The sequence below is a fragment of the Cinclus cinclus genome, chromosome 9 (genome assembly GCF_963662255.1).
Source record: "Cinclus cinclus chromosome 9, bCinCin1.1, whole genome shotgun sequence".
NCBI lineage: Eukaryota > Metazoa > Chordata > Aves > Passeriformes > Cinclidae > Cinclus > Cinclus cinclus.
The window spans coordinates 18,752,363-18,896,541 of NC_085054.1; the positions used below are offsets into that span (position 1 = coordinate 18,752,363).

Genomic DNA, 144,179 nt, shown 5'->3' on the forward strand with positions numbered 1-144,179 from the left:
GCTGGAACAGTGTGTCCAGCTGACCTAGAGCAGGGCCTGCAAATCTGGCAACAGGACTGGCCCAGGAATTTGACAAAAATATGTGGTGTGGTTCTCTCTTCTTCACTATCCAGGTAAGACTCCATTTCTAAATGATGCTTAGTTCCTTGCGCTCTCTGTCTTCCTACAGTAACATCACAGACATGTGCCCTGTCATTGTCTCTTGTGTGAGCTGCCCAGATGTACTGCTTTCAAAAACTTGGAGAACTATGGTGCATTTCAAATCTGCAGCATTCTTCAGTGTCAGCCTGTATTTTTCAATGCAGTAGCACTTTTAGTGCTACCATTCACTGCTTGTCATTGACAAGAGCCTTCAGCAGGTGCTCACTTTTCCTGCTGGATAACTGACAAAAGTGAAAAAACCCTGTCCCTTTCAGCTAAGTTCCTCCTGCAGCATGTATGGGGATATGAGCTTGAGGTGACCCTGGCAGCCTCAGCTAAGCCTTGTTCTGTTCTTTTATACTAGTTCAGCTGGACAATGCCTTTGTGGAGACTCAGTGCTGTCCCCATCTTATATTTCACAGACGTCAATGGCTGTTTTATGACCATGCTATCCTTTCTCTTATTGTTTTTATGTATATTGCTTTTTTCTGGATTGCTGCCAAGACACGACTTGTTTAAAAAATAAACCAAACCCAGATCCTGGCTTATGTCACCCTAATAACCTCAAATCTGTGGTTTTGTCTCTAGGGTATACAGTTCATGACATCAAGCCTCTTCATAAAATTGAACTGGGTTTGATGGCTCATGGATTTTGCTCCAAAACCCCTGAAATTAACTAACTTCCCACTGACTAAAATTGTCTTCAGATTCATCCTTTGAGTTATCCTGGAGTCACTTGGTACGATCTTATAGTTCCCGTGAAAAGAAAAATGCATTAAGTCTTGTAGCAGATTTCACTAGCAGTTCTCCAAGCACTTTGCTTGCAAGGAAAAGTATCATTATCTCAGTTTTATAGGTCCTTAACACATTTTTGCATAAGCTTGACAGAATGTTTTTTGAACACATTCTTGTCTTGTCATTGCTCCTTTCCTCTAAAACTGTTTACTTAGATAAACAGGCATCTGTTAATATTTGACCATACTTTTTTTCCCCACAATGCCTTTCCTTTTTCAGTGTACAGGATAGAGGGTGTTCAGTAGGTGCACAGCTTTTCATATTTTAACTTCCATGATCCACGTGTGTCCCTTGCCTCCCTCCTTGTATGCCTCTCAGACTTCCCTTTGATGTGTTACACCTCTGTGTGTTGTTTATCATTTAAGAGCTCGGGTGCTTCACGCCTGTGATAAGCTTTTCTTTCCATTACATTGTAGAACAAAACAGGATGTCTTTCCACTTCATAGATAAGGAATATATGGCTGAGTTTCCTATTTTGAGCCTACAGCTTAGCAGTAAAAGGTCTCCTATTTCAGAATATCAGCTGTACAGAGCATTAAGTACTCACCACACTGCTTCTATTCAATTCATTTTCTCTTATGAGTGCTCAGCATTTCTACAAATCTGTTCAGATACCAAGTTGGATACTCAGAAACAGAGATATGAACATTTAAAGATAATGTGGGGAAATTTTCATTTAAGCAATTTGCCCAGTGTTACAGAGGTCACATTGCATTAACGATAAGACCATCTTCTTCCTTTCAGTTATCTCCTGCCTTTAATTATACATCTCCCAACTATTGCAACAAACAGCTTAGGCAATCTATGAGGAAAAAATAATCGTGTCATTAAAAACCCCATTCCACCAACTGTGTCCATGGGAGGCTACTACAATATTTCAAGCATTCTTAATCTAGCATCTTCTAACTTTTTGAGTGAGTGACTTTGCTCCCACTGAACAGAGTTTTGTGTGCATGTGATCTCCTAATTTTTTTTAAAGCAATTGAGACAAAAAACATTTCCGTTTTGAAGGTGATGTTCTATCTCTGACATCAGTAAAATTCCACATTGCCATCCTGGTTATTGAGAAACCAGAATTAACTAATGTGTTGAGGCACATACTGACTGAGAGCAGAAATCTGGGAATCTAATGGCTCTGGGGGAGGGTGTGCCTGCAGCTTCTGCTGTCCTGTCTGCTCCTGTCTTGTTACCGTCAGTTTCATCCACCAGCTTTGAAAATTCAGTTGTGTTTTCCTCATTCAATCCATCATTCAGTCCTAGACTCTGTTCCCAATGTCCTCATGCAATCACAGGCTCCATTAGTTTTGCCCAGCATTCCTACCTGCATCTCTACAGCCTCTCTTAGAGCTGCCCTTCACACTGGTTCCTGATCATGTTTCCTTGCTCATCCTGATCTCCAGCAGATTGATGTGAGTTCTGATCTGATTCAGGAGATACTTTTCAGCCTGTGAGCTCCCAAGAAGCCAAAACCAAAGTCAAATCAGGTGCATGCATATTTCAAGAGAAGAAAAAGAGAAAAGAAATTTCAAACTTACTGACAATTCCAGAGCTTTGTGACAGGCAACAGTCAACATTCTTTGAAACAGAATTCGTGTCTCCTAATTTTTGTTCTTGGCCTGCAAAACAATCTTGTGCCCCTAAGATCTGTGTTAAATGATTTATTCATTGCTGCAGTGGAAACAAGAGGCAAGAGTGTCTAATACTCCGACACTGAGCTCCTTCCATTCCCACTGACTTTTGCAGGAGCTTATCCCCATGCCCAAGGGGAGACCCAGGTGCACACCAGGCTCCTCCATGTACAGGAAACCTTGAGGCAGAGAACAGTTGGGAGTCGTGGTGCTCTCTATGAAGTGCTGGCTTGGTGCCCAGGGGAGCTGGGACACAGGACATGACAGGAAGCACACCAACAGGCAAATACTGTGACAGGCTCAGTCATGGTGATGAAGTTGTGCTATGTGCAACCAGCTTAAAAACCAGAAGCAAATCAGCTTCCTGCACAGTCCATTTCACAGATAATTCATTTTTTTTTTTTCCCCTCACTCCTCTCTGCTTCTGTTTTAGTGGTGTCCACTATTACTCTCCTCTGCCTCTTTTCCCTTGGCACTCTTTTACCCTTTCTGGGTTTTTTCCTTTTCTCTTCAGTACTTTTTCTTTCTGGTTCCTTTGTTTCCATGTTGATTCTCAGCTGTTTTTCCTCCTTTTTTAACTGACTTTCTTCTTTGACAGACAGGGATTGAGCCAGCACCTGCTGAAGTCAATCCATTACATTCAAAGAGTTTAGGATCAAGGTCTTATTCCCGCTTGCTTCTCTGCTTCTTCTACGATCTCTTTTCCTATGCAGCATTCTCTGTGGTGTTTTCCTTCTAAAGGATGGGTTACTCCAATATGCAGGGAAGGAAGAAGGTTTATAGAGAAAATCCTAAGGACCTAGTAAATTCTTTACAGGATTGCTAAATTGCTACTCTGAGTGCACAGCTGCAGAAAGCCAAGGGATTTGATCATAAGATTAGGGGAGTTTTTCATGCTTGCTTCATCAGAGCACAGATTCTTTCATATGGCTCTGAGTAGTGGTCTTTGCAAAGACAAGGTCTTCCAGGAAGAAAATCCCTCATTACATATTACATGTTGTCGCTGCTGACTGCATAGTCATACACTTAATTTAGTCTGCTGACCTTAAGCTCAAACAGGCAGTATTTAATCACACAAACTGACTCCAGGAATCCTGAAAATGGAGGGAAAAACCCAATATTGATTGGATATTTACTAATATACGATTATGTAAAACCACACAAGGCATCGCTAATGCATACCACACATATGTGTGCTTGTGTGTGTGTGTGTACACATGTGTAAAAAAAGTAGATATAAAGTGATCTATCTATGTATAGAGAGGGAAAAGTACTGAATAAGTGTGTATTAGATGTATTGGTTATATTCTCCTAGGATAGATGTATGAAAAATGTTTTAGTAGAACATAGTCTGCATTAAATATGTGATGATGGTTGCATGTTAATACATTTTTGGACATAATATGAAGATAGATGCTCAGCTACTCTGAATGGATACAGCTCCACTAAATACTGAGGCCAGTAGTGCAAACATTGTTTTACATCAAACAGTATTTTGATTGTATTTTTCTAGTCTTGTCTTTATATTTGGTCCTTCATCTGGATTAATATTTTGTGCACTCAGACCAGAGGCATACTAACTCTACTTGCAGGAGAAGCCCCACCTAATTCTCGGCTGCCAGCTGTTGGTGTAAGGCTACCACGATGAACATGGCAGAATCAGTCCTGTTATATTGAAGTCAAACATTTTGCCAGAAGAGTAATGACCTATATTGTTCAAAAATAACCAGACAGGCCCCTGTTACAAGAGTATGTAGGTCATCACCATCCAGGGGGTATTAGCCAAACTCCACTTATGCACCTATTTTTGATTTATAGATGGAGACGTCAGCCCCCATGGATCACATGACATGTAAATCCTCATGCAGGAAACCTGTGGTTGGACTCTGCATTGAATTCAGATCTCTGCCCTCTTCACAAGCTCATTGTTCAGCACTTTCCTGATGATACAGTAAAGGTAAAGCAGCCTAAATATTTTATAAAGCTTCTGCAAATCACTGGAAAACTCTTGACCACGGTACTTGGGGAACATGCAGCAATGCGGCAGTCAGTGCACAACAGCCAGACTCCAATGGTTGTTTTAATCTTGTTTAACTATTGTCTCAGCAGGTAACTGTAAGACATAAATTATCTACTACCTGCCAGCAAGGTGCCTCTACTATAGAAGGTTTTTATTTTACTCAGGAACATATTATATCCAGCTTTGGAGGCTCAGTCAAACGACAATGGTCTTAACAGTAGGGCCTCTTAAATGTAAAGGGGCATGCAGACCTCAGACTTAGAGAAAGCAATAAAAACTGTAATGGAAAATATCTAGGAGGAAATATCTGTACTCAACTTTTAACTGACTCCTGCAGTACCGTTTTTTGCCTCTCATGTATGAAGAACATCTGTCTACCTGTGGTCCAAAATTTATTTTATTCTAGAATGAAGGAAACAACAACCATAAAGTACAAAAGTAAAATTCCCATGAAAGCACACTGCATGCGTGTATTTTTTCCTTTGTGCTATTCAAGGTCTGTACAAAAAGTTCAGAGGCCTTCTAGATCTCCAAAATGCAAAAGGATATGATGTACCAAATGGAGGCCCAGAGTTCTAGGCTGTATAGAGCACCTTTGCAGAGCATTGCTATTGAATCATTCCAACTAAACTCCATCCCAACTTGCCTCCATGCCATTCCCATTGACCTCAGTGAGCAAACCAGGTGAGAAGCACAAATACGTCACAGCTTGAATAACAGCAGTCTCTTGAGACCCATGGTGTATTTTTAAGTAGTGTTTAAAAGAGTTCATGCAACAGTATGAAACTGGAATGTGTTGCCTAAGAAACAATCCTTTATGTAACAGCTGCACCTTTGTGTCCATGATTATGGTGTGCTAGTGGTATTCTGTGGAACTTGCTAGTTGATGTGTATGGATATGCTGCATCTGCAGCCCTACTGTCAGGTGCTGAGGAGGCTGCAGGAGTGGAAAGCTGCCTTCAGGCTCTCCCCTCTGACAGACATCAGCTGGAGAAAAGCAATGTACAGCTGTGCCTCTTCTCTGAGACCGCTCCCACGTAAAGTCCTACAGGGGCTGGTCCTGTCCCTTTTCCTTTTCATCATGTACTGAAGAGCTCTAGGAAAGGTTATGAGGAGCCCAGGGCTATGTTACCATCAATCTGTTGATGGCAACCAGCTCATATGTCTCTTTTCAGCTGATGCAATCAGTGCCACGACACAGATGTCACAAAACTTACAGGAGATAAGCCTGCAGATCAAAATCAGTTGGCTGAAGCTGAACTAAAGAAGGAAGAGATGTAGCTGGAAGGAAGGAAGGAAGAGAACTTTGTGTAGTTAAGGCAGTGAGCAAATCATGCTTCCATTCTGGGAAAATGACATGTAGTTTTGGGTCCCAGCAGAGTCTGTGTTGCCCCTGGATTCCGTATGGCTTGAAATTTGACTTATATCTTTTTCTGTCTGCTCTACTATCACTTTTTGTGGTAAAGGTGACTCATTTTACCTTTTGTGAGAAGCCGACAGAGACTTGTTCAGGTTAAAAAGAGAACAAAGAATAAAGCTTGTCAAAAAAAAAGCAGAAACATAGAAGAAATGTGGAAGGTGTAATTCCTTACAGACATTCTTACTGTCAGTCCAGTTTTGTATTTTTTTCTTGGTAAAAGAGGTGTTTGAATGTAGATAGTCAAGTAAGGATTAGTAGACCCAGTCCAAGCTTTGGAAATGAACATGATCTGAAACTGTCTGGTTTTATAGCCTTGAGCAAATAATATAATCTCTGTGCTACTGTTTTCTGATCTATAGTCCAAGGGCAGTAATGCTTTCTTCTCAGTGGTGAATAAATGACTGCTTTCATAGTGTTTTGCAGCGCCATATACAAATATTACAATTATGGAGAAGCAAGCAATATATGATATTAATGTCAAACAGATACAGGATAAACTTGGGATGCTGGATAGCAGTGCACTGAGATACATTTGTAATGAGTTCATTAGTAATGCACGACTGGATTGATTAAGTAGTTGCCACTGTGTAAAACCTTGTCTAGAGCTGATACTTGATATATTATTTTGACCTGTGACAGATGCTCAATGATCTTGTCTCTTAAGTTTTGGCAGTGCCTGTCATGTCAATACAAATTATTGAGCTGAGCTGAACGAAAGAAGCTGTAGTTGCCACGTGGATACCTTTTCTATATTCTCCTGTATATAAAAACTGCAGCTTCCCAAACTGGATTTTTTATATAACCTTTCAGAAGCTCAGTTTGAAATAGCTTGTCTTCTTTTTTTCTTTCTTCCTGAGAATGTTTCCTCTTGCTATCATGATAAAAATGTACTGCTGTGACAAAACAACCATGTTCCCATGATTTTATCCTTTCCTATCACAATGGCAGCACATCCTGTATGGTTATGACATGGCACAGAAAATTCTTCCACACTGAAGTTACTTTTACATTGCCTGATAATGGTAACTGTGATGTGAAGCGTCAGAAGATATAACATTTTTCTACACAAAAGAGTCACAGGAGGACTCAAACAGTCTTTGAGAATCTGGATATCCAGCTGAGATTAGAGGTCTGAATGTGTCAGGGTAGTTGCATGCAGAAGCTTTTCAGCTGTAGGCTGGGGATTTGAAGATGAACAGCATCTAGAAGAGGTTACCTATTCCTGGAAGTTTTGATAGCTTATTTGAACTGGGATTCAACTGGAGATCCAGACCCTTTTACTAGCAGGCTGATTATCACAGACTGGAAAGTTGGCAACAGCAGTGGTGGTAATGAGTGCACCACATCCATCTGTTCATCCATGCATCCCAGCGCAGTCAGTGAGGACTGCAGGTGAGAAGTGGCAGTGTGGATGGAATATATGTTAGGGGTACAGATATTTGACATAAAGGATGTTTTGTTTTGGGTTCAACTGTGAAGTGAAAAGATTCATGCTTTTTCCTTCCCAAAATCTCCCTTCAGCCATCCATCCCTTCTAATCACAAACTCCTTCTGATGGCTCCTGTGTGCCTCATGTGTGCTTTCACTGGCATTTTAGCGAGAGCTGAGGATTGCTAACCTTGTTTTAAGGCAGGCTAACCGAGGCCTTTTGCAGATGGGAAGCGAGGCATAGCACTGTGAAATGATTTGCTGAAGGTTATCCAGCTGTGACTGAGAAAGTGTGCTCTGGTTCTGCTGCAAAAGATGCCACAAAAGTGTAAATGTTAATAGTAATAACTTTCTCTATGTGTGTTTCTGCTTTGCAAAATTGTATCTCCACCAGGGGACTTGTTAATGTCAACGTCATTCAGTTTTCATGATCACCACTTGAAGTGATCAGTCAGCTGTGTGGATCTACAAATTGCTCCCTTGCAGCCATCCTCTTAGTCTAATGCTCGGGTGACAGTCAGCTGTAAGGATCAGGCTCCAAGATGCCTTTGATTTTCCTTTGATGTTTCTGAGCCGAGGAAGAATTTCACACAGTCACTGGGCGGTAGGTGAAGATCCCTTCTGTTTGTGGGAAGCCAATTATAACGCAGCTGACCTGCCTTGACCTTAAGATTACTGGCAGGACATTTGGGATGTCCTTGAGAGGCAGAGCTAGCTCACTGGATGTGCCAGACTCAGGGCATAGACCGATTAGTTCGTCTGGATGTAGCAACCATTCCAATACCGTGATTATAATGGAGGCTGCACAAATTGATCCTGGTCAGACTCAGTGCATATATTTATTTTCTCGCACTTTGGCATCATTGCTGACATATGAGGATAAACAAGGTTCACCTTTAGGATTTACTGAGTAGGAGCAATTTACAAGGACAACAGGTCCTAGTTTTTAATCCTACCAGTTAATGTACCAGTTAACTCTCTTTCCCCTTTCGTTATTTTTTGTTCCCTTATTCACCTTTTATTCCAGATCTAAGATCAGCTGAAGCTTTTAAAACCCCTAGCAAACAAACATCACGAAAGAGGCTCTGTGCCAGAAGCCTCTTTGGAGTAAGGTACACGCCGGGAGAGAGGCGGAGGCACAAAGAGCCCCGGACGGGAGGCCAGTGGGAAGTAAGAGAAGAGCCTGGAACTTTTTAACCTCTGCTGAAGCAAACGGGACGGTGATTGCTGCGTGACTGCCGTCAGCATTTCGGCGGGGTTTGGGCGTTGGGATGGCTGCGGGAGCTGCCCCGTCCCCCGGGGGATGAGCATCCCCGGGCGGGCCGGACTACAGCCCCCGTCATGCCGCGGCGCGAGCGGGCGTGGCGGCGAGCGCGCCTGCGCGGCCAGACGTGGCAGCAGCCGCAGCGGCGGCGGGTCCGGAGCGGGTCCGGCGGGATGGCAGTGCCGGGGCAGGGTGCGGGGGCAGCGCGGCGCCGCGGGCGGCTCCCGCCGCTCCCGCTGCTGCTGCTCGGCCTGGCGGTGAGTGGCGGCGGGGGGCGGCGGGGGTGGCGCGGGGTGTCCCCCGTCCCCGGGCCGGGGCGGGGGCGAGGCGCGGCCGGCGGAGTTGGGCGAAAGTTGGGAGCGGGACGGGCCCCCCGGGCCGGGCGCGGCTGCTCCCCCGCCGCCCGCACCGAGCGGGCTCGGCTCGGTACAGTCCGGCATGGCCGGGCTCCGGCAGCGCCGCTCCCGGGTGTCTTCCCAGCGCTCAGCCCGTGTGCTGCTCTCCTGCTTCCCCTTTCCCTTTTTCTCTGTCTCCCGAAGCACCGCCCGGAGAAAGAGCTCACCGAGCGGCTGCGAGCTGGGCCCTCGGCTGCCCCGGCCCCGGGGGCTCCGACCGGCGGCGCTTCGGTCCCAAGTTTCGTGTGAGAAGCGGTGCGGCGGCAGAGGGTTTCCAGAGGGTTTCCCCCGGCTCGGCTTTGTGCACCTGTGTGCGGCGCCCCCGCCCCGGGCGCCCCCCGCGCCCCTCGCATGTGGCGCTGTCCATCCCGGCGCGCTCCGGAGTGTCGGGGTGTGCTGCATTGACATTGCACTGAGTAGAGCGCTGCTTACCTCAGGGGGGCTCCTAGACTTCCAGAAATATTCTAAAGTCTGATTTTTCTTGATCTTTAATTTTTTTTTTAAGTCCACAGAATTTAGCATAAATAGCTCAAAAGATTGACGAAGGCACGCTTTAAAACGCTACTTTATTCACTTTATTGTCATGAACTACAGTTCATCCTTCTGCCCTGACAAATGAAGCTAATAATTAATGAAAAATTACGTTAATTTTTTTATGCATGAGTGATCTGAAATGTATTTGGAAATGCATGACCATGGAGTGTTCATCTAGTTCATACAAATCAAGTGTGGAATTGCTAATTGCCCTATGCTTATTTTGTGCTAATATTAGAATTGCCTTTGTGGGACAGAAAGATTCTGCCCTGGCAGAATCCATCTGATGTAGCCTTTTGCCCCTGGCAGAGCCATAGCTCTTGGCTCATTCAGGAGGGAGGAGAAATGCTGTGCATTCTGAAGAAATTTTGCTTTGTTTGAAGCATGGTCTAGAATCACAGACCTCTGCTATCTGCACTTTATTGATTTCAAGGGAAACTGAAATGAGGTTGAACTCTTCCCTAAATGCTGGAAAGCTCTTAGTGTGGATTTTTTTCCTCTGTGGCTCATCTTTAATATACACAGTAGTTTTCTCAGTGATATTTGTGGCAGTGCATTTCTCAGATTGAGCATATACTATGGACCAAGTGGCATTACAAGTGGACTGACTTTTCCCTCCCTTCAAAACAGCTAAGCACATTGAGTTATTTCTGGTATTTCCTACTATATCCACTGTGACTGTCAGACCTTATCTTACTATAACATTAATTCTGTGTTAATCTAAGTATTTTCCTGTGTTTTTTCTTTGTAGATTAAAAGATACTTTCCCCATCTTTCTTCATAAAAATCTGTTGTTCCTAATTGTTCTGGTTGCCCTCTTTGACCTCTTGTGTTGCAAAGTCTTTGTGACGAGCAGAGGGGGCCTGTTCTTGTCAGTGAAATTATACAAAGCCATTTTAATTTATCCACATTATTCTTTCTTACCTTTCTTAATTTGCCACAGCAGTTTATTTGCTCTGTGATGCTTCATGCTGAGCAGATGTCTTCATTGAGCTGTTGATTCAGCTAATTCTTTCCCCTTTGCTGTGTACAAGTAGTTTAAATGATTTCTTCCAATTTGCATTATCTTGCACTTGAAGGTGTGATTTTTCATCTTGAAATATGTAATTCACTGTACTCCAGCACTGAAAAACTAGCCTACAGCTGTGACATAGCAAAACCTGCTTTTATTTTTTTTTTAGTCGATGTGAGGGTGTTAAATCAGGTGGTTCTCAGTGTATAAAGCCATACAAAGGTAATACCAGCTGTTCGGTAGGTCAATGAGAAACATTTTTTCCTTCCAGCCAGTGCTTTTTCATGTACCCAAGTGTATTTTTTTCCCCCCAGTTTTTGTTTTGTTTGCTTGTTTGTTAGTTTTTCTGGAAGTGCTGACTACTTGCAGTGCACCTGGAACAGCAGCTAGAGTTGTGCATGCATAGCACTTCTGAAAAATAGGGCTCATTTTTTGACCCAAAATTGGAGGTGGTTTTTGTGAATTGAAATCCTTATCTCTGTAAGACTTCCTACATATATAAAAGGGAACCTACAAAGCTGGATGAAGAAAACATTTCGGTATCTTCTAACGTAAGCTATTGTTACCTTCAGCATCACTGTGGGCACTGTGGGTGTGTGACACACACATGAGGAAGATGGTGATCTTTGCCTGCTGTAAGGTTTTATTTCTTGACTGAGTTGGAGAGCCATGGGGAAGTTGTGGGTTCTTTCTTTGGTTTATCAAGTGGTTGACTGTATTTCATGCTCAAAGGACAGAATTTTCTGTTCAAGGCACTGGGAAGGAGTTTCACACCAAAGTGGATTAGCATTTCCTCTGATGCATCCTGTACTGTGCCTTCCTTAGTAGAAGGCAGCCACTGCTTCCAGCAGGATTACGCATCTGGGACTATTTGCTTTGCAAACACCAATGAATATTATCTTATAGGAGTGTGGCAAAGATCAGTTTGTCTTCTGAGTGTTGGCTTAAGTCTGACAGAGAAACTGAGTCAAGAGTCCAGCTGACTGAGCACCGTTGGGAAGCACACTTTGTGACCTGGTGTCACTCAAACCCAATGCCTTCAAAGAAGGGCTTGAAAGGAATATTTCAGGCTTCCAGCTCCTCAAGTACTTCCTTAATCCTTGCTGCTGGGGTCATGGGAATGCACTAGTGAGCACTGACACTGACTTGTGAATCCAGGCCTGCAGGGAGAGCTTGGGCATGATTCCCTCTGTGTTGCAGGTAGCCCTGCGGAATGGCAGCAGTGGCTTGCCTCTGGTGAGCTTGTGTGTGAGCACTGCTTCACCACTGCTGTGCTCAGGTGCTGTTTCCTGTTGTGGCATTTGGTCTTGAATTCAGGAGTGCCTCTTCCCATCTGGTTACTGTTTGTACTACAGGAGCCTCTTTGGGCAGTGTTTCCTGGCAGTCAGAGGGAGGGTATTGCAGAGACAAATTCCTTACTTGCTGTCCACCCCACTGTATTCATACTTCGTCCATTCCTTCAAAATATGGATTTGTGAAACTCTAACGTGGGCTATGCTGTGTGTCCTCAGATGCCCTTCCCAAATAAAACCTTGGCTTTGTTACTCCACTCCATGCCTTATGGAGGGATGTTTTCAGTAAATTGATTTTGATACCACAGCACCTGCTTACCTCAGAGGCCCTGGGATATTGATGCAAGCGTGGTGTGATCATCAGAACTGGTGTTTCTGCCCAGGGGTGAGCTGATGGTGTCCTGAGTAATTTGTGATGGAAGAGGTGCTTGTTCTGTTGTTGACCATTTCTTTTGCCTTTTGGTGATGGAGTTCCTTGAATTCCTCTGTTTCAGTAAAATGGAGGTATTGAGGTATTTCTTCAGACCTGTGGCTGGAAAAACTCTTGATTCTGGTTGCAAATTGCATTGCACTAATTAGCATTGCCTTAAATTTCTTGATCCAGGCAGGCTCACTTTGGAAGTAAGTTGTTGTTTACCTTTTTCCTGCCACCTTTTCAAGCTTATAAATGGCAAAAAATTGTGACACCAAAGCAAGTCTTTGGTTTTGGCACTGTGCTAGCTAGCTGTGAGTGGCTGGCAGCATTGGTGGAGGGTGCTGTGAATTGCATGCTTGTAGAGCACAGATAACAAAGGTAATTTAATTTGTGACTGTCTTGCTGATATCCTGTCCGTTGTCTTTGGGTTTAGAGTCCTATAGCCTGTTTGCTGGGTGACTGCAAATAGATTCTTTCTCTCTCCGTCCTCACTTTTCCTGGATATGGCACACCATGGCTGTGTGGTTGTGCTGCTCTAGGCTCAGCTGTGTGCTGGTTTGTTCTGGTGCTGCCTTCCTTTTGCCTCTTGCAGATCACTTCTTTTCTGTGTGAATCTTGCTCAAGCTATTGAAATCAAACTTTGTGTCCTATCACGTGGCAGAAAAATATGAGGATTAATTAGTTAACATTCGTGCAATGCTTTGAAGATAACAAGTGCCATATAAAGTGCTAGAGATTTCCAGGTGTCTTTTTTTGCCCTCTCTTCCTTATAAATTGCATTAATAGTGTTTTTTGTCTTCTTTTTATAGTACCTCCTACGTGCTTCTTGAGTAGGTGTTATTTCTTTAAATTTCTAGAAACCCGGTTTTTAGTGGGGTATTATGTGGCATATGCTTTGCTCATGCCCTTAACTTCTGTAGTCAAATGTGCTCCTTCAGAAGTGATATCTGAAATATTTCATCAACAGCTTGTTTAATATATGTATGGTCCTGTGCCTGGCTTGAAGAGAGAGAGCTTCACATTCATAATAAGGAGAAAGTTCTTTGTCAACATTAGTAATTGACCCTATTACAGTCAGTTGTTAATTAGTGAATAGTTGCACAGGTTTTCCTTCACAGAACATTTGAAACCCAGTGATAAACCATACTATTAATTTGCTAGTTGGAGCCCTTAAGAACATCCTTTAGTATAGACTATTATGCCTGTAGCTTAAACCCTACTGTTTAAGAACAATATGAACAGTAGAGTCTAGTCAAATCTTGACGTCTCCATGGTATTTTTTGCTACCTTCTATATTTGGAAAGTGAACATAGCAAGCACCACCTTAAGTGGAATGTCTTATTTGTAGCACTCTTCAGACTAAGTTAAAGAGTACCAAGATACTCTGTGTCAAGATTTTAATTTGCCTTAGTTCGAAAACAAAAGAAAATATGGCACTTGCCTCTTTGCAGATATGACACCCCCCCCCCCCCCCCCCAGTAAATTATCAGTAGTGCTTCAGTTTTTTGATTTCTGGAACGTCTTGAGGTGAGAGATTTGGATTATGTATGCAGTAGGAGTGTGCTCTTCCGCAGAGCTTGTGGGAACAAACAAAACCCAGGAAGCGTCCAGTGGGCATGACTGCAAATGTAAATCTGTTGGGCAAACCCAGGGTTTTCGAGTGCTATTCATCCTGCAGTGCAGAAGTTGTCGATTTTTCTGTGTCTCTGCTGGATTCCTCCTCACCTGGCCGTCCCATGCTGCTGTAGGTGTGCGAGTCGCTGCTGCCCACTCAGACCATAGCTGGCTTTTTGGATTGGTCACAGACATCACTGAACAGCCTTTGTGCTGGGAGTCCTCAGCAGGTTTCATTTTGTGAACCCCTGCAGAGGCAATTGGCAGAAGATGGTTTTGTGATTTCAGTGGGATTGCAGAGACTACTGCAGGGGCCACTTCAGCTGTGACCCCTGAAGTCTGAGTCCCAAGAGCTGCTACCCTTTCTCTTCCCCACTCTACAAAGTGTTTTTTTTACCAGGCTTCCTTGATGTACCTTTGGGTAACAGAGCTAACCTGTCTCCTCCCATCTGATTTGATTAAAATGTTTCTACAGCTATTTTAGATATTAATCATGAACGAATAAAGGGGACTGTCCTACTTATCACTATCCATCTTGGAAGGCATTTGTTACAAATGGCTCAGTGATCAAAGCAGCACAACCCTGAATGTAAATAGCAGCAGAGGGAGGGCTCCTGAGTGAAAAGCAAGCAATTATTGCACAAGGTCAAGAGTGGTTTGTATGATGAACAAGGAAGATAAAGCATCTGCAGTCAAACTGTGATTCTTGTAAACAAGGGGGCTTTGGATTTGAACACCTTGTATTATTCAGTGGGAAGGAACTGGGGGAAGGAAGCAGTGGGTCAGTTTCTCTCTTGTGCTTGCCTGGAGATGACTTAGATCTGGTATTGTTAGTACATGCACAGTGTCTGCACCATGGGACCTGTCTGTGTCACCAGCTGCTCTGCAGAATTACAAACCTCTGTCACCACAGTACTGAGGTGTCCCTTCAAGTCAGCCTTCTGAAATTAAGTGCACAGTCCATCACAGGGCTCATTTTGGGAGCTGAGTGGGAAAGGAGAGGTGAGATTTTTGTCTTGTTGGGATTTCTTGTCTGTTCCCCCCCACTTTGATGTATCAGACAAGACTGTTGTTCAGAATGTGAGCTACTCCCCTCTTAAAGAGGTTAATGAAATGAAATTCAGTCATCTCCATTACTGCTTGGAATTTTGAGGCAGGTTTCCTCTTAAGCTAGACTCATATAAAATGCCTTGTCAGACACAATCTGTTTCATATGCACAGGGTTGCTGATTGATCATATTTACAGTGGGTTGAGTGCTGTTGTCCCAAAATGAGAATGACACCAGTGGGTGGCTAAGCTAAAGCAGAAATCTGAGTCAATGTCTTCCTGAAAAAGTGGAGTTCAGAAATTGTGGTCGAGTGTGTAAGGCTGTGTCCCTGCCAAGCAGCAGTCCTGCTAGAGTTTGTTGTCACAGCCCCAGCTATTCTTGATGAATAGTGTGCAAATTGGCTGCCTAATTATACACGTGTTAGTGCATGCATAAAAAACGCATGTTGACATATGGATTCAGGCACCTAAGCACTGTTTCAGCTGCATATCCATTTAGACTTCTTATGCATTATTTGTGTAGGGAAGTATATATTTCGGGCTCTTGAACTGGAAATAGGAGAAATAGAGAATATTTTTTCTGTTCCGTGTACAATACTACTCTTCTGATAGAAATCAAAATTAAATAAGGAAGATCTATTTTCTTGTTTTTAAAACGGTGTGTTTTCATCACCCTTGATGTAAAATAAATACATAAGTAATTCTCCAGACATGCTGCTTATCTTTAGCAAAAGACCATGCTGTCACGAAGCTTTTGTGGGGAGCAACTTGTAAATGGAACTGGGTTCTATGGGAGCAGTAGTTAAGCATTTATCACATTTAATTTGAATAATAAATGTAAAATATGAAAATACATTCTTGTGGCTGTTTGAAAGATATTCCCTTTTTTCATTTTAAAATGAGATTCAGAGAAGAGTAAAAACTGGAGAAATAAACTCTGGTTTCTCAGATCCTTGATGATTTTGAGAAAACACGGCCTGAGGGATGACCACATTTTTCAATAGTGTCAGTCCTGGAAGTATAATTAACAAATAGTTATTTGCCTGTAACTCTTTGCCTCTGGGTTTTTGAAAGCTCAGATCTTCCCTGGGTACCAGTTCTAAGGGAGTGGGGTTGTGGACTGTTTACTGCTCTTTAACATACCCATATGTTTGGCAGCTCTGCAAGGAATTGCTAGAGAGTGGGGAAAAAAGAAAACTGAACCTTTTTGACTGGTCAGACTTCTGCCACCAAGCTTGCAAGATCATATATTTAAATACATACTTCGAAGAACAGAGACAGCTAGAACACATGTGACTTTTGTACCTTGTACTTGAACAGCCATGTCTCAGCAGTTTTGAATTGACTGTGTTGAGAATTTGGGTTCACTTACATTTTACTTGAGAGTCTTTCATGCATCTCAGACACTACGGTCACATGACTGATGTGTGACCTACACCATAAAAATTCTGTGAAAATAAATTCAGATCGCAATCTTGAGCTGGGGAAAATCTGCAGACTGGAATTGCTATGAGATTTGCATTTCATTGTCTGCCATGTGTAGTCTGTCTTTTTGTTTTTAAAGGCTCCACCAAAGTTTCCTGCATCTGAGAACCTCAGGTGACAGTCATGTCACCCAGCCAGCCATGGATGAGGAACTGTTACGATAGGCAGCTGTGCAAACACAGTATGAAATAAAATAGACCTTCCCTCAGTTTTGTTGCAGTTTCTTATTGCCATAACTGGCAGAGACGTTGCACGTGTTGGTCCTATTATGCCTTTTACCTTAGCAGGTGGGTAGCTTCTTGAGAAAAATACTTAGAGCATTTCTTAACTTTTCTGCAGTGGTGGTCATGAGAAGATTTTAAAGCTTTAGGATGCTCAAGTGACAAGAGAGTTTAGCTTGTTTCTTATTTCTAGATTTCCATATGTGTGAATGTAGCACTTCCTGACGCATATGAAAAGAGGCTTCCTGCCCAGGAGGAACTGTCACCTTTCTTGACCTCTTCTTTTTTTAATATGCGCTCATCTTCTCTTGTGCCCTGGATTTAAACAAGAAGCAGTGTGCTTGATTGGGCAGTGCCTGGCTGATGAGCTCTCCTGCAAAATGTCTGGACTAAATCTACATGAGTCATGTCTTGCAAAAAAATTCATATAGCCCAGTACATGCAAATTAGCTACATCTTTGCTTCTGCTTTACCTATGGACTGTGCAGGAGCATGAGTTTGGTTTTCTGTGGAAGAGTGTAACTGCTTCCAAAGAATTCTTTTTCCCCCATCCTCATAATTTTACATGATTGCCAGATCTAGTGGCTGTAGCCCTGGTGAGGCTGTAGCTGCTGGCAGTCATCACTGCTGTGCTTTGCAGGACAAAGCAGCACCGTGTTTGGGCCTGGCGTCTGGCAGAATTGACTCCTTGATATCCCTTGCCTTCAACAGAGCTGGTAGGGAAGGCAGAGGTTCTTCTGGAGGTTTAACCATAAACCAGCCTCTTGTTTATTCCTGGGTAGGGGCTTGATTAATTTCAGCAGGAGAAAGCTGGAGAGTGCGGAACTACTTAATTCTTATCAGTTTGCAAATATCATAAAGTACAAACATGAATTGGGGCTGGTGCATTTCTCTGCTCAGCCAATAACCTCCCAGTATTGCTGCGGCTGCCTTAGATGTGCAGGCAGGGCATTTCTCTCCAACTCTTTGGCTTGGACCTTTAGGGTTTTATAACCAGGAAAGGCTGCAACATTAATCTTAATTAAAGGGAGATGACGATTTACTCAGCTGGCCTGACAGGTATGCTTATATGCACAATGCCTTTCCCAGTGAGTTTTGGGCTAAACCATAGGAACAGAGAGCTCTACAGTGGTAAAAGTGCAGGAACATGAGTAACGTGTATTGATTCGATACCTGGAGAGGAACTGGGCAAAGAAGCAGTGGATATATGCAATGTGACATGCATCTCCCTCCTAGCGCCTGCTGTTCCACCAGCACAGCAAGTTTTCTGTTACTAGCAACACCGACAAGGCAGTAGTTAAAGCTGTCATTGTTTTCAGAATCCAATTTTCAAGAGGTTTACAGCTCTGCCATTATAAGGAAAGAAAGAAAAAAATGAAAAGAGAGAAAATTCCTGAAGTTGGCAAAACAGCCTTTCTAGCTGAAAAAGACATGGAATGACTATACTTAAAACCATAAAATGGTATGGTTTGAAAGAGAGCTCAAAGATCACCTCATTCTAACACCTTTCTTCTGGCTATTGTTAAACACTTTAAACAAAGTTTATAGTATCATTTGGTGTCATTTTGTCTTGGGGTGAAAGTGTCTGTTGTGAGGTTTTGTAGTCCAATTATTTGTTTTTGCTAGAGCTTCACAGACTGAAGTGTTCTTAATGGAGTCTAGTTTTTTCAACCAAGCAAGCAACCTCTAGTTTCACTTTTCCCCCTGTGTTTAGCCTTAGTTTCAGTTAAGGTTGTTTTTTGTCTTCTGTAACTCAAGGCATAAATAAAACTATAAGACACTTGAATAAATAATAAAATTGAAGTGAAAGGAAGAGGTTTTTTTAAAAAATACTTAGCATTAAAGAGATCTGCCCATAATATCGATTAGTTTCTCCTATGCAGCCCCTGACTGCGGTGGTTTTAGGCAGGGCTTTTCATGTCTGTGTCACCTCATTTAGCCCAACCATATTTGCCTGCTTTGATTGGCAACACCATGTATTCATCTCAGAAAATACACAAGTGATTCACATACATCAGCCTGGAGTAGGAAGGTTGAGCTCTGGACATCTGGGTTTAGAAGAACGTGAGTCTTTTGGTCGAATTAAAGCATCAAGGACATTTATGCTGAAGGTAGAGGCTGACTTGCAAATGTGCTTGCTTCCTTCTCACAATCTGACTGTCTGGTCAGCAGAGCCCAGTGGTGGGATCTCTTCCTGCGGAGTGGAGGAACTTGTTCACTCTCAGATTTTATGTTATAGGTGTATTTTCTAGTAACTTCTAAGTTCTCAAACGTTCTGGTTGTTTTGAGGATGATCTCCATCTCGGCTCAGCTTTTCTCCATTACCTTGTGTGTCCCGGGATTCCCCTCATGCCCCTCTCTTTTCCACGTATAAAGATTTCAGGCATTTATAGTTTGCTTCATAGGTGCAGGTTTTGTTTCTGAGCCTCAGTGACTGTGTTGCTTGGAAGTAGCTGAATTTGAATGAAGTGCATGCCTGGAGCTGTGTGTTCTGACTTCATTGGCTTAGTCCCTCCTTTAAATGCTGCATGATGTAACACATGGGATGCAAGAACAGCTTTTTTTACTTCACATCCACGGTGACACATTTTCCAACCTGGCTGGAGTAAGGCACGATCAAAATCAGTTCTGTAATTAAGGAAATGTTGAACCTCTTGTATGTGTTAGGCAAATGAGCTAAAGCTTTTAGCCAAGCAATTAAGTGTTAAGGTTTTACTGTAAGGTGAATGAAAACTAGATAATTTCTTCAGCTAAGCTTCCCTTAATCATTCCATTAGCATGAATTCAGTACAGTACAGAAGGGAAGCAGCATAGCCTGATGGATAAGATTGTTATTATATTATTATTGTTGAAGATACTGCAGTAAGAAAAAGCAGTAAAGGCCCCAGCTGAAGTTATGGTCATAATTTTGATAGGAGTTTTACTTTATGACAGACAAACTCTGCTCTGAATCTGTAGTGATTTAAATAGACTAAAAAACATAGTGGAAAATAACTTGTTTGCCTAGATCCGGAACTGAGATGCAGAGAGATTAAATGCTGTGTCTTCCATGTGGCCAGTGGAAGCCAAAGAAGACACTGCAGTGTGTGTGTTTGACATGGTGTGGGCACTGGGAAAAATGAGCCCTGCTCCACTTTGGAAGGGTGGGTGGGAGAGGGTTGTGCTTAGTGCTGTAATGTGGATGCTGGATTACTTGCCTTTTCTGTTCTCATTTCCTACATCTGCTCCCTGTCAGTGTGGGTTATTTTAACTTCATGGCTCTTGCTGTCTTCTGTAGGGTATCAAAGTACTGGATTGAGTTTGCAGCATGTTCAGAGATGTAGGGACAAGAGTGCTCTCAAAGTGGCAATTTGCTGCTTCTCTTGGTAAAGTATACTAAATTTACATAAGAATTGTTACCTGATTATCTGACTTGGGACCAAACTTCTAAAGGGGGTGGCATGTGTTGTGTTCATCTTTCCACTTAAGGGTACTTTTTAGGAATGTATTGGCCCAGTTTCAATAAGTCACATGCCTGGCATTTTTTCTTTTGGTTTTGCTGATCAAATCAGTGTGATAGCCTATTTAAGGCAGCATATCTCAAGATTATAAAAAACCATCATGGCAATTTGCAAAAGCAGGTTGTCTTTTTATTTGTGACTGATGTTTTTGGCTCTCTGTTTTCCTAGGCATTCTTGCCAGCGTTCGTGTACTCATTGAAGGTGTCTCCACTCATAGAAAAAATAAGTGATCACAAGGATTTTAAGAAGCTTCTCAGGACACGGAATAACATACTAGTGCTCTATTCGAAATCTGGTAAGTATTTTTTTTCTTTTTTTGTTCTTTTTTTTTTTTCATGTCACAGCTCTTTGTGCCCAGCAAGGTGTGTACCAAGGGGCTTCCATGTGACTGCGAGGGCTTCTTCGGGACTGGTGTCCTTTGTTTTAATTCAGAGGCTCCTGATGTTTCAAGACTGGAGTCATCCTAATTCAGCCTTCTAATTGCTCTGTCTCACTGGCAGAAATGTACTTTATTCTGGCTTTGTCTCCAGAACTGGCTCCCTGTAATAAGAGCTTTCTGGTGTGTTTATCACAGTAGTTTGTGAGTTTCGATTTCCTGGTGACACTGAAAGGTATAATAAATAGTTACAGTGCTGAAATCAATCCATCTTTGCTTCTGACAGTTTTGAGTGTCCCGTGGTTGTCTTTCAGCTTTAATTAACAAAATATAAAAATAAAAAAAGAACTGTTGTGTAAGATGGAAAATTACTCATTTCACATTATGCCACCTGTCCCCTTGAATCTTTTTGTTGCTCCCTCTGTCATTCAGGTTCACCTTTCTGGCTGTTTACTGACCTGTTTGCTCTTCCTTTGCTCTGTTCTGCTCCTGCTGTACCTTTTCTCCTTTCTTGTCCTGTTTTTTGTGGAGGGTGTTTTGTGTTACACCATGCAAAATCAAGAAACTGTCTTTAAACTCCATACACAAGTGCAGAATGCTTTTGTGAATGTGGAAGTCATTGAACAGCAAAAAGTAAAACGTGTCATTCAGATGACTTTCCTTAGTGCTGTATTGTTTTTGTTGTTGCTTCCTTCTTCTTCCTTTAGGAAGACAGGATAAAATAATGCCTTGTTTGGGTGTTGGGTCCTCCTTTTTTGACCTGTTGCAAGGTTCTTGTGTCAGTCAAACACAGTGATGGTAGAGTTGCTCTAGGTTTGTAGTGTGTCAAATTGGAGCAGTATATGGTGACCAATATCCTCCTTCCCCTGACCCCAGTATCAGAGAATTTTGCAGACAAATATGTGCAGGTGCTGGAGTAATTAACTTTATTTCCTAAAGATATACTTATTCTGAAACAGTTAAAATTATATACGTGGCTTATGTTTTTGTTAGAACACTTGTGTTTTGCTATAGTGGGGAACTTTGAGCGCTTGAACTTGGCAAAATGGTTTTGTAGTAACAGGTTCAAAGTGAAAATCATAAAAGAGTTTCTAATGCTTTTTGATTTTTGAAAGGAACACTTTAGATAAAAAGACATCTGTATTATTCAGCTTCTTAAAAGGAAAATTTTCTTTTTACGCTTAATATTTTAAGTGGTGGTTGCTTTCATTTTTAGCAGCACAATCAGAACACTTCAGCTGTGACAGTCATCTAATAAATGTTGCCCTACGGGCATTGTTCAAAAGCCATGTTATGGAGATTTCTCTTTTTCTGTTTTTGTTATTCAATTGGTTGGTTTTAGCAGTCTAAAGTATTGCATGCAGAGCGGACTGTGAAATTAATGTTTCTTCCTGGAACAGTGATCTTTGCACAATTAGAAATCTTCTGCTCAACAGTCACCCAGAAAGAGGGGAGGGGAAAAAAGTGATGGGAATTTGGAGCTGCAATTTCAATCCTAGATATACATCCCCCAGCTGTGATGAGATGTTGGGTGGCATCTGGTCATACTGCTGGAACAAAGGCTTTACTTCCCAGCTGAGCAGAACTAGATGTCACTTTCTATTGCAATCAGAAAATTCATTGGTTTTGGGAGGTGTCATAATTTGTAGGAGATGTTTAGTTCCCCCTACCAGCTGGGTGTCCTACCAGGGGTATTCAGCTACTGAGTTTTCTGGGACAAGTGGGTCCCTGAATGCTTATTTTTAAAAGCGTATTTGTCAAACTGTTGTACATGCAAAGAGTTCCCCCACCTAAGTCCCTATGTTGGTGAGAGGTGGCAATTGCATGTTCTGAGTATCAAGGGTTTGAGAGTTTCTTGAGAGCTGATACATGTGGGTTGGTGTGGGATGGCATCAGGCCCAAGCAAAGTCTGTCAAATACAAAGAGGATGTTTCTTGCTAAGGAGATGGTCGAGGTAAAAATTGTGAAGGTTTAGAGATTACTTTATGAGTTATCCCTACATGCTGGCTCTGCTTGTCTACTCTGACATCTACAGGCCCTCATTTCCTCAAATGCTGGAGACAAGATATTGGCCTACAGAAGCATTCTGTCTGTCCCAATATCACCATTCTTACATTCAGGTACTTGAAGTAATTGTGGAGATTTGGAAGAAGCTCTGGGTTTCTGTTTTCTGTTTACTGAAGAAGGAGATAGCTCCTGATAGATTTTTTGGGGGAATGAATGCTTATTTGTACTGCTATATTTTTCTCTCTTCTGTTTATTTTTGATACCATTTATAAGACTCCTTTGGAATGGTAGTGTTTTGCAAAATCTACACATGTGGCATGGCATTATAAAAATGTCTGTTGGGTATTTATAATACAGCCAGTACTTGGAAGGACCTTTTCCAGGTACTGCTCATGACTGTTGGTTTGGGTTATCTCCCAGGGTTATTATGAGTATAAAGTCTTTATTTTCTGTGTTTGGCTGGGGTAGAATTAGGGAGGCAGAGATGCTGAATGACTTGCCCTTACAACTGATGAAAGTCCTAAATGAAATTGCTCTAATTAGCAGGCTGTGGTAGAAACTGGTTCATGCCCAGCCACAAGGAAAAAGGCAATGTTGGGATGGAAGCTGTAGGAGAGGACACAGTATAGCTCCATAAATGTAGCTCAGGGAGCGTGTCTGGAAATACCAATTTCAGTATGTTGTTTAAGGGGGTAGAGGGAAGGAGCCACCCAGCTTCAGCCAGCTTTCCTTCTAGTTTACAGAAGATTTTACTGCTCCCTGTTATGTTGGTTTCTTCAAATGAGACAAAATGTTCTTCGAGTGCTTCAGAACATAGAAATGCAGTGTTGTGTTGTTTTGTGTGGAGTAGTAATGCTGTTCATTTAGTTTTATAATTTAATTTTGTCTTCCAGCTGCTGCTGCTGAAAGCTCACTCAGATTACTGTCCAGTGTGGCCCAGGAGGTGAAAGGACGAGGTACTATAAGCTGGATAGACTGTGGGTACGTGTCATGCTCTTTTTATTTTCCCTCTCCCCTTTTGGATTTTATTGCTATCTTAGCTTTCTTGATGCCTCTGTAACGTTTTGCCTTTAACTGGATTAACATAATTCTTTGCAGTTTCTTCTGTAGGGAGCTTATATCTTACCATCTTATCTTCCTTTGGATGAGTGGAGGGGAATAATTTTTTTCCTTATGGCAGTTGTTACTTCTCTGGCAGCATGATTTTCAGTCTGAAGCCGAGACTCCAGCTAACATTGCCTTTCACAGGGGACACACAGGGTGCAAGCTTTCTTTCCACAAGCCAGGGGAGGAGGATTCTCACATGTTGTGCCTCAGCTGGAGGGCAGTGCAATTCTGCTCTGACAGCAAATGTTGTGTGAGCAGTAAGGCTGTTTGCTTGGTTTTGAAGCATCCCCCCATTTGTGTTTCTTAATAAAATGTGCTTTCTTTTAAAGACCTTCCTCTATGCTGGCATTAGCTCCTGGCAATTTTATCGTGAAGGCAGAGAAACTTGTTTTTGTAAGTGGTTGTGTGTGTGGGGAGGAATGAACAGGTGTGTGCTTTCTGCTTTGCAGATGCGAAAATATCAGCTGTGGTTCAACTCAATAACAGTTTGCTTGTAGTTTTAGCTTGTGTGTCATAGTGCCTCTGCAGCTTTGAGAGGTTTGCCTGCAGGTGGCAAGTTCCCCTTTCTGCACTGCAGAGGAGCAGCTTGCTGCCTACCTGTGTGTTTGGGTGGATTGCCATGGTATGAACAGACTGTACACCGTGCACAAATGTAAGCCAGCTCTGCACATCATGTAGCTCCCTTAAAATTACACTTTTGAAACTAACCCTCATCCATCAAACAGTGACCCAGAATAAGTCATTGGTAAATGCAAGTTAACATGGGTTTATTATTGTTAACCTGCCCTGCTCCCACCTGCCACGAGGCAGGTATCTCTCCTGTGGAGTCCTGTGCCTCTGCCTTCTGTTTGCATTCTGCTGGGCTCGTCCAAGTGTACACACACTTTCATCTCTGCCCAACTGGTTGGGACAGAGCTCCAAGTCATCTGTCGGCAGAAAGCAGGGCAGTTCCTCAGAGACAAGTGAAGCCTGCATCTCTTGTCACCTGCTGAAAAGCCAGTGGATAAATTGTGTTGACTCTGACAAGGTGAAGTTGTAAGGAGATCTGGCATACCTCTGAAATCCATGAAAACCAGTCTCCATTTCTAACAAAAGCACTGGTAAGTAATTTTTTGCTGTCAACAATGAGGAGTTGCAAATAGGATATTGAGTCAGCCTCTTGGCTTCAGTTTCTAGTCGGCTTCAGTTTCTGGTTATGGACTGGTTGCTACCTTTCTGTGTCTTTTGTTTTAGGCTACCTCTGTTTTGGGGGACCTACTACTTACTCTCTGTGTGTGTATGTGGCATATACAAATGCTGGATGATGAGGCTGTTCAGCTGGCCCTTCAAAATGCTATTATCCAACTATATATATATATATATATATATATATATATATATATATATATATATATCCAACAATAACTCCCTTCAGGATTTATTTCAGTTCTGGGTTGGGGAAGGAAAGATTCATTGTTTAGGACTTCAGTTTGAAATCCAGTGAAGTTTTGGCACTTAGTGCAACAGGTCAGTTTCCACTCCTGAGTTTGTAAGTAATGGTGCACTCTTGAGTTTGTAAGTAATGGTGATGGGCAGGGAAATGCATTTCTTGATTTTGCTGTAAAATAAACTTCAATTAATCAAACTCTAATATACTCTCACTTTCCAAACATTGACATCCAGACCAAACTTCATTATGGAAGCTACTTGCAAGAAATGTATTTTCAAGTCTCTCCCACACAGTGCTTTGTTTTCATAGGAAGTTTGGTACTTGCAGTGCCTTTCCTCTCACCATGATGGGGAAATACTGAAAGGTGAATTAATCTCAGATAGTGAAGCAGTGTGGTGAAAGTCATGCTGTAAGGGGTTGGGAATAGATTGGTGGGTTCCCAAAATTTTCTTTGACACCAGTAATGCTACAGTCAGATTACCACCTGCTAAGTGGCTGGGAGTGACCAGGATGTTGTAACCTGGCAATAGGTGTAATTCTCTCTTTGAGGGTAAAGCAGAGCTGTCTTTCATGTCGTGTTTTGGAAGAACCTGGGTGTTTTTCAGAGATGGACTTCTATCCCTTCTGTCACTCCTGTAAGGGATACCATAACAGAGTTTGTGAACTGGCTTCGTGGGGCAAGGTGAGCTGGAAGACTGGCTTGTTGTAAAGGAGGTCTTGATGGATGTAAAAAGAAACCCTGAAGAAATAGTTTGAGCCTAAACCAAGTTTTGTGGTTGATTTTTCTTGTTAAGCTTTTGAAGTATTCTGAAATCAATCTAGTAGTGTTGAGGTAACTTTTAAACAATTTTTTTTGTAATGAAAGGTTTTTTCCTTTGCTTACTGCTTTTCAAAAATTGTATACAGTGGCTGCAAGCCACTGCCCACCTTGCTGCAGTGATAATACTGCTGCAGTTGTGCTGCCTGCCCCAGGTCACAGAGGGCCAGTTGTAAAATCCGGACAGCTGAGTCCTACCAGAGTGGCTTAAACCATTCTCCTGCAGCAAGTATGCTGGGAGGCTTATTTGCAACTCTTCATGCTGAAACAAACAGCACACAGATGCAGGGATATTTACAGCACAGGCTCAATTTGTTTTACAAATACTGACAAGAAATGTCTTGTTTGGCAGCAATACTTAACGAGAAATTTTGGCTTTGCTCTTCACATCCTGCTGTACTGGGCTTCTTTGCCTTCAGATCCAAGCGTTGGCAAGGCTGGCATACATACAGAGTTGTGGTTTGTGCCTCTGCTTCCCTTTGGCAATGACGGCAGTCTTTTTCTTTCCTTTTTCTTTATTGATGGTGCTTTTTTTGTTACTTGTCATTCTCTTTCCCCTCGTTTTCAGGAGAAGGCAAGAGCATTTTGCTGCATGGACAGAGGTCAGTGTGAATTGCTAAGTCTCAGCAGCATGTTCTGTATTTCATATGGTGGAGGAGAGTGTGCAGGTTTGCAGCTGGAAGTGTGACATTCACACTTCCTGAATGCTGGTTTGCATGGAAACCGTGCTCCTTGGCCTTGGCTTCTGGTGTATCTGTGGTATAAGGCAGAGATTAGCTTTGAGCTTTCAGTTCCAGGTTGAGTGGTCTCAGGGAGAGAGGGAAGTTAGTTTTTCAGCATGATGTAGGGAAATACTTGGTTTCTTGCTGAGACAGTGTGGAGTAGAGGAGGTTGTCACTTAGTTTGTCACTTTTAGGCAGGGTAGCAGAAATCCCGAGTGCTGGGGCTTGGGAAGTGTGTTGCTGGGAATGCCATATGCCTGCCTTTCCTGAACAGTGGGGCTCACTTGTGCCAAGTGCTGTGCTGGAGTGTGACCCCCTGTATGTGGCACTGTAGATAAGGCCCTAGTTTGGGAGAGCTCAGTCAGTTCCTGCAGAAAAATCGACGCCTCCTTCTAGAGATTAAGGGGCAGCTGGAGAATTGCTCACAGCATTGAAGTGGTCACTGTTTGCTGCTGTGTGCTGAGATGGCATATGTGGCTCTCTACACAGTTAAATATGAAGTTATTTCAATTGTGAATGAAAGACCCTACAGTGATATGACAAAAAGTATGTTTTATTTTAACCTTTACATGTCTTAATTAAGAAGTCCTTGCTGAGGCATCTGACACTGAATGAATGGTGATGTAAGAGACATGTAATTATGCCTGGTGAGATGCATGGTATTGGGGATGGAGCACAACATTGCAGATTGTTAAGTCTTCAGTGTTCCAGAGAGATGGATCAGGCACCTTGGGAGCAAGTGTTCTGGGACTGGTGTCTGGGGAGATTCCACATTAATAGGAGCTGGAAGTCACAGCTTCTGTTCCTGACTCTGCTAATGAGTCACTTCTTGTTACTTTGTGCAGTTACAAAAGGTGTATCTCTTTTCAAAGCAATTGGGTAAATATTGCCTGATATATTAGTCAATGTTTATAAAGAGTTTGGAGAACTTTAGAAGAAAAATTCTGCAGCAGCCTGAATGGGTGCTCTTTAGGGCATTCGGGTGAAATTGGAATGGGCATGTAACAAAGCAGGAGGTTGGGCTATTTATTTAATTGTTTTTTTAGTTGTAGTCTGGTAGAAATCTGGAAAATTGAAGGACATCATAGGGAATTGAAAACTTGGGATATCTGCAAAAAAGCACAGAAGGATGTGATATTTTCTGTCTTGGAGACTGACTGCTGCTAACTCTGACAGCAGGTTGGGGTTTGTGCTGCAGAGTCTCTGTGTGCCCCCGGTCTCCCAAAACCTCCATTTTTTAAGGCCTTGTACAACTGGAGGAAAGCATTGATGTGGTCAAGTAAAAGAGGAGTTTTGTTAAAAATAGAAACTCTTGTCAAATCCTTATAGTGCCAAGTAAAAAGTACAAAGTGATGTGCCTGGGAACACAGTAAGTTGGAATTATCTTTTGAGTGAAAGACAAAATTGCTGCTGCTCGTATTTAAGGCAGACAAAGCTCTAGTCTCAGTTTGTGATGTCCCAAGGTGTGGTTTTGAAGAACAGTCATTACAGAGTTATTCTCTAGCCTTGTTAAGTGGATTTTGTGATAGACCACAGTGTGGCCAAGGACTGGTGTTACTTGGAAGAGTGTAACTAGTTTGGGTGAAGTGGAAAGAAGGTAAAATGCCTTTATTGATGAGAAGAAAATGTGTTTGGCAGGTCATAAAGCACATTGTGGTCAGGTGCAGCTTTGAAGAGGTTGAAAGTAGCTCTCTCCATCATGAATATGATTTAGGGAATACTCCTGTGTTTTCCAATTACTGATTTGTCTTGAGTTTTTATTGACTATAATGCGTGCCCAATTGTGATTGGTATTTTTTAAAAAACACCCATTTCTTTGGCTCTAGGTAATTATTCTCTGCTCAAACTTGTATGGTTCCTTTTACTGTAGGTCCCAAACATAAACAAAGCTGTGTGATTTCCATCTGCTGTCATAGCGCGTGTGCTTGGCTTTAGCACATCAGACTGCTAGGAAGAGGAAATGCCATCTGGTTAAAATATCTGACTAATTTTTGTTTGGTTTTAATCCCACTTTTTCTGCTTTTGTGTGTCATTCTTTTAGTCCCTTTTGTGTGTCATGTGCATCATTCTTGTAGTCCCTATCCCCAGTAAATACTTGTTGTTGTAGCAGTCCCATGATACTTAGCATGAAGGTGAGACCATAATTTGGCTGGCAAAGCAGTGTGTTCAGACCTACAGAGCTAAACATGCTGGCTGACAAGAGAGCCAAATCTAACAAGTATTTGTCTTTTCTGGGGTTTTCTGTAATATCCCTGTTTTTCAGTCTTTTAGATGAGGTCTTCCCAAATTTCTAATTTCCTAATGCTTAGATATAGAAAGGCTTTACCTGTCCACACAGTCATAAATGAATGTGTTTAATGTCTTGACATAGCAGGGAGGAATTTCAGAAATAAGACTAGCAGTACAGATGGTGTTAGAGTAATTTTGCTCTCTAGTTTTTACCTTCATCCTGTAAAGCCACTCAGAAGTAGGATTTATTTAAGAGAGTAAGTCTACCCATCTTTCCTACTTGTAGCTGAATTTTAAAGCTGATGAAAAGCTTTGAAATTGCAAATAAAACTGACCAGACCTAACAGAGAGAGAGAGAAAAAGGAAGAAGGAGTGCTGCTCTTGCCCTGGTACAGCTCTTTCTATCCAAGCAGATTTGTGGTGTTTGGGATTTCTCCATTTTTTTACAGAAGCCTTGAAGGTGAAAGGCAGCTCAGAAAAGGATGGCTCACAGTGCCAGCAGGGGGTAGGTAGCAGGGGCTCTGTTTGCAGCTGGTCCAGGGGAGGTAAGGCAGGTGTCCCTCAGGAAGGCTTTGCAAATGAGTTATACTGCCAGTGTGGACCTTGTGTGAGTGCCATTTATAAGGGCAAACTGCACTTACAGCATAGATTTTCAGTGCCTGCCTCCTGTCTCTGTCATAACCTGTCTGTGTGGTTAATGCCCAGTCACATTAAAGCCTTTTTATTTTACTGTAAGAGTGACCATGCAGGAAGTGTTATGCCAATCTGAAAAGAATAATTTTTTTGGAAACTCTCAGTTCCTAACTTAAACCCATTCGGTTTGGAGTATTGCAATAATTCAGAAACACAGAACAATTAACTAAGTCCACAATAATAGTTGGGTCTATGAGTCTGAGCTCATGTCTGTTTCATCCTAAACTTGAGTATTCCATGAGTTTTGCCTAGAGTTGCTCATTAACCAAATCTTCGATGTTGCTGTTTTTCAGACGAAAATGAACAGTAAGAGAGCTCAAATTTAATGTAAAAGGAGTCACATCTGTTTTTCTGCACCCAGTAATTCATTTAAAACGTCCTCTAGCTGCCATCCTCTCCAGGCCCATGGTGCACCAAATGGTGATAAATGGGTGTACAGAGGGCTGCAGCATTAGTATGCCCATGGGTGACATGTTCAAAACCTGTATTTTGGGGTTCTTAGATTCATATGAACTCAGTAGTAGTCATCTGTTGGGACAGTGTTCCCCTGTGCCATTCTGTGGGATGAGGAAGTGCTGCTGCTTTGTAAAGAATTTGAGTGTTTGGTGGTTTTAGAACTTCCTGCAAAACTTTTGGTAGCTCTTATGAATGTGTTTACCTTATTTCTGTGCAGGTATGTGGGCTGCCAAGTGCCTCTTGCTAATTTATATTTTCATGGAAAGTACTGTTCTTTATAACTTCTTGACTTTCTGCAGGGGCCGGAGCTTATAATTTTCCCCTTAATTGTTTAAGCTTGACGATAGGATGTTACATGCTACCTCTTTGTCTTGGTTTTCTTTCTGCTTTTTGGCTTGCTCTTGCTTGCAATAAGAATTAATCTCATGGGTTTTAATTTTCAAAAAATACTTCCTTATAATTTTTTTCCTCTAGATCCCTGGCCTCTCTAATTGACTAATGGGCACAGGGAGTCGTTTGTATTGGGTGACAAATGGTGCTGGGTCTCCACAGCACATGGATTATTCTGTTTGCATTCCTGGCACGTTCCAGGGGAGCGTTTGGAGCAGAAGGCTGCAATCATCTGCAAGGTGATTGCAATCCCCCCTTGAAACAGGGATTTTTGCTGCATTCTAGGGGGTAAAATCAGGCCCTAAATTCACATGAGACTCTGTTCTGTTCATCTGCTAATCCTTATCTTTAATTCTTTCCAGCAGTACATTTTCTGGTTTTGGCTTTCACGCTCCCCCATCCCTTAAAAGATTCAAGCTTTTCATGTGCCGCACTGTTTGACTGGTTCGTTTGCTCTGTGCTGTGGAAACGTGTTGCTATTTTTACTTGTTCTAGAAGATCATTTCCATCAGGAACCCAGAATGGTCACAAAACGTTGCTTTGTTTTTCAAGACAAATCTTGTGTTTAAGCTTCCTGTGCTCATTACTTCTGCATCCGTTTCACCTGGGTCCTGTTCCTATTTTGGTGCCTGCAGGTCCTTAAACCCCACTCAGAAGCAGAGTATCTGAGTGCCTTTCTGCACTGATGGCTGAGTATGGGTTTTCTGTTCAAGTAGGTGCAAGCCATTACCATCCATCTCTTTGAAGAAGTGCAAGACAGCCTGATAGTTTGAGAAGTGATTTTTTTCCCTAGGATTTTTTTTGGTTTTGATTTGAGATTGGTCTTGAGAGAGTGATACAGGAAGGGGTGGGACCATTATAGAAAATGAGGAGCCTTACAAATGTGACGTACTGTTAGAAGCAGTACTTGTGGCAGCTGCTGGCCCAGGATGGGAGGGAGAAGTGAGGGTGATGGGGAGGCAAGCAGTGCCTGCAGTATTAGGAGAGTTTTGCTAGAATCAATCTGTTTTTGTTTGGTCAGTAAGGTACACAAACTACTGTACTGTAAATGTATCACAGGGTCTTTGTTGGAGGGTGGAATAGATGACTACAGGGAGCAGTCAAAATCCCATATTGTCCCCAACAATGGCTAATGAATTCCCTTTTTTATTTCAAAACCTTGTAGGAGCATATCTAACTGCAACTGACTGTTAATGACTTCCTCTTTCAGAATCAGGTTTGCAAGTGCAAATGCGTTTTATACTTTAGGAGACTTGAGGAAATTTTTGCTGCTAGCATGTCTTTTGCTGCTTTTTTGGGGTGACAAGCTCAATTAGTTGTTGGCAGGATCTCAGCTCCATGCTTTCCCAGGATGTTCATCAGTTTGTTGTCTGGAGAGTGTATTCTGTGCAAGGTATCCATAGGGTATTGCAGAGGCTGTGCACTGAGATGGGAAACCCTGTCTGATTATTCACTTCTAATAGCTGGACTGAAATTGCAGTTGAACTTCCTTGAAGTTGTAACTGGAGTTCTCTATGATGGTTTTCACTGTAACATAAAAGAATGAAAGCACCTGAACAACAGACAAGAATGAGAGAGCGTGCTGGTAACAAGATAACAGCTTTGATTGGTACCTTCCAAAGTTTTCCAGTGCTGGGAGACTTGCTTTATAGGCAGTCTTGCTTCTGCTTTGTGGTATTCCCTTGCTTTTGGAGCCTGCTCCTTCTCCTTACCTGCCCAGTTTTGTCTCTTCCAGCTGTTGGGACAGTGACAGTGTTTGTATAATCACTGATACAACAGAGCCTCCATTGCATTACAGTCTACAGGCACAACTGTGATATAAGGGACTGCTGAAGCATAATTTATGTGGATTATTGAGCCTGTTTCAGATGGCAAGATGTACAGATAAAAGAGAAAATCTGTTTAAAAATTGTGAGGTCTGTGATTTGCATGTGGTTACATCATATGCTGATGGAGGAATGAGATAGTTTTTGTGCAGGCACATTTACTGACCTGGTTACTTAAATTGGTTCTGTCAGTGTTTTTATTAATTACTTGTCTTGTGCCTGGAAACCCTGTAGGTATGGGTAAAAAAAGAAAGTTGGGTGCACTCTGCGTTGCAAAGTGTTAGGGGCTGCCAGGGTTGTGGCGTGCAAGTGATGTGGCCACACAGCATGTGCACACTCTGCTGTCACATTGGCAGCTGGAGACATGAACATTTTGGAATGGCATTTTTGTCAGTGCTGAAGAGGGGATTTGACAGTCATTCCAGATCCTTCCTTCCCAGAGATGTGGTTGTGGGGCTGTTTTCCCATCTTCATGAGAGGCCAATGAGCATAATAAAGGAAATTATTAGGAAGCTGCAAAAGATGTTATTTGTGCTCATGAAAGAGAATGGTGCTGAGGATGTTTGTCTTAATATGTTCCTTTGGGACCTGACTAGACAATATTTGAATTTGCCCCAAGGAGGAGGTTTTGCACTTCCACCTCCATACACCATTTTTTATTTGGGATCCATCAAGCTTGGACTTGTTTTAGATTTAGAAACTATGTGGACTTAACTGCAGCAAAACTCCTGGGTCTTACTTTGTATTCCTTCTGTCTAGCTTTATCTCCTCTTCTTTCTCTTTCCAAATTACCTTGACACATTGCTGCAAAATCCTTTTTCTGTGTTGCTCCTCCTGCCACTGGGGACTGCCATCAGTGTTTCTCGCTTCTTCTCCACCCTTATGGCCATGAGTGTCCAGACCTGTGGGCAGTCCTGGACAGGCAGAGCACCTTGTGCCACTGCTAAGGAGTGGCTGTGACATGTCCCCTTAAGGAGCTGGCTGCACTGGTGGTGAGCCAAAGGAGGCCAGGTCTCCTTCATGAGTCTCTCGCCGCCCTCCTGCCCTGGTAACATCTGGCTGCCTGTGCTAAGGGATTATTCATGCATGCTAGCGCTGACAAGGGACCCCGGAGGTTTACAGGGAGTGCTCCAGTTGGGCATCCTGCCAGCTCCATCTTAACCCCCAGTGACAGAAATATATCCCAGTAGAGGAGATGGGGACATGAATGGAAAGGGGTGAAGTGTACACGCAATCTTTGCAGTGCATGCTACCTTTGTTTTTATTTAGACTTCTTTCCTAGACCAGCTTGGATCATTAATTTTATTCTTCTTTTTACCAAGTGTCATCTGTCTTCACTTCTCCAACAAAGGTTTGATTTTGTGGAAGGGGAAGAATAGAGAACATGCCTGTGGGAGTGGAAGGAAACTGCCATTGTGCTACTTAAGGTTTGACCTTATTACCACATAGCTGCTGCTTAGGTCCTTGTGGTATTGAAAATAAGTAGATGTTTTGGATGATTTTCCAGGGAGATAATACTGGATTATTGTAGGACTGCCTGCAAGGGTCCCTTCAGCAGTAGCACAGCAGGTTCAAATTACTCTGGACAGAAATGGTAGGAGGCAGCCAAGGGTGGCTGCAGAGGACACATTACTGACCTCATTCTCAAGGCAGTATTTCCCGAGCCTGGTGCCTTGTCTGGAATGGCTTGGCAGAGTTGGTAGAATGCTGATTTTGGGGGTAGTTTCTGGCTTCTTAGGTTGTGGTTTGGTTTTGGTTTTCTTTTCCCCTTTTGTTTCCTGTTTTGGGTGGGGGTTTTTTTGGGTGTTTTTTTTTTTTTTTTGGTTGTTATTTTTACTTTTAGTCATTATAACAAACTCTTACACAGTCTCTTCAAGTGCTATAATTAAATTGCAAGAACTGGAGTCCTAATTACCCTCTCCCATGTGAGAGTTGAGGAGCTCATCTTCAGAGAGAGGCTGTTGGCTGAGATTCAAAAGAGACAAATCTCAGAGCAGGCTGCATCTGTGTTGATATTTACTCTCATTAAGAATAATGGTCATAACCAAGTTATATCAGAGGAGGTTGCTCTTTGCAGGTTATTTTTGTCTGGCTGTAAGTGAAGGCAGAAGGAAAAGCAGACAGGTTCATCTCTGCCATTTCTGTACATTCTGTACATTTCTGCTTTTTCCAGATAATTGTTAGCGTAGCATCGAGCTGGTGGGTCTGGCATGTGCAAAAATCTGCACTTGATGCATGAAAAAATTACTGATACATATTTAGACATTTCCTATTCTTGGAATTTGCTCCCCTTCTATCCTGTGCATCAGTGCAGATAGCTTGCATAAACAGGCTTAACTCTCAATGAAGTGGTGCAGAGAATCTGCCCTCTAAGTGGTAGGAGACATACTGGAGGAAACTGCTGCTTTCTTTCCTGTGATAATGGCTATGCATTCAGGCAGCTGTGTGAATCTCTGCAAATGGAGAAATTATGAAAGCAGGGCACCCTTAGATCCAGTGAAATAGCTTTTTAAATTTTATTTTATTGAAACTCATGCAAACACAAAATGAATTGCTAGGAGTTGAAGTGATAGGAGTGGCTAGCTACTTACTCACAGGTATAGCTCAGTAATAATGCTTTGTAGCTTTTATCCACTATAAACCTTGCAGAATATTAGTATCCATTCAGATCTCCAAATGATACATAAGGGGAAATTACACTTTCTTCCCCACATGGTTAGAAGTTGCATGAAATAGATGGTAGAACAGGCACAGGATTCTCTTGATACTCAGTTTCGTCCTCTGCTTATGCCAGAACAATGGTCTGCACATCTTGGGGGCATCACAGACCCTGTTACTGAGGTTTCAGCATTACACTTGTTCACATCATGCACCCAACATTTGTCTTGGCAAAGCTGAGATAGCCACAGATACGTCTGTACATGGGAAAGGTTTGGGAGTGTCCAGAAGAGCATTTATGGATGTTGGCTGTCATGTGGACTGACTAGTTAATTGCCTGGCACTCAGCTGCAGCAGGGCCACAAGAACTTCTCTGTGCCTCTGAATCTGTCTGGGGTAAGACAGAAGAGTCATCTGAAACTGGTGTCCTTCTCTGGAGATTCCTTGACCTTCCAGTCATTAAGGTTTTGCCCATGGAACCATTGAAGGACTGCAGGGGAGAGAAGATAGAATGTTTCTGACCTCTGGGTTTGATGTTGCTGCAGGCTATTTGTATGAACTCCATGTGGCAAACACTTTTTTCTGGCATAACTCCAAATCCAGGGCATTTGTTCCATAGTCTAGTTTTGTAACAAGGAGACGTGTCCACATTATTCAGTTCTCAAGCTGAGATGTTCAGCCTCCCAGAGAAGCAAAGAGAGTGTTTATGGGTTACAGCAATGTAAAAATGCAAAACTGACATGAATTCAGTAAGACTCTTCAGAAATACACTTCAATTGAGATTACAAGTGTTCCTTCCTGGTGCGGTAGTTGTGTGCTTTGTTAGTTCCTTAAAATGCTCATTTCAGGCTTCAGCATAATATTCTGATTTTACTGCATGTGTCCATAGCACATTCCTCCTTATTTCCATTCACTGTAAGCATTTGGGAAACTTCCACTGAATTGCATTCTCACTTGCAGCTCACTGTGAACTTGGTGTTTGTTGTTCTCCACATTTTTAGAAAGGCAGCTGGAGAACATTGGGAGAATTAGCACCAGAGCTGGCAGCAGCACTTAATTTCATGGGGCTCTTGCAAGCCTTGCGTCTTGTTGTCTCTAATCAGTTTAAACTTGATGGGTTTTCAGTGTTTTCATTTTCTAAATTGATTTATCTGCGTAAAAGGTACAAGTTGTCCTCTGCTGGGAACAAGTTTCCAAGCTGCTTAATCTTGCTGTTTGTCAATGCAGAGAACAGCCTTGTCAATGTGAATCATCCTCTTTTCTGTTTTGCTCATCTCCCCAGATCTTTGACCATCTTTCTTATTCACTTCAGCTTGAAATCTCCTTATGGCTTCACTCCTGCACTTTTTAGAGAGCAGCTAGGCAGTGAAGACCTTTTACCTGCCCACTGAAACAAATGTATTTACAGCTCTCTCCCATGACCCTTCTCTCTTTTTCAAGTCAGCCTAATCTGGTGCTAGAAGCAACTTGGTCTCATTCAATTTGAAGATCACCTCCAGCAGGTCTGTCTGCTGATACCTCCCTCCTTCTTTAAGAGATGTTTCTGCCTCTATTTTCTACGACACACGTTTCATACATTAAATGAATGGGGTTGCTGGGCTTGGGGCTCCAGAATTTCAATTGGTTTATGTTTTCTGCAGGATGTTTTTAAGGCTAAATGCTTGTGATTTGGACTTGGACATACCACGAACATGGGGTTTTTTGGCTTTTTATTATCTTCTGCCAAATGTAAAAGCTGACCTGCTCTTTCCTTTTGAATCTTCTCACAAACAGTGCCCTTTGACCACCACCCTAACAGTAGCATGGCCTTACTGAAATTTGACTTTCCTAAATTTTATGTTAATCTCATGGACAGAAGATCTGCTGAGGTCCTTGGACATGCTAGAATGAGCTGCTTCTCTGCTGGTTAGGGCTTGGCTTTGGAATGTAAATTTAACACAGTTCACCGTGTCCTGACCAAGCAAACAGAGAAATTAAATTGACTAATGGAGCTTTTCACAATGCTTGTCCCACAAACTTGGCTAAATGATTTCCAAATTACTGTTAGTTTGAATTAATTGCTGACGAGGAAGCACAGCAATGAGTTCTCAGAACTGAATGCATTTGATTTTCTTTTTTGGTAACCTTTCTTCCAATATGTGTTTTTTGCAGTGATACTGAAAGCCGAAAATTATGCAAGAAGATGAAGGTAGATCCTAATTCAAAGGAGAAGGGAGTGGATTTACTCCATTATAAGTGAGTGCTGGGCTGGGATTTGTAGTTCATAATTGTTGATGCCCCCATTAAGAGTGTTTATTCTTCTTTCAGCCCCATGCTGCTGCAGTATTAAGATGACTTATTTTTTATCCTATGAAGTTAATTGCTGTTTCTTCAGTTTGCAGGCATGTGTTATGACAGAAGTTGAGTTAAATTTAGTTTGTTGTTGAACAGAGAACACTGAAAGCACAAGCAGGGAGAGATGTCCAATGGACTAAAATTGCCCAGTGCATGGGGTTGATGCCTGAGATTTGAGTTCTCTTGATTTCTGTCACTTGCCTGCTGGCATGTGCCTTGGACAAGTTGCTTCACCTCTCTCTGTTTTTCTGACTTGAGATAGTCCTTCATAATGTGAGTGGAGACAGGCAGGTGTCGTGAGACAGCAAGAGATTTTTCTTCCTGAAAATAATAGGAGTGGGAGTACTGTTATGTACACCAAGCAGCTGCATCTCCAGAGATCATGCCTTAGTAAATATTCTTGTTAAAGTGTCAGGGAGGAAGTTGTTTACTGGGAAACTGTTTTCTTTACACTGGTTTGCACCTTCCCTTTTTCCTTCCTCTTGTTCCTCCCCACCCTCCTTAAATTACTGTACTGTAAATTCTACTTAGTTCTGTGGCTTCAGCAGGATAGTGTTCTGGTTAGCAAGAAGTCAGGAAGAGCATGAATTCCATGTATGAATTCCAGTAATGTTACTGTAAGTTAACTCTATTCCCCACTCCTCATTTAACAGGGACGGTGCATTTCATACTGCATATAACAGAGCGGTTACATTGAAGGTAAATTCAAATATTCCATTATTATTCTTTTGGTTTTGCTAGATGTGGGTGAAAAATTTGTGGATTAAAAACTGGTTTTGATATTTCTTCATGCTGAAGGCATGAAAGGGAGGGGATTAATCTTCATAAACAGCTGTCAGAATGGCCTAAAGGTTTTTGTGTGCATACATGTCAGTCAACCACAGATCCAGGAAAATTGTTTATTATTTAAAAGATTGACCCCATGTTGAACTGGAAGGTAAATTGTAAGTTAACTTACACACTGGTAACAAATAAAGATTTTCTTGTTTTGATTACAAGGTGTTCTTAATGGTAGTATAACTAAAAGTATTAGCTGATACTGCATTTTGATAAGGAGTTCTCTGAGGTTCTTTGATTGTGTGTTTATAAACGCTGAAGAGAGCTGAGTGGCCTTATCTTTTATCAGATTGTGGAACCACAACTCCTGTGAAAGTGCTTTGAATGCATCAGGTATAAAATGACCTTTCTCTTTTTCTGGCAAATCTTGACATAAAGCAATGGAAGACAACGTTCTATGGGCAAGGGAAGACAGAAGGCATAAGACATCATACAAATGTGCAGATCCAGATGATTGTGGAAATGGTGGACTAAAAGCACAGTAAGCAGGCCAAAAGTGTGCAGCTTTCCTTTGCAAAGCCCTGGTGAAATGTTGGGAGTATCCTGATGTGATGAGCTTCCAATGACTGCTTCCAGAAATCACTTCTGTCCAGCTCTGATGCCCAGTTCCTGTTTCACTTTCTCCTCCAGCAAACCTGGGCTCTGCACAGTCATTGGTCTTTCAAAGACTTAATGACATCACCCCAGGTTGATATAATTCCATGTACTTCCTCTTTCTGGCTTGTTCAGGGCATTGCCCTGGGATGGAGGAAAGCCTGTGTGAGATGCTGTGTGAACCTGAGTCGGCCAGAGTGGCTGTTCCTAAGTGCTCTTGCTCTGGATCTTACTTTTACAGCCAGAGTTGGAGAGTATCTGATGAGAGACTGTCGTAGAAGTGACCCCTGACTTGAATTCATTCAGTCTTCACTTGAGGCTGTGATGCAGGATTTGTCTGAGATGGGGAAGGTAGGACTGTGTATCTTCCCATCTCCTCCAGCAGAAATCTTGCCTGGCATTAGGAAGGGCAATGTTAAATACCCAGTCCAGTCAGCAGATGTCTAAACCAGCTTCTGTACTTAGTGAGGAATTGCAGCTGGTGATTGTTTTTTCATGGTGGAAGATGGGTTTAGGTAGACTTGCTGGTTGCCTAAATTTGGGTGGTTTGAACAATACATGATGTGTCTCTCCTGCCCTCTGTAAAGTGCTGCAACCAGGAATTAGTGCTGTGACTCTTCCTTACAGATCAGATCAAGTGGAAAGCACCTGCAGTGCTCCGGGGAGCATTGGGCTGAGAGGCAATCATAGCCCTACAGGAACCAGATTGTGTTTATTCCTTCAGCTGTTTTGTGATGAGGATTTCACCCTTCTCTTTTGCTCTGCCTCCTGGGAAGAAGAAAGCAGCATCCCATGGACAGGGATGTGAGGTTCTATTGGGGGTGGAAGAGGGATTTTGATGCTCCCTCACTCTGGGGACTGGAGTCTTTCTCAATTAAACTGCCCCTGTGAAACCAGCCACTAATGATTTGCAGGTTGGGCAATGGATCAGATCTGGGCCATGATCAAATAATTCAGCTGTTTGCTTGTTCTGCTCCTCACAGCTGCCTGGATATTTTTTGCATTTCTCCCTCTGTTCCACTTCTCCATGTGTTCTTCTGTTGAGCCAGTGACCTTTGTTTCTCTCTCTCAGCTGTGTTTGTCAGGAGTCTCCCAGTACATACAAACAGAGAGCAGCAGAGCAACACCATTACATAAGGTATCACTCTCATTTTCTGGACAGGTGGACACACTGAAGAACAGGGAGATTAAAGGATTTGTTTCACATCATTCAGCAAACTTGTGGCAATAAAACTCGGATCTTCTTTCCAGACATCCAGTAGACATATTAATATATGTATGGCATTTTGGAGAATGATGGACACAGCTCTGAAGAATTATAAAAGGATTCTTCTGGAGTAATCAGCAATTTCATAGATGTGGCTGATCCAGCTGATAGTGTACTCAGGTTTTTAGAAAGCTTTTCATTTCTTAAAGTAACTAAATCCTTATGTAATTAGCAGAGATGCCCTTGAGGTTTCCCTGTTAGAAAAATGAGGAATGAAGGATAGCTCAGTGTTCACAGTAGGGGGAAGTTACTTGGCAGTCAGAACCTCCTGCTGCTCAGACCTGTGTTAAGATCTGAGCAGTTTGGGGTATGTAGGAAAGAGAGATGGAAGGCAAGATAACAAAATTCAGTGATGCAAAATTTTTAGGAATAGTTTAAAAAATGTATGTCCAGTTCTTTGGAGAAGCACTTAGGTTCACACAGTATTAAAAAGGACATCTGGAAATTCCAGTAGATATTTCTGTAACTGTGAGTAGCTTAAAAAAGGAAGTGATTGCTTCTTTTTTTTCTCCAAACTTGAGGGTGATTAGTGGCATTTTGGGATGGCTGCTTTGGAAGAAATAACTACAATGTTAGAAAAAAATATTGGAACTAGTAGCTACATATTGTGAAAGTCAAGAATTCAGGAGTCTGAAAAACAGTTTTAGATGGTCATAAGCGATAGATCCATTGATGGTTAGAAAGCACAGAGGTCCTTATCCAATGGCTGGTGCAGAGTCTGTAAACTCAATTTCTTTTGGCTAGAAATTGAGAGCATGTGCCAGTGTAAGCTACATAAGAACTACAAGCACTAGTCTGTCTTCTCCTCAGGTAGCTGTAGTCATCTGCTGTTGAAGACCTAAGCTTTGATCTTTCGTGGAATGTCTGTTCACATGTTGCTTTAGTCACATGATATCTTAATTCTCAAGAGAGCCACAATGCCAGTATCCAGGCTGTGTTTATTGCATGATGAAGCCTTTTCTGGAGTATAAAGTATAGGGAGAGTTTTACCCTTCTTCTAAAATGGAGAAAACTCACCGAAGTGCACATCTGCTTATACTGGCAAAGGGAATAGACTTAATAAATTGGTCCTGCTCTAAACCCTGCATCCTTTTCAAGTTGGCTGTTGTAAGGAGTGTATATGTGAAATTGAGGGAGGGCTTGTTGTAGCATCCTTACTGCATGACACTTTAAAGGAGTGAAAAGCACAAGGATGTGTTCGTGTATGTTTTCTTTCAGGTTAAAACCTAGATTCTCGTACATGATTATAGATCAGCTCTCCTGTTAAAACTTGCTTGTTTTTAGCAGCTTGTGCTGGATGAAGCATGTCCTGTACTCTGCTGAATCGAGGTTTAAGGTTCAAAGCTGGCACAGCTGGTTACAGCCCCTGGTGCCTCTGTCCATGCCGTGGGGTCAAAGCAGGTCCTGACCATACCACTGCAGGGCTGGAGTAGAGCTGGTTCTACAGCACCAGGGATGCTGTGCCCTGGACCTTGCTGTGGCCTCTAACACAGCAGCCTGGGGACACTGCTCTTCTGTGACTGGAGAATGCTGTGGTTTTTTTGGGTGTTCTTCCCTGTTTAAAGTAAGAGAATAAGTTCTTTGCTGCATGAACAATTGAGGGCAAGGCAACATACTGCCTGCTCCTGCCAGAAGACATTACACATCTAGTTTTTTTCTGTCTTGGCTGAGAGGGAGAGGCTGGATGAATTAAATCTCTTTAATCCCCCATCCACTAACCACATCTGTTTCTACATGACTGAATTTGGCATGCAGGAATTTTTGAAACTAGCAGAGTCAATTACACTCATTAGCCCTTCAAAATGTTGACCCCTTTCTCCTCTTCTCCAGTGTATAGTTGTGGTCTGTGCATGCTGAGGTTGAGCAGACCTTGATGTAGTTGAAGGTAGAATATCTCTTCTGTTCTGTCCTCATCTTTCCTCTCCCCATGTATTATTAGTCTTCTTAGGATATCATTTGGGATGTCAATGCCTCTAAGTCTACAGCTTTTTACATTGTAACTCCATTGTAAATATCTTGATTTTATATATTTTTTTCCTAACTAGCTCCTTTCCCTGACAATGCCACAGTAAAACAAATTTCTTCTGGAAGCATTTGTCATCCTCACCCGTTAGATCCTTTTTACTGTGTACATTAAGTGTTTTGGTTGCTGACTGGTGACTGATACATGCTGCCTCTTGTGATAAGACAAATCTTTTCAATGTTAGCTGTGCAAGCAGACAGAAACATAAATGCAATAAATGGATCCTGCTGTAAGCTCTGAATCCTCCCAAGCCTTGCAGTACCAACCGAGAGGCAGGAAAATGAGCTAAACTTCCTTCTCTGTTGATAAGCTGTTGGGATGTTGTACCACATCAGCCCCACCAAAGGCAGACAGGCAGCAAAAATGTCTCTGAGACTGTTCCAGTGATGGGACATGTCACCTGCTGTGCTGCCAGCCTGTTACTGAGAAAGTAGAGTACACACCCAGGCTTTTAAATTAGTACTCTTGGTGTGTGTTAGTATAGCTTAGTGCTGTGGCAGCTTCATCCGCTCACACTCACTGAAGGAAGCTCCTCAGGGACCCCAATGTTACTGGTGTGGCAGAGATCCTGTATGGGACTGGACACAAACCTACAAGCAATACCATAGAGAAAGCAGTGGGGTCATTCTGAGTGGTGAATGAACATGAAATACCAGGTATCATGTTACCTAGAGCGCAGACATCTGAGGACAAAAGTGATCAAGCCTATGTTTGCAGGTAACAGCTGGAAACAGGGAGAAGTGTGACTGCCAGAATCCATGGAAAATATATTATTGAGAGGGCTGGAGTTTCCTTCAAGCTCAGGTTGAAATCAGAGCTATCAGAGTATATGTCCTTATGGTAAAGAGAGTATATCTGTGGTCTGCTGAAAGGAGTTTTTGGTTGCAAGTCAGGTAAAGCAGTTACAAAGTACGTGTACACATGTACTCGGCCTGTTGAATGTGGGACAACCCTGCAGAATCCTAGGGTTTTGTATTTCCCACTTCTTCTTTCACATTTGCTTCTTATTCTCATACTTGAAACTGCATTCAATGGATTTTTAAGGTAGGTGGGTCACACAGGGAACTGTTGGTGGATTATTCTTCCTTTGACCAAATGGGCAGTTTGATCTGTGTGTTTGTTTGCTTTTGCTCACAGCAAGTATGAGTGTGCCCTCCAGCTAGTCCTGTTACTGAGATACAGTCAAGGGCATGAGAGCCTGACCTCTACATAAAGAGAAGTCTTTCCTGCTAACCCAGGGACTCGCTGTGGAAGGTCTAGTACCATTGAAAGAGCTCTCTGAAGGATCCTTGAAGCTATTCTCTGTGTGCTGATTCACTTCCACTCTGTTCTCCCCAGTTTTATAGTGGGAGTGGGAACTAGTAAGTTGGAATACCACTTATGATGAAAGTACCACATATCACTTGGTTCTGCAATAGGAGATTAGTACAAATCTTTGTTAGAGCAGATGAATATATGAGCAGAAAAGCAAAGGTACCAATTGGATGGGGTTTACATCACAGCATGGATTTGAGATTGGATGTCTCACGATTTCTATTTGTGTTTCTTGAAAAGCTTTTTCCGCCTGTTTATTACAGTCTATGGTGGCCTTTCTCAAGGATCCAGAAGGTGCTCCATTGTGGGAGGAAGATCCTGAAGCCAAAGATATTGTGCACGTTGACAGTGAAAAGGTACATTAGCTGGATAGATGTTCTATTGTTTTATAAATATATGGGATGAAGGGAGTGTGTATCTTTGTATTAACTCTTAGTGAAACATCATTATCTTGTTTCTTTGGAAGGGAAGTTTAAAGCACCCAGCCTGTTTGAAGTGATTTGACAAATTTTATGGGTTGTGATAACTGTAAAGTCCTGTGCTTCTCACCCTCCTCTGCCCTGTATGTGGCCTTGACCTCAGGCTGCCAGCTACACAGCAAGTGTCAGAGCTTGTGGATGGTGTGGGGGCACAGCTCTCTTTGTCTCAGAGAAGTGGGGCAGCTTGCCAGGTGCAGTTACTGCAGAATGCAAGTAGGAGGTAAAATGCTGGTCTTCGAACTGTAGGTTGTCATTAAACGTTGGGTTCCCTCATGTGCCTGAGGTTAGGAAGTGTGAAGCAAGAAGAAACAGAATCCAGATTTTGGGGAATTTAACTTGGTAACTGTCCTCTCAGTGTTAAGTGGGAAAGCAGCAAATGTGATGAAACTACCTTAAAAACCCAGTGCCACCACAGTTACTCATTATATTCTTTCTAATATAATCAGTCTGGTCTTTTATATTAGTTTTCTAGTCTATAGATTTTTTTAAACTTTAATTGATTGGACTCTAGCTGGTATTTTGTAAAGGGCTTTTTCAATTTTCTGGCTTTCATTTTTAATATTAGAAATGGTTATTCTGACATTCAGTTTTTGTAGGAAGATTAATTTTTAATGTTCACCCTCTGTACTCTATTACAAGGCTTCCAGGGGTTGCATTCAATTTGAAAACTTCATCTAGTTTTTCTATCATGCTGGTACTGAAAAATCCTTTTTGCATGGCATCTCACAGGTTTGGCAAGGTTTCATAGTGTGAAAACTGAACTTATTTTGTTATTATTGAGTCTGACTTTTTGAATTGCAATATGGATTTTGGATGAGTCAGTGAAGAAAGAGTTTGCAGATAGAGATTCTGCAGTGAGAACGAACTAAACCATGGAACTTCCACATATTAACAGTGCAGATACTGGTCTAGCATATTCAGCAGATAGCTGAGTGTATAATAAATTTTGTCATCTTCTTTCAAGTTAAACAAGGAAAAAAATGAGTCCTCTCTGTTAGGAAAGATGAGCCCTTTTCTCTCAGATAAATGAGCCTGTATTCTATGAATACATATATTAGTTTTTTGAAGTTGTAGTACAAATAATAAGAGGTGTCATTGAGAATAAGTGTGTTTTTTATTTTCTTTGGTTCATTCACTAGGAATTGAGAAGGCTTCTTAAGAAGGAAGACAAGCCCCTACTGATGATGTTCTATGCCCCATGTAAGTAGTCCAGCATGTCCTGTCACTTCTTTCCCCCTTCTCTGCTGGGAGATGTCCAAGTCTGACTAGAAGCTTCACCTATAATACCATTTTCTGTCACCTTTATCATTCAGCTCCTTGTGTTGTTCTGCCTGGTTGTCCATCACTTGTATCCCAGTCTTCTTCTCTCTTGTGATGATGGCTCTTGCTCCATGTTCTTTTAAGCAGCTGCTTTCTGTAATTTTGTTACCTGTTGTCCTTTCTAGGTTTGTGCTGCACAGAACAGAAACACTGAGTGCTGCAGGCAGAGGGAACAGTGCAGGCATCAGGAGCAGGGCTATTATTCCTGCTCCATCCCAGAGGCACCCTGCACATTCCTGCCTTCATTGGCAGGGGTAACTCAAATGCAAGTGGGGTTTCAGGAAGAGGAGAGCACATTGGAGTCTCTCCATTTCTTTTGTGACCTTGACCTTGTATTGCTGCTATCTTGTCATTGCATTGGCTACTTGTTGCTTAGTGTTGCAGATTTACAGCTGTCTTTTTGTGTTTCCTGATGACTGCTGTGTGAGAGGCTTTCCAGCTCTTCTAAGCACGACTGCGTTGCTCTTGGGTTGTTGCTCAGTTCAGGAATCAGAGACGCCATGACAAGGGAATAAATGCGACCTAAACTAGGAAAGCTTCCCAGCAGTGCCCTGGTAGGGAAGTTGATGTGACATACTACAAGCAATTTGCTGGCTGATTCTCTTTAAAATGTGTGTGCCATGGCAGCATTATCTGGTGTTCCTCAGTGTATTTTCTCTTGTAATTACTGCCTGAGACACCAGTCTTTTTATTCTCATCTGAGCACTGTCACGATGGCCAAAATTGCTCAAGATTTAGTTTGATGCATCACAGAGAGGATATGACTTTTTTTTTTTTTTTAATAAAATCCCTTGTGGCTCTGTGACTTCAGACTCTGCAGTTGCTGTGGTCCTGTGGTGTGGCCTGGCATGGTGTGTGGCAGTTCCCAGTAGCTGCTGCCTTGGATCAGCAGGAGATGATACGGCTGCTCTGCTGTAAATCGTCCCTTCAGGGAGAGCCGGGCTGCACGGTGCTGTCACACTTTACCTGTATCAGGAATAATTGTTTTCCACAACTGAGTCTCTTTCTGAAATGTGCCTTATCTAACCCTTCGTTCTCTTTGAACCATTCCCTCAGAAACCCTCCTCCTTCCAGTTTCTCTTCTTTGAAGTGGCAAAACACCTGCTAGTTTTCAGTGCTGTAATACTTGTGCTGTGAAGGAAGTCTACTTGTGAGTTTTTTCTTCCTCTGATTTCTCAGTTTGTAACTCCCTCATCTTTTATTTAACGCACAAGACCTTCTGAATTGGTTGTTGCCCAAATTTTTTCTTGCTCCTTTTACTGGAGACAGGATACATCCAGGAGTTGCAATAAAAGATGGGCTTTGAGCAGCTGAAATTATTGGTTATATACAGGTGTTACCTTTCATAGCTGGAAGCAGCAAATCAAGACTGGTCAATAAAAGAAATTCAGCTTTTTCTTATTTGTAAGGGAGGTCTTTGGCATGAGAGGACATCAGAGGCTTTGTCTGGGAGGCTGTGGGGAAGACAGCTGCCTTATTTCTCTGCTTTGTTGGAAGCAGGGGCTTTAGATTCATTGTGGCAGATTGATAGGAAATGGGCTCTTTCATTATGTACTGCTGCAGAGGGAGATGAATACAACTACAGACTTAGATGTAGTTACTTTAATATTTCAGGAATGCTTGGTCTGGGTAAAACAACTCAAAGCAAAGGCTTTCTTTCCTCAGAAGGTATTACCTGCCATTTGCAGACCTTTCACTGTACTTTCGGGCCTATATTAGAAAGTCAGCACTAAAGATGAAATATTAGGTGTACTGGAGGGATTCAGATTTATTTGTAGTTAACTCTGTCAAAGAAGACTCCTGCAGGAGACTGTCTGGATTTGGCAACAAGAAGGAGCTGTTTATAAACATGATTGAAAACAAGGCTTTGAAAATGAAGGTGTTAACTACTGGAAAAAATTATCTATATTTAATTAAGCTCCCCCTTTTTGGACAAAATACAAGAAGGAAGAACAGAAGAAAATGAGTTTTTTGAGGTTCCCCTTTTATGCCTGTTGAGGGGTATATGTGGCTTGGCAGCATCCTGAACAATATAACCCAGAAATACGAGGACAGGAGAGGATGTAGTGAAGTGGGTTTGGGAGCAGCAAGTTTGAGGCAGCAGCAGAGCAGGGAAAAGGAGGATGATAGGGGTGATGGCTGGGCAGAAGAGGCTGGTGTGAGCCATTGCTCTAAGGTACTCCAGGGAGCAATAAGGGAAGGTGAAGAGGGGAAGATAGGAAAATCTGCTGCAGGACTTAAGGGCCAGAGGCTCCTGAGAAGAAATGGACAATTCAGATGTCTGTCAACTCACATCTCTTGATGTCTGTGCAGTGGTTTGGATGACGTTACAAGACCTCAGTGGGCCTTAAATGAGTGTTCTTTACCCACTAAGAAACTGTCATTTTGACCAGCACTAATTTAAGAACCTCATTGTCAATTTGAGCAGAGAGATCAAAGATGGAAGACCACAGAAACAAGAGCTCTCCTTTGTCAGATTAAAGGATGTTCTTTTCCAGGCATGCTGATGTGATCCTAAACAAGTGGCTGCAAAGTCTGTTCCTCCTTTCTGGAAGACATTTTCAAGACTGTCTGTTAACCAGAACAGAAGTGTTGGCTACTGTCCCATGGTGGACTGAGAGTTTCCACAAAAAGTGTCTGGAGTGCTTGGCTCCAGCTACCTTTCTTCCATGCTGTCTGCACTCCTGCCCCGTCCCATCTGCACGCACAGATTTTACTTGGCAGGGGTGAAAGCTGCTGCTTACAAGGTGATTTACTGCTAATCTCCTTAGCACTGCAGAGCATCATCAAACAGCTCTCACTCAGCACACTCCAACTACACATTGGTGGTCTTCCTCACTCACTCTTTGTCTTTTCCACAGCACATTATTTTATCTTACAAGGGCTGTTGCTTCTGAGCTATGTCTGCTCAATTAACAGACCACTGTTTAACACTTGATGTCTGTGTAATGTGTTTAGGAAATGCGTCTCAAATTAATTTCAAAGCCTTGTTAAGATGGAATGAATCTGAAGTACCTCCTCCTGTCCCTTCAAAGACCAGAAATGCAAAAGCTTTTTGTTTAGAGTTCACAATTATGACATCTTCTGTTGACTTGATATGTGTGTTTCATCTTGTATTCTCCTCTAGGCTCAGTTTAGAGCCTGAGGAATATAAGAAGGTTTTGCTCTCTTCATACTAGGATGAGAAATGAATCTGAAAATGAAGAGTGTGAAAAACGTGCAAAAATAGAGGCTTGTAATAAGTAACATCCTTAGAAACTAATAATCTAATAATGATTTAATGAAGCTGATAAAGAATTTTTGTTTAAAATTTTTAGTATAAAATATTACTTCATATGCTTTGGAACATGTATACTGTAGAAGAGGCTGAATAGAGTTGTTGGCATATTACTTACACAATTTGTTTTTTATCAGGGTGTGGTGTTTGTAAGAGAATGATGCCATCTTATCAGCAGGCAGCCACAGAACTCAAGGGTAAATATGTAAGTGAGACAATGAGATTTATGTGACATTTCAAAAATAATTTTAACACTTTTTAAAGTAAATAAACTGACAAATATGTATCAAAATCAAAATTATCAATTTTTAAGCAAGCTGAAACAAACCAGAAAAAATTACTTTGTTCCAGATCTCTTCAGGATTCTCTCTTGGTTTTTATTCTTCTAAAACTTTAGACAATAAGATGTGAACTCCCTTGCCCTTTAGATCCACTGCAGTTTTTCCATGGAGATTTGCATTTAGCCTCTAGTTTGTGAGTTTCTAGGCCTTTTGGGCTCATTTCGGTAATTTGAAATGCCTTAATGGGTGTGATCAGCTTTTTGGCCTGATGTTTCATAGAAGGGTCAGGGATGGATTGCAGTTAGCAATACACTTTTTTAGTGGAGAATCACAGTGTTATGGGAGGGAAATCCCCCTCTCATAAGCTACTGGTCCCCCTCCAGCCACTCAGCATTAGTAGAATCTTACATTTAACTGTAGCTCTGTCAAAGTTAGCATTGATGTCCCATTGATATGAAAGTTAATTTTGGCTCTAATAGAGTACAGCATTCACAGTAATTTAGTTACCCCTTTGTACCAATAAGGTGTATTGATCTCTGTGAGCAAGTCAAAGGCACTTGTCTAGTTGAGGTTTTATAATGTGCTTAATGTATGATTTATGTGATGCCAGTAGTACATAAAGGACAAAGAAATAGGATTGTTGTTTCATGGCTCTAGCAGGATTTGGTCTGGTCCTACCTGTTGGATCAGTCACTGTTGTGTTTACGGTTTTCCTTGTGAGGAAAAGATGAAGCACTGCAGTTCATTGCCAGGGCAGCTCTGGCCATTCCTTCTCATGACCATCTAGTGCTCTCAGACTGCCTAACATTCTCCAAACTGGTTGTTTTCAGAAGTGTTTTCTCTAAAACTTTGTTTGCTTAGGGCTGAAATGAGTGGGAGCTATTCTGACTATTATTTAGGACATGACAAAAGCCTTAAAAGGTATTTTCAAGACTGTTTTTGTCCAGCCAGGAAGCATTCTAAGGCCATCTCCCTTCAGAGAAGCATGTGCTGCAGTCTTTGGGAAGGCACTCCTGCCCTGCATGGGAGTACATTGTGGGATGTGGGGTGAGAGGGATTAGGAATGTAAAGCATCACCTATAGAGACAGTGCCAGAGAGAAGGCATGCTGCAGAGCACTCTGTCCTCCTGCAGTTATCCCTTTCTTGTCCATGTGTATTTATTAAATTCAGACCAGAGAATTTAAACTCTTGATCTATTCTGGTTTGAGTATTTCCTTCCTCACTTGGAGGATATTTCTGTAGATCCTGGCTAATCCTGCACAGCTGACTGACAGGGCTGAGATGCAGTTTTTTTGCAGTGGAGTGTTGTAGTGCAGGATCAGTTCAGAGGAAAGTCCAGTTATGCCACTGCCACCCATGCTTTTCACAAAAAATCAGTCTGTTTGTCAGAATTTGACCCAATTAGCTTCCTGAGTGGGATGCATACACAGCTTGCCATTTCTAAAGTTAACTGTGCTGTACCCAACAGAAATTATTCTTGTAGTGCCTTAGAATGATGTTGACCAGATCAGACTTTGCTGCAAAGTTTATGAGTGCTTTGGATGAACTGAAGGTTTGGCCTTTTAATCTGACCTGCCATTATTAGCTGTCAGGATGTGCCAGGCTCAAAAGTGATTATTGCTGTTCTGTAGCAGGAAAATTAAGTACAGTATCACCTATTGAAAAGGTCATAAAAGTGAAAGGGTGAACTGTACCAGTCGCTGGTCACTGTGTTCCCTTGGGCCTGGTTGTTTCTTGTCCCAGTGCTATTACTGAGAGGAAGGCAGGGTGGCATTTTTAGTTTATATTATGGTTATATCTTAAAATTTCGTTGTACCCAGTACAGAAGGAAAAGGTGCTCCAAATCAGAAGTGGACTTATTTTGTCTTTGGCAGGGAATATTGCTGTGGTGAAAGGGTTGGCTGGGCTCTGGTGAGTGCCTGTCACTATGGCCCCAGAGCAGGGGGGAACTAGATATTAGCAAACCATTCATCTTGAGAATATGCTGAAGTGCTATTCTCCTCTTTGGGTGCTTGGGCTTCTTTGTTTTTGTTTGTTTTTTTTGGTTTTTAAAAATTTTTGGTGCTGTAAGGTATCAGTTTTGGAGCAATCCCATCAAGAAAACTGAGAATCAAGCTGGGGGGGTGGGGGGGGTCACTAAACAGGAATGGTCAGAAGCTCCAAATTCTTGGGCAGCTGGGAAAAGTTCAGATCTGGTTTAGATTATAGGTAACTTGTTGGAGAGCAGGTAAGTGTTGAAATATGTCAAGTGTCACTGCAGAGGTGAAAGGAATAAACTGATCTTTGTTTCTGCAACCGCTGTTGCAAGAGGTAATGGACCTAAATTGAAGTTGGGGTCATTCAGTCATTTGCTAAAAGAGAATTTGCCAAACGACTGGCAGGAGGATCCTGGCTTTGGGCAGGATGGTCTCTGGCAGCCTGATATTTAATAATTCTGTGATTATTGGCCAGCTAAAGCTGTTACTCATGCCATTAAAACAAATCCCATTTTAATAAGCTTTTTGCTAAATACACTTCATATAATGTAATGAACACCAGAATGAATCCAAGTTATTGACTTCTATCAGTCACCATTAGATGGGCACAGTGAAATTGCCAGGAATGCCCATTTAAATCATAGGAAATCCTCTGAAAGTTCACAACAAATGTGAAATCTGGTAGGCTGGTGTTAATTAGGGAATTAGGTAACAAAACTGGTTCTTGCTTTATAAAGCAACCATTCTATCTTGATCCTATTGCATCTACCTGCCTTTAGGTGGTGACATGGAGGACAAGGAAAGGGGATATTTGAGTCTACGTAATCTCAAATGAATTAAGTCAATCCAGTTGTTCAAACTACAAGGAAAATTCAGAGTGGATGACTAGGCCAGCAAGTATAAACTTTACTTCTGTACTCTCCTTTGTTCAATTTATCCTTTCTTGGGTTAGGGAAGAGAAAACAAAGTATCTTTTTTGTGACTTTCCAGAACATTCTTAGGAATGGTTGACCTTCAAATGAGGATTTTCTGCTTTAAGATATATTTCATGCTTGCTCTGAGCACATTTGGTTGGTCTGTGCAGTTTGCTGTTATTAAATTCTGATGTGGTATTTCAGCTAGAAGGAGAAAATCCTGTTTTTGGAGAGTGAAGGAGGAGGGGGTTGAGTTAAGACCCTGCTGTAAAAATGATTTAAGCCGTCAATGCCATTAAACTAAGTTAATCAGGAAGTGGTATTTCAGCTACTTGCTGGGTCCAGGTTTGACAGCAGAATCTCTGTGTGAATTGCACACCCACAAAAACTTGGAATCAATCCCATCTTCCAGTTTTCATGTCAGAAATATTTGGAAGACATTTGGACAGGGCACAGTGTAAGTCACAGGAGCCCTGAAGCTGAAGCTGAAGGGCTGTTGAGATGGAGGACCAGTTGGGATTGAGGTGAGGAGTGGGGAGGAGAGAGGTTTTTGTTTTATGTGCTAGTCTGAAAAGCTACTGTGTTTCTGTGCTTCTTTTTTGAAGACTGTAGGACAAGGTTAATTCTTAACTCTCGTTATACCTTGCCCTACCTAAGTTAATGTATTTAAAGCATATTTCCTGAGCTCATGGAAATAGAGCACGTTTTATTTTCCCATCAAAGTCATGCTGATTTCCCCTTGCCATTCAGTAAGTGCATTTTTGAACTGGGATAATGGCAGTGCTTGTGGTTGGTTAGACATTGACCAGTTGGTTAGACATAGACAAGTTCATTGCTGGAGTGAAAACTAGAGAGCTGAGGGTAGAATTTCTGGTGTCCTGTTTAGTGTTTGGATATTAACTAAGAACTCTCTTTTTTTCTACTTGCAGAGAAAGAAAAAATCTAGCGGTAGCTTAAAATCAAAATATGCAAATTAAGAGCACCAGTGCTGCAATTGAGAGATTCCCTTTAGGTATTTCTGTTAGTGGGTGAATAAAAAGAAGCAGAGATGCTTCCAGAGCAATGAGGAGGTGATGTGGTGGCTGGTGTGTGTTTTCTCTGGATTAGACTCAAGTAAAACTTGAGAAAAACTTCAGTGCCTTTTACAGAGAGCCCCTTGCTTGACAGCTATATGAATGAAATCAGAGTCTGCCCAGATTGAATTGGGTTTTACTTAAATCTTCAAACAAATGGTGTGATGTTCCTTCTGTATTGTATCAAAATCAGTAAGATTATGCTCTGTTTTTCCAGGTTCTTGCGGGAATGAATGTTTACTCTGCTGAGTTTGAAAGGATAAAGGAAGAATTCAATGTCCGGGGATATCCAACAATCTGCTATTTTGAGTTGGTTCTCTTTTGCTACTATTTTAGAAATCATACACTCTTAAATAGTTGTGTGTTTTTTATCTTTTAGGGCAAAGACTGAACCTTGTTTTGTTGCTTTAACAGGAAAGGAAAGTTCCTGTTCAACTTTGAGAACTTTGGTGCTACCGCGGCAGATATCGCAGAGTGGCTGAAAAAGTAAGGCATTGAACTTCATGCAGTGCACCTTTTATGTACTCTTCATTATTTACAGAATGTAATGGTTTAGGAACAGGCATCTCTCCCTCCTTTCCTCTGCTTAGAAGAGCAAACAAAACTACTCCACTGAGATCAGCTAAACTCATACAGAGAGATTGACTAATATTTGGTTTTTAGCATGCATGCCTTGCATTTCACTATTGTATTTTGTCTGTAATAGGAGACTGACTGTGAACTAAAATAAATGCAGATGCACAAATCTCAGCTTGGTTAAAAATACCAGCTTAAATTTCCAGTGATCTTGGGTGCTTGAACTTAATACCTTGCAAAAGGTTTGACTTCTGTTGTGTTATTAAAAATGTATATACCAAGTGTGCAGTTCTTGTTGGTTCATCAGCCTTTAGCTGAAGCCTTTAAAGTGTCTTGCAGTGACAAACTGAAGATCAAGGCACCCTGGATAGTTAGTAATTTTTATAACATCTGTGTTTGCTGTCATGATGGGGAAGTGTAGAAAGCACCTTGTTCTACCTCAAGAGAGCTACTCGCAGTCATAAACATTTTGAGGGCTGAATGAGCCTGTGGGACAAGCAGTTCAGAGACACACAGGATAAGTGTGTGTGTGTGTGTATAGCTGCTCTTCAACTGGTACAATTCCCCACATGGTCAGTGAAGCTGATGTAGCAGCTGGAGAGAGCTGAGATAATCTGGTGATGGAGAAATCCCATTTGCAGTGAGCCCAGGCTCTTGGGCATGGTGTTTTCTTTGTAATCCTCCCTTGTTTGCTGCAGTCGTGGAAACAATACTGAAATGAAGCTAATGAAAGGAAACAAACATATATGAAAGAACAGACTGTTGCAAACTATTGTAATAGTACAGCTTAGCAAAATTGGCTCAGAATAAATGTATTTTGCTGTACAGTGGGGCTGTGCTGGGGATGTGCATATGGTTGCAGGTAGCCTACTGCCAAGATGCTGGGCTGAGTGCTTCAGGATTTGGAACCCACAAATGAAGTGAGAGCGGCATCCTGCTAGCATCGGGAGCTGCAAGCAAGCACTGCCCAGTGGCTCAAATAGGAGGAATTCAGCCAAAGTCATTAAGCTTCCTGTAGTCAATTAAGCCTTCAAATATGAGTGATCAAGATGGCAACTCCAGCAGCTTGAAGATGATCAGCCCTAGGAGCAAGGATATGGCTTCATCACCTGCACTTTTTTATGCTTTTCTATTCTGCAAGGATGTGGTTATCTCTTGGCTACCATATGGGAAACATTAGCTGTTTGGGGTGTATTTTTCCTCTGTCTGCCCACATAATACCCAGATAATCCCTGCAATATGCAGTACCTTTATATCAGTGCTGTGACAGCAAATGAACACAGCTATTGGAGGCAAAGCAGAACAGCTGCAAGCTCTTTCCAATGATAATCTCTGCTAACAAGCCACTGTGGACTTTGGCTGATACTTCAGCAGTCCAGAGCTAAAGACAGCTGTTTGTCCTCACTTAGTGCATGCTTATTAATTGCCCAAAAGATGATCTGAGTAGTAGCCTTGTGCCCCTGTTTTGTATAATAAGTACAACTTTTAAGGAAACCACATTTATTAGTTATGTGTACTTATATTTTGCCAGTAATTGATGGTTAAATTATGATAAATTAAATTATTAATATAACCACGTATAGGGTAAACATGCTGAGGAATCTGCAGTGCAGATAGTCAAAATGGTATGGCAGGGGCTTTAGGAAAGCCAATGAGTGTAATGAGATAGCTGCAGGGTGTACTGGCTTTCAGAATAGCATAATATCAAAATACTGAAAGGCTGCTTTTGTACAAAATGTTACTCCAAGGACCAGGCAGGGCTGTGGCAGGGAAAGTCAATGCATTTTTATACCGTGCATGCATGTGCGGTCATTGTAGAGTCTTGAAAGCAAATCCAACAGACATTGAGACATATGAAACGGCCCCTTTTGTGTGGACAATAAATACATGCTGCAGAAAAGCAGCTGTTTTCCCTCTCCCTGTTTTTTTTTTTCCTCTAAATATTACTGGTAAAGTGCTGAAAGCGAGTGATCTTAGCCTCATTTGAGAACTAAATGATATCACTATAATTATAGTTTACATGATTATATATATCACTAAATGATATAACTTAAAGTTCGAATTATTTAAATAATTGTCTATGCTTTTTCCTCTCAGGACAAGAACTGTTTGGAGTTTGGAGGGCTCCAATGCCTTTTTTTTTTTTTTAAACCTACTTATTAGAGATACTTCTTTTTTACACTGAAGTGTGCTAATGCATCAGTCTTACAGATACTTCACCTTTATCTTCCTAATAGGCACTGGCTACTATGTTATGGAGGTTCAGATGTTTTCATGAGATGATGGAGATGAACCATCATACAGCCTTAATCCAACACAGTAGAGATGCTATCTTGTACATACTGCTTTTTTGTTAGATCTGATACACAGCTGAAAAAGCCTGAGTGGTAGGCAAGCCCAGCAGCTTCTTGCTGCCTTCAGTAGCTGCATAGTTTGTCTTGCTGTTTTTATAGATTCCCCTCAGGCCCTTCCTTAGCATCAGCTACTCCGTTAAATCAAGAACTTGTTCTGTGCTCTCAGTTGAATTACCTTTTGATAACTCTTCTGGACTTCAGTTGTCCTAATCAGGTCTTGGGTGTGCCTTTTCTCAGTGTTAAATGACATTTAAAATTTTGCTTGGTGCTTTCTCCAGCCTTGCGGTGTTTATTACCACCTCCTGTGTAGGCTCATTAGCATGCACAGTATTTTAAATTATGAATTTACCATTTGAATAAACATCCTGTGCCCTGCTTTACTAATTCCTGTCTGAAATAGGTCATGCCAGGTCCTGCTAAACATCACATTCTCTATGTCCATGTTCATCATGCTCTGCCTACTCAACCCAGCTCCCAAATCCATTGAGTGTCATGGTCTTTGCTGGAAAGCCTTTACTCTGCCAGCATACCTGGAGATGATTGCTCTCCGAGCTGCTTGGCCAGGTGCAGCTCCGACCTTTTCCTTTGATGTTTGCTTCTTGGTTTATCACAGAAGCAGCAGCAGAGGTGTGCATCACAGTTCTGCATAGATCACTTAATATTCTTGGATCACACCCATTGCTTACATCAACAGAATTTGCTATCTGAATCTGTGAATCTCTGCTGCTTTTTTTTTATCAAACTAGGCTTTCAGCCTAGAAATGCATAAGGCAGGATAAACGAGTTATCATCTGTTTGCCATTCCTTGTTCCAGGCAGCTAACACAATAATATGTTTTACTCAAAAATAGTAAAACTGCTTTCAGCAGAGATAGGGTCACATCCAGACCCATACTTTGCCAAAGAATTTGGGGAGTTTTGGGGGGTGTTTGGAACTCATTACTGCAACTGACAAAAATAGCTTTGAAGTCTGGCTCCCAATGTTCGTTTGTTTGGGTGTCTTTTATGTGAACACTGCTTTAATAAATAAAATGTCAATTAGCATAGTTCAGTTCGTAGCTGTCAAATTCTCTCTTTGATGTACATTAATAAAAGCCAAAAACAATTGTTTATTGGGATGATAAGTTCCAGAGGAGCTTAGGTTCAGTTTCCAGACTTGCCACTGTGTCTTTGAGCAGTCTCTGTGGCTCTGACCCATCAAAGACAGTTGAACTCAGGTGCAATCATAGTGCAGTTGGTAGAACACATCACTTGCCTTTCAGGTGAAGCATGCAGCCGAGTATCTCTGCTGAGTTAGGCCTGTAAGCCCACTGCAGAGTGAGGGCACAGCAGTGCTTCTGTGGCTCACAGGAGCTGTTCAGGGTAAAGCCATGTATTCCTGGGGAAATGGTGTGTGTAGCTGGCTCATGGTCCCAACACTGCTCCTCTTTTCTCTGCTGGCCCTAATCACACTGTCAATATCCAAGGTGACGGGTTAAATTGGCTGTTTCTGCTCCCTGCTTTTTTCTTTCATTTGCAATGACTCCTGTGAACTACAAAGTAGGAATGCTGTGAGAAAGGCAGCATCCTGCTGAGGAGGGTAAAAGAGTAATAGAAAATGCATTTGATTTCTATAATGTAATAACCAAGCAGTCTGGTTATCTCCTCACCCCATCCACTTCCATTGCTGAACTGTCCTCAGGAGCTTCTTGCAGATTTTTTTGTTCCTGCTCCAGGTTTATCTGTGTTTCAGTGCCTTTGAGTTCTGGATGGGTAAAATTATGGAAGCTGTTCAGTAGGGTTGGTGTGTCAGACGTGTGTGAACATCTGTACAAAGTGGTTCCTTACAGTTTGACTTGCCAAGTTGACTGCTTAGCACCAGAGAGCTGCCTTTAAGCTGTGTCTGTCTTGTAGCCCACAGGCACCTCAGCCACAGGCTCCAGAGACTCCCTGGGCAGATGAAGAAAATGTAGTTTATCACCTGACCGATGAGGACTTCGACAAGTTTATAAAAGATCATTCATCTGTGCTAGTGATGTTCCATGCACCATGTGAGTTTGTTTTCTCTTCTGTACTCTAAGCCAAATGCTTGCTAACAAAATCAGTGATGTTTTTCTGTGGAAGTTTCACAGAACCATGAACTCAAAAATCCAGGCTTTTCTTGTTTGTGATGATTATTAAATACAAAGGGCATGAAATGTTTGTGAAATTGCTGACTTCACATTTAGGATGAAGATGTGCCTCTGGAAGAGGGACGCTTTGTAGGCTGAGTCAAAAAATAACTGAGGAATGTAATGATGCTTGAATAGTCTGGGTACCCGTCACTTTACAGCATGATTTCCCATTTTTCAACTTCTCTTCAGTGTTGTTTGCTTTCAAAGCAGAACTCTGGTTGATTGAACAACTCACTCAACTTGAGAACTCTGAGCTCCTGGGTTCTTGTCCATGGTTGCAGCTATGTCATTTCGAACATTTTCACTCCTCTGCCACAGTTTCTCTGGCAATGTAAGGGATGATTGTCATTATATATTGTGCTGAACTATGCCAAAACTAAGTTTAAAAAGACCCCAGGACATTTGATAACTAATGCAGAGTTGGTGATACTACTTATTGTTCTGCTGAGAATGCATTGAACTGATCTTTTCATGACTTGAGGTTTTATCTTGACAAATAAAACGCAGTGGGTTGCCTTCGGGAAGCTGTTCCAGTCACACTGCCCTCCTACATGCTGTTGGGTGGAGGAGAAGAGTGCTTTAACCTCTTAGTTCACTGTGGATGTAACTTGTTTGAGCTATGTATCTGGTTCTTCCAGTTGTTTGTGTCTGTGATGGACAGTTCAGGCTTGAATCTGCTACACTGTGTGACGCATAGCTTCTGTCTCCTCTTGCTGTCGTGCTGGCAGCAATACTTGGGTGAGTTGTTAATTTTCAAGGGCATAGATTCAAAGGTTAGGACTCTGGAGGCAGACTGTGTGCTCACAGCTGAGGGTCTTGGCACAGAGGCTGAAATCCTGCTTCCCTTTTTAAGCCAGAAGGATTTAGCTCCAAAATGCCTTTTTTTGAAGGTCTGCTCATAAGACTCATTTGAAAAGCATACCATAATGAATTTCCTCTGCCTGATGAAATGTCTAAGAATTTGGTCCACTGAAGCAGGGGGACTGACTGCTGTTTTGTCACTGGATTATTTGTACTAATGAAAGTGGACCGGAGATGAGCTCCTGGTCTGAAACCCAAAACACAAGTAGCAGAACTGATGAGGCCTGGTTTGCTCAGGAGTTATCCTTCGTTAACCAAATCCTTCCTTCCCAGATTTCCCTGCACCCTGGAGTGCAAGTGCCAGCATGGGCTGCTGCTTCCTCCACAGCTGTGTGCCTGCTGAGCAGCTGCTGCCAAACACAAATGTAATTCCTACATTTTCCTCCTTTCCCTATCTCTGCATAATGGCATGGAAGAAGGGTCTCCTCTCTCTCAACATGTTCACAGATATTTAGTAGCCCTTTAAAGCTTTGCCTTTTTTTGAGTTTATAAATGGGCAAAGGAGTCTTGTCTTGTATTCAGGAGGAGGAAGAGAGGGAAGAAATCAACAGCTGGCCATGCAAAACTTATTCCTTTAGGAAGCCAGATTAAAAATAGATGAATACATACAATCAAATTTTATATTAAGTTCAAGTTAGTTTTAAATCTCAGTAGGATTCTGTTAGCTTTTCATGGGTTTTTTTAGTATTTTCAAGAACATGGGTATGTGTTTTAGAGTAACAATATTGCATTACCTATTTTGAGAGTAGGGGTGCTTCCAGAAAGGTATGTTTTGTACTAAGGGACATTCTTCACTAAGGTAGAGCAGTACTTTGTCAAATACTGATTTAAAAGTAAATCAAATGCCTTAATTGGGCTATCACAATTTTCTGATAACATTTTCTGGTTTCTCAGAATTGGGATAAGGAGTATTCCTTGCCAGAACAACTCCATTTAAAATGCAGCTCGAATATTTGGGGCATTTTATTTACATTCAGGTGGTAATAGTATGCCTACATGCAGAATCCAGCTTGTACATGTGTAAAAGATCTGTGTTGGTAAGAATCCTCTCTGGGCATCTTCAGCAGAGAGTGTGAGGCTTGCAAACTAATTAATGACAGACAACTATCATAAACAGTTATCTCCAGGATTAAAAGCTCTTCTCTTAGCACTTCTGAGATGTGCTAATGGTGTCACCTTATGAATATTAGGAGATAAATGATTCCAGTAAAAGAAGTGGTAAAACCAGTGAACGTCTTACTTGCTTTAACCTTGGTAGCTCAGGCTGTGGAAGTTTTTTTCTAAAAATTATGTATTAATAAAAAAAAGATAAAAAAGAGTTGAAACTTATATAAAATAGGGTCATAACACAGGATATACTTCTGTGTAACTAAGAATAATCAAGGGGATTTCAGCACTGGCTTGGAATTAGCAAGTACTTAAAACTCCTCTGTCACTATGCAGCATACACGTGACTTGGAGTTTTTCTGGCACGCTCTTGTGGTTTAGTCTCAGCCACAGCTCAGCCCCACACAGCTGCTCTGTCATGGTGGGATGGGGGAGAGTTTGAGAGGTAAAACCAAGAAAAGTCATGGGTTTGTGGGATAAAGGTAGTTTAATAAGAAAAGCAAAAGCCACGTACAGGGAAACCAAAACAAGGAATTTGTTCACTACTTTTCATTGACTGGCAGTTGCTTGACCATTCCCAGGAAAGCAGAGCTTTTATCACATGTAATGCTGACTTGGGAAGACAAACTCTATCACTCCAAATGTCCCCCCTCTCCCTCTTTCCCCAGTTCTGTATGCTGAGCATGACACCAAATGGGCTGGGATATCCCTGTGGTCATTTGGGGTCAGCTGTCCTGACTGTCCCCTGACATCTTGCTGTTCACCCCCAGCCTCCTTGTGGTGGGATGGGGTGAGGAGCAGAAGAGGTCTGGATTCTGTTACCACTGCTCTTCCATAGCTAAAACATCCCTGAGTTATCGACACCGTTCCCAGCACAAATCCAACTCATGGCTCAAAACCAGCTACTGTGAAGAAAATTAATTCTATCCCAGCCTAAACCATCACACATACATGTGGAGCTGTTTTACTCGAGAATTATTTCAGTGATGCTTTAATTGCGTATTCAGCAATTAAATATTAGTTGGCATATTAATACATATTGCCAATGTATTAATGGAGTGTAATATGAAAAGATGTGTGGGGTTTTTATCTGCCCCCTTCCCCCAGTGCTGAAAATACAGCTGAACCGAGCACATCCCAGGTAAATACCTGTGAACTGCACCATTAGGCACTGTGATGGATGTGGCCAGTTGGGTCTCCATGCCTGTGGCTACTAATGATCATCCCTGAGGACCACACTGTAATTATTTACAATCAGTTGTGCTTACCAGCCCAGTCAAAGACATGGCAGCATTTTAAGTGCTGCCTAGCATCACTAAGTTCAAGGAGAGTGGCTAGTCTGTTTTAAACACAACAGGAAGGTCTGCTGCATGCAACTTTCACCTCTTGGGACCAGAGTACCTTTTGTACAGTAATTTATCACAACCATTAAACAGAAGATGTGCTGCTGCAGGCTGTTACTGCTGGCCCCGAGCAAATGTGGGTGAGTGTGTGTGAGTAGGCAGGGTGAGTTCATCCTGCTTTCCTTTCACAGGTCACTGGGGACACAGAGCCGGATTTCTAACCTTCTGAAACTCCTTTGTAAAGCCCTTAAGAGGATGTTCAATCAATCTGAATAGGCAGCATAGGTAAACACTGACCCAGCCAGTGAGGCTCTGAAAGCACTCTCCTCCCCAGCCATCTATGAAGGGTGTTCAGTCTTGTACTCCTTACTTAATGTTTTGCTGAAATTTCATAATTTCTGGTGTTGAGCTTAGTGTTGTCCTGCATATATCCAGACTGTAGTCTTGCAGACATCTGAAGTGTTTTTTCAATGTGTTGTTGTACCCAAAAACAGGATGCTCCTGTGCTGTACATAAGAACAAAGGAAGGGCCCTCTCTCCCAAAGGATTTGGTGTTTTTACTTGGATTGATAGTATTTGGTAGCATGAGATAGCAGTTATGTTGGCAGACCTATTTTTGAGTCTATAACAAAGGATTTATTGCACCAACCAAAGTTATTTCTGTACTACAACATAACTAAAGGCATAGTTGCTGCTTATGATAAGCTTCTGCTAGCAATGAGAATAAAGTCTCTGTGTCTGTATGTGCTTCTTGATATCTGTGCCTACAGCTGATCAATTTATTTAGATGCCCAAGATGACAGCTGAGTTCTGAATGTCTCTAAATATGGGTTATGCTGCCAGTCAAGTGTTGTTAAATGCTTAAGTGTCATGGGGACTCGCTGAGACTTAAAATGCTCCTGAGTCCCTTTGTCCCAAAAAAAGCCCTGTTTGTGTTTTCAGTTTCCTCATCAAACTGTTTGCTGATTCCAAGGCAATTTTAAAAATAATTCTGTCCAAAATATTTGCCAAATTAGTGAGGATTGCAGTTTTTCTGGCTCTGTTTTGTTGAAGGCATATGCCCCCTAGACATTCATCCTTTCTACATTTTCCTCATAATTTTTCTCCAAATCACGTCTCAGTCACAAAATAAACCCAACCAAGTCACTGAAAAGTCAATTCAAATGCCACTGAAAGGTGTTTAAAGTCCAGGATTGAAATTCAGATCAACTCAGGAGTGGTTTGTGGAAGTGTTTGCTGTTCGCACACAGGAGTTACTTTTCATTATGTTTTGCTAACACAAGTTTGCTAACGTTTTAAAGGATACCTGTTCTTGCAGCCTCTTTCAGAATAATGTCCTGGTGTCACTGTGAGCTGTAGCCTCCCCTGTACCTTTAGCAAGCATGGATCTGAGGAGTCTCTGATGCTGGCTGGTGGTTGTAGTCAGTCACCCCTGATGTTTGCTTGGGGCTGTTTTGCCCACTCTCATACCCCATCAGCCAGAGCAAGGCTGTGATCCAGTACTGATGCCAGAGGTAACAAACAGAGGAGAAAAAAAGTGCTTTGGCTGTACTGCTAGTGTGAGTGTGCATTTGATTTTTAAAGGATTAAACTATTAAAATATTTTCCTGCAACATCTCTTCCTTGTATGTGAGCTTAAATTCAGGTTAAATCTCTCTTCTTCCCAATCCTCTTCATAGGGCTCCTTCAGAGACTATATAAGCTGATTGCAGGACTTAAGGTTAGAAAAAATATCAATATCCTTAGTAGGATATTGGAGCCATTGTGGTTTTTCCTCCATTGATAAAGAGGGATAGAAGGGAAAATGCAGCCTGACAGACCTTTGCTTGTTTCCTCCCACTGGAAGAGAGTGCAAAAATAAACCTTGAAATGATAGCGTGCACAACAGTTTTCATGTATTGTTGAAATATCCATGAAATTCCTTTCATGTCCTCGGATATTTTCTCTCCCTTTATGAACCAGCCCAATAAATTATGCAGTTGCTGCTTTCCAAAGTCATCTATTCAGCTGTTCAGGTTTTTAATTGCACAGGGAGTGGTTTTATCAATCTGGCTTTGGAAAACAGCTTTTCACACCCTTCACTCTTTCCCTCCTCCCTCCAGTGCATTTAAACCCAAGGTTTTGAGGGACTTTGTGAACTCATTATTAAGAATCCCAACCAATTAGCCCAATACAAGAAGAAGGCCTCAGCTTCAAACCAAGTAGTGAACTTGGCTCTCTCCCTGCCAATGCACCATCACTGGTTTCAGTGGCCTTGTTTTAGTTTCTTACAGCTGCATGTGGTGAGATTGGGATGTAGGAATCTATTGCTCACTTTAAATATGAAGCAAAGTGAGCCCAAAATGTGTGCACAAAATCAAATCTATTTTTTTCAAACCATGTTTTGCAACTATAAATAAATAAGTGTCCCTTTCAGATCCCCACTGGTTCCTTTTGAAAACAAGCTATGTTGCTGTGAGCTCTAATTGGGATGTCTGTTGGCAGCATCAACAGAAAGGCCACAAGTTTAAAAGGCTGAAGAATAATCTACTCTGCAGTCTGAAAAAATGGCCTTTCTAGCACAGGTCAGCAGCAGCCTAACATTGGCAGCCTGTGATAAATAAAGAAATTAAATTATTTATAAATAAATAAAGTTTTTCCATGCTAATTCATGATTCAATCAAAGATTTTTTTTTTAAATGTCAACCAATGCAGTCGTTCCAGTAGAGGTTAAAGGCTTGTGAGTTATCCAAACATCCAGCAGCACTGAATGTGGATGGAAATATCCTTTAATTTTCATTTGTCCCTGTCATATATGACATTTGTGGTTTTTGAAATAAAATGTTGGTTGTGTTCAGTGGCTACATGGAGAGCCTTTGGCATCTGCCTTCAGATGTAGAACCTCAGGGATAAAGGCAGACAGCGGGTAGCTGGGAAGCTGATTTTGGAGAACCTATGCAGGTCTGGATTACTGGAAGGTTGTAGTATAAGGCAGGTTGTGCATCTGGAATCTGGTCAGATGCCGTGTCCCCATGATGCAGGTGCATGTACTAGACCATAGGAAGCTACACAAGGAGACATATTTTGTGTCAGGGTGCTTGCTGTGAGCTGAGTCCTGTTCATACCAGATACCAGACCCTGTGAGTGTTCTTGTTTCAGAGTACTTAGAGAAAGCTTTGAAGAAGTCAAACTTTCTGGGCTGTTATATGGGTCATAGTGTCTTGTCTCTGGTGGGATTTTGCTGGAGCAGTGCAGGGTGGGCTGTTGCAGTGCCCACATCACCAAAAACTGAATTGTTGTATAAGGGCACTCGGTTGATGAATGTTGCTGTTTAAGAGTCTGGACAGATTGTTGAAGAGAAAAGATCTGCTTCAATTCTAGAATCATATTTCCTGACTCTCTATGTCCCATAGGCTCCTAATTTTAATGCTGCCTTAGTATATTTTTAATGGGATGTATGATAAAATGCTTCTGTGTACAAGCATAAATTGTGCCCAACTTTCTGTGCATTGAATGTATGTACTTCTCAGCTGAACATTCCTGGCAGGCTTCTGGAGCAGATACATTCCTCATGTAAAACAGTTAGAAATTGGTATGTTCCTGGCTTCAGAATCTGCTTCTACTGAGATGAGCAGGTCCTGACCATTGATTTCAGGGAAGGAAAGTCTAGTACTGGGTTCTTAATTATTTAAAAGCTTGGCAGTCTGCAACAAGATGTTGCTTGATACTGCATATATTTGAATGTCACCAAAAAAATCTTAGGGAGTGTAAACAGTTCAGTGTAGTGACCTGCCAGTGCAGACCTGTCTCATTAAACTAATTACAGAAATTATTTTCAGGGAGTTTTAATCACACATTAAAGCAGAAGTTCTTGGAAAGGCAGCAAACCAGGAAAATGAAGAACCTGCCATGGATTTTTCTTTTAATGACAATACCACTCATGTTTCTCAAGGATCTAAAACTAAAAATCAATATGGGTTTTTAGTTGTACTTAATATAAATAGGAATGTGAAGAGTATAAGAATCCTGATAATTATCTTGTGCAGTAAAACTTGATAGGATACCTAATAAAAGGGGGGAAGACAGTAATGACTGATACCATTGTCTCTTTTTTGTCAGTCTTCTGATACTGGAGCACACAGTTCGTATGGGATTATTGTCCCTTTGAAGCAATGTGTGCTCTTTGAGCAGGGTATGGTCATAAAAAAGGATGATCCAGTGATAAAAGCGATAGCCTTGGCCTGGAGATGTAAAAGTTTAGTTCTTTGCCTTGCTTTGATTTGCACAGTCACGACCCAAGTCACTAAATATTTGTCTCGGTTTCCAACCTGTGAAGTGAAGATAACATTTCACCTTGCATGGGAGTTTTATCTAGCAAACCATGGCCAGACTGCAAGCTGCTCCAGCATTGCAGGAATTGAGATATGGAAGGTGTATGAGCACTGCAAAGTCTTGATTAATGTGAAGGAAGTAGGATTTTGTCTTTGGTGTTCCCTGGCTTGTGGCAGACATCAGGTTTTTGGCCCTGAAGTTTAGGAAACCCCATCTGCCACTGGGTGAGCACAGAGCTCAGACAAGATTATAGTGGCTGGAGCTGATGAGTCACAACCTGGTTACAGCTCCCGCCAGGAGTGGAAGGGAGGAGCCTTGACTTGCTCTGGTTCAGCATCACAACAGGGAGAGTGGCAAACATGGGGTGTTTTGGGCTGGATCTTGACTCACTCTGTGGCATGATACTGTTCTGGGTGTACATTGAATAACTTGGTAGCAGTCGTGGGTGTTGATCACAATGCAGGGTAGAAGTAAAGGAAGGAGGAAAGGAGACAAAATGTGGGTATTTGGGGGTTGTGAAATTTGCGAGGCTTTTTCAAAATGCATGGCTGTATGCTCACCTCCAGTTGGGAGCAATTACTTTCTCTATTAAAGAAGACATTTGCAAAGGCTGTACTAATCAGAAAAAAAGCTTCGTGTCAGTGTGTGGCAGGTGGTGTGAAGGGAACATTAGCTTCTTTGGGGATTTGCTGCCTCATTTCTCACATTACTATTGCCTTCCCCTCTCTCGTAAGGAGTCCTTACCCTCAGCCTGTTACATAGGAGTAGCTCTGGAGCACCAAGGAGCAGCTGAGACGTGACAGCTGAAGAGAGGCGGCCTCATTCTCTTGCTGTTTGTTGTAGGTCATTTAGGTGTTCAGAGGGGTCTTTTAGAGGACTTAGGTAATAATAGCTGTTAAAATCCACATTTGAATGTGTGAATTGGGTGACTGTCCTGGCATGCTTGACCCCTGTGTACATATAAGCCCTTAAAGCTCTTGTGGTGAGTTCTGATAGGAGTGAAGCATAACTTATTTTTATAGGTTTACTTTGCTTGCCTCTAATGATGGGGTAACAGTAGGAATTAGCTTTAAGAATTAGACTCCAAGTTTGGTTTTTGTTTTTTTTTTTTCTAAAAAAAAATTAGTTTCCTTGCTTGGATAAGCTCAATATACTACACAGAGCTCTTGTTTTGAAAGTGCCTTACTGTATCTCTGCTACTTGAGTCATCACCAGTGGTGTTTTCGTTGTCAAGTTTATCTTCCTAAATACTTTATGGCTTCAACTTTTATTCTGTGAAAGGTAGAGAACTTATGTAAGGGGCAAATAGTGAAGAGAGACACCTAGAGTGAAGGATTGCTTGCCTGCCTGTCTGCTCCTTGTGCCCTTTCAGATGGTGAGTTGGCAAGTGTTACCATCTTTTGAGTTACAAATAAATGAATCTGTTGCTTGGACACTGAGGCATTATGCTGATGGGGGAGCTGTGTCTTCTGGGGTTCTGACTGCTTGTGGCTGGCAGCTGTGCTAAATAGGTGAATAGATCTCAGCTGGTAGCCACTTCTGCTGTGACTTGGGACAAAAACTGTGCATTCTGCATAGTATCTCTTCTTGATACTTGACTTTTCCAGAGATCTTCACAGTAATATTCAATGTCACCATTCCTTTAACCGTTCCCACCCCATGAGCTTGACTTCATTGGGATGTACCTTTCTTAGGATCCATTTTGCTGATGTCTTATACAAATTGCATCCTAGGAAATAATTTGTAGGTTATGTTGTTTTTGTGAACTGAACATTGAAAGTACTTCCATCTTACCTCTGTTCTCTGGCATTTTCATTGCTAAATCCAAAGCATAAAGTCTTCCATAGTGTGGTAAGAGTGTGAGGGAAAGCAGTGCAACTTCTCTTCCCTCCTCAAGGTAAAATTTTGTTGTTCACCTGGCAGTGGAGAAGGGGGGGTAATCTTTTGGATGTGAAATAATTCTGGCTTAATTGAGAAGGAAACCTTCTGCTGGTATTTTTCATAAACTCTCAACAGTTTCACCTTCAGGCAACCATGCTGTTGTCTCACATTTCAATAGGGGAAGATTAATTTTCAACACCTACTCAGGGCCATGTTCCTCAGAGTTGGTGTAGGAAGTGTAATTCATATCTCCCAGTGCCAGCTGATCCACCTTTCTTCACTTCTTTTCCCTCCCAAGAGGGATAGTAGGAGGCACCATCATATCCCAACACTGATTTCTATCAGCTGCACCACAGTCCTGAGTGAGAGGGTATATATCTGCAGTTTTGGTATATACATACAGTGTAATCTCCAATAGCCAGAAGCTGAAACCACCTTTGGAATGAAAATACGGAACCATGGGATTTTGGTTCTAGTTTATTTTACATAAAGATGATGATTAACTTTGAAGTCATTCCTGGATGTGTGCTGGAGTCTGTGCTGTGCAGATGGGGTATATTTTTTCAAAGGCTGCTTTCAGGAGTCCAGCTCAGCCACAGCCCCCTGTGAGCTCAGAAGCAGAGGTGAACACTGAGGGCAAGATAAAGCAGAGACCTCTCTCCCTGCCTGACTCCCAGGAATCCCTGGCAGGCAGCAGGATCTGGCTGATGTTAGCCTTGGAGAATATTCACCCTTACCCCTGAGCCTTAGTCAGAGGATTCACTCCAGTGTGACCAGAAATAAAGGCAGAAGCATGTGTTGTGCAGTTCACCAGGGCTGCTGTCTTTTAAATCCCACAGAGGCAGCCTGCAGGACCTGCTCAGTGTTTACCCCCCTGTGCTGGGCCTTCCCCTGCCAAGGGCTGTTTCTGGCTAAAGGTGGCCCTTCTGCCAGAGCTGTGAATAGGCAAGGATGCAGACAGCATTTTTGGAGGTTATGTTTAGTTAAGCTCTCTTCCCAGTTTGATCTGATTTATGTAATGCATCTGACTATCTTTAAAAAAAAAAAAAATAATTTTAACTCAAACTACAACTGTCTAAAACTGTTTTGACTGTTCTCTTGAACAGTTTCAGTGATGCTGGGAGGGAATAAATTATGCCACCATAGAAAAGACAAGATGGTATCTGGGTTTGGGTCACTACTACCTCAGCAAGTCTTATGGACAGGAGAAAGAGTGACCAATTTGTAATGATTTTGTGTCCCAACACACAGCTTCACACTGAAGGGCTCCTCGAAGCAGGCAGACTTTCTTCTGTGTGCCCAGGCTGGGACTGGATTTGCACAGCTCATTGCACAGATTGCCTGCACTCTGAGTTGCTGGTGTTGCCAGTGAGATGGTGACAATGGCAGGGCCGGGTCGCTGCAGTGCTCTGGGATGAACTGTGCAGCCCACACAGCCGCGGCATCCGGCTGCAACTGCAGCAGCGTGGCATGACTGCAATAATCCAAACTGATTAAGTGTTTTTCTTCTAATTCTGTATTTCTATTTCCTCAGAGTCTTTCCCAGACTGACTTTTCATAGGCTTTGTCTTTTGTAAAGCCATAAAGCTGTTTGCTTGTCACTGATCTCTAAGCAATGTAATGCCTGGTGGAATCAAACCTGCCTTTAAAAATACTGTATTGGGAGTGGGGTATCTGGATTTATGTATCTGTGTACACATTTCTAGCAGTTGGAAATCTGATTTCAGTATCACATTAAAGATGTTGAACATGGGCCTGTTAAAAGAAAGCATTGTCTTGAAATGTTGTTGTCTTTAAGTATCAGGAACTTTACCTGGGTATGCAGTTCTGCTGGGGAGAAGATGAATGGTTTGGTAGGAGTAAGTACCCAGAGGGAAAAGGTTGTGCAAAATTCTTTGAGCTCCTGAGCCTTTCTAAGGTGATTCCATTTTTTTGTTTTGTTTCTGTTTGTTTGGGAGTTTTTTTATGCATGGAGATCATGTAATGACCTGACTGGTCTGACCATTGTGACTATTAAGTGAACATGCAGCCAACACGATTGCAAAATCATACCTGTGATTACAGAGAAACAGCTGCTTTTGTCATCCTCCCTCCCTGCCAAATTTGTGGATGATTTTCCATGAGATGTCTGCAATGCAGATGGCTAAATTATGCAAGGGAGTCTGCAGCTGTTGTAGTTTATGCTCTCCTACACTGGTGAAGGAACTGTAAACTGCCTCATATCAGACCTGAGAGATCCTCTTTTACATGTTGCAATGACGTCTTTGCATGTTACAGACTTTCATGGCAGAAGAGAATACATTTGTGTTCTTGCATGGGTGCTGAGAGGGCTGGGATTTGTGTCCTTGCTGTGGCTGCAAGCACTGTGTCTCCCCTGCTCCATGTAGATACTACTGCTTTTATCTGTAGGGATGCGAGTTCAAAACTAGCAATGTTAACTGCTTATTCTGCTGTTTTCAGAGGCCACTAGTCCTCTGGGATTAAGAATGGAGAAACCAGTGGTGTTTTCCCCAGGTGTTAAGTGTTTAGAGAGTGAAGGTACATCTGAATTTTTTGCTTCCTTTTTTTTTTTTTAATTTTCTTGAAGTTGTCTTTAAACCTACGAGAGTATTCAGAACTGCCAGTGGCCCACTTGCTGAAAGCAGGACATGTTTTTTGCTTCAAATTAATTTTCTCATCAGGCTAATGGAGATATTTTTGGTATGCAGCTATAGATATAGAGCTGGCATGATACGATAAATAGCTGATACATGATAACAGTATTTGAGCAGTCTGTTGATGACAGAAATGTAATGATTCTTTAAAATCTTTATTTGCAATTTACTTTACCTCTGGGGTTCTTGATGTCAGAAATTGCTTCTTCACAACTGCCTGGATGTTGTCTTTTATCTCTTGCTTGTCACGCAACACTTCAGATCCTCAGACAATGTTGTCTTGAAATGAAAGGACATGGCCAAAAGCATGGTGTTTATTTATATAGTCATAATAACCTGAAAGAAGCAAACAGTGAATGACAGAGAGAAACAGAGATTTATATTCTTGAGATATCACTAAGACAGGTTATGCAGAAGCTTAGCTGCAGCTGCTTGACTGGTTTTCTGCCTGTAAAACTTGGTTTTAACAGTAGAAGTACTTAAATTAGTTCATGTCTGAAAAGGTTTGAAGCAACTGTGTTGCTAGTCTTTGCCATGGTGCCAAACAGGCTGCTATAAACAACTACAGATATTTCCTTGGAAAAAGAGTTGCTTGTTACATTTGTTAGGCTTTCCTTTGTCCATGTGCTGCTCACCCTTTCACTTCAGTGTTGCTCTGTCCACACTTGGCCTTTGCCTCTCCATTTGCATATGGTCACACTCTACAATGGACAGAGTGCTGAGCAAGTGTTGTCCTCTGCCCTGCAGTGGGATCCTGGAGGGAGGTCACTTGTCTGCACCAAGGTGAGGTGGAAACCTTTGATCACCATTGTCTGGGGGTGCAGCTGAGCTAAGCTGTGTGACAATGACTGCACCAAAGGAAGGAGCTGGACTGATTGATTTAAGTTTTGACTTTTCCCTGTCTTGTAACACTTTATGCTTATCTGTGTGCTCTTTCTATCTGAGCCTTGGCCCTGGCAGCCTGGGGCTCCTTTTGTTCAAAAGGAGCAAGATGAGGTGTGAGAGGTCAGAGGAGTTGTCCTGAACTGGTGAGCAGAACCAGGCACTGAACCTGGACTTGTTTCTGCTACCAGATGGAGAGTAACTCTCTCACACCTCCAGAGTGCTTGTCTTCTGCTGCAAGAGGAGACTGAGGCTGTGCGAGTCCTGATGGATAAGACACCTATAAGACCCTTGGGTGTTGCCACCAGCTGTGACCCACAGAGGCTCAGAGGATGGCAGTGCTTGGAGTAGGCACAGGACAGGACATCCTTGTGTTGACTGCAGCTTTTCTTCTCACCCAGGATCAAATGAGTCACTTGCCTTGCTTAGTCTTTTAATTTTAATGTCCGTAAACACTTAACAGGACAGTGCATCTTCTAGAAGCACATCTGTCACAGATGCCCACTGCAGACCTGTGGGCTCCTTCCACTGTCCCAGCAGCACACAGTAGCAGCTGGGCTCAGGGCCTGTAGGGTGGTTGTTATTCTCCCCACTCATTTTATGAATCTAAAACTAGAGGAGCTTATCACAGAGGGATGAATAACCTAATGTAGCAATCAAAGGAGAGGCAGTAACCTTGGAATTCATTTAAATAACTTTCCATTAGCCTCAAAAAGTTAATGGCAATCTTCACAAGATTATTCAAAGATAGGATAAATAATAAAAGGAGTGATTAATTGATTTGCAGTTTGTAGGTCTGACTTGTAATTTGTATCTCCCCTTTTCTACAATGGTAGGTGAAAGCAGGCTGTAGCTCACAATAGCAAAATTATGAAGACAGCCAGAAACGCATCATTTACTGTGGGAGAAGCTTTTAAAATTTGTTGTCCCTCTCTCGGGTTCAGTTTAATGTTGTGACTTTTTTCCAGGCTGATACATCATGCTGTCCTCTGTCAGGGGTAGAACAAGCATTCATGATAAAGATTTGAAGACTTCAGTTTCCATTTAAGTGCCTTTTAAAGATCTGATGTTGCTTCCCTTTATTTTAAGCCTGAGTGAGTTAGCTTTGTGGCAGTCAGTAGTGCTGTGTCTGTGTGATGTTCATGAAAGAACTTGGAACAGTGACATTTCATGGTCTGGATATCTTGATGCAAAATATTACTTACATGAATTTCAGACGCTTTGGATATTTTTTCATTTCCTGGGCAAAATGTGCCTGTGTTACTGGTTTGGGTTTTTTTTTCCCCTCTACATAGCTTTGTGAAAAGCCTGGTTCTTTAATGCCTTTGGTTGATCAGATCTAATTAATGATTGTAATATAATTGGAATATAGTGTAGATTATGTGGATATTGTAGCTAGAGCACAGTATGAGCCTTGTTGTGGCTAAGGGACACACGGTGTAAAGCCAATCAAGGTGAAGTTAGCCCTGCAGAAAGTCATTGTTTGTACAAATTTAAGCTACCTAATTCAGAGAAGTTCTCAGGTATCTGAAATAGGAGTTGAGATGCCTTTTGGTTAAAAGTGAGGAAGAGCACAAATGAATAAAGTTCCTTACTCCTAAAAGGAGAAATAAATCAACTTGGGCAGGTGTCAGAGGGATCTGTCAGCCCCTTACACAAAGCCATATGCCTGCAAGTTTTCTGTGGGTGGCAAATAAATCATTTTGCCAGCCTCTTTTGTGCTTTTAACCAAGATAAGCAGTGCTGAGACAGTAACTCTTCCTTAGCCTGTCCCAGCTTCTTCCTGAATCCACCTGTGAAGATGTCGCATCGGGTTCCCAGCATTCTTCACATCACAGTGTAAAATTAAGGCAAAGCTTTCTCCACCAGCTGAGCTCCCCATGTTCTGCTGCTTCTACCACATTATTGTTTTTTGCCTAAAAGAATGGCATGGGGCTTTTTAATGCTGTGGTCTCTGTGCAAATGACTAAGTGTTGTGGACTGTAGCTGGTGTTTGATCAGGAGTTGGTTGGACTGTAGCTGGTGTTTGATCAGGAGTTGGTCTGAGATGAACTGCTTTGGTATTTGCTGTAATTCTTAGGTGGGATTTGCAGTTGTACAAATGTGTTCACCCTGTTCTATAAACATGCTCTGAAAGCATTCCATGGTGTGCTGTGGTGGTTGAGTCTCTTGTTTGCTCTGGTGAAGTTACTTAAATCTGGACGTCTTATTGCTTCTTGGCTGAAAACACTCTTTGACTTGTGCTATATAATACATGCTTTTCTGGCTGAGTTCAGGCCCAGGTTTGTGTCTGCTGGCTTCAGCAGTTATCCCATTATAGGGAAACAAAGCAGCACTGAGGTTCAGAGTCTTTGGTTTATTTTCTTTTGGACAATGGTGTAAAAATAGCCCCAGCCCTGTTGCCTGAACACCTCAGAGTCAGCTTTTGCTGGCATGCATTGAAACATATTTCCAGCTGTATCTTCTGATACAGCTTTCAAAAGCTCAGCAAAGTCTGGGCTTTTAAATGCCCATTCCAACAATAACAGCTCAGGAAAGCGGGCTGGCTGCTGCTGCAGACAAGGCAGTGCACGGGGATTGCAGCACACGGGGCAGGCGAGGGCAGCTGTGTCCCCGCTGCCTGCACATCCAGTCAGACCTGACCTCACCATGAACACCCGTTCACCCAGCCATGCCATCCCTGTGCACTGTCCCCGAGGGGCTGCCATTGTGCCAGTCCCTTGGGGACAGGGAAGGGGCTGGCACCGAGGCCCAGCATTGCACTGGAGGTGCCAAAGTGGGATTTCACATCACGGCAGGACCCTCGCCTGGGCCCGAAAATTCAGCCTGCCTGCAAGCAACTGCACCAGCTGAAAGCAGTTTAATTTACACCCAAATAATTTATTCTAGGTCTGCTTTTCTCGCTCATGCATTCATTTTACTTTATTGTAATGTCAGTACTTAGCAGTGAAGTAATGGCAGATCTCTGGAGAACTTCGCACAAGCGAGAAAGTGCCATTATCTTGGTTTTACAGATCCTGCTTATGTTTGGAACATATGTGGTGGTGTAATTACACTGATGTGATTAAATCAGTGCAAATCCTTGCTAGAGGGATGTACTGCGCCACTGTAAAGCAGGGCTTATTATCAGTGCAGTTGAATTCAAATTATATTACTCTATTAAGCTGTGCTAGTGAAAGCCTTCACTGAAAGTCACAAAGTCATGTGAGGAGCTGTGTTGTTTCTTTTTAAAGCAGATAAAGATTTGGAAACTGAAATGGGTGAGGTTGTGCCTTGCTCAAGAGCATGCTAGAAGCAATGGGCTTGACAAGTGTTTATAGTACTTTTTGTAAGGAAAGAGGTGTGGGTGTGAAAGTGGGAGTATATTATTATTATTAATAGATTAAATTCTTTGAACTATTGCGGCCATTTTGGAAAAAAAATCTGTATCATAATAAGGCTTTACAAATAAGTAAAATGCATACAAAATTCTAGTAAATATTTACCACATGCTTTTGGATTTTGATAATGGCTGGATGGGTCAATGAATAAACATATAGTAATAATATATATATATTATTATATATATATTATAATTTTATATATATATATAATATAATAATACATCTTAATTGTATTTTTTCTTTTTTGTCAGGGTGTGGGCACTGTAAGAAAATGAAACCAGAATATGAGAAGGCTGCAGAGTTTCTCCATGTAACCAGTGATGTAAGCTAATTTCCTTTATTGTATCCTTCAAATAATCAGTAATAAATAACTAGAATAGTAAAAGTGATTTTTCTCCCTACAACAAATTCAGCTGTTCTCATCCTCCCACAGGACCCTTCAAAATGCACTTCCAATGTGCAGTCTCATCGCTAATGCATGAGCCCTGCCAAAGTCTGAGAAAGAACATTCTGTCTTGAACAAAAACAAAATCAAAATCAAAAAATGTTTATGTATTCTGCTGTAGGCCGTATACATAATATGATCAAATCCAAAAATTGATTTTTCTTCCCCTTACTTAAAGGCATTGAATGTGAAGAAACATAGGCTTTTATTTATGAATGAGGTTTGGAAAAAAACAAAAGGGGTTGATCCCTGTTTCAAATACCCTGTTTTTAATGGTTGCACCACTCCATTAGCTTCATCATAAGTGCTCCATCAGCATGGCTGGAGAACAGACATCCAATAATAAAAGTATTAGTGTTATTGATTCAGTCTCATGCCATGTATGCCATGCACGAGGATAAGTAGAATTGGTCTCCCCCATACTTTAAGCATCTTCTATGGAGACATCTAGAGTTCCTTTATTGCTGTTGGAGAGGGAGGAGAAAAACAAAGATCCAATGAATCACACTCTACAAATAGTTGTTCTTTGTGTGTCTATAGGTGGTCCAGGAAAAGATGCCCACAAGTTAGGGAAAAATGAATTTGCCTTAAAGTAAACTTATCTTTAGTGGTGCTTGTTTTTTCTGGGAGAAACAGGGATTTGTGGAAGGATATGCAATTTCTGGGAATGGCTTTTAGGCACTATAAAGTGAATTATATAAAGAGAATCCATCAGAAATGGTAGGGGAACAGGTAAGACTCAGGTAACATTTAGTCCATAGTATGTCCCTTTCTGGTTTTGCATCAGTCCTCTGTGTTCAAAATGACAGAATTAATCAGGTTGGAAAAGACCACTGAAATCAAGTCCAACCCATGACCAAGCACCACCATGTCAACCAGCCCAGGGCACCAGGTGCCACATCCAGTCTTTCCTTAGACACCTCCAGGGAGGGTGACTCCACCATCTCCCTGGGCAGCCCATTCCAATGTCTAATCACCTTTTATGTGAAAGAAATTCTTACTCATGTCCAACCTAAGTCTCACCTGGCACAGCTTAAGACTATGTCCTCTTGTCCTAGAGGCAGCAGAGGCACCTAGATGAGTGATTGCCCCCAAGCCGACTGTGTGTATGAAGGGGTGTGTATGTGGCTGGGATTTACAGGAGGTGATTTCTATTTCAGAGTCCAGGTGTCCTTGCAGCAGTCGATGCTACCGTCAACAAGGCGCTGGCAGAAAGATACCACATCTCAGGGTTTCCTACTTTGAAGTATTTTAAGGATGGAGAGGAGAAATACACTCTGCCACACCTCAGAACAAAGAAGAAGATCATTGACTGGCTGCAAAAGTAAGTTTTGAGGGTTTTAAGATAGTATTTGGGTTCCTGGTTAGTGACTCCTGCAGATGGCTTTGGTGAGGAACTAAATGGAGCTTTAACACTGCCTAAATCCCTCACAAACAAAATTACACTGAATTCAAGTATTCAAACCCACAGAAACATGTATGTTAATTATGGTTTCTAATACACCAAATCCTTTATTTACTGTGGAATTTTTCATAGCTGCCCTGGTGTTTCTTTCCCAAAATAAATATTTTTCAAATATACCTTAAGCCTTTCCCTGGAGAAGGAATAGCAATGGCTCGGAAAAATAAACAGAACATTTGTTGTTTCCTCTTTATAAAATGAGCAGATCTCAGTGTTAGTAACTGAATTTCTGCAGTTGTACTTTTCTCTTTCCAACATTTCAGAGCCAATGCCTACAATTCCACCCATGTGGAATGAAGGAAAGCCAGTGAGGCCAACAAAACCAGCACCTTTGAGTGCACTAACCAACTTTTTTTGGGTGGTGTGCTGAAATATTCAAAATTAAGTTTGATATGAAAATGATGACAATAATTCCATTTCAAATTAAATTGCTGGTACAGTTCTCTCTTTAAGTATGCATTATGTATGCATGTATGTAAAAGTATATGTATATATATATGTGTGTGTATATATATATATAAAATATGGGGGTTTTTTTAGGGAAAAAACCTAAAACCTGAAAACGTAATGTATTTTCTGCATTAGTCAAGGGGATGAAAACCTGCCAGAGTTTTGTGAATATTTTAAGCGTTTAACTATTACATGCAGTTGGCATGAGGAATGTAATCTTTATTTTGCCCTTTTATTTGGTGGGGGAGGTGGTTGTGTGGGTTTTTTTGGCCTCTCCTCTCCTCTCCTCTCCTCTCCTCTCCTCTCCTCTCCTCTCCTCTCCTCTCCTCTCCTCTCCTCTCCTCTCCTCTCCTCTCCTCTCCTCTCCTCTCCTCTCCTCTCCTCTCCTCTCCTCTCCTCTCCTCTCCCTGCTTCAAAGCAGGTAATAGATATGGTCTGTCAGTATTGTTGTAGCATGTTGAGGAGCTTTATCTGTATTTTACTTTTAGACATGGTACTCCTTTGGTCTCCCTAGCTGCTCAAGCTCCTAGCTGCTGTATCTGTATTGTATATGGAGTCGTTGTCCTCATTTCACTGCTTTGCTCAACTCTTTTGAGCACTGTGTAATTTGTAGTGAGTTAAACAGTCAGGCTGATGCTGCCTGTACATACTGGTAGGTGAACAAGCAATGAGGAACAGGGAAGTGATGTTAATTCTTCTGGATCCTGCTGTGACTCTTGAAGACTTTTTGTATGCAGTCTCAGCTAGTCAGCTATGCAGGTGAAGCCCAGACACCTTGTCTTCTGCTCTTGGCTCCTGGGTGTTCTCCCAGCTAGAGATGCAGTAGAATAACATCCTTGCATCTGTGTTTTCTGACCAGGGATAGGATTGACTCAGCTGCACTGAAGCTGGTGGAAATAGGGATGCATATGGGGTCCAGGCTGGTGATAGAAGTACAGCTTGTGGGGACATGTCTCACTGGATGGCTGCAGCCATGTGGGTTTTGGCTGTGGCTCCTCTCTGGTGATTGTCCTGCCACACTGGGTTGTTACCAGTTGCTGGCTTGCTTATTCCAGGTCAGCGTGGAAAAGTTTGTGTGAGAGTAAGTCGCACGTGTGTAATTGCAATCAGTGATAGCTCACAAAAGCTGTGTTCATGGAGGGATGCAGCTAAAGGACACACTGTGTAACTAACTCTTTATCTGAAACACATCTAAGTCTCTAAAAACTGGGAAATCCGTAATGGTGGAAATGCAGTGAGTGTCCACCAAGTGACCTTGACAAGGACTTCAAAAATTGAGTTTTTTCTCCACTTGGATTTTATGTACCTGATACAACTTAAAATGGTCTCATTCAAAGTGTCAGGAAAGTCTGAAAAGCTAATTTATTACCAAGGCGACATATGAAGTTCTTTATACCGTGGCACCATTCTGATGATTTTATGTAAGTAATCACTGTTTAAGATACAGCAGGAATGAATTTAATGAGTCTGAGAGAGCTGTGTGAACTAGTGAATAGCAGAATTTTTGTCAGAGGTGCTCTAGGTGTGCGGGACTGCTCTGATCTAGCCAGTATGTGCAGTCATAATTGAAACCTGACATTCTCTTTACCACAGTAAAATAATACTCCAGTTCAGTCACCCCCAGTATTCCAAGTGGAACAATGCTGATTTTTGCATCCTGGCTTTAATATTTGAATTCTAGAGAAGGTCATGAAATTCTGTAAAGACGTTTGCACGATAGCAATAACGAATACAAAAAGGATGTTTGAATGGAAGATGCTGTTCTATATCAGTTGTCTTTTGATTCCACCTGCTTGCTGTTCTTCTCAGTTCATCCCTGTGCATGATACAGTGGTATGTATCAATATTTTTTCCACCCAGATGTTGGATGCAATGTAGGAAGTCTTTATTCAACGTTTCTACTCATATGCCTGACTACAGTCACTTAAATTATATTTCTATTGAGTTCCAGAAATTAACTGGCATCTTTTTTGCTGTTTTCTGGTGTTGGAAATACCGAGTCTGTGTTTCTACTGTACAGGCACCCTGAAAGATTTATCATATCAGTTCCCTCATGTTAATTGTGACCAGGACAATGCTGTTCCTTTATCTGCTTCCAGAAACATTTTCAAACCAATTTCACTGTCTTTCTTTTTTAGTCCCGAAGCACCACCTCCACCTGAGCCTGCATGGGAAGAGAAACAGACCAGTGTTATCCACCTTGCTGGAGAAGACTTCAGGGAGTCCTTGAAGAAGAAGAAGCACACCCTTGTCATGTTCTATGCACCATGTGAGTAAATAACCTCTCTAAGAGGATGGGTTTTATGAGCCATACATTTACTATGAAATTCTGAATTAATTCCCTCACTGGCCCCAGACTTTTCAGGGTAAAGAGCTGATTCTGAATATAAGTGCATGAGAGAATCATTGGCACCATCATTTATATCTTTAGAAATGGAAACAAAACTGTATATAATGGTTATATTATTTAATGTAGACAACAAAGCAGGCAGCAATACAAAAACAAAGCAGATTTATTTTTCCTCTGCTGCATTTTATGGTCTATATAACAACATGTGATCCTTTATAGCAGCACAGTGGACATGCAGAGCCTGATTCATTAGTGCAGCAATTGAGTAGTGAAATCAATACAGTAGTGTAGGAGGAATCAGTCCACGAAATAGAGAACGAATTTTGATGGAATAAATTTTGTGTGTGATAAATCTGCATTTAAGTCTCCACTGGGATTAGGGGCGTAGCTTCCTCCTCCCAGATTATTTTGCATGCATCACATAACCAGTTTGTTTTTGAAGCTCCTGAGAATATTTCTAGAGGAGTTTAGAATCAGGTCTTTTATAAACAAGGTGAATGAGAGGGATCTCTTCAGTTTTCCTGTGCTGTCCCAGAGAGAGGCAGACTAGGTATGAGTTCTTAACTTTTGAGGGGTTTGTCAAAGGGAGAAGATAACCCAGGCATTTAATACTAGATACTATTAATGTGCCTTTATGGCACCATGACTCAGCCCCCCCAGATGCAAAAAGAATTTATTCCATATCACATGGCCAGCAATTAATGGATAACCTTCAGATAAACAGTTACCAACTTCCCATTAAATCTTCCCATTAAATCAAAGGTATTTTCCATAAAGAGAGGTAAAGGTCCTTAATGTTTAATCAGGCAGCCCCTTATTTTGCTTTTCTGTTAGAGAATTAAACATGAATGCTTTGGGGCTCATACGAAGGGATGTGGGAGAAAGCAGGGGTGCAGTTCAGGAGGGAGATTTCTGGAAGGTTGTAAAATAAAATGGAAGGGGACATAATCCCTTCCCCAGTCCAGTTCCTACCACCTATTGACTAAAAATTGCCCATGTGCCAGGAATTTCTGATTCATGGACCTCAGCTAGTTAAGAGGAAATGGTAATTTTAAAATCAAATGATTGCACATGAAATGGTAATATTTAGGAAGCATGAGGGAACTTGCCTGCTGGGCTTGTTTTTTTGCTGTTTGACTTGCACCCTTACAGAAGGGGTGAGTAAAGATCAACCTGGCCCTTTCTGTATGAGCAGGCTGTAAAAACAAGGCTTGCATGATGTTAAACTATTGGGTTCTTTGAGGCTGCACTTCAGACACATTTTTGCACTGTTTTTGACACAGTGCTGCATGAGACCACCTATATACAGGACAGAGAGGTGTTAACTGGAACCCCATCTGGCCTTCCCCTAAGACAGCATTGCTGCTGTGGTGTCAGTATGTGTGTCATGCACAGTGTCTGATTTGTCAAGTTTGTTCTCTAAATGTGAAAGTGTCTGTGAGCAAAGCACAAAGCAGGCACACACAGGGACTGCAATGAGCCTGCACTTTGTTGGGTGCAGAGAAAAGTACCAGATGAGTATTTTAAGTCTCTATTTTCTAGGAAATAAACATTAATGTAGTAGAATAATTACAATGATTCAAACCACTATATTTTTTCAGCTTTTGTGCAATGATAATGTGTTTCCTGATACATTTGATAGATTAGCTTTTGTTTACCATCTTCTCAATCTTGAGACCTCTTGGAGCTTACATTACCAATTAATCTTAACTTGCTTATTTTAGTGCAGAAGGAACACTGCTAAATTTTCAAGGTTCCACTACCTCAGATAATTTTCTTTTTCTATTCAAATCCACATCTTGGGTCAGAGCAGACTCACAGTATGCTACTCCATTCACTTGTGACTCTGTGGCAGTATTTATTACACTTACACATATGCCGAGATATTTTAGGATTGGGTGGTGTGTATACATGCATATATAAAATATGTTTATATATAAATATTTATGCTAAGAAATGTATCTCTCATCTGTCATTAGAATTTAAAGCAGAAAGTTAAGTATTTTGACCTTTGTCAAGCTTTCAGCTACAGTGACAAACCTTTAGGCAAAGGCCACAGATATATATCTTAGATGCCAATTAAAATGAGATCTGTCTTTTCTGTGGCAGCGTCCAGTCCAAATTACTTAATATGTAAAGGAGAAGCACCAATCTGCTGCTGTGCCGATAACTCAGGGCTGAGCTGAGCAGGGCTTTAATGGTACTGAACAGTGCTTCACAGTCATTTAGCTCTGGAGGAAAAGACTGCTACATCCACATGGAAAAGATAGGGAACTTATTACTCTGTTTCCCGGAATATGGGTGAAGCGTAAAAGTTATTCCTCAAGCCTGTGGAATATTTTAAGGACTGAGAATTAGAATCAGGACACTGGAAATGTCTGGGGGAAAAAGTCTGCTCCTGCTGACTTGACACCACAGAGATCTTAATTTCACATTCCCATTCCTGCCTGGTGGTGTCCGTGAGCTGTAATGGCTGATTTGGGGCAGGAAGCAGGAAGAGGGGCAGGTTCCCAGTTTGGAAACCTACTTGGGAAGAAGTGCCTGCTGTAGAAAACCCAGTGCTACTTGTGCCACTAATGACCTAGGACCAGATCTTCATCCAGATGTCCTTTGGGTAGGTCTGTACCATGCCACACTGGCTGGAGTGTAGGCTGCCATGTGTTAGAGCTACTCAGGGATAGTATCTGTGCTGCACAGCACCTGGCTGAGCTCTTCTGTGGACCCTTATGCAGCTCTTGTGAAGGTGTAATTGTCATCCCACTCATGTACCTTTAAGTTCAAAATGCCTAAAATAAGAGGAAGACAATGGTACCATCTGCAGAAGGGAAGCATGAAGCCTCAGATGTGTGTGGGGACTGCTGTAAGGGCTTGGAGGAGTATTTGAAAGCAGTAGGATTAATGCACCAGCATTTGAGCTTTTGGGGAGAATTAATGGGATTTGTGTCTGTATTTTTCCCATCATCCAGTCCTTGGAGTACTGGATTCCATCAGCTACTTCAGGTTTACTTTTATTATAATTTTTGACTCTAATAGAGGAAGTGGGGAAATGAAATGGGGAGAGGAGACAACTAGTCCAAGTATGGTTTGGTGTTCACATGGAGCCTGGTACATGGATGATCAGGGTTTGGGGGCTACAGACTGTACTGGGAAGTGAGCCAAATGGACAAGAGCAGGTAAACTGCAGTGCTAAAGCAGCCAGGATTGGGAGGGCAGTAGCTGCAGGTCTGTGCTCTACACCCAGAGCTTGGTTTAACACTTGCAGCACTAAAGCAAAAAGTGTCCTGGGCTGACACGTTTGCATCAGTGCCTCTTCCGGGATCAGCGCCCTGAGTTTTCTTTCTTCTTTCTCTTATGTACTCCCTGTTCATACAGCTTATCTAGATGTGTTTTATCTGCATTTTTGCTTTTATGTGTTCTCTCCACTCTGTTATTCCAGATAATTGAGATTTGACTTTGACAATGCATTAAATTTTAACCTCCTACTACTGTAGCACTGAAAACTGTGCAAAATAGAAACAGTTAGTTGTGATTAGTTGTCAGAATCACAAAGGGTAACAAAAATTCCAGTAAATAATGTCTTTATGGTTGGAGATGTTTTTGCTGCATTATTCAAACAAAATTAAGCGGGGGGGGAAAGAATGATTGAAGCTAAGTGAGACTCCTCTCTGCAGTGCCCAGTGACAGGACAAGAGGCAAAGGGCTCAAATTGAAACACAGGAAAGTTTGTTTAAACATTTAGAGGAAGTTGTGGTTTTTTTACTGTGGTTGAATACTTGAACAAGTTGACCCAAGAGGCTTCATCTTTGGAGATATTCAAAACTGAGCTGGAGACAGTGTTGGGCAACCTGCTGTAGTTGACTGTGTTTTGAGCAAGGGAGTTAGACTAGATGATCTCCAGAAGTTCCTTCCAACACAGCAATGCTGTATTTCTAGGAATGGTTGTACTGGAGTTTGAGACACACAGTGGGTTTGTATTTGGTTTAGGGTTTGGTTTTGTGGATTGTGATTTGGGTTGTTTTCCCCTCTTCTCAATCAGTTGTGATTTTCTCTGAACAGGAAAGGCTTAATAACACCCCTGTTAATTCCTGTGCAGAAACAGAAAATGTCCACTTTTGAGTTACAAAAATGTAATTTTTTGGTTGAGCTTGCTGCTTCCAAAGAGACTACAAATGACTGTGTCAGAAAGGGATTTTATATAGTAGACCAATCATTAACAGGCCCAAATAATGGCGGGGGAGGGCACTCTGGTTTTAGATCAGTCACTTTTAATGGCAGGACTCAGCACTTACCAAATTCATTCAGTTTTTACTTTTAGTGTCAAAAGACGGGTTATTAAGCACTTTTAAAAAATAAAGATTTTCAGCAACAGTAGGAAGTTGTTGGGGAAAGTGCTCCCTTTTAATGGTTCGTAAGGGGGCCAGTTGCCAATGTTATTGACTTGCCAAATGGCCTCAATCTGTGGGACTCAACAGGGTTCACAGAATGGGTATTTTTAATAAATGCTTTACTGGAGGCTGATTTCCGGTTCTGTGTTCAGCAGTGAAACTTTCACTTCACTGGAAATTAATTTAATCTGCTGGAAAAAGTTATTTTCTGGTGAAACCTAACCCACAGGGCTTAACCAGAGAACATACAGAAGTAAACCATCCTGAGAATGATTTTAATGAGGTATTTTTGGATGGAGCAAGTGGCTGTACTGCTGCAAGAGGCTGTGCAGTTAGCGACATCAGCCTTCTTGGTTCTTCACTTAAACTTTTTTGTAGGGTTTTTCTTTCAGGGCTGGAAGAAGTAAATGAAGGTGCCTAATTTGTGTTGCATCTAATAAGGTCCCAGCAGACTTTGGGATGTTTTTGGAGCCTTTAAAAGGCTGTGTGTTGATCTAAGGTGTTTGTGGGAGATAGTACTCAGGGTATTGTTCTGATGTAAAACAAATAAAACAGTAATCTTGACATTACTGCTGTCTGATGGGTCAACTCCTGGCCACCATTAAGAAGTAAGTGGGAAACAGGGTACAGGGATCTGACTAAATGACTTGTGCCCATCCCTGTGTGTTTCACCAGGAGCACATAAAATGCTGACAGCTAAGCAAACCTGTATTCATTTACCCCCAACGTTTGTTCAAAATATTAATTATTCTATCCTGGTATGCTCCTTCTCTGTGTTTTCACAACAAAAAAATGTTTGGTTTCTTCTGTCCAAGTTACGCATCAAGGGATATCCAATGACAAAAAGCACTTGGCTGAGAGTCCTTGCCAGAGTGGGTCACACTGTGAGCAGAGGCAGCCAGGAGGGCAGTGTGCTCCTCCCTCCCTGGGACCCAAGCTGTCGTCAAAAAGCTGTTCTGAAGGAAGCAGTAGTGTTTCCTTTTCATCCTTCCTATTTTTTGGAGCAAGCTTGGCAAAGCTGGTTGCACCGTATCACATCCTTTGCACAGGCAGTTTCCAGGAGTTAATGCTGTATTTTGGTTAAGCTGCACTGCTGTAGAAAAACACGGCAAATTCTATAGGCTGTGAAGCCTCAACCTCTGGCTGCTGGGCCTGAGATGAGCTGTCTGGGTCTCTGTTGGGTCACTCAGCAGACTTGGGTGACACAGTTCTGTGTGAAGTACGCACAGAGGGAGAGTATATACTCCACAGTTGAGTTTATGAGTTCAGATGTGTGGAGTAAAGCAGCAGCAGAGATGTATTTAGTGTCCCATGATGGCCTCAGACTGGCTCCCAGCAAAAGGTTTTCCTGTCACTTTCAAGCACATCTTGTTAAGTTTTGATTAGGAGGCTGTGTCAAAGAGCCTGAACAAAATGTGTGTGTTTGTAAATGAAGCTTAAGCTATCAAAAATTATTAAAAACATACTGAACAGAAATAATCCCTTTCAAGGCAAAAAACCTAGCAGGAAGGATTTTCTGGTTGTTGACTGAGGCAAAGGCGAGGTCTGTACCCTCTGATAATGAGGCTTTACATCCTGTGTGGGCTGGCTCTGCAGAATTTTGATATGTTAGCTCTGCCACTAACTGCTTTCTCTCCTGCATCAGTGATGCTCTTGTTACAGGCGCATGACAGAGCTGTGTTCTGTCGGTGTAAATAGTGCTGATGCCACAGAGCCCCTTAACAGGCTGGGTTTGATAAAGGATGAATTTATAGAGTGGTCTCTGCAATCAGGCTGGCAGAACTGCTCTTAGCCCCAATGTTTGTGCTGAGGAGAATAATTATTGCCGAGAGAACAGTTTGAACTGCTCTCGGCTCTGAAGTTGAGGTGCTTCCCTAGATTGTGCGTAACCATCACAAAGGGCTCAGAGTGACTGTGGTGGAATGGTGCATTAAACTAAAAGTTGTTGGGGTGATCCAGCCCCTCGTGTTTTGTAACCCTAAACTGTTGCAGCTGCTTGATTTGGTATGCAGAATGTTGCCTGTATATAAACAGCTCCAGCTTGTGAGAAGGGAAGAGGATGGAAGTGTGTGCTCTTGCCCCGTGGAATTCCTCACAGACACACAGCTATGTTGGTGCAGTGTCACTGTGGGTACATTAGGAAATTATGACTATACCACACATCCTTATGCACTTTCCAATAAGACAAATACTTTTTTTGGAGCTGTGTAACATTGTCTTGACAGGAGCTGCTTTTAAGCTTTAGCACAGCTGAAATTTCAGTGCTCTTCTGGCTGTTGGTAACTCAGCCGTGTATCTTCTATTAGTGGTGTCCACTGGCATGTCAAATGGCACAATTATTTTGTTTGCTCTGTGTTTGTAGTTAACCAGGGCTGATGCTGGCTTGTCTAACTGCTGCTGCTAGCTTTGTTTGAGCTATACAAGCCAGTGACACAGTGGAAAATGCAGGTCTGCTGGAAGTGGCACTCAGGTTTGTTCTGGGTGTAACTGTTGACCTTTCTACCCTTTCTCTCCAGAGGTGACTTGCTGTACAGCTTTCCATCTTAATTGCTTGTTGCCAAATGCTGAGTGCTGGCATGTCATTTGTGATTCACTGCAGTGATATCCCTGTTTTTTGTAGTGGATGAAACAGTCCAGGAATTTTGTGCAGTCTTTTTACTGACCTCACTTTGCAGTTTGACCTGTTCTGATGACTTCATTGCTGCTGTTGCAGTTGTTCATGTCTCATGGCTATGGTTTCCCAATAATATGGGTTTTGTATGTTTTGTCTCTTTTTGTATACCTTCAAGGTGTTACAAAATAAAAGTTCGGATAACCTGGGGGGAGAAACTCAACAAAATCTACCAGCAGGCTGTGAAATTTGGAGTAGTTTGCCTGTTGTTAAGAGTAGTCAACCCAGCCTTGGTTGACCTGATGGTTAACTGAAAACCTCATAACATTTTTCAAATCAAAGGACATGTCACCCTCTTTCAATTACTAATGTCTCATGCCTTAGAGATATGATTATACTATGGTGTCAGGTCATCAAATGAACTTGAGTCCAGATATGCAATAAAAAGGCCCTCCAGTTCTCTACTGGTAAAACAAAGTGAATTAACCTTTCAGTTACATCTCCAAATGGCTTTCTCATATCTGCCTGTGGATTTGATAACTTCTGTAGCCACATGAATTGCATTGGTTTAAACAGTATACCCCTTTTCAGCTCTTATCTGTGCAACTACTGTCTGTGGCCTGTCTTTTCTTGATTGACCAAGTAATATTCTTGTTTTAATTCTATTTAATCGCTTGGAACTCTTGAAGTGGAAACAGGCTTTGCTTGACTCCATGGTGTACAAGCTCCCGGGCTGGCTTTGATAGCTGCACAGAGTTGCTGCTTGCACTTGCTTAGAATTGCAGTAATTTAAAAACCAATAACGGAGGGCCACTATCTACCCCTGTTATTTAAACGGTGATGATTTCAAGCAGAGATGGGGAATTGTAAAGTCATTCTCTGCTCTGCACTTTGCATGCTTAGGGCTACATCCTGCCACGTGCTGAGCCCTCTGAGGCCCTGATGGTTTCACAGCTGAACAAATGGAGTCAGCACCTTGCAGCCCGGCTCCCTGTCAGGCAGGATTGTGAATCACTTAACCTCTTCCTGACTCTATTTAACCTTGGATGTAATGACAGAGGAGGATAATCGCGTCTGTCTCTCTTAGGGGCAATTTGAAGCGTAATTAATTGATATTAGTTAAAGCATTTGAGATCACCCGTTGAGAGGTACTAAAGGAAGCTGGGGGCTGAGGGAGGAGCAGAACCCTTTCTCATGCTGAGGGTAGAGCACAGACAGCACAAATGCCACGATCTCACAAATCACTGGGCTTTCAGATGTCCTCTGAGGAGTTGGCCAGGACTTTGTTATGAAAGTACTGACAGTTTAAGTTAGTGTATTTAATATGAAAGCAGTCTACATTAAAATGTGTGCGTGTTTAAACTATCTCCTTGGAAAAAAACTCTCATGTAAAATACATGCACACCCCTTTGTTACCTTATCAAGATTTTATTACGTATGAGATGCTAAAAGCACGCACAGCAGCAACACGGGTAGGGTTATAGATCATTATGTATTAATAATGGGCAGAAGGTATAAGGTAGTGCTTTCTGAAGCAAAATGCCCCATCTGTGCTGCTGTAATGTTCTAGTTGGGATGCTCAGGTTAGGGTTGACAGGGGCCCTTGTCCTTGCCTGACCGGTGCTGGGTCAGGGCAGGCCTCCTGCAGCTACAGCTGCTCGGAGATGGTGACACGAGGACAGCCAGACCATGTCACTGCTGTAGCAGTCTCAGCTCAGCGATGCAAGTCAAGGACAGCTGTCTTCTAATCAGGTAGAGAGCCACTGTGTGAAAGCATCTCTTTTAGAAAAAACATTTCCTGTCAGACAAAAAACTACTAGTGATGGGGAACGTGAATTTCCATCTAAATTTGACTGACTTCAGCACACAGACAGCTCTGGAGCTTACTCAGCCTTTGGCACCCAGCTTGAATAGCTCATTATAATGAAATTTAGGGACTGACTTTTCTCGATTTCTGTCACTTTTTAATCTTTGGATTTAAGCTGTTGTCACACTTAGCTTCCTGACTCCCTTGGCCATGAAACACGTCTTTCAGTTCTGTTGATTTTTCTGTGGGTCTTCTGAACACCCTCCAGTTTGAACTCATTATTGATTTGTGGGTCCAGAACTGCAAACAGCATTTCAGAGGTGCCAGCCAAAGAGGCCCTCTCTACATCTGCTTACTATTTTAATTCATATATTCAGTGAAGTTCCTTTTGATAACTCCATCATTTTCTTTCAAAGCTATATTGCTAGCATTGTTTGGATTTCTTTTGCTTCTAATAAATATAAAGCTCCTTATACACTTAAAATATCATTATTACCTCTGCTGACTGTAGATACTGCTTTGATGTCCATTTGCTTCTTTTATCTATTTTGTACAAATTGTTAGCTTTTGATTTATATTCATTAAAAAACAGCTTCACCTTTCTTCTATGTACTGTGCTAATACAATTCCACTCTTTTAAGGAAACGGAATTAACCTTGTACTGTTCAGCTGTAGAGAGGTTATATTGTATCACTGGGCTTTGTAGTTTCAAATTAAACAAAGCATGAAGTAACAACTTAAAGGATTTTTTTTTCATATTTAAGCAAATAGAAACCTGTGTTTTTGGAAAGAGGACTTGATTCCTTTAGGCAGTTCTGAAAATTTGCCACAATTTTATTTTAAATGTAATGAGGTGACTGTTGTACAAGGGATGCATCTGTTTCATGCACTGCTCTTGAGACATCTTTAGAATTGCCATCTGGTCCTAATACACTGAAGTTGTACACTGAAGTTCTAAGAATCTCTTTAAGTTTTACTTTTCACTCACTATCATCTCTAAACAATTCATTTGTTAAAAAAAAAGGAGTCCTGTTCAATGAAAAATCCTCCATTTGAATGTAATAAAGACATGTAGGTTATTCACTAGGTTGCTCCACTGCTTTGAAATCCTCTTTGCATCCCTTTTGCATCCCATGGGATCCTGCAATTATGGGAAATGTTTTCAAATGGTATTATTATGTCTGAAAATTTATCAAATTGCTACCACATCATATCAACTTTGTGCCATGCTTACCTTACCTGAAAAATGGGTTTATATTATTTTTTCCTCAGTCTGCATTTTGTTTAAAAAACAAAAAATCAGTTCACAAGGTGATGTTAGCACTTAGTTAAGTTTTTCTGTTTCCCCATGTGCTTTGTTCTACGTCATGTAACAAATGTATTGTGGCATTATTTTGGAAATCACATCCAGCTCAACCCTGCAGTTCTTTACTTCTTCACTGTCCTCAAAGCAGTGTGTTTCCACAAGAATGAAGTTCCAGCCTCTTTCTGTGCCCAAACTAATGCTGGTTCCTTGAGTCTTTCCTCAGAGATACCCTGAGAAGGTGCTGTACCTTGGGGTTGTTCCTGCTATCAGTAAATCCAGTCCATGGAAAATAAGCTGGGTTATATATTTTCTATCACTTCATCTCCCTGAAGACCCACTAGCTTTCCTTTAAATGCCTCTCTAATTAGAGGAGATTTAATCTGACTCCCTCTCCCCTCAGTGATAATGGCTCTTGAGTGAAGCCTGCTTGCTTGCTTGCTTGATTTCCCTTGTCTGCTGTTCATCAGCCATTCCTCTTAAATTTTTTCCCACAGAAACCATATTTTTCCATATACTGGCTCAGTTGAGAACTACTTGGTTTTCAAGGTGAGGAATGTGATGGTGCCTGCTGTAACTGTACCACATCTACCAGCTTCACAATATGAATGGTGAAGAAAAACCTTGTAGAAAATACTGTGTTTGTGTAAATATAGAAAATACTAGGTTTGTGTAAATTTTTAAATTTGAAGTACAAAGACAAAGAGAACTTCAGAACTCCTCAGTTGCAGGTGTTTTAACATGGATCCATGGATCTGTGATTTAAGCAGGCAGCCCTCATGCCCCAGCAGGTCAGGGGGAGCAGATGCCACCGTGGACTGTATGGGGGGTCCTCCAGAGAGCCAGATTCTGAGCACAGAGCTGAGTGCCTGGCCAGAGCTCTGTTAAAGCTGTATTGTTTCCTGATTGTGAACAGGGAATGGCCTCAGCACATGCTACTGCACGTGCCTGAGATGGCAAGTTCTCTTGTTTCCCTACCAGGTGATGCAACTGTGTTTCTGCATTAGGAAATGGAGTTATCTTGAGATGCAGGAATGATTAGAGGTTTTGAGTGCCAGTACTGGGATCCTGTGGAAAAGCTGGATGTTTCAGGAGCAGGTTTCTTTCACATTTCTCAAGTCAGGCACAGGAAATTACTGTTAAGTTCACATCTGCTCTTAACCCTGTTGAGATCAAATTTGACACTGTTGTAAAAATGAAAAAAAGAAAATTGTTAAAGCAAAGCCCTGCATTGTGTTAGAAAGCTTGTCTCCCAGAAGTGCTGCTTTTAATGTTGCTCATTTAAAACTCCACTTCTTGTCCTTGCAGGAAGTCTGTGTGCTTACCATAGGATCCAAATTATTCAACAAAAATTAATTTTCCCACTTTTTAATCCATAGTGACTGAGAAGGGGCAGGACCTTTTGGTTCTTGACAACTTACCCACACCTTCATATAGCACTGGTTTTATCTCTTTCCATTGCAGCCTATCTGAAAAATCCTTTGTAAGGAGGCTGCATACTTCCTTATCCTCATATACTGTGCTCAGTACACTTCCTTTCCTTGCACTTTCAAATCTAGAAGATAGTGTTAGCACTTAAAATAAATGTGTGATAGTGGGTGTGAAGAGGGAATGGGGAGAACAAGTTTTCCGTCTGTCAAAATGAAGACATCAACCTCTGCTTTTATTTTTTTTGGCATGTGTGCTTTAAATAGAATGACTGGGTTGGGTGACTTCCAAGTGTTTGCTGCATTTGGCAATCCTTCTAAGTTGTAACAGATGAAGTTCTGCTGTTCCATATGATGTGCTCCTTCCCCCTTTTTCAGTGACTCCTTGAAACTCCTTGGGAATTCAGTGTAGCATTCACATCTGTTCCGTGGATGGATGTCCAAGGCTAACAAAATGCCTACTGGACTTGGAGGCAGCTCTGCCAAAAGCCATATGGTTGTGTTTTAGTTTTGTGAACACAGTGCAATAAAGAAAGGAGGTTGGGCCAAGAGAGAACTGAAGGGAGGAGGGATGGAGCTTCAGATGGGGTACATGAAGGTAACTCCTCATGATTTGGTGTGGAAGAATATGTTTGTTATTTTTATTCTCATTTTCTTGCGGAATGTGGCTCATGAAGAGCTCTTACCTGCTACAACTTCACTGGGAGCTTTGAGAGAGGCCTTATTGTCCTGGAATAGCTTTTATTGAGGGTTTAAAAGAAATGATGAAATCATTTGGTGAAATCTACATTTCAAGCTCAAGATCATAAGCAAAAAATGGAACCTGAAAGGTTTAAGTTCTTAGAAGCCTTTATGTTTTAGTGTAACAGTTGGAAGTGCTTTCCAGAAAAACTGCAGCGGGTAGTTAAGAGCAGGTGTTCCTGTTTTTAGAGGTGCCTGATTTTTATCCATTTTTTGTTTCTGAAACTCTTTTTAGATGTTGTCACCAGTTTGATTTATTTGTGTAGAGCAGTATTAACAGGTCAACCGAGGCAGCCCCCCCACAATACAGGAAATTATCCAAGATTTGTTAAGAGGCAGGCTTGACCTGCAGGCTCTTCAGTACCAGGCAGACAGGCCAGACAACTGGTACGAGAGAAGATGTGTCACCAAAGTGGGCTGATGGACATGGGAGCAGCCTGAAACTGTAGCCTTCTCCTCCTCTTTCTTCTCTTCTTCTTCCTCCTCCTTTCTTTTCTTGACCATTTTCTCCCAGGCAAACACTGAACAACTCAGCAAGGTAATAGTATACAAGCTGTAGAACACTGCACTATCTCCCACTGAAACAGCCATTGTGCTGCATAAAGAGTTTGAAGCCTTTAAGATGGATTTACAGAAGTGTCTCAGTTTTGCAGAAAACATCCCCCTTGGCTTTCTGGTATTCTTAGCTACTGCACAGACTCTCAGTGTATTTACACAGGTGTGTCTGCAGTGCTTTCAGACTCCTCTTCTGAATAAATACTCTGAAATTTAAAGCAGTGCATGTAAGCAGTGAAATTACATTTTGGTGAAGCTGGAAGGAATGGCTGGTATTCAGTCTTTCCTTTGTGGAAAGGGGTGTGCAGTGTTTATGCACAGATATTGTTTTTCTTGTCAGCTGAAAGAGTGAGCATAGCTTAGGAGGGTGGCTGCAAGTCTCCTAAGAGGGCATTTGTTCAGTCCTGATTTTAAAGTAACACAGCCACTTGTTCATCATGTAAAATACTGGTAAACAACAGTAGCATAAGCTGTAATTGGTGCTTGTGAGCAACTCATTTGTGATTTTTGTGTTCCTACCCAGAAATAATGGCAAGATGAACTCCTTTGCACAGGTTTGAGTGAAGTGCATCCATTCCTTTTTCAATGTGCCTCTAAGCAAAAAATAGTGTACTGAGCCTTTGCTTGGGATCAGCCTCTGTGCTGGGTTTGGAAAAATAAAATATTACGCATATGCAGGTAGTGTCCTTTTCAAAGCCTTACTTAGTACAGTAATGATGTTTTGAGAGTAGTTTAGATTATTCATATACAATAATTTTTAGACATTGCTTCTGAATTAAGAGCACTCACTGAATCAAGAGAAGAGTTCTAATTTCCCTTCTGTGACTTTTTCTGAAATGTTTGAGTAAAATCAGTGTGTATTTAAGCAAGGGATCAGGTGGCCTTTTGTTCAGTGCTGCAGTGGTACAAAGAAGTATCAGCTCATCTCCCATACAAAGCTCTGGGGTTCCTATGTGCTGTGTCTGTAAAACTCTTCAGGGGTTGCCTAGCTGTGGTGAACAGCAGGAAGGTCTCCAGGAAGGCCAGCAGGAGTCATCCTAACCTGGGACTGGATGTCTGCTCTCCATCCATTAAAGATGTATGGCCTATTGGACTTGCTCCTCTTCCCTTCCCTTATGTTCCCAAAGGCTTGGCTTTAACACAGGCCATTTCCAAATATTTATAAATGCTCCCAGCAATTTCCTCTCTGGCTTCCATCCTCCTTCTGTTCCTCCCTGTGCTGTCTTTATTCCCATGCCCAAATGTAGCTGGTATCTGTGGCAACAGCAGTAACAACCTACCTGGCAATACCAGGAGGTACAGAGCAGGGCAGTGATCTGTCTGTGGCTGGTGCACTTGAAATGCCCTCAGGGGGACTGGTGATGGAGAAGAGCCCCCTGCACTATGTCCCCTATTATGGGATGTGATGTAATTCTAAAAGGTACCGCTAAACTCATTGAAGTCATGGGCATTTTAAACATGTGCTTACTTTCATGTAGTTCACACATGGTCTACACATGCTTTGTCCTGCTCATTTCAGAACTGGAGAGCTCCTGTCTAGAGCAATTTTAATTCAAATTTTGCACTGATTCACCTTGTGTCTTGTGTTTGTCCCAGTATCTTTCCTACAACTAAAGTTTATGATGTCTTTTTTCCCGTGTCAAACAGGGTGTCCTCACTGTAAAAATGCCATTCCACATTTCACAACTGCTGCTGAAGTCTTTAAAGAAGATCGCAAGGTAACTTGCTGTTAATTATTTCTGTGATATTTAAGAATGTTTTCCACAATTTATACTTTATAGGCTTTGCTTATTGATAAGGTAATAGGTTTGTAGGTAAAATTGTTACACTAAAAGAAATGTATCTGCATCATAGGGTTTGTATCTTTTATGGCCAAATTGAGTTACACTTCCAACCTGTTCTGTTTTCCCTAATTTGCTGTCTTTTATGTTTAAGTCTTTGTGTAAGAGTTACTATGTATGAAGTGAAACACAATTCTTTCTCATTGAGGGATTAAATAAAGATAATTCATATCACCTCCATTCTCTTTCAACTTTTGCCAGCTGTTGGGTTACATGTAGAGAAACCACAGGTTTATATATAATATATAAAAATATATATAATAATATAACATAACATAATATAATATATTGTATTTCTGTAATTTGTCTGACTTGAGCCCAGGATGCTCTTCTAGGACCCTATTGCTTTGGCCTTGAAAATGCAGCTCATGGCTGAATCACACTGGGTAATTTCCTTGCATCAGCTGAACCATTTTTTTAACTAAGCACATGCAGATCTAGGATTTTTAAAAAATACAAAGAAAAAAAAATCAACAAAAAAACTTGGGCCCCTAGATTTAACCAGATAACTAGCTAGGAACCTGTTTGAGATCTTTCAGTGAACTGTATTTCATTCTGATCTCTGAATTTGTTCCAACTTCACAATTGCTTTTTGTTTAGGTATGGCAAGAAAAAGATATGGCAATTTAATATGTAAATTGCTCTCTACACCTTCCTCGGGAGGGGAGACAGAGAGGGAGATGCTGAGCTCTTCTCCCTGGAATCTGGTGACAGGACATGTGGAAATAATTCAAAGCTGTGCCAGGGGAGGTTCTGACTGTACAGTAGGAGACACTTCTTTACCAAGCAGATGATCAGTCCCTGGAACAAACTTCCTTAGAGAGGTGGTCAATGCCCTGAACTTGTCAGTGTTTAAGGGACATTTGGACAACATCTTAACAGGCTTTAAGTTTGGTCAGCTCTGAATTGGTCAGGCAGCTGAACTAGATAATCCTTGTAGGTCCCATCCAGCTGAAATAGTTTATTGTATCCTATGTAAAAAATGAAGAGGTAATTTTGTAACAGCTGTACTCCATAACAGAAGAATCTTTGTACTTATTTTTCTTTTCCTCTCATGTGTTCTGTAACTCAAAGAAAATGCATCAGATTGACAAGAAACAAATCATTCTTGTATCATTGACTGCATAAATTAGGAGTCCATCACTTCTGCCCTCTGGCACACAGAGGATTCATAGGCATGCAGCTTTTAGTTCTCCTGCTGCTGTAAATTAGTTTGCTCAGATGCCTTTTGGTTACCTCTTTGTTTCCAAGATCTCTGAGAAAGTATCCTTGTTTTCCCACTTTTCTGGTGGTTCCCAACGAAGCCTCTCTTTCCTAAACTCATTAAAATTTCAGTCAGAGGAGGTAAAACAAATGTACCAAACAAAGTGAAAATTGCTTATTAGAGCCCCAGGATGCATTAACAAGCAATCTGAATCACGGCACAGTTAGTTGAACAGGGTGGTGGTGGGAAATGCAGGCCTGGGAAGCTTTTCCTTTAGACAGCAGGTTATGAAAGGACTCCAAGAGCAGGGCAGTGATTGACGGTTGCAACTCTTGACTTCAGTTTAAGGTTGAATTGGGGAGATATAAAATGTAATGAGTTGGAACAGGAGAGCCAGGGGGGAATATTAAGGCTGGTACAGTTTTAAAGAGGTGTGTGCAGTTAGGGAGAATGATGTTATTCCACCCCAATGACTTATGAAAGTGCCAGGGATTGATTATGTTGGGAGCCCCTATTTAATTGTGTACAGCTAAAACCTGCCAAGGTGCTTCCGGCTGCCAGTTTGTGCCATTGTGGAAATGAAAACAAACCTGGTTTAGACTTTAGAAGGGCACATTATTGCTGTTCCCACAAGCAGCCCAGGTTATATTCCCATATTTAAAACTGGACTGAGCCTTCAAACTAATTTGTAGTTCCGTAGGGTTTCAGACTTTGGTAAAATCACTGCTTAAGAGAAAGGAAGTAATTATTCTTTCAAAAACATGGCAAGATTACTAAGTTTCATTTTAAGTAGTAGATTCTTTTCACTACTTTATTTCTATAGTAGTGTCCTTTTTTTCCCCTGGAGAAAAGTTTTTCACTTAACAGAGTATTTTCGCATTTAAACTGTATCTTCTCTTAAAAGAAGGGTCTTTAAATTAAACATTTAATCCTGCAGAAGCCAAAGAAGAATCAAAAACATTCCAGCCTTGAATTGGTTATAAAGGGTATCTTAAAAGGTATCCTTTGGGAGACTTTGAATCTTTACATTGGAATTTTGAAGATGAGCAGAGCCTGAAGCTGTTAGGTACGTGTCTCTGGCTCTGCAGATTGGCTGCAGGGGGGTGGTTTTGGCACAGAAGCCCCCCTCCCCCGGGGCTGTGTGTAATGCTCTGTACTTTTTCATCATCTGCACTGCTGGAGTTGGAGTTTAAAAATGCACTGCTCAGAACATTGGTCCCGAATGTCAGCTCTCATTGGCCACATCACTGCTGGTGGTTTTAGCCAGAATCCCCAGCTTGCTTGCTGGCCTGGGGCAGTCCTGGGGCTGCTGCAAAACACAGCTCGAGCTGAGACTCACAAACCACAGCCCCCTGTCTTTCCATCTTCCTGGAGAAACTCAATGCCAGTAGGACCAGATCAGTGAAGCGGTTATTCCAGTCGCAGTGAGCGTATTGTTTCAGTTATTTAAAAGGTAAAAAAAAGGGTTGGGGGGAAAGCCATCTGGAGCATTCTTAGCTTGGGGCACTGTGGCCTTAGCACACAGCTGCTGGGGAAAGCCTTTGGCCAGCACCCCACAGCTCAGGTTCTGGTAGTGACCAGTGAACATCAGAACAAATGCAAATGTGAGGGTTGTCACTTAGCTGAACAGATTGAAGAGCAGGAAGGCATGTTCAGGAGCTGTTTCACAGTCCCTCTTGAAAACTACATCTTTAAAAAAGTCTGCATTCTGCCTTTTGGCTGATCCTAAAGCTCATCTTGAAGGAACTGGTATGTGACATTCCAGCTTGGATATGCTGAAGGAAAGCTCTTGACTCTTCAAGGCCCGTCAGTAATAAATCTCTGGCACTTCTGCAAAGGGGCTGTTCTTTGACCAATCTTCCCATTTTCACAGGAGACTGTTCCTGTACAAATGCATTGACCCAAATCAGAGCACCACAGGTGGGTTCTAGTGAGTTCCCATAGAAACAGCTGTGGCAACAATTGCTGTAAAGCATGCTGCAAATGGGGTGAGCTGGGGTGTTAGTGGGTCAGTTAGCAGTGAAACTGGTGGGTCCCCAATGTGTATTGTAAATCAAAGTTTAAAATTATTGTACCAACCAAATGATTATACAGTTATGCAAATGAGTTAGTATTTTAGTTTGGCGAGGAATTTGATCCCTTTTTGCTTAAAAAGCATGTGCTGATTTGGACTCATTAAATATGGTGATGTTAGCACTGTACATCATGTTGTACTAATGGATGTCCCCTTTGCAAACAGGCCTGCTTTAAGAGCAGCTGATGAACTGCACCTCCTGTAATGATGCCATGCCACATCTGGGCAACTAATAATGAATCTCTCATTTGCAAGGCCTTTCACTTTGAGAACAGTAGCTGAATTGCAACAAGCTTTAGCAGACCAGTCCCTAACTACTGTTAGGATCAAGAACAGGTGATATAAATAGAAACCAATGGAGTAATCATAGGGAAGAATGCACATCTGTCTTATTTATAGGTGCTTTTAAGGCATTTGACAACAGACTTTTTTACTAGTAATCAGGTAATTGTCATTTGGAATTGATTATACTTTTAAAATGTTGTTTGGAAGCATTTATTTCCACTCTGCAATTTTGGTTTTACTTTTTTTAAGCTTATCAAATATCATTCCTCTCTAAAATCAATATTCAGTTAGCAATTCACTTCCATTTTCATAACAAAAGTCAATATTAGCTCTAGCAGAGATTTATTTTCTTGAATCAATAAACCAGTGTGTGGCAGTACATATTTTAACAGGAAAGCAGCTAGGATTGCAGGGGGTTATTTTTGCTGTATCATCACATGGTGACTGGGAGGCAAACTGTTAAAAAGAAAGCTTTAAGAACAGAAAGAAGGAGTTACCTGGAAGGTCAAGGGATTGTGCTTTCAATTTTCCACACATCTGTTTGAACTGTTGAATGGAATTGTGTTTTTCTTCGTAAGATATCTCTAGAGCAAAAAGTTGTTTCATAATTCTGTTGGAAGAGAACTGTGATTTCTGATGTATGATTAGATTATACTGCCAGTACTACTTCTTCCTTCTAACACTTAGTAACAAAATAAGGCATCACCCTTCTGTTACAGTTGGAGCACCTGGAGATCAGCGGTCACGTTTTTGGCATAGCTTCACTTCTACTGAAGCAGCTAAATGAAAAGTTCTGGTTTTTGCAACAGCTCAGCTTTTGTGATCAGTCCTCTTTGTCTGAAAAATATGCCATGCTCTGTTTCCTCAGAGCTTTTAAGAGCTGCTCATGCACTGCTCACAGTCTATTGCCATGCTGAGTTAAGTTTGCAACTCTGTAGTTAAGCTCCCAGTTTTTTGGTAGAACCATGAAATGTGAGATTCCTTTTTCAAGTAAAGGTATTTTCCAGTCCTAGATGTTTCTAGACTTATATTGACCTATACTGACTCTGAAGAAATGCATACTTTTTTGGTTGGCTACTGTTGTTGCTGTTATTATCATTATTGTGCATTAGTGTACATACTCACCTGATGCTATTAATTATTATAGAGTGCGGTTGTGAGGAGCTACTTGTAAAATTAAGGAAGTTGGATGTACTCCAAGAAACTTCCTTTGGGTTCCTGATTGATTATCTTTCCATTTGATAATATTTCTATTCCTGCTACAGCTACTGAACAGACTGGTCATAGACCTGAACAGCATTGGCTGTGGAGAAGGGACTTGTATATAATGATGTATTGTCAATACCTAAGGCAGCAGAGCTTTGGGTTATAGAGAATCCATAATCCTGTCAGGTTTTGTGCATGTTGCAGATATAGCACTTTACAGCTTTTTCTCCCTGAAATGTTTTTTCAGTGGATTTTCCCCTCTGGTTAGAAGAAAGCTCAAGAAATTAAATTTTAGCCCTAACAATCAAAATCTCCATAAGATCAATCTTGCCTTCTGAAAGCTGTTGCACTGGATTATTCTATAATAGACGTATACAGTACACACACATACACATAAATGTTAGACCAGTGTTAGCAGAGTTTCTTTCTCTCATAGATTTTTTGAGGGTTTTTCCATCTTGATGAGAGGGAATTTGTGAGAGATGGTGCCAAGTGTCTTGGCTCCTGGACACCTATTACGGATGTCTTATGCTTAATATATCTGCAATTTCTGGTTGAATAACCTTAGTGGATTTGCAGGTCAAAGCATGTAGGTCTTGCAAAGATGTGCACTCCAGTGCACTTCTGTGTAACTTGTTGCTGATAGTCAAATATGCAGATGAGTTCTGAGTGGAATATTCTCCAGAAGTTTTAACCACATTTTGGGAGTGGTTTTTCTGGATTGTTATTTTTCCTTTCTTTCTTTAGTGAAGCAGAAAAGCTGACTGTTGCTAAGAGGGTTGAGAATGAGGGGAAACTTTCCCTACAGCATATCACTGCTCACTTGAGCCAGGATTCTGTATCTTTGTACCTGCAGCCTTTCAGTAGAGCCATGCAACAATTCACTCTGGTAGGACACACCTCTATCAGCAATGGAGCTCAGTATTCACAGTCCATGAAAACACAAACAGAAAGAAGCAAAGGACATCAGTGCTATTTGCTGAAATTCTGGTGTGTGTCAGAGTTCAGCTGTCTGGAATTCAGCTGATGGAGTGGAGATGAGAATTGGTCCTCAGTCCAGAAATGTGTTTTGCTACAAAGTGATGTTATCCAGCATCACTTTTCTCTTCTCTCAGTGCACTATATTTGATCTTCCGCTGTGAGACAGACAAGACAATTAGGACTGTGATGCTATGATAATGAGTGCACAGAGATGGTAGCAACCTCTATATTTAGGCTGCCTTAACATTTCCACTCTAAAGTAATCACTCAAGTTTTCCTAAGTACTCTTACTCAGCCGCTGTTGGCAGCAAGTATTGAAATGCAGCCTCAGATACAGTCTTGGGAATCAGATGTTCCTCTATGAAATTTTGCTCACGTCTGTATGAGTTACAAGGCTTTTGAAAATCACTGTTCCTCCTTCTCTCACTGGCTGTAAAAATAACCAAACGTGTGTGTTCTGAAGAGCTGGGCTCAAAGTGGTGTTTGCAGTGGTGGAGCTGTGGGACAGCTTGCATTAGAAGCATTGCAGAGAGGACAGACCATGGACACATCCCCCAAGTGCTATTCCAGATGTGCCATTAGACCTGTTGGATTAGACACAGCACTGGGCTCATGTGGCTGCCGTGGGCAGACTTAGAGTGGGATCTTTGTGTGCACAACTAATGCACAGATGGGCCAGCTTTGGTTTCCATGTGCCGTAGAGGAGAGCCGTGTCTCAAGGATGCTACTAAACATTTCTGTCAGAAGCCACCTCTGATGTCCATGAGTCATCTGTTCTGAGGCAACGGGTGAAGATGTTCTGAACAAGGTTAACAGTGCCATATAGCATTGCATTCCTGCACTGCACCCTCTCCTCACTGGGGGCTGTTCTCACAAAAGCCTTTTGTAAATGAAATTGGACGCTTTGCTTCAGCTGGTACCAGTTTAGATATTTCCAGAGGTACAGATAAAGAGAGTTTCTCTTCCTTCTTCCCTCTTCCTTGCAGTGTACTAAAAACTAATTTTCATAATCTCCAAGACACTAAGAACAGATGGGTCATCAGTCACAACAGTTTCATATCTTAAACCAGCTACTAAGATCTAGATGAGCACATGCATACCTTCCCCTTTTTTCTGACTGTAGTCTGTCCCTGTGTGATATCTAGAGCAGTGAGAAAAAAAAAGATTATTTTATTTATTATTCTAATTTTTAGGAAATCAGGACTTCTAGTATTCATTCTGTCTTCATGCTGTGTCACGAAATAAATGTTTGTCTCCATTCTAAGCTTTTCTTTACACAGAAGTAGCCAACAGAGCTCTAAACTTTGGCTGGCTGTTAAGGTCAGGAAGGCAGAAATACTTAGATGAAACTCTTCTGCAGTTTATTATTTCTAACCTTTCATTAAAATTGGCCCTGAATGTGTAGGAGTCTTTGTGTTTACAAAAAGAAAAAAAAATGAGATCATGCATGTTTTTAACAGCTCTCAAGAGTCCTGGTTCTGTAATAGCCTTATTAATGTTTAAAATCAGAAACTAGATATTTAAGGTAAGAACACTGTTCACTTTATCTTGTACTTTCCACTTGAAGACAGACCAAGCAAGATAATACTGAGTATTGTCTTGTCAGGCTTTCAAAGCCAAAACAAAACAAGCAAATTAACTGAAGTTGGCTTTGCCAATCTCTTTAGTTACTGCTAGGATAATAAGATCAGGTTTTCTCATTTTGACAGTGTCACCATGAAACAGGAGGGCTTTCTGGAATATTAAGTGATCTTTTAATTATGGAAGAACAGTTCAACCGCAACCCTAAAGTCATGCAAGCAAAAGGTATTTTGATCAGCTGTTTGAAGGAGGCTTGTGGAAAGGAAATTTCAAATTAAGATGTGTCTGCTATGAAATTAGCACTTGATAAATTGCAACCCACAAAAAACTCATTCCTCTAATTTGTTTGCTTCTTTACATAGGTTGTACTTTAACGTGCTTGCCTTCAGTCTGGCTCGGGCTGTGAAGGCAGAGCTTATGTGAGCAGCCTGCATTCAGAGCCCAAACTGCTGCTCACAGGAACAGTCAGGGTGAAATCACAGTACAGGGCTCAGTTGCTTTGAGTAGAAGCCTAGAAATACATTTTGCTTCAGTATCAGAACTGTTAAGGGCAGCCCCTCCTCAGTACTTCACAGAATCAGGACTTGAATGTTTGGAACTGCTGCTCTGGGGCTGTGAGGAGCAGGCAGGGACTGAGGGTGTTGCTCCACTGTCAGTAGGCTGAAACTGTGACAGGCTCTTTCCTACTCAGGGTTTGTCTGTGTGACAGTAGCATCTAGAGGTTTCAGATGGAATTAAAGCCCACTTGGCTAATGGCTGCATGCAGTGTACAGTCCTGGAAGAAGACAGGAAAGGAAATACAAACCCAGGCTGAGATTGTAAGCAAGCAACCTTTTTCTCTATGTGCATTGCTTGGTAGATGATGCTCTGGCCTCTCATTCATCCCCAGTTGACCTTGGAAGAACTGCATGGAGTTTAGAAAAGCTATCAGGAGTAGAAATCATTAATCTGTGAATGGGCTGCATAAGTGACCAGCCATGTTTGGTAACTTTTCTGAGCGTTAGCCTTGCCACAGGAACAAGGTTGTGTTAGGTGGGTTGTTACCATCACCAGAGGCACTGAAACTTTCATCACTTAAAACCAAAATGGAAGGAAAATGTTGCAGTGTGACAGAGCTGTGACCACTTTGCCTGGATTTGGTTTTTTTAATCCAGCCTCTGGGTTTCCGTTTGGAGTCCAATGCAGAGCTCAGTGGGAAAGCTGCAAAGGTGATTTTCTGCTCTGTGAGCTGAACGTGCTGTGCAGCTGCACAGGCCAGGTGATGACCATTCTCTGCTCTCCCTCCACAGCTGAGCCCTTACAGAAGCCATTGCATGTTTGGCAGAAAACTTGGGTCTCTCTCAGTGCTAAGGCTAACCTGCAGTAGCATCACCATGAAATGGGTTCTTGCTTTGTCTTCTCCTGCCTCAGTGTGATCTCTTGTGTTTCAGATCGCCTACGCTGCAGTGGACTGTGCCAAAGGACAGAATCATGACCTGTGTAAGCAGGAGGGGGTGGATGGCTACCCCACCTTCAACTATTACAACTATGGGAAATTTGTGGAAAAATATACTGGAGATCGAGGGGTAAGTGAAAGAAAGAGTCATCACCATCAGGGAGGAAAGTCTCCTCTGCCTGTCCTGCCTTGCAAATGAAAACTGCAGAGTAAATTTTTACCATGCCTCTGTTGCTGTCTTACATGGATGAATCATAGTGTACCACACCCCTGTATATCTCTGCATTAGGAACACTCTTGGTCTATTTTTAGGAATATGAGAAGAGGAAAAAGGATTAGATTTGGTAATACTCTTTGTATATTTTATTCTTTAAGCTGAAGTCTTTGAGGGAATTTGGACTGAGTGAAAGGGAAGGGTTTATTGCATGTGCTGCTGGCAGAAATGCCCGAAAGTAAAGGACTTAACTCCTGTCAGTTCTGGATCGCATGGACACTGCAAACGTGTTACAGGTCTACCAGGCTGCCAAATGGTGACAGACCATTGGTTTTATAGCCAGGACAAAGCTGTCCTTTGGAGACTAGAGGAAAGTAAATATCTCATTTGCCCTGTATCAGATTTACTCCTGGCACTCAGGATGGGAAGACAAATTGTGCCATCTACCCCTGGGCTGAAGTTTCATTCTTTTGTCCTGCTGTGGCCAGCTAATTACATGCTACGAGTGCAAGAAATAGAGGCAGAAATGGCATAATGCCTTCAGTAGTTGTAAAGTGCCTGAAAATAAGGAAGCAATTCAATTATTTGTGGGTCGCCTTTGTTGTAACCTCCTAGAGGGAGGTTACTCCCCAGCAGCCATTGATTGCCTGGGGTCTGCAAGAAAAATTTGGGGTCTTTGAGCCATGCAGTGATTTTGAAAAAAGATTCTTGCCTGAAAGTTGTTGCTGTTGTTAAGAGCTCAGAAAGTTATATAGAAGCATGAATTAAAAAGCCAGGTTCTGAGGTTCTCTGTTAGTCAGGATCTTGGGGAAGTCTTCATGGAGCTTTGCCTCCCAGTTTTCTTCAGCATACTTGGACTCCACTAATTATCATTTCATGGTGCTGATCCAGCCGTTGTTACGGATACCATGTTTAGTTCCAATTCTGGATCTTTTCTTAAAAGTGAAGATAGGTGCAGTAGCTAACAATTGAAGTAAGATTTCAGCCGCAGTTTTTGCATCTCTAACCCATTCTTAGAGAAACGATAAATAAAAGGAAGGATCCACAGTGGCTGATAAAAAGAATTTATATCCAATACAGAAGTGCTCTGAGGCCACAGGAGTTAGGAGATATTTATCCATATGCTGGAAAGTGGGCAAACAAATGCCCTATATGCAGCCAACCCTTTCCTGGGTAAAAATTACCCAACTGGAACATCCCAGTCTCTCTGCTGATGGCTGCTCTGTTCCCCTTCCACGTCTCTGGAAGACCTGGAGTCTTCCAGTTGTGCAGCATTGAACTGGGTTTGTTATCTCTTACCATGGTAATGCTGAGGGCAGTGCTTAGCACAGTGCCTGTCATGGTGGCTGTTGATTGCCAGGTTGTCTCCTCTTGATTTGCCACCTGTTGTCTCCAGGTGACAAACAGCCGAAGCTTGTCACTGCATTTATTTTCAGTGGAAGAATAGTGAACAGTTTTAGAAAAGCTTTTTGTTGTTCAGCCTTCTAAAAGCTTTCCAGCCTTGTGGTTTGGTTTGGGTTTTTGTTTTGTTGTTCCACAACACTGTTTTAAATACTTACTTGTGTTAGTTGCTCTCTACCTTTGGTATTTTCCCTCTTCATCACCAGTTTTGAGTGCTGTATTCTGTGATTTTTTTAAATGCAAAAATGGTCAGATTGGGTGGGAGCAGAGTCACTTGCCCAGAAAACTTCAGTGTTGGGGTATCAGTAGAAAGTGTATTCCAACACAAGTGTTCACACTTCTACCCATCTGAGCCTTCTGAAATGCCTAAGACCTGCATTCACAGCTTTCCTTGGAAAAGGAAACTGCTGGCATTCAAAAGCCTTAAATCATAAGTTGTTGAAATGCAGAGGTTGGCATGCAGACAACCAGTTTTGAAATTTTTGATAATTTTAATAGTAACTTGGGAAAAAAAAAAAATATTTCCATCATTGGAATATCTGGAGTAGGCGGAAAATCATAATCAAAACTGTTAGAGGATGATGGCAAATATGTGTATAGTCAACAAACAATCCAGTAACTGCTCTTAAAATTACACAAACAGCATACAAAGGCAGCTTGAAAATGCCTTTTCAGTTTTTTCAACAAAAAGGCATCAGTGGCACTCCTAGTGACAGATTTTACCTTGTCCTGTGAATTCTAGAGACTTTCTCTATGTCCCATCTCTTCAAAGTTTGACATGTGGGATGTGCATGGATATTTTCCCCTTGCAGTGGAGTAGCACTGGACCCAGAGCATGGCATGATGAGGCAATGCAGAAGTAGTAACTGCTCCCTAGTTTCTATTCTGCTGTGGGGTACAGAAAATAAACAACTGCTCCTTGGTTGATATTCTGCTGGGATACAGAAGCTCAAAGTGTTCTTGATGCATTGTTTTGCTTTGTTGGTAAAAATATGACCCATATTTTTCTTCCTTCAAAACCAGGAGTCTGGATTCACCACTTTCATGCGGACCCTGAGAGAAAGAGATCATGAAAGAGTAGGAAAGAAGAAGGATGAATTGTAGTTTCTGCCTCAAAAGAAGCTTTCCGCTGCACTGTGAATGGTTCCAGGTCTTTTGCTGATGCACCTGAGACTTCACATATTCTCAAGACAGAGACTTTTTTTATAAACAGCCATGGCCATTTTGTACAATTTTGAAATAAAGTGAAACCACTTAATTTTTAAAATGAAAATAAATTAGAATGTTGCCATAATGTTTTAAAGAAAACTTAGCATTTTCTCTCATGTTGGGAGACTATGCCCACTGACACTCCTATGCAATATTTTTGTAGTCTGTAGTGTGTCTGTAGGTGATGTTGTTTGTTAGGGTGAAATTTTTTGTTCTGGTATTGCAGTACGTGTAAAAAACAAATGGGACGGGACACAGTTTGGTTTGGGTTTGTTTTGTTATGTTTTGTTATGTTTTAAATCAGTGCAGGAAAATGGGATTTATAAGACACAGATTTATTCAAATGAAGTTTTACATTCTTGTGAAATAGTTACATGTTCTTGACTGAGTTTTGGGGGGGAACAATTTTAAGGTGCTCAGGGATAAATAAGGTATCTGAGTTAATGAAGACATTAACATTGACCAGTCCAGATCTGTTAATTTCATTTAAACCTCTCTGGTCTTTAAATCAAAACTGTTTACATACCTTTATAAAATGTATTGAGTGAATTAAGCCACACTTTAAAAATCAGCAGAGCATGGGTGAAATCAGACTAAACCCTCCTTTAGCATCAATACTGTCAATGCATCTGTAAGTTATGGCAGGAATGACTACCTTATAGGGGTACATGGTTACTCTTACAGGGTACACAGTTTCCCTTCAAGTTATGATTGAGTCATATCAAATATGCCTTGTGAAGTGTGATGTTCAACTGTTTTGAGAAATGCATAATACTAAATGCATAATACTTCTGGTAATGCAGTAACTGTGTCTATTACCTGTTCACATTCCAGAAGTTTATCTGCATTTGTAGGAGGGATTTTTCCATTTTGCTCCTTAAGGAGTTGCACAAACAATCTCTCTGACAGTCATCACTGTAAAACCTGTATCAGCAGCAGTTGAAATGTGTTACACTTTGATGCTTAAACAAAAAAAAGTTGATATGGAGGTACTTCTGCCTTCACAGGAGGGGAGAGGGAGGGGCAGGAAGTTGTGATTCACTTTGAACTAAAAATAAATTTTAAAAAGGACAAGTATTTTTATCATTAATCAGCCTTGTTCAGCTTCTTCCCCACTGAATGACCACAGCTGGTGGTGGCTTAGGAAGAGCCAGCGCACGCAGGACGAGTTTCCCACCGCCCATGGCTGGGACATCCCAGCCTTGGGAGTGCTGGGCAGCACTGTAGGTGTGTGGTGGTGTGAGGCAAACTCCCTCTGCCCTGGCACTCCAGGGGACACAAAACAACTTCTCACAGCAGAGGGCTGTGACCTGGGTCTGAAATGTTCCTCCTGCTCCTCAGTCTGCCCGTCTTGTTTTCTTCTAGTTCAGATCTGCAGGCTGTGCTGAGGGGCTGCTCAGGAGGTGAATGGCATCTTACCTCCCTCCTGAGTGTTTTTTCCTTCTCTCTCTTGCCTAATTAATGGCACTGTATGTTTGGCACCGTTAAGCTGCTGAAGCCATTAGTGAGTATTGTGGAATACCAGTAGCCTGATTGGCCTTGTATGGTAGCCAGCTTGTTAACCATGGCATCAATTGGAATATCCATGGAGCTGTGCCAAGTGTCATCTCTTATTACGCACCTGATGAGCCTCTTTACCCAAAAAAATCAGCTGCCTGATAGTACATAATATCATAGTGTAAAAGTAGCTTCATTTATGAAGACTCTTACTCTGTTTCTTTCCCTTTCAATTAGCACAGTTACTGGTGTATAGCACATTTGCAGAAGATCATGATAATTCTTTATTTCAAGATAACCTCACATAAGTACCAGGCACTCCACCCTGCATTTAGGAAACAATACATATTGATGACATTTGATCTCAAACAGGAATTCTTCTGCTTTTAGCAAACTATCAAATATGATCAGTCCAGAACTTGCTGTGTCTCTTTTGATCTCAGAGTCAAAGCACTGACTCAAAACTTAACTAGCTGGCACTAACAAAATACAGCCTCCAGAAAATGTTGAGCATTTCTGTGCATAGGCTGTGCCTATGTTTGTGCTAATTGGTGAGAAATGTAGATTTCTTCAAAAATAAGAAAGAAAAAATGATAGCTTGCCAATGGTGACTTCACTAGTCGCGATCATTCTGAATTATAGGCTTTAGTAAATGTTTAGGATAAGACAATTGCACACTGTGCTTCAGACCAGTAATTCCTTACAGCTGGTTACACCATAATAAAACTAGGAATTCTCATTTTTCCCTTCAGTCTTTTGTCAGTTACTTCTTGGACTTGGGCATTCATTTTTTCTTGGCTAAACAAAAAAAAATGTGTTGTGCATGTGTTAATGCACAAAGATAAAATATTTGAGAATAATTTACCTTCTGTTACAGGGTCATGACTCATCTGGTTTATGGTCTGAATGGTTTTTGAAAAATACAGTTTTGAACACCATAAATGATTATATCAAATGGCTGACAAAAGCCTTAGTTACTGTGAACTAGAGTGTACCAGGAGCCTGAAGCTTTGCTTTCAAGCCTTTTTAATTAGTAGGCCAGGTCTGGATATCCGTCACACTGTTTCAGTTCTGTTGCTTCCAGTAAAGCAGAAGTTGGTGTTTATATTTGCTAGTGAAGTCAGTTTATGTTTATATTCACATCAGTCACATTGAAATTGAAATATGTTGTTATTTTCTACAAATTGTAAATTGAAAATATATGTAAGAGCTCTTACTGTCTGTATTTAAATGGTAGGTCATTTCACACATTCAGACTTCCCAGCCTGTTGCTGTAGATGCATAGCCCAGGCATTCATAATCACACAGGGATTTCTGCTGTGGTTAAAAGTGAGTAATCTGGGCTTTCAAGTCATGAATCATTTATCAGCAAGAAACTTAATTGCTGATAACAAATGGTTTGCAGTGAATCAGAGATTCTGTTCTTGCAATTATGGGTTTGGTCTTTCAGTCTTTTAAAGGTGTGATTCAAAGGTCTTGGACATCCGCTACATAGTTAACCCTAAGGAGATTAAATCTTGTCGAGGAAGGGCAAAACGTGTACACAGCAGAGAGGCTGAGCAAGGATTGTGCATCACTTTGTTCCCCAGTGTTAGTTTAAACAAGATACAAACAGCCCACAGGGCTGTTTTAGTCCTGCTATGCGGTTGGACCAAGAGATGAAGGGCAGCAGGGCCAAGCATTTTGTGCATACTGGAAGCTGGAGAGGAAATGGTTTTCCCATCTAATGAAAGAACCTGAGATGTTGGATTTGTTTCATCCAGGAAAAGGAGGAAAAAATTCCCAAGAGAGTGAATGCTCTGGGATATGGCAAACATAAGCTGGGAGTTCCAAGATGAGTGTAAGCTTCTATCCCAGCCCCTGCAGCCTCAGAGGATGATTTGGCTCTGTTGTAATCCATCTATCTCTGACCCACTATGCCCTTGTTCAAACCAAAGCCACTCCTCCAAGAGAGACTGGAATAGACTTGCTTTCCAATCTGAGTCAAGAAAAGCAGCCTAACAAATCTCCATTTCCTCTTTCCTCCCCCTGTAAAATTGCATTTTGGATCTGACAGTCATGTTGACCCCCAAGCCCCTCCTAAATAGTTGCAGTTGGATGAAAAAGCCTTGGGAATTTTTCTAAACTCCCACTCAGACCAAATTAAGTACCCAAATCTTGGTAACTTAAAATCTTTCTGATAAGCATCTGCAAAGATAGATTGATATTACTGGTGAAAAAAGATTAGAGGGGTAAGGTCTATATTCTTGCAGCATTTAATTTGGAAGTAAAAAAGCAGATAAAACTCCCATCATGAGTAAGCTATAAGAGAATGCTTCAGAGACTGTTGTTTCAGATCAAATTGCTTTATGGGTGATTTTGATTTTAGAGGTGAACTGCTTTTCAAAAGAAAAGTCAGGAGCTGGTGACATCGCTTACTGATGTTTTGTCTATTTGCCTTTTAAAAAATAAAAGTCAGAATCGCTCTCCATATTCTTGATAGTGTTAGATTACAAAAAAGAATTGTTGCCTACATGGATTTCCTAGAATAACACTGAACCCCTGCCAACTGCATTTTACTAACTATGAAACAAGCTATTTGCTCCAAATGACACTCAGGGGAGTGGGGACTGCTGCCCACGTGCACTTCGTTTTAATTTAAAAGCTTACTTTAGTGTGATTGGGTCTGTAATGGAACACTGGGATTGCAGGAGTAAATTTGGAAAACCGAGGTGGGGGGAAATCAGCTTTTATCAGCAGGTGTTGAGCACTGTAGCCAAATGCTGGCATTTCCTTTGCCTTTGGCAGCCCAACATCCCTGAGCGTTCCATGGCTCTGCAGGAACCACAGGAGTGCAGCCCTTTGGCTAATCTGGTTGTGTACATTACTGCTCTGTGCTGGAACTGATTGGAAACCAGAATTTTTCCCATTAGTTTCTTTGACTGGTCATAAGAAGATGTATGTTTTCTCTGCACATCTTGCTTTTATTTACAGAGTGAGGAAGGAGGATACCTGGGTGACTACAAAGGAAATGAAGCCAAATGCCATTTTTTCTTCTGGCAGCCAGGATTCCTGGGGACTGACCATTGCTGCTGAAATACTCCCTCCAAAGCACTGTCAACTGGCTTGGTTTATATAAGGTACTGTGTGATGCAATATTGCAAAAAGTCTCAGTATCCAAGGCAGCAATTTCCAACCTCTGGTTTCTGAGGAGTTAAGCTGAAGTGTAAACTCTATTCATCGGCCCAGTGTAGCTGGTTTTGAGATAGAAAAAAAAAAGATGGTCTGTCAGCCCAAAACTTAGGAAATCACAGCTGCAATGCAGGCCCATAGGATGTCTGTGTGTTTCCACACAGATGCTCTGGTCCTTGGTTTGTAAGATTCCTGCCCCTGGAACTCATGTCCTCCTGCCCAGAGCACTCGGCACTGCTGCTGGGAGACAGCACTCCTTAAGGAACAGTTATTCTGTGTTTGCTTAGAAAGCATAATAGTGCTAATTATTCTCATTAGCTTTGAGCCACTAATAAATTATCTTTCCTACTGCTCTTCCATCACTCAGTAATGAGAACCATTTAGCCAGATTTTGCAGATACTGCTTGCTCCCTCTCTACAGCATGATTCCCTGCAAGCATTCATCATAGGAAAAGAGCTACGTGAACAAAATCTTTTCAAATTAGTCTCTGGTGCCCCAGTTAAGTGGGTGTCTACATTGCAGGCATGCAGAAGAGCCTTCTTCATTAATATGTGCAATTCTGTGTGAGCTGATTAGCTCTTGCAGCTCATTTGATAGCAAATGTGTAAATCCGTCACACTCAAATGCCAAATATGTGCACAGCTAAATTATGGAGAAGTAAGAAACTGCAAGAGTTGGGAGTCTTTATTTGGAAGAAGAGGTCCTTATCCCATGCATTAAATTGGAGCTCTGGGTTTATCTAGAGCATTTGTCACTCCTCTGCTTTGTCATTTTACTGCTGGCAAAATGAATAATTCTTCACGTAGTGTTGCTGGTCCTTTCAGGATGTGTGGGTGTTTAATTTGGTGCCCAGCATTTGTAACAGACACCTGGTATCCAGCCTGAGTTCTCATAAGACAACAGTCACAGCACAATGCCATCCTCCTTGTTCAGGACAGGAAACCAAACAAACAATTTACAACTATGTATTATTAATAACGCAGTTACCATCACTTCTCTAGTTCATTTTTGTTTGTAAAAGTCTCATGAAGAAAAGGAGGGGGATGAAGTTAGATTTTTTTAATGTCCATGTTTTTTAGCCAGGGAAGTGCTGCACAGTGTAATTAATGTCGTGGTGCATCTGCCAGCACAAGGGAAGCACTAACCAGTGTCACCTGTCAGCAAGGAGGGGTTGGTCTGCTGCTGCAATACAAGTGCCCTCGGCCAGTTATTCTGGAACCAAAGAAGGAAACTGGCCTTAAGAGTTCCTAATTTATGCATGTTTTTCCTCCTCTCCGTGCCAAGTAGCTGCCGAGCCAGCCCAGCCTCAGGGCCTGGACACACCAGCTCAGGGCAGCCAAGCACCCTCTGTTTTATTTTCTCTCAGCATGCAGAGAAATCGAAGTGTGAACCTAGCCTGACCTCCAACATATTTTGGCATTACCTTCTAGGCATACAGGCTGGGGGGAAAAAGCTTCTCACTTCCCAAAAGTTCTGGTGTGGGAAGCTGTCTTTCTCCAAGCTGAGCATAAACTCTTCAGGGAACATTTCCCAGGAAAATGTGCAGCCACAGTAACAGATCTCCAATTGTGTAGCCCCCAGGCTGATGGTGAGGGGGTGCTTATTACTGTACCCCACTCCACAAGCATGGAACAGGATGAGCACATCCAACATTTCCTACTGCATCCCCAAATGTACTGAGACCTCTCCAAGGGTGTGGGGTTTGCTTACCAAGAAGACAGCTCTGTGTTGGTCTCACCTGCAGTGGGTGCACAGTCCTTCCCAGGGGCAATATGGATGAGAGGCTCTTTCTTTTTTTCACTGAGTGACAAGCATCCTTTAAGGCAGATCTTCCCTGATCCAGTGGGAGGTGAATGGGACCACAAGAGAGCTGCTGCAGAAATGCAGAGATGCTGCAAAATGCTGCCTGGTTCCTTGCAATTCCCTTTGGACTCTGGGGTCAATCGCCTTCCACCTGCAGTACACCACAAAACCATTGTCACTGCTTATCTTAAACTTAACTCTCTGCCAAAGTTTTTCCTAGGCAAAAAAGCAGCACAAGAGGAGGGACTGCAGAAGTCAAAGACACTGAATTAATACACTGTGGAATAAAGTCATGTCTCTTTGGCAAGGTACTGAAGTATGAGATGCATTAGGTATATTTTGGATGGATGTATAATCTTAATTGTTGTGTATTGTTTGTGTTGTAGTCCCAAGATCCAGGTCCTCATTATTCTAGATGCCATACAAATATATAAGAGTCTGTCATGCATGGAAAGGCTTTTATTATGTAAATAGTCAGGTTGGGAAAAAAGAAGTAGTGTTATCTCCGTTCTACAGATGAGGCAGTGAGACAAAAAATACCAACAAAGCATTTTGCTCAAGGACACACAAAGTCTGTGGGTCAGAAGTGGACTTGAAATTCAAGTCTTGATTTCGTTTCTTACTAGCTCTTCTTTCAATTTGCATACTGCCCACAACATAATTAAAATTAAGCACAAAGAAGACAATACTCTATGCAATTTATCTCTATCTGAAACAATCATCCAGCATCTCTCAGCCAAATCCTCTCCAACTCTTGTTTCTTCAAAACCCGTAAGTCTGCCACACCCAATGCCTGTGATCACCACACAAGTCACTGTACATGTTGTCCTCTGATTTTCTGCAATATATATCAGTTAACTATAAAGCTGTTCAAGAAATGACCCTGTTGCCTGTGGGGCTGTGTCTCAGTTGGACCAGCCTGCCAAATTTGTATTCCAATCCTTTTAAAAAGTGACTTTTAAACTTTTAAAAGTTTAACTCTGACACTGTTTAGAGTTAAAAAAGTATGCATATACATTTCTGCTGGGAATATAGAGTCAACCAATCTATAACTGCTGCTCAACACTACCTGCTAGTCAAAATTGTATATTGATGTAAATAATCTGTACCAAAGACACATATAACATAGATTTTTAACTGAAAAATCACAATATATTTTGTTTTGTATACAGTGATATTTTATGCCAGGCTTTTGGAAAGAATGTGGGAGGAGAGAATTGTAAAACTCATGACAGTCACTGGAAAACAGAATAAAATGGAACAGGTATTTACTAAGGCCAGTTAATATCAAATTAATTCAATAGGTTTCTTTGATAGAGTAATTAATTAGCTAGACAAAGAAGGAAAATTGGGCTGTCTGGACTTAAATAAAATAGCCAATGAGGAGCGGTGTATAAATTTATATTTCCTGCATGGAGAAGTCTGAGATTTATAGAGAAACTCCAAGGCATACATGGTGTTGGAAGATGAGAAACTGAACCATATTGAAAGGGAATTATTCAGAGCTCCTAAACTGTAAGTCTAAAGACTGATTGTTATTATTTTAGTCAGTGACCTATTTGGAAAACAGAAGTGTCTGATCATAAAAATACATTGAAGTCACCAAGTTAGAAGGTATTATCAGTGTAGAGAAAGCTCAGAATATTGCACAGCAAGAGCTGAATATCCTTGAAGATCGAGGCCACAGAAGTAGTAAGGGACGTAGCAGCAGACAAAATTCTGCAGGAAACCTTCAATGACACTGAAAGATTTCATGTTTCAGTGCAGCATGGGCATGTAAAAGGCAACTGAAACTCTAAAATGCAGTAGGAGACACATTTCTAGCAAAGCAAGGGAAGTACGAACATCCTTGAGCAAGACCCTAACAAGATTTTGTTTGGAATAAAATGTATTATTCTGATTGTGTTAAAGAAAGCTGTGTTCTTAATGAAATGGGTACAACAAAGGGCTACTAAGAGGAGACTGGAGAACCTTTCATGAAAGGACAGCATGCATAAGGGGCTTGTTTAACCCAGCAGCTGAAAAGTGAGATGTGGTTTGATTTCTTTCTGTAAATATATCAGGTAGGAGGAATATTAAGAGTAGGCCATCTGCATGTATGAGCAAGTGGGTACAAATCGGCCATGAATAATTTAGACTATCAATTCAATGTTCTTTATCCACCTGCATAGTGAGGGTATAGAAATTATAGGAATTAAACCATACCTAGTTTATCGTGAAGCTCACAAAATGTATTAAATGGACCATATGATCCAGTTGCTTGAAGTACTGGGGGCTGGATTTGATAATCCAGAAATTCCTGTCCATCCTGTCTCTTAGTGGGTGTCTATTACAGTGGGCCACCACCTCCATCTTATAATGTTATTAGATATTACAGTACCTATAATCCCTTCAGTCGTAAGAAACCTTTCTATCCTTCTGAATTAAATTTCAAATAGCACAACCTAAGTGTGCATTACAAAGCCATATGTGTTTTCGTTCTTACTCAATAAATTTGTTGTGGTGATTATTGTAAACAAAGACATTTCATTAGGGACTAAGAATTCTTTTAATATAAATTATAGTGTTTATGGCACAACTGTACTGACAGATAATGATTTTTTTATTTATTGTAATTGTTCAAATGGCTCCTAATGAAATTTTTGGCCTCATGAAGTGATCATCTTGGAATGACTTTCCCTTCTATGAAAATATTTAAATACAAACAAAGTCTGCCAATGTGTTCAATTACAGTCATGCAGGGAACTAAAGGGATTATGTGTACTAGGAGTATATTCATGTGGCTTTTCAGATCAGCTGCTTCTGCCAGAAAGGGAATGAAGTAAGTAGAAAAGTCCCAAAGAGAGCCCATCACTGTTGGAATGGCTTGGGACATGATCATCAGAAAAGCTCACTCATGTTATTTCCATAAGCCCATAATGCTTATGGCCCTGTAAATAAAAATACATTAATAACACATTGCTTTTCAAACTAATTGAGATGCAGTGTGAAGATTACTTTTCAGAAACAGGATGTTCTTTATGCAGGAGATCATACTGGGCCCTGCTGCAACAAGAGCCATTGGGATAACGTTGTATTTTGTTCTTACATCTGCATTTATTACCAGTGAGAGACTTTCTGTGACATTATGAGGTTGCTTCACTCCTGCAAAGCCCTTGAGAGTTAAATACTTGTGTTCCAGGAAAGAAACTTGTGGGCCCAGCACAGGACCTTAAGACTGAATCAGCAGAGGAAGTTTTTAAAAAAAGAAAGCAAGGAAATAAAGTGCATATTCCGCTGATCATTTTTATGACCTTGCTCACACTTCTGCTGATGCTGTGTTAGCAAGAACAGTTCATTCCAGTGAATATAATCTTTGCTCTTGCAGTTATGGACACGGGTTTCTGTAAAACCTCTAAGATCAAATGCATTTTTTTTAGAGTCCAAAATTGTTAGAAAGTCATGGACTTTTAGCCAGTGCCATGATTTCAGGAGCCTGATTTGGAGTGGAAAGGCCTCTTGATGCAGCTGGGCTGCATTCCATGCTAATTCACTAATTCCACATACCTATTTTTTCATGGGAATTGACATTACTATCCAAGAAACAGGAAGCATATTAATGGTTGTTAGTCTGGTTTTTAGCTAAAGCCGCAGCTTGAATAATACCTCCAGCTTCGAGAACCAAACTTGAAGAAAGATATAAGGAAAAAACGGTACAGAGAAGGGAGCAATAGAATGAGAAACATGTAGTAAACAGAAGGGCTTTTTTTTGCCTTTTGGATTTAGGAAAAAAGAGATGAAGGCTTTGGTTTTAATTAGTAAAAATCAGAGAAGGCTTTTATTTTCCCCATAAAAACAGTTACAAAGTAGATCAATAATCTGATATATTCCACAGTTTAATTTGATGCAAAAAAAAACCCCTGAGGTTGAATTTTCCTTTCAGAACTTTACTTTTGTGTTGCTCCTGTGACTCTGTCACTGATGAGCACAACTACTTCTGGCTCCTCAAGCTGGATATTATTCATTGGGGAAACCTGATTCAAAAGTCATGTTTAAATCCAGTGGACAGAGCTTAAGGGTTTGTGTCTTCCCTACTTTTAGTCATCCAAAGCCGAGGTGTATAAATACAGCTGGACATGTTTGCTCCCTGCAGTGACTGAGGAGAAATAGGAACAAAGAGCTTCTTCACAGAGAGCAATTTCCAGATCACTTAACTTTGGTGAGGTAAATCCTGTCCTAACTCATCTCTGAGCATTTGCTGTTGGGCTTTGCTTTCAGCTGGCTGACAGCACACTCAGCAAGTGCATTGCCTTCTCTATTTTGCTCATGTAGAGGCACCTCACCGGCATTTCTGAGGGGTTTGGCACGTGGGCACTCCTTTGTCACCCATCCTTCCTACCCAGCTTTCTTTAACCTCTGGCACTGTCCACACCTCTTTGTCTCCTCACCTCTTTTCCTCATTCTCAAACACCTCATTCCTACCCTTTGGCTTCCCTTTGCACTGACTGGATTTGCTTCTTAAGAATCTGTTTTATCTCTGGCTGCAGCTTTCACTAATGTATTCACTGCATGCTGCCCCTTTGACAATGTTTTATGACTTCCATGTCTTAGGGGAGTCAATGGGACATGAAAAGGACACAATTTAAAGTGTAACTGGCTTGTTAGCCATGCAAATTCTTGAATAACAGATATGATTTAAGTTCACCATGAGAGCTGGGAGGGTTGGAGCTGTAACCTCACTTACTCTGCCACTACCTCCCTCAAGTGACCTTGTGTGATTTATTTAACCTCTTGGGGCCAGGTTCACCTGAAAATAAAGAATAATGTGGGGCTCTTTTTCCCCTAGGACTCTTAACTAATAGATGTATATACAATACTAGAAATCCTGTTTATGTAAATGCAAAATGCTTATCTTTTTTCTTTAAAACATTTGCGAAAGGTTAAGAGAATTTTAGGGTTGAAAGATAAACAGTTCAGAAGAACTAAAAAAATTAAAGTTACACATGTATGCACTTATCACAAACCTTTAGACAGCCTCTAATTAAGTAATCACTAGTTCTCTGCATTATAGTAGATGCTATCGTAAGCTGTTAAACTGTGTAGCAGCTTGTAATACTGCACACTCTGTTTAGACAGGATAAGGACTCTCTGGAAATTATTCAGATTAATGTATCATCTTCTAAACGTGTGCTTTACTTGGGCATAGTGAGTCAGGACTGAGATGTTCCCATGCTCCACTCTACAAAAGTCTGACTGGAAACAGTATTTTCCTGACAGGCCAAGATACTGACTTGCTGATGCCAAGCTGTGTATTCAAACATGAAGATGTTCCATCCCTTGCAAGACCACATCCTTGGCAGATCCTGCCAACAGACAGCTTTCACTGACAGAAGGATGCTCAGGAAAGGCTCTCCAGCACATCACTTTTTCTTGATCTTTTATGTTCAGAGAAAAACTACCTCACCAAGCTGTGACCTCTCCTGCTGTGGCCCCTCTGCTCACCTGCTCCCTCCTTCCTCTCCCACATTTCCATGCCAGTCCTATCTTCTGACCCCCCTCTCCACCACTCTCCAGTCTTGAGTCTGCTCTAAAAACAATTTTTCCCTTTTTGCCAGTTTCCCCTCTCTTACTCAGCCCCAGACCCACAGTTAATCTTGTACACCTTGCTTGACTCAGAGAGCTTGAGCCCTTGGTTTGACTGAGCTTTGCTTGAAGTACAGAAAAGAAAGCCTGGAGGCTGAAAGGGTGAAATTAATCTCCAGCAATAGCAATTTCCTCCTTGTTCTAAGATCCAAGAGATCGTTTTTCCTCACCTGGATCACTGGAATAGGAAGTGGGGCGATGCCCCTCTGATATCCAGGGTTGCCATAGGTATCCACTTAAAATTGCTTGGAGAAGGCAGAGTTGAGATTGGAGAGCATTGATTTTCTCCAGCACCATCTTCCTGATCCCCTCGCTCCTGAATAGAGCTCAGCAGAACCTGAGAGCCCAGAGTGCAAGGTGTATTACCTCTATCCCAACACTGCTGGCTACAGGCACTTGGATAGTGAAGTAGTAACAGATGGAAGGAGAAATTAAAAGGTGTTAGTGAGGAAATAAGCTGCTTTCATTTGAGATTTGAGCCAACAGACTAAAGAACTGTGTGATTTGGTACAAAAACAGTAAAGTCAAAGTGTGATACAGGGAGAAAATTATCCTTGTATCCATAAAGAAAGTAGTTTTAAAATAGGAACCTCACTCTAGGGTTACTAATGAGATTTGCAAACTTTCACTTTTGTATTGTCATTTATTGTTGAAACAGGCCCAGCTGAGTCGTTGGGAAATGAGATTAGCCCAGCATCTGGTCTCATCTCAGTGCACTTTTGCCGGTGGCTATTCTGTCCCCATCACAGACGTGCCCACAGCCACGCTCACTGCCCCAGACCAGGACCCCAAACACACCTGGTTATTCACACAGTGCCAGGCATATGCCAAGGGCTGTGTGATCCATTAAACCTGATGGACACCAGCCAGCTACTATCAGAAGTTATTACATGGGAGAACCCAAAGAGCACAGCTCCTAAAGCTCAGCTGTGCTGACAACAGAGCGATTTGTCCTGGAGGAGGCTCGGGGATGACCTTATCGCTCCCTACAAATCCCTGGGAGGAGGCTGGCGCCAGGCGGGGATCGGGCTCTTCTCCCAGGGCACAGGACAAGACGACAGTCGTTAAGATGCACCAGGGGAGGATCGGATTGGTCATTAGGAAGCACTTCTTCACAGAATGGGTGATTTGACATTGGCCTGGGCTGCCCAGGGACGTTGTGGAGTCACCATCCTTGCAGGTGTTTAAGTAAAAACTGGATGTGGCACTCGGTGCCCTGCTCTGATTGACAGGGTAGCGTTGGGTCATAGGTTGGTGCCGATGATCCCGGAGGTATTTTCCAACCTGACTGATTCTATTATAAAGGCTGAATGCCTCAGAGAATGCCGCGCGAGACAGCGCCGGCGGTGGCTCGGCCGCTGCCGCCCGGGCGGTGACAGACACCCACGCCCGGGAGCCTGGCCCGGGAGTCCGGCCGTCGCATCCCAGCCACGCAAGGACGGCGTTCCCTTCGTACGCAGCGGCCAGGGCCCGCTCCGCAGCCTTCGGGGCAGGTGCCGAAGCTCCGCGGGCTGACAGCCGGGCTCGCCGGGATCCCTGAGGGAGTGAAAGCGGCCGCGCCGCGCCGGGAGCGCCCGGAATCCCCTCAGGGCGGCCCCGCCCCGCAGCGGCGCGGCCGCATCGCGCGAGGGCGCTGCGGCACGCGCGGCTGTGTCCGCTCCCAGAATGCCCGGCGGGAGCCGCGCGCCGCCGCCCCGCTGCCCAGGTACGGCTCGCGCCCCCCGCGCGGGGCCGGCGCCGTGAGGGGCGCGGGCGGGGCGGGACCCGCGGCCGGAGACACCGCCCGGCCCTGCCCTGCCTGCCCCGCGGCCTCGCCTCACCTTGCCTGCCCTCCCCTTCCCTTCCCTCCCCTCCTGCCTGCCCGCTCTTGACCGGCCTCAGGCCCGGCCGCGGAGCCGCAGGGCCGGCTGCGTTCGCGCCTCAGCCGCGGTCAGCGCGGGGCCGCCGCCGCCGCCTCGGGGGGAGGGGGGGGGTGGGGGTGGTGGCGGCAGCGCCGCTGCCGCGGGCAGGGCGGGCGCGGGAGGCAGCGAGGGCCGCTCGGTAGCCGGAGCCCGCTGTGTGTAGTGATCTCCACCGCTCTCCAGGCTCTGCAGGAGGTTGTGTGAAGTTTTGTGACCTGGAGCGGTGCGGATCCGCCTAAGTCAGTGACCACTGAGTCAGCGCTTCTGCTGCGGCTGCAGATGGTCGAGACGGAGCTGCCACGTAAGTAGGTGGTAGGTGAAAGGGTCAAGCTCCCAAACTTTGGGATGCAACTCGTTCCGTTCCCTTAGTTTTTCAGAATTGTTTGGACTTTAGGAGGAATTTCTGCAGAAGGGGTGATTATGTATTGGATTGGGATGCCAGGGAGGTGATGGAGTCACTGGGCCTGGAGCCACCTATTAAGGAAAGACTTGGACGTGGCACTTAGTGGTGGATGGTGACGTGGTGGTGTCCAGTCGCAGGTTGGACTCGAACCAACCTCATCGATTCTATGAATCTTGAGTCTGCCTCTGAGGTCTCTCCCCCTGGCTTTAAAGTATTACAAGAGCATGTCAGATAAGTTTAAAACAGTTGACTGTCAGATCACAAGTTAGATGATGAATTTGTTGCAGAAGGCTGGAATGTTCCACTTTCTGTTTTCAGTGTTTCTAGGACTTTTCTAGATGCTGCTTCAGTATCAAGTACCATCGCAACACAGAAATAAACAACCTGATAATTGAATATGTCTTTAAAAAAATTGCAGTGAAACAGGCTCTGGTTTCCATCACCTGAGGTTTCTCCTTCATGGGAGGAAATGAAACCAGACACATGTGCCAATTCCTGGTTGTGAAACAGTGGATGCTGACATGTGCATGAGGAATTGGCCAGCTCTTGGGAAGGAGTAACAGAGGAATAGCTACTCTGCTGACTCTTACATGTCTGTGGCCAGCTTTCTCCTCTTTCCCATGAGTTCTGCCAGTCCTCATTTGCAGAGAGGGCTGTGAAAGGGAAATCAATGATGGTGGAAGTAAACACTAAGGGAAACAAGAATGGTGCAAGCATGGAGTGATGCTTCTGTGATGTACTCTCCCTGCTGGTGTTCCTGTGGGTGTCAGAATCCCTCTGAGCAAAGGGTTGTGATTTGGATTTAATACCCCTGGTAGTTTTTCTGTGAACTTTTCCAGTTGCCTCTTAAATTCACATAACACCTTAGCATGGACTACAGCCTGTGACAAGGGGTTCCACTGGCTGGTGACATGTTTTGGACCCTCTGAGAGCCAAACAGCCGTTAGCTGGATTTGGTATTCCACAGTTCTGTCATGGAATGAGACAGTGAACCCAATCTGTTCATTTCTTTGCAACTGTAAGGGATTTGTAGACCATTTCTAGTGGAAGTGCAGTCTTTTGTAATCTTCAGGTCGTTGAGGGATATATAATTTTTGGAGGAAAACATATGAAGTATGTTTGGTGAATTGGTGAATTTGTATGAATTTGGTGAATTACTTAATGCAGCTTTAGATGTTTTAAAAAGACATTTAGAGGTAGCACTAAAAGCACTACCTTACCTTTCTTTGATCTCTAAATATATAAGTGCATATCAAATATACCACTTGGCTCCTTGTGTAAAGCTGTATTGTTTTGAGAGCTGGGTAAAGTAGATTTAGTAAAATTTTTTTCTTTTGTTAATACATTTTGAGATAAGGCTGAGTGTTCTGTTAGAGTATGTGTATTATACATCTCTTGACATATGTATGATCTTCCAGCCAAAGTAGTTTTCTTTTATTAGCTTTGGTTTTTAGATAGCTTTCTGATTCTACTGTTAGGAGGCTGAGAAAAAAGTTCATATTTTCACCAGGTGTTGATGATGATGGTGGTTTTAAGATGATGGTAACAAAACTTAACTGATGTAAGATTTTCAGCTCAATTTCTACCTTGTGTGATTTCGTAGTATATTAAGGGAATTGGCAGGTTTCAGTAGAGGCTTGTTTTCTGTTATAGAGCCTGTATTTCTCTGAATATTAAGTAGGAGTCTCAAAGAAAATTTTGTTCCAAGATTTATGCAAATATTTATTTACATACAGAATAGACATAAAAGTTGAAGGAATACCTCTAAAGATGTCTTTATCATTTGCTTTCTCTGTTGTGTCTGCATACATACTGTTATTAGTGGTATTTATGTTCTTTGCCATCAGTTGTAGGAGCAAAGCAACTATGATATGATTAAACATTGAAAATCTTGATGTTTTGGAAACAGAGCTGTGGTTGTGCTGTGTTTTGTTCCTGAAGTGTTCTGAGCAGAGGAGAGTGTGGATTAGTCGAACATAGTGGACGAGGGGAGTGATGGGGTTCAGAGTCAAAGGTTGTGTAAACCTGAGTTACTCCTGTGCTGTGCAGATGGATAACATGTATTCCCATTTTAAATGCCTGAAGTAATGGAACTTCCTGAACTTCACTTAGAGCACAGGAACATTTTAATGTCTCTTTTATCCTACTTTCCTTTTTCTTTCATTATCTTTTGAGTAACCTCCCTCAGCTATGTTCAGGCCTTTCCAAAATGTATTGCCTCACAAAAAGAGCTAAAGTGTGTTGTAACCCAAGAAATATGTTTATTAACTTTTTTTGTTTGTTCTTATCAGAGAGCTCAACATGAACTTTAACCGTCGAGATAATTTGGAAAGTGAACAGAATAAAATCTTTTCTGAGAGCTGGCTGTGGGATTCTGGGTTTCTCCTGCACTGCAGTCCTATTCACTGCCTTTTCCTGAAACAGGACATGGAGCTATGTTCCTTTCTTCGTGTTAGGTGCTAAGGAAGTTATTTGTTTCATTGGGGAAATGCAGATCCATGAAATTACATTTTGTGCAAGTAAGTTAATGAAGGGGTATTCAAACTTTGATATTGCATCATCACTCTTTTTTTTTTTTAATATTGATACAGCTCCCAAAGATCCCTGTCAAGGTTGAGTTCTGAGTGGTAGAGATGGTTATTGTCAGGGAACCATTACAGTTTAAAGCTCCTCTGCAATTTTGTTGTGCTCTTGAGCTGCTGCCTTGGTTATATGGTTAGCAGCATAGTTAAGAAAATGACTCCATGTGCATTCCATGTGAATTGTCCTTCTGGGAGCACGTACATGAGCTTGGAGAGCAGTAAAAAAAATCTAGAACTGTGGGTTTACCTTCTTGCATGCTTCATGCCAGCAAGCTGATCTAGAGGAAGTCCTGGAGTTGGTGTTGTTTCCTGGTTTTGTGTGTAGCTGATGGAAGTACTTTGTTCACTTTGTTCACTCTGGTGAAGTGTTGAAATAACAAGGGCACCTGATAAAAGCCCCAAGGTGTTCAGCCCCAAGGTGTTCTGCAGACTGCAGTCAGCAGTGGCTTCTGCTGTAACACTGTTTCCACTGTTTTGGGGAGAGTCTGATGTGCTGTACAAGTAAAATACAAGGGTATTAATTTGGAATTTATTCAGCTAATGTGATGGTTCTCAAAGGAGGTTGAAGTTTGCTGATAAAGCTGAATTTACTAAACCGAAAATGACAATACATTTTTAGTACTTATGTTATTATATGCCTCTTTCTCTCTGAGGTAAATAACCTTGAAAAGCCTGAATGTTGTTGATTATTCATTAAGTATCCTGATGGATATATAAACTTTGGGGAATGGGAAATAGAGAATATGAGAGTTCAGGTAAAAAAATAGCTATTTCTTCTCTTTTGTGAAGAGGTAGTGTCTTTTTGGGGAAAAATTTGGATTTCTGACTTGTGAGAATGCAGTCATTCAGCTGTTGAGGCTTGTGAAGCACCCTTAACGTCATAGTTTGAAAGGTGCTGTAAACATATCAGTATAACACACAAAAGCATATTTCAGCTGTATCCAGAAATCTGTTTCCTTTTGCAGTTTGTGACTGTATGTAACTTGAGTAGCATCATCTGAAGGGGGCAAAAATGTTTTTTCATAGTGTCTGAAGTGATAGGTGTAGTTTATGGTAGGAGTCTGCAGAGCTGTGTTAAGAGCTGAGGAAGTGTTTGCTTTTGGCTTCATATAAATTCTAGCAGTTCGCCCACTTGTGGAAGAGCTAATTTGTGTACTGATGCTTTGCAGATAAGTAATCCTTTTAATACTTGTCTTGCTAAACTTTTGAATGTTTTGATTTAATGTAAGGTTTGAGGAACTGTTTTGTGGCTCATGTAGATTAGTAGGTCCTGTTCAGTTAAGACTCTAGTCTGAGTTATAGTTGAAAATCCTGACTGTGCCCCAGTTGAGATCTGAACCCACTGTACAACTTGAGAAATTTGATTCATCACAGTTGATTCTGTTATTTCTGCTTTTACCTTAATTCTAATTCTTCCTGATTTGTGTTTTGTTGCAGGTTGTTGTTAACTCTGTTGGCAATGTCTATGATTTTATCTGCCTCTGTGGTCCGTGTGAGGGATGGACTTCCACTTTCTGCATCTACTGATTGTGACCAGAGCATGGGAATGCAAGAATGTAGAAAATACTTTAAAATGCTCTCAAAAAAACTTTCTCAGCTTCCTGATAGATGTACTCTGAAAACTGGACAGTATAATATAAAGTAAGGCTTCTCATTTAAGTATTTGCAACATCCTAGGTTTTGTCTCTGTAAGTGTAAATGTTAACTGTTCACATTAGAAATGTTTAATCAAACTAAGATAAATTCTTGACACTATTTATGTGTCAGAAATTTAAAACTGAGAAATTGCAGAAAGATCTGACCCCCTTCAGACTTCCATGAAAGTTCCTTTATAATGCACAAAGTCATAGGACACCATCATGGGAATAGTGGCTTTACACTGAAAGAGTAGGTTTGGGTTAGATATTCAGAAGACATTCTCTGCTGTTTATATTTCACTTGCACTTTAACTGACCTAAATTCTGATTCTAATTTAGGTATTTTAAATGAGCTGAGTAATTTCATCTTAACCCCTAGTTAACCATGTAGAAGTTACAGTAGTGGAAAGTGTACCACCTGAATGATCCTAGAAAGTGCTAAGACCTCTCCATCTCCTATAGGGTTATGTGAGTTTCCAGCATTTCTTGGATTAAAGCCCAGGATGGACTAAATTGTTCCAGTCTTTTTTTTTTTTTAAACTTAAAACAGACTTTTAAGAATGAGGTATAAGGCCTAAGTAGATTTTACTGCTTTTGTCTTTCATTACTTTTAATACTGGAAGTTATCCAGCAAGATTGTAAAGAAATTTGAATGTATCTTGAAAACCGGAACTTTAATGAACTGCCTAAATGTAACGGAATATGTACATTGAAAGCTGTCCTTTTCTGGTTTTGTATTTGCCATCTCTGGTTGTCCTTGCAACTATCTTTGGAGAATTACTAATTCTGCATTCTACAGAGCAATTTTTATTTCTTCCCATGTTCTGGAAAGAGCCAATCACCCTACCCCCATTCTGCAGATAAGGTTTTGCATTTTTGAGCTGCACTGGGTCACATATTTTACATTTGAGATGAGTGAAAAGCTATTATGGGACAAACCTGCTGTGTTTCTGCACCCTAAAAGCTTTATTTTCTCTTTCACAAGTGTGTGCATAATGTGTGCACATATACACATATATAGATACATATATGTGTAAAACAACTTCTCATACAATTTTACAATGTGGTGTTCAAGTAAAACTTTGCCTAAAAGTAACTTGTTTTTCTTCTAGAATACTGTTGGACTTTTCAGTAAACATTTATTCCTTTGCTACCCCAGATAAGTTTTTGTTTTTCTGGTTGTAGAATATGAGATCAGACTAGAAAAGCAGTTAATTCACTGAATTTGAATTTGAAATTTTGAATATGTTTTCTCAATTCTAGTTTTATAAGTTCTCTGGGAGTAAGCTATATGATGTTGTGTACTGAAAATTATCCCAGTGTCCTGGCTTTCTGTTTCCTGGATGAGCTTCAGAAGGAGTTCATCACTACCTATAATATGATGAAGACGAATACTGCTATCAGACCATACTGTTTTATAGAGTTTGGTAAGGATCTCACTTTTTTTCCCCCCTTCATTCTCTTACTAAGACAGATGAGTACTTAAAGAGATGCTATTTAATGCATGCACACACAAATGTCCAAAGCAGTTTATAGCTCTGTTTCAGGATTTAGAATCTGATTTAACCCCTGTTAGAGTCAATAACAAAATACTTCTGGGGATGTTAAATTAGACCACTAGAGTTTTATCCAAACATACTTCTGTTCTTTCCAGTAGGTTTTGGTTTAAGCCTTGTGTGAGCAGCTCTGGAGTTCATCTTCTGGTTAATAACACCAGGAGTTGTTTGACTTCATACCTGTTGAAATACTTAACCTGTGAAGTTACGGAGCTTCATGAATTTCTCAAGTAAAATATTGCAGTTTGATGTTAGCTCTTAGCTGTGCTACCTCTTGTTCAGTACATGAAAGGGAGAAATGTTTAGTTGTCTTATGTAGTGGAGCATTTACCCTTCAGACCCCAAATGCAATTCATCTCCTATATACCAGATAACACCTGTTCTGATTCCATTAATTTATGTTGCTTTAATACCATGTATTAGAAATTATTGTAATTAGATGTTCTTATGCAACACATTAGAGCAAAGAGACCTGCAGTTTTAGAAACACAGGGAAAGATACTCCAGTTGGTTAATTCCTGTCTATAATTCAGTCAGTTATTGACAATTTCTGTCAAACATTATTGCCTGCCTTTTGAAGATTTTTGAACACTTTTTTCTTCATAACATAATTTTTTAATAAGGATTTTTACAAAACTAAGAGAAAAGCTAGAATAAGTGCAGTAAATCCATTGTGTTAGAAATGCATTCAATCTCATGCAATGGAAAGTCATTAGTTTCTTCAGTCATTACATAATTAGATTTTTAGAGCTTAATTTTTTAAACTGCAGAATTAAATAATCCATTATATATTAGGCACAAAACAGAAATAGTATTAAAAATCCAAGATAAATGCAAATATCTCAAACAATATATTTCACTTTGTGACTAGAAAGCTGCATGGTCTTGGATTATGCAATTAATGTAATATAATAGAAAAAAATACCTTTTTATTTTAAATTTTGCACAGATAATTTCATTCAGAGGACCAAGCAGAGATACAACAACACACGTTCTTTGTCAACAAAGATGAATCTTGCTGATATGCAGACAGAAATCAAACTGAGACCACCGTATCAAATTTCTGTGTCAGAACTTGGTTCAGCCAATGGCTTTTCTCATGTACCTGTGGGGTTGTATAAGGGTACTGGTAAGATATCTGCAGGTAAGTTCCAGACTTCTCGTGTTGTATCCTTAAATGACAGATGCAGGAAAATTAATTTTTTTCTCTTAAAAAAAAAAAAAGATTTTTTTCATGTTTCTAAAACATAAAGCTGGTATGACCTTATGTGTATCTTAGCTCAAATGTCTGTCTCTTTTGTCTCCTGCTCCAAAGGCTTACCTTCCCAAGGCACTCAGAGAAAGAAATATATCTGTTTAATGAACTTCATTGAAGGAAAAAAGCCCTGCAAATGAAGATGAGCACTTAACAAGAAGACAATTTTTATTTTTTGACCTTTTAAGATTTCTGAAAATGTTTAATATTTTTGCACAGTAAGACTCGGCATTGACATAAGCTGAGAGCAGTGTCAGGAATTGGAGCAGCTGGAGAGGGAGGCATCTCTTTAGGAAGCCTGTGCAGTGGTGAAAATCCAAAGAGCTGTGCTGGCTGCAAGATGCACTGTCTAAAATGAGTGCCTTGTGTACAAAGTTAAGAATTACAATTTTGTATAAAATGGCCAAACTCATTTAAGTAGTCATTAATTTTTTTAAACTTTAATTTACTTCATGTAGGAGGTAAATGTGGAGTTGTGGGGTTGAGCTGGGTTAGATTTTTGCTATTAAGTGAACTCTCTGAATGGGTTTGAGGCCCACTTCAGACATTTCCCAGCAGGACAGAAACAATATGCCAAATCCTTGCACTGATAGGTGGACTCCCTGTGTGATACTGACATCATCTGATTTCAGTCCTCCAACTTTATTGAAGGAAAATCATAAATGGAATGGAAAGAAGTGTTGATTAATACATTTCCATTTTTTTCCCCCCCAAAGTACTTCTGTCAATAAATTATCCTGAGCAGGCACACACTGATGCTGTTCACTTTACAGTGTCAGGGTGCAATCATAAATCATAGAATTGCAATCCTAAATCTAAATGCTCCCTACAATGTTGTAATAAATGAGATATTGTGCAGTTCATGTATATGTACATATTAATAGGATTTCTTTGGCAGTATATTATCCTTATTATTCTGTATTTACTCATGAAGATTACTCTTCATGAGAAGATTGAAAACTGCTTTCTATGGAAGATGAAAAACAAACAAAATCAGTAGGGTGCCCTGTTTCTACTCTGGGGCCCTGATTCTGAGAATTCCAGGTGCTGTGAGACAGTGTAGAAATAGCTTCCAGTCTCTGTATTTGCAATGTAACAGTATTGGAGTTAGATTCAGGAAAATTAATAAAGGAAAAGTGTGAAGGTATTTAATTTGTTTAAAAGAGTGGAGTCTTCTAAGCAGCACTGTACATATATTTGTCATCTTTTTACGTGTGGGTTCTTCTTAAACGTATGTAATGCTGTGATAGCACTCTTTTGCCACTTTTGATTCTAATATTGTTGTTTACTCTTAATGTTCTCATGTAACCCTGATTTGTGGAAAGGGTTATGGTGGCAGAAGGGGAAGCTGGTTAACTCTGGAAATTGTCTAGATTTGAACTTCCTGCAATTGGAAAAAGAAAAAGCAATAATCATGAGAGAACTCAGCCTGTGCCAAAAATGGCTGTTTTTTAAAAGTTGTCCATGTAGTGGGAGAGTTTTTATCATGTTTTTGAGTAAGAGTGTTGGAAGGTAATGTAGACCTAAATTAGAAAGCATAGGGACCATTTCCCTTCTAACTAAAAAAGAAGATTCAGCAATAATTGGCAGATGATCCTCTATATTTTTTTACTTACCTCTCCACAACTTCTTAAAGAGGGAATTCTGTCCTCTTTTCTTTCCATGTTATTTTTCTTCTGTTTCTCTTTCAGTTGCTTTTAACTTTCTTCTTCCTCTGAATTCCGTAGATCTGTGTTCAGTTATCCACTTCCTTCCTTGAGTTGCTGTAGAAACTCACCATCAAAGGGCTGTACATTATGAGAGGCTGGCACTTGGCTACTTCTTCAGCTCTTCGTATTTCAGATGCTATTGAATAACAGTGTATTTTTTAGAAAGTCTGCTAAATGGTTTTGTAGTTCTTTACATTCATCACTTCTCTCCACCCTTGAAAGGAACTTTTTCTGGATGTTTGCTGCCCACTCATTTGGCTGGTCTTCCAAGGTTCTCCTTTGCTCCAAGGACAGATTTCTCACAAAAAAGATGTTTTGCCTAGTGGAATTTCCTGAATATGCAGTCCTGTTAAAAAAAGTAGGACTTTCTGGAGTGAACTGTGTTAAATGAAGTTGGAGAGCATCCAGAGGTGGGAAGTTAGGTGGATGCAAATCTTGTTTTGTTGTGCAGAATGACAGAGTTGAGGGGGAAGCAGCAGCTCTCCCTTGCTCCCACTGTAACTGGGTGTGGAGTCCAGGCCTGTGTGCTGGCAGTGCTTGCAGCAGCAGCCCTTTTCCCTCCTAGAGTTGTGCAGTGCAGTATAGGGAATAGGGGTAATTCTGCATGTGGGAAGCATAAAGTGTGCAGATTATGGATAGACTCTTCCTGCAAAGGTACATGTAGGTGTTGGCAGGCATTAGAAATAGGGTCACAGCATGCTGATGTGGGTTGTTTCAAGTTAGGATGAAATTACTTTTTTCTGAGCTTTTTTTCAGTGAAGAAATGTTTGTCAGATGAAAGTTATTTTTTTGCTTGATGGCATACTCCATGCTTTTATTTCTTTTGATACATTATAGTTTTAAATAAACTTTCTTACAAGTAATGTAGTTTCTCATGTCATGTAACTTTCCTGAATTTTTATTTAGGTGTCAACATTAAATTCAGAATTTGTGCTTTATTTGAACTGAGAATTTTTGATAAGGCACTTATTCATATTTCTAAGATTGATGGATGTACCAATTCGAAGCCAATTGCCCTTCAGTCTGCCTTCTCTGACGTTGCTTCTTCATTCTTTTGCTTTTGCCTTCATCTTTTTGTATATAAATGACTCTTGTTGCTTTGATTTTAACACTAAAATTTGTTAAGACCTGGAATGTTTAATGACATTAGTAATGGTACATAATGTCCTTTATATTTTTTGGGTTTTTTTTCATATTTTAATAAGAGAGAAGTTACTATTTTATGAACCTTCATACATAGTGTTGTTTTAGCAGACCAGACTCTACTTTTCTCCCCGTGGTTCTCAAAGAGGTGTTTTAAATGCTGTTTTAGCACATCATGATTTTAAGTTACCCAATACATGGGGAAAAGGAGATTTCCTGGAGAGCTGCAAGTTGAGAGCAGTGAATGAATTTTATCTACCAGTTAATGTAATGGAATTACTTTTGGCTAAAAACAGTCATATACACCCTCAGCTTTTTGCCACTCTCTAGATGAGATGGTTTTAAAAAAGCCAAAACAAAACAACCAGTTGGGAGTAATTGAAAAACAGTGGTTTGGTATGCAAATAGCACATCTAGCATATCTAACCTTAACTGAATGATTGCTGGGAGTAATGTGCCCTACAGTTAGAAAAGCAGTGAGTGCTCTGAAAATTAAACATGAGTTATGCTTTCATTTAAAAAAACCCAACTGATTATTAAATTCAGCACAAATGAATTAACTGAACTCATCCAGTATTTTATTTTTGTGTTATTGGACACTCATAATTAGACTGCCCTGCCTGCTCATCAATGTGAAATAGCTTTTGTTGGTTTTTTTTTAGGTTCTATAACTTCATAAACTGTTTGAAAAACCTTTTTCCTGGATCTGTGAAATACAAACGATGAGATTGACATCCCCTCTCTCTATTAATGTTACAGTTCATTAACCTCATTGTTCACATCTTTACACTTGGTTGATTTGAACAGAATGATTTGAGCACAGCTCAGTACTCCCATTGTTGTCTCAGTGTTGCCCAGACTGTTAAGAGTTTTGCATTGTTTTTCCACATTTGCTTTCTGTTACTCATTATGGAAAGGGACATTAATGAGGCACATACATAACTGTTACATACTTGTGACCCTAGAGAAGCTTGAAAGAGTGGGAGTGCATGGGAAGAAACAGTGTTTTAATTTTAGTGTGTTTTACTTGTAAGAGGCTAAGCACCATCTGGAAGGTCCATATAAGATTGTAATGTAGGTCCCAGCTGAGTTTCAGAGCTCTCTTCATGTGTGTCTTTGTAGCACTCACTGTGTTTTTAAGGAAGGGGACTGTGCTAGCTTTACCTCAGTGTTCTGTTCAGCAAACAAGCTAAATCAGTCTCACTAATGCATTAGTGTTAAAGAAGAGTGGAGGTTGAGAGAGAAGCTCTTACATATGTGACTTATTAGCTGGTTACTAATTTTGGACAGATTTCACTAGCAGCCATCAGTACCATAATGAATAAATGGAACGTATTGAGATAAAGACTAAATATAACAAGACATTTATATATGTGAACTGGAGGAAAGTTTACTTTTTGCTAAACTTTGTGCTGAAAAATTTACAATGTTTTGTCTTTTTAGAAAACAGAAATGACATTTTGTGGTTTGCTTCAGCGATCTCTTGAGCTAGAAGCCACTGACAAATGAGATTATTATTTTACTGAATTTCTGAAGGAATTGCTTTGACCTTTGATTTTTTTTTTGACCTGCTTTGCAGCTCCTCATCAGCGTCTGGAACCTGTGACTCTGCCAGGGATTGTCTCATTTGTGCTTAGTCTCTTATGTGGAGCTTTGAATTTAATCCGTGGCTTCCATGCCGTGGAAAGCCTTCTCCAGGTATTGTACATGTTTATGAATTTAAAAGTTATGCATCATAGCAATCACAGTTTCCATTTTAGAAGATGCTATATGAGCTGAGTTGTGCCAGTTTTATTTCAGAAGTACTGTTTGTGAGGTCAGGCCTGTTACAAAACCTGTATTGTTTGTGATCTGTGCATCCTCCTTGAGTGTGCTGCCTCATTCATCGAGGCTGTGGGTTTCAACAGCAGTGGAAGGTGGGTGGCCAGCTCCTTCCCTGGTACCTTGGTAGCAGTGAGGATGTGAACATAATGTTCTGTTTTCTAAATTTATGCAAGGATATGAGGTGTTCAATTTCTATAGATGCAATTTAAAAGCACTTGAGTGAAGTGATGAACAGCTTTGAAGATCTGGGCAGTGTTTTCTGAAAAGTCCACAGAGCGGGAATCTTTAAACAGGTTTTGTAAAATAGTTTTTTAGAGAACGTCCGTAGGTTTTTTGTTTGCATTTAATAAACCTTATTTCTCATTGTGTATTGAAAGGATCAGTGTTGGAAAATTGTCAAGTGATTTCTTCTAAACTCCCCTCACCAAACAACCTCCTCCAAACCCAATTTTTTTTCTGTAAAATCTCTACTATGACCCTTCCTGTAGCCTCTCAGTTTCTTTCTATTCCATTTCTTGTGCTGGTTGTATTCCCACAAGTGCTACAGTGTCACTTATAATGGTTTATTCTTTCAAGCAACTCAGGTGAATATGCTGGTAGTACTTGGCAGGCATGCACAGAAAGTTCATGTGTCTTGCCACAAATAAACCAAAGTCTTCCTTTCCATTTAATGGCTGTTATTTTGGTGATAGACATAGAAACTAAAAATTCCATGGAAGTTTTCTGAGACAAAATAGTAAATCCTCTTGCTTGTCTGGTAGATAGTCTTTTTATTAAAACATATCTGGACTTCAGAGTAATTTAGGTTGGAAAGGACCTGAGACCAACCATAACTCAGCACTGCCAAGTTCACTAAACCATATTCCAAAGTGCCACATCTACAGGGCTTTTTGTGGTGGCGCCTCAACCACTTCCCTGGGCAGCTTGACAGCCCTTTCAGGGAAGAAATTTTTTCCCTGGTGCAACATGAGGCTGTTTCTTCTCATCTTACCCCTTGTTTCCTGATATAAGGGCCCAGCCCCCACCTTGCTACAACTTCCTTTCAGGTAGTTTCAGAGAGCAGTAAGTTCTCTCCAGAGCTTCCTCTTCGCCAGGCTAAACAGCCCCAGTTTCCTCAGCTGCTCCTTTTAAGTCTTGGTCTCTAGGCCTTTCAGCAGCCAACTGCAATATTTTTGATACCTAATAGATTTTTTTAGGGAAATAAGGTGGAGAAGAATACCTTTATTGCAGCTGTCTAACATAGTATTGATATATGTAAAGGTTGAATAAACAATACTGTTGAGTCTCAGCATTTTGTGGACAGATGAACAAGCTAATGAAAATGCTCCATGCTACGTCCTTCTTTTTGGGTTGTCTTTGGTTTGTTTTTTAAAGAAAGAACGAGTGGACCTACATCTCTACTTTATCCCCAGTTTGGTTTTTCTGTGTTATGCACAATTCTCTCAGTTTATAAATAGGAATGATTTTAAAGTATGCTGTAGTACAATTAGTACTGAACAGATTTCTGTCAGTTAGTGTGATGTTGCTAAAACTTATTTTGTTACCTTCCTGCAGCTGATTTTTTAAAAAGAACACTAACGTTAGATTAATTTATTTAAGTGATGACAGGATATCCAGTTAATTTTAGTCTCTGTTATTGCATCTGGAGGTAATAGATTGCAGTACAGATGGAAGATAATTTTTGTTTCTGACAAACGAGGCACACTAAAAATCCATTAAAATTTCTCTCAATTTACATTATTATGGAAAAATCCACAAGGTTTAGGGAGAAGTAATCCAAAACACAATTAATGGAACGTGTTCTGAGGAGTCATTCAAAAGCATCCTCTCTGAATTACTGTTTGCTTTATAATCGGTGGTTTTATTTGGGTGTTAATAAAGTTCTGTTACAGTCTGTAACTGTACTCCACCAAATACACAGTGCCACTGGGGCAAAGACTTACACAGTGGGTAGAAGTTACTACATTGTGTATGTAATTTTCATGTGCACATGTGCAAAGTTTTTTTTTTCCCCTGGTCAGCACAGGACATGGAAATGCTTCACACTGAACATACTCTCAGCAGACACAAGTTGTACTTGTGAATGGGCCACCATCTTCTCAAGTGATAACTGCTCTGAAGGACAAACATTTGCATGAGTACCCACTGTTCTCCAAGGAAAGTTTTTGGTGGTTGTAGATGTTTGCTAGAAATGCAGTTAGAATAGTCATTGAGCATGGAAATTTACTCTACTCTGCTCAGCTCTGTAGGAACTATAAGAGCCCGTTTGAATAAGTTAAAGGATTTGTTTTGTTTTCTAAACACATAATAGAAAAATCTGTCACTTCAAGTAAATTCTTCCATCTTTCCTTCAAAAGAACCTTATTTTCCAAGTCTCTCTGATAAATTCCTGTGCTGCTGTTTGCTCTCACTGCACGAGCACAGAGCTGCCTTCCTTACTCTGTGTGCAGAGTTTTACCCCACCCTAGTGGCCTAGTGGCTTTCTTGTTACTTCGTTTCCATTTTGTGAAGCTTTAGGAAGACGCAGTTCTATGAAGTTGCTATTAAAGGTGGTTACCAGTGTTTAGACTTGAATTTTCAAAGGCATCTTAAGAAGATAAATATCCAGTGTTAGAGCTGGACTTCTTTAAAGCTTTTGAAAATCTTGGCAAGAGTTGTGAATAAGCATTTTGGTCAGACCCCCAGATCATGATTTTTTTGCAGACATACAAGTAAGCACTGATTAGTCATAATTCTTGGTTTAGTGTGGTAAAGGAATTGCTTTACATCCCTGTGTGAAACTATTTTAAAATGCAGTAATTCATAACTTTGATACTGTAAATGCCTGCTGTTTCACTTTCATTGTAAAACATAGCTTTTTGTTTTATTCTTGCAGAATGAAGGTGAAGATTTCAGCTATGTTATTGCATTTTTTCTTGGAACAGCAGCCTGTTTGTACCAGGTGTGTTTTTCTGTTTGCGTAATTCACTAGAGTTTAGAAACATTACCCAGTCATGGATCAGTGTCATCATGTTTTCTTAAATGTCACAGATACTTGAATGAGGTGATTATAAAAAATATTTTCTGCTCGTTTTTTTTTTTTTTCATTAATCATAAACCATTATGTAGAAGTAGATTGATACAAAGAGCTTCTGTTTGCTGGCATTTTTTGTCCAGCTGGATGATTAAGACATTTAATAAGGGGCAATTATCTCTAAAGTCACAAGCAGTGGAGGTTATATTATTTTCTTGAAATAACAGTTTCATAGTTCAAGTAGACTTCACCATTTGAATAAGTATCTTACTGCTTCTTCCCTTTGCCCAGATTTGAAGTAAATACAGTAATACCCAAGTACTCCACCCTGGAATTTTCCTCACTTTGTACTTTAATATGCATCTCCTTCCTTTTCAAAGCTTGTGGTCACTTTTCACTGTTTTCCTGTTCCTGCCTGAAACTTCCCCTTGCTTTTCTTGTCTGTCAGTTTTCCATTTCTGCCTCTGAATTTGACTTCCCTTTATAATATACTGCAAGGTGCCCACTGGCATCTGTTGTTCAGTGACACTGCTGTCTATATCTTTCTGTCTATGTCTATATCTTTCATGCTCAGTTGCTGTTATTATAGCTACTTTGACTTTTAACCTTAGACTTGTGGAATATGCAGTTTTTACTTGTTTGTGTGTGCCAGTGTTTAGTACTGTGTCAGACAACAATACAAGAAAATGTTTTTCTATCAGTCTTTTGTCCAGGTTATCTGTAATCTTCATTCTCTACAGTTTATCTCTAGCAAAATATTGCAGTGTGACTTGTGTTCTTCAACACTTCTTGACTTTCTGTCAACTTCTGCCTTAAATAATTTAGATTTCTGTTAATTTTCTGTTCCATATCATATAAGGTAGAGCTCCTCCATTCTTCTTTCATGTAAAAAATTCACTTTTTCCCTTCCCTTCCCTTCCCTTCCCTTCCCTTCCCTTCCCTTCCCTTCCCTTCCCTTCCCTTCCCTTCCCTTCCCTTCCCTTCCCTTCCCTTCCCTTCCCTTCCCTTCCCTTCCCTTCCCTTCCCTTCCCTTCCCTTCCCTTCCCTTCCCTTCCCTTCCCTTCCCTTCCCTTCCCTTCCCTTCCCTTCCCTTCCCTTCCCTTCCCTTCCCTTCCCTTCCCTTCCCTTCCCTTCCCTTCCCCTGGAAACCTTATTCTTTATATAGTATTCTTTTCTGTACTTTGAAACATGAGGATGTTTTTCTTTCCTCCACTGTTTGCCTTGAACAGAGCTGTCTGAAAGAAAGAACCCATGTGACTTGTAATGTAGGCTTTTTATTCATTTTCAAATTACATCTGTTGAAACTCTGTTTCCAACCCTCTGGTATCATTCCTGCAATATGTGGTTGGTCAGTACTGAGGGATGTTGGTTCTCTGGCATGTTCTGATGTTCTTTGGCTACAGTTGGTTCAGGACATTCATTCCCTGTGTTGCATGACAGCACATTTCACTGTCATTTGTCCACCAGGCACCATCCACCATCATGCTGTATTGTCTTGTTCAGTTAATAACAACACAGCAGTATGTCTCTAATTCCCAGAAATATTTACAACTCAGGAGTGCTGGCAAAAGAACCTACAGGGAGTATATTTTAGGCTCACTGGCATGTCTAGTGTTGCTTCATAGTTTCTAGTCTTTTATAAAGGAGAAAAAGTAACAACTGTCTCAATTGTGCCAGAAGTACAAAGTATCAGAAGCTGAGCCTTCAGTTGTCTCTTAAGATTTATTTAAAAAAAAAATAAAAATAATCAGTCTTCTCTGAAGTAGCTCAGAGAAGCCTTCTCCATAGAAGCGTGCTCTGTATAACACTTGCATGATAACACTTCCCTTTAGCAGTAGAAAAACAACCCTCAGGAGTTTCATAACAGTACTTGTTATAGTAAGCTGTTAAAACTGCAGTGCTTTGGCCTGTTGACTGTTTTTGGTCTTTTCATCTGTTCTACAAGGGGCAAATCCAGTAGTCTAGAGCTAGACCAATGATAGATATGCTTCAGAATTCATTAAAAACAGTTCTTCAGTAAAATTCACAGTCATGCGACATCATGTTATAGTAACATTTTTAAACTACTGTTTTCAAGCCTTTATTAATCATTTTGATGAAGCATATCCTGACTCTTATTTTAATCTTGGAAGCAGTCACACTTGTTCATACATTGTCAGTGGAAGTGACAACACTAGGAAATTAACTGAATTCTTATTGCTGAGATACCAGTACCAACTAATTGCTCTTTTAGATAGGATTTGTGAAGTTGTCAGCACAAGTAGGTTGCATTTACTCTGCTCAAAATGGCCAAGGTTCAGAACACCTCTGCCTAGATTCCAAAACATGCAGATTATTCATTTCTAGTTTTACTTTACTTTGGAGGAAGAACATACAAATCTTACTGATAGTGCTAGTCCTCACCTCTCTGACAATATTTAGGTATCCAGACACTACAATTAGCTTTGCTGCTCTCAGCCACACTTGCAGTGGAAATGCATGCTTTATTGCAAAGTGGTAGAGTTAAAATAGAATATAAAGTAACCTCAATAAATTGCATTGTTCAGTTGTCCTTTTTTGAGGAATATGAAAAATGAAAAGAAAATTAAGTAGAGCTTTTTTTTGACTGATAAAACATGGTAAATTCCCAGGAAAGATAGAAATGGCACTTAGATAATCTGATGATGGATGCTGTTAAATCTGTGTGACCGTAATTATAAATCCACTGGGAACAGGTTTGGAGTAGAAAGTAAGCATAAATACTATTGTTACCTACCTTAAAGCTCAGAAAAAAACTTCCTTCAGCAGAAATGACCTGAATCCCATGAAGGGGCAAAGGATTTTTTTTTTTTAATTTTGTAGCAGTTAAGGGAGTAGTTCAAACAACTGAAGAAATAAAAATAATGTATGGGTAAAAGCTATGCTCTTTTAGAGATAAAAACTGAGGCAGAAGACTTGAACAGATTTCCAGTTACAGTTGGAAGAAGGCTGAGTAGGGAACTGTGGGCAGTCGTGACAGACTGTGTTACACCACAGTGTGCAGAACATTGCCTGAAATGCAGTAGAATTGCAGGAGAGCAGTTGTGTCTCTCTCCAAATGAGATGAGTCCTGCAGCAGCTGAAGCAGGGCAGTGGGTGTGGGCTCTGCATCTGCCAGGTAACCCTCAGCATCACCCCTGGCAGGACACTGGCAGGTGTCTGGGAGATTGCCTTGTGCTGAGCTCTGGGGCTCTTGTGTTGTCCCTGTCCTTCCCATTGCTTTCCTGAGGAAGTCAGTGGATGTTCCTTCTCCGCTGCTTGAGTAGAACAGTTTATTTTGACCAGAGATTGCCAGGAGCATTCACTGTCTTTTGTCATGGGCCACTTATTGCAGGCTATAATTATTATGAGAGAGTTGTTCTCAGGGTTTAATGCAGGCAAGGTGCAATATCAGGTACTCTCCATCCTTCTATGACTGCTGAATTGATGCTGCTCTTCCATGTTTGATTCTTTTCCTTGGTTTGGGCTGTAATTTTTCAGTGACCACATAATTTTTCCGTAGAAGTTATTTTCCATGAGGTAATCTGCTTTATTTTTTATTTCCTGACAGTGTTACCTGTTTGTGTACTACACAGGCTGGAGGAATGCCAAATCCTTCCTGACTTTTGGGTTGATCTGCCTGTGTAACATGTACCTGTATGAACTGCGCAACATGTGGCAGCTCTTCTTCCATGTGACTGTGGGAGCTTTTTCTACCTTACAGATCCGACTGCGGCAGCCCCAGGGAAAATCCCCTGATTACAATGTCTGACAAGTCCTGGAACATTGAGACCAAGTCTTGTTCCACTAGTTACTCTCAGGAATGTAAAGCTGTTCTCCAAAAGAAGAAGCTGTCTGAATGGGGCGTGTTTGTTTGTTTGTTTGTTTTTTAATAAATCAGTGTAAGATGCCTGAAGACATTTTACACTTGGTGGTTGAACCTTTTTTTAAATTATTTTATTTTCTTGAAAAGGACACAAAAGAATGTGGGACTAGAGGAGGAAAGTGAAGCATATCCATGCAGCGAAATGTATGTAGAATAGGACTGATGGCATAAAAAAGCTTCATTCATACATTCATGGAGATACTCTGATGTGGAATTATCTGATGGTAATGTGGAAGCATATTTTTACATTAATGGAGGAATGTGTAGAGTATGTTCTGCATATCGTGCAAGCTTTTCACTTCCAAGGTCAGTTTTGCCTTTGTGAGGCAGTAGGGAATAGGCTAAACAAGTAATAATAATGCTATTGCATATTAGCAAACTAGATGTGGAATATGTAAGATACTAAATTTTGGAATGTTTTGTTTCACGTTGACATATATGTGAATGTTTTCTTAATTAAAATGTAACCTGGAAACTCAGTTTCTGGGGATTGGCTTCACCTGTGGTGCTCTGTCTTGTGCTGCAAGTTCTTTTAATGTGTTTTCATTTTTATTTTCTTTTAATTATTCTTTGAAATTGATTTATGTAGATAAAGTTCATTTTTTGTAATTATTCAAAAAGTTCTGCCACTAAGCCCAGGATTCTTGCACCCTTCTTGTGTTTGGACTCTGGAAGGGTTGAAAGAGAACGGATTGGTGAGTAAATGGAGTGACTTGTACTTGTTGGAATACTGTTCTTTTTATATGTTCTTCCTTACTTTCAGAAATGGATTAATAATGAGCTCACGCCTGAGACAGACAACTGGTGACAGGAAAATAATAAATCAGCCTGATTAGCTTCAACAAGAAATACAGGGGTTGTGTTGATTCTTTGGCCTTTATGGGCTGGGTGTTTTTTTAGCTGGGATAAACCCCCTGTGAGCTAGTTCAGAGAACAATCATATGCTGCTAAAGCTGGTGAATCAACCAGCAAACCCCAACCAACCATAGAGGACCACCTTCACTTACACTGGGGTTTTATTTTTATATGACAGTTATTTATGATTTGTAATGTACAAATAGATGTGGGATTTTATCTACAAGTTGTAATCAAGCTTTAATGGCAGAAAGGTTGCAATTCTCCTGTGTTGCTGGATTTGGGAATCAGCAGAGCTTTGCTTTGCTATGAGATGTTGGTCCAGGAAAGGTTTCTTGGGTATTTCATACCAAAATGTTGTGTTTTTTAAAGAAGTTACTTAGTGTCAGATTTTACTACTGAGAAAAAGGGTACTGGGTATCTTATTTTCTTTTTAAATAGATGGAGTATTAGCTAAGAAAATTGTGCATAATACAACCAAGAAGAATGAGAGAATGAAGCTTCAGTGGGAAGTGGTGGGGCTCAGACTGCTGTTTGAGGTGAAGCCTTTGGAGACCCCCTGGTGTGCAGGCTCCAGGGCTGGTGCTTTGCAGTTAATTCTCTTCCCTCCCCACTTAGAGACCGGGAAGAAGAAGGTGTTGATGAACATGAGCAGCAAGCAGCCTTTGCTTAGCATCAAGAATTGGCTTGTAGAGATCAGTGCACTGGTCTCAAAAGGTGAAGAGCAGTCCTTTACCATTTAAAATAAGTGGTTAAAAATAGAGCTATTACGTTTTAAGTATAAAACCAGGTTTTGTTTTGTTTTTATAGTGTCTAGAAGAACCCTTATACCTCTCTTTTCACCTCCACAGATAGGCAGGGAAGCTACAAGCTACTATGAATGCCTCAAGTACTGCTTGGTTTTTAAGTCAGATCATTGTGCACATACAGAATTTTTTGTTGCATCATTTCTATCGTTTATATGTTGGCAGAGAATTTTGTTTTCTCTGAGGCACTGTCCCTTCCTGCTATTCCCAAAGATCATTTTTAAGGAATGAAAACTTCCTTTGTCATGGCATCTGGAGCCATTATTCCATTCCAGTTATGCTGGCATTAAACTAATTGCTGATTAGCAGGTATAATGAACAAATGCAACTGCCAATGTAACAGAAAACAGTTGGGGTTTTGTTTGCTTGTTTTTATAGCACTGATAAAAATCCCATTTCACAATGAAAACTTAATGAGCATGACTGTTCTTCATTATGTGGTATTACTAGGTGCTAAAAACATGGCTTCTCAGCATGTTTGAGTTTGACTGTAATATTAGAACTTGCTGACATTTTGGTGTGAGATTAGAACCAAGATACAGCAGGCCAGGTTGGAGGTGAAAATTTATTAAAAATTCCCTTTTTCCTTTTTGCTTACACAAACTCAGCACTCAGGCAGGGGCTTCCCTGCTGATTTTACCAGGTACTTGAGTTACCAGACTTAGGAAGAAGAATTTAGGAAAGCTGATAACTCTCTGGAACTGCAGGCTTTTATTTCAGTGTGAAGTGCAGATGGCCATTCATGGTTGCTCGATTTTTCTGTGGGATTTAGTAGAAGCAGAGCCTGTTTCATGCCGTATTTATGAAGGAAGATCTCCAGAAGGTTGGAATGGGTTCATCCAAGGCCCACAACAGAATGTTTATCTTTCAATAAGGTTACACTGCATTTGCTTTCAGGAATAACCAAAGGCTTGCCTGACTTACACAAGGTAGGTATATAATGCCATTTCCAGTAGATGGCAATAGTTACTTGCATCTGAAGTTCTCTGTTAAAAGATGTCTGGGGCCAGCTGCTTGTAGGGAAGCTCGCTGCAGCTGGTGTCCCCTGGAGCTTTTTATTGGAATGCCAGTGCCCTGCTGGCCCAGCCGCTCCTCTGAGCGAGCGTGTCAGTACCGGGCTCTCGTGCTGCGGTGCCTCCCCGCTGGCACCCCCGCCCCTTTCCCAGGGGAGCCACGGGACAGGGCTGGCCCCAGCCCTGCAGCCACCTTACCTGCACTGCAGGCAGGGCAGTGCCAGGGCAGAGCAGGGCAGGCAGCCACAGAGGGGTGCTCAGGGATGGGAAATACATAACTCTGCTTTTTACAGGAAACTCTCCCAAATGGTAGGAAAATGTTGTTGCTCCTGCCCCCCATCCTGCCTGAAATTCAATTTTCTGAGTCTTCCCCTATACCTCCCCAGAACCTAGTTGCTCCTTCAGTTGCAGGGACAAAGTGGGTCAAGAGCATGGAACCTTGAGTTTTTTCAGCTTAAAATAGCTGAGCTGCCTTTTTCCCAGCAACATCCCAAGCTTGCTCTCTGACAACTCCTGAACTTCAGTCTGGAAGTGATGGTGCCCTGAGGAGCAATTGGAAAACTTAACAGAAGGAAAATATTTGCCTCTGGGCATACTTTTTGGCCAGGTGCGGGTGTCTGTGGATGTTGTGTAACACATAAACAGCCAGGCCAGAGATATTTGCAGTGCAGGACACACATACAAGAACTTCAGTGTGTCCCAAATGTATCATTTTATTAAGTACAGGCAGATACTTGATGTAGCCAGATCTGTGTTGGGGAGAAGTGGCTGAACACCTTGAAATTAATCAAAATGCTTTTTGAGTGGGAAAAATCGGCATTTGGGGAAGACTATGCAGCCAGCCTGCATACTGTAATTGAAATGAGAGGGCACAGCACTGGGGACTCCTGCCTTCCCTCCCATGAGGGGTACCCTTCTCCAGCTAGTTAAAAAAAAGTTGCTTACATCAGGCAATGTCCTAAAGTGCTGTTTGCATGATTATTAGGAGAGCATAGAAAGTATTAAATAGTTTGACAATTTTAATAAAAACTTTAAATACTTCATAGCTTTTTGTTCCTGCAGCTGTGCTCTCAGTACACTCATAAAATCCCTCCTAAGCTGTAACAGATTGTAGAGCATTTGGTTTTTAGCTGCCTGTGTAATGTCTTCTCAACTAAGAGAAGTCAGCTGGAAACTGCAGGGTTTTGTTTCTCAGCTCTACCTGAGGCTCCTGTTAATTGGAACAGTGAGGTGTAGCGTTTACTTTTACCTGTAAAGTTTGAAAAGGTTGCATTGGTGGCAGTGCTGCCTCCTTCCGGTGTCCTTGAGAGGACAAGTACCGAGGCACCTGGGGAATTCTTTGGCAAAGGTGATGTGCTTTTGAAAATACAAATTTTTTTTTATTTTTAATAGCACACGCACACAAATTTAAGCTCTTCAGTTATGCCAGTATATTTTGTCAGCTGTCCTGAGACTGATTCCAAGGGCAGTTGGGAGCACAAGAAGGACCCAGGGGCTGTTTGCTGGGCAGCCAAGCCCTTGGGGCTCCATAATGGGGCAGTACAAAGGACCAGGGTATACATCAGTGCCAAGACAAGACATGGATGTTTCTATTTGCAGATCCAGCATCTCCTACACGAATCTCATCCCACCAGCCATGTGCAGCTAAAATAAAACAGAGACACTTTACCAGTGAAACAGTGTTTAATATAGTTAAATTAGTTAAATAGATTTCAATTTCCATGGGAAATCATAACTGTATCCATTTTTGCAAGATCCAGAGTAAAGAGTGTGTGAATACCCCTTGAAATGATCATGACACACTGTCAACAATCACAGCTAGAGATACTGGGAACTTGAAATTTCATTGACAACACAACTTCATAAGATGAATCAAAAGTTAAGAAGACTGCAGACTTTTGGAAAGCAGAAAGCAAACCTAAAACCAAGTGTATGGCATGAAGGTAATGAAAGTCAGTGAGGGACAAAGGGGATGGGAGGTGGAGGAGGGGAGAAAGGCATAACAGCGTGATGCAACTTAATTATTTTGCAAACCAGGAAAGATGTAAAGGAGCAAAAGTATAGTACAAGGGCAGACTTGGCAGTTTTACAGAAGTCAATATACTATACTTTTCAGAGATGTTTCCTAGTGGAAGGGAGAAGGAAAAAGGGCAATGCCATTTAAGGTTATGTTTAAATGGCTTAATGCTTGGGTCATGCTTAGCAATAGAGCAAATTAATTAAGACAGATCCATGGATTTTCACTTATTGTCATTGTTGAGTAGGAAAAAGAAATCGCCACCACCATAGTGCAATCATTATGCTGTGAGTACTACAATAATTCTGCCCTGAGAAGAGTGGAAAACAAGTTTATTAAATGTCAAAAGACTGGAGTAATTTTTAGTGCTAGCCAAATTCAATATCAAAACTTTCCCCTCATAGAATATAAAAAATATAGCTTTTTTTAAATTATTTTCTTTTTTTAATAAAATATCAAGGGATTTTTCTTTCAGCGTTAGAAAAGGTACATAAATGATAACAGTGAACTATTCAGAAACCCCCCCCACTAGAGATAAAGATGCCCAACACAGTATCAATGGCACTGTTTTAAGGTCGACCACCTCAAATACACACTTGCCATCATAATCTTTTTGGAAGATCACCTAATTCCTGAAAATTGAAGATCTGTGAATCAGCTTAAATAAGTGCTTACTACAGGAAAGTCAACTTGATGCTGCAGCACGTAGTTCCTTGTAATGTCACATGGCAGTTACAATGTCAGACAATTCTCGTATCAGCAGGATTCTATTAAGACCATCTTTGAAAAATGATTTCTTAAAAATAAAAGTTCAAATGAGCTTTTTTTCCTTTTCTCATAAGAGCTCCTGTTAAGAGTTAGAAGATTTGGTTAGAGCTCTTTTTGACATGTTTCATACTGTCTCAGTAGCTAAAACTCAAAGGTCCTGTTTCCATTGGGAAGCCGCCACCCTCCGCTGAAATGCTGCACGGAACAATTCTGTGACTACTGCGGGTTTTTCCTCTTCTTTGGGGTTGTAGATTTTTCTGGATTTTCATTTTAAAATGCATCTGATTCACCCTGGAAACTCACCTGTTTGTTGTTGGTTGATTGTATAGTGATAATCTGAAAACTGCCAAGTCTGTGTTCAGAGTATTACACAGAAAAAATTACACAAAAGTCTACAGGTTATATACACCTCCCCCCACACCTCAGTGTGGACAGCCTGCCTTCTAATTTATATATAATTTACAAAATATAGAATTTGGTATATCTGTTAGATCTCCATGTTCTCAATATTACAAAATAAAAAATACAAAAAAACCCACAACAAATTTCAGGGGAGTTCCCCCCACAAAGTGTCTCTTGTTTACATCTAGTCTTTCCCATGTAAACTGATAGATACCAAAGAAGAGCACAGACGACT

General features: G+C 41.3%; 2 protein-coding genes across 2 annotated transcripts; both read left to right on the top strand.

Annotated features, from left to right (window-relative positions):
- Nucleotides 1–9,134: 9,134 nt before the first annotated feature.
- Nucleotides 9,135–105,035, top strand: PDIA5 (protein disulfide isomerase family A member 5). Its single transcript, XM_062498019.1, has 17 exons — nt 9,135–9,482; nt 20,381–20,507; nt 23,489–23,576; nt 37,074–37,157; nt 37,910–37,955; nt 43,555–43,647; nt 44,910–44,970; nt 48,505–48,572; nt 52,830–52,921; nt 53,027–53,098; nt 57,435–57,571; nt 74,368–74,438; nt 75,722–75,885; nt 78,612–78,742; nt 93,300–93,370; nt 102,255–102,389; nt 104,898–105,035. Exons 1-17 carry the CDS (start codon nt 9,135–9,137, stop codon nt 104,976–104,978), a joined length of 1,869 nt encoding a protein of 622 aa, XP_062354003.1. The 3' UTR covers nt 104,979–105,035.
- Nucleotides 105,036–123,492: 18,457 nt separating this feature from the next.
- On the top strand, nt 123,493–138,760 carry SEC22A (SEC22 homolog A, vesicle trafficking protein). Its single transcript, XM_062498360.1, has 6 exons — nt 123,493–123,704; nt 124,964–125,127; nt 126,206–126,400; nt 130,943–131,061; nt 134,063–134,128; nt 137,769–138,760. The coding sequence occupies exons 1-6, from the start codon at nt 123,523–123,525 to the stop codon at nt 137,967–137,969; spliced, it is 927 nt and encodes a 308-aa protein (XP_062354344.1). The 5' UTR covers nt 123,493–123,522; the 3' UTR covers nt 137,970–138,760.
- Nucleotides 138,761–144,179: the final 5,419 nt, after the last annotated feature.

Excerpts from the sequence above, each read along its gene's own strand:
- SEC22A (XM_062498360.1), top strand. The coding sequence starts at position 123,523 with ATGTCTATGATTTTATCTGCCTCTGTGGTCCGTGTGAGGGATGGACTT. Across the intron at positions 123,705-124,963 it reads ACTGGACAGTATAATATAAA|TTTTATAAGTTCTCTGGGAG; the intron begins GTAAGGCTTCTC and ends TCTCAATTCTAG. Across the intron at positions 134,129-137,768 it reads CAGCAGCCTGTTTGTACCAG|TGTTACCTGTTTGTGTACTA; the intron begins GTGTGTTTTTCT and ends ATTTCCTGACAG.
- PDIA5 (XM_062498019.1), top strand. The coding sequence starts at position 9,135 with ATGGCCGGGCTCCGGCAGCGCCGCTCCCGGGTGTCTTCCCAGCGCTCA. Across the intron at positions 52,922-53,026 it reads CCAACAATCTGCTATTTTGA|GAAAGGAAAGTTCCTGTTCA; the intron begins GTTGGTTCTCTT and ends TTGCTTTAACAG. Across the intron at positions 57,572-74,367 it reads AGTGATGTTCCATGCACCAT|GGTGTGGGCACTGTAAGAAA; the intron begins GTGAGTTTGTTT and ends CTTTTTTGTCAG.